Raw genomic sequence first — 144,179 nt, 5'->3', positions numbered from 1 at the left:
CGCAGATGGGAGTTCACAAGCCAGTTTGCTGGCTGGAAACTTATACATGGATCTTGACAATGGAACATATTTATGCAGAGTTCTGGTATGCTCCCTAGCACATTTGATGTTTTGCCGCAGGCTCTGGATACTTGGAGAAACCCTGCCCTGCAGCCCCAGCCCGTACCCTCGTGACATTACCTACGCGGTGGTACATCGTTTCTGCCTCTCGTGATGGAGAGCCACAGGACCTGCACCTTAGGCACTTCAATACCAAAACGAGGCAGCCTGCAATGCGTGGCCAGGGTAAAATCCAGCATGAAAATAAAGTAAACGGCTCTTGTGGTTTTCCTGAGGGGTTGTTTATTAAGAATCAAGTTTCTGTGGCGTTTTTTTTTTTTTTTTTTTTTCAGGAGAACCTGTTTTGAGATTACTAGGCCTAGTTTTTCAAAACTATTGTTTTCGTAATCTTTTGAGAACACAGCCTTCGCTGCCTTCCACTGCAACTGCAGGCATTAAGTATTTCTGCAAATCGCTCCTTGGAGACCCATGCCAAGGACCTGGAAAATTAATGACCTCTTCTATAGTGTTCGATTTAAATGACAGAGATCTCCGGTAGGTTCTGAGTTCTCCAGGACAGCGTTCAATTATCCGACTCAAAAGATTCGTTTCTGAATGACTAAAGAGGTTGTGGAAAAAGTAATTGAGGAAAAAAAAAATCCATCTGGCCAGATTTGGGCAGAAGTCACAGGAATGACAGCTTGACCACTGTTTCTGTCTGATTTCAAGTCTCCATCCCAAAGAACAGGGGTTCAAAACTCTAGGAGAAGGTTAAGTAGGAAAAATCCGTCAGAGCTTTTTGATGGAGGCAAAACTTTTTTTCCTTAGATTTTTTTTTTTTAACGTCTGTACTGTTTTGAATGAATAAAAAGCAAAGAAACAAAATACTGAAGCAGACACTAACTTGTAAAACTTCAGCCCAAACAACGGCAGTTTGGCAGAGCCATCTGTTGTCTTATGTAGAGAAGTTTGTCGTATGATGGCAAGTGTTTGGCAGCATCGTGAAATGCGATACTCCTAATTCTGCCAATAGTAAAATATGCTGGGTTTGAGCTAGCGCGTGCACCTACTGACAGCACTGTCAATTCTTGTGTGAGTTAACAGAGGAATTGTCTTGCTTTCAACTCAGGCCTGAGATGAAGAATCCTGCTTTTAATCAGCTTGATAAGTGCTGATCAAATCTGTTCAGTAAGAATGATTACACCAGTGTGTGTATCAAAGCCCATCATTTTGTATCTGACGGTGGCAAAACCAAACGTGTAGTGGCAGGCACAGGAACAAGCACGTCACTGTAGCTTTCCCAGAGTATTCTCCTGGTCTCCAGTAATTTGCTGGTCAAAGGCCAGATGTGGTGGTTTTTTTTTATTTACCAACCCTTATTAGACTTTTTCCATGAACTTTTTCCTGTGACCTTTTGAGCCTCTCAAGCGTCTGAGCACCCTGCTGCAAGACGTTCCCCAGCAGAAGCATGCGAAGACCATGTACCATAAAGCAGGCAGCAAGCCACAGTGTCTCTGTCTTGAATACCACTCCAGAGAGAGATGTAGAATGGAGAAAATACAGGAAAAGGTGGTAAATATGAACAAAGTAGTGAAGCAGCTTCCACACAAGAAAGGTGTATGGAGACTTGGATTTTTCAGCCTGGTAAGAGACTACAAAACACAGTAGAGGTTTCAAATCACAGGCCATAAAGGAATCATGAATGAGGTAGATGAGATGAAGGAGGAGCAAAACTATCGAGAAGGCAAGAGAAATAGTGGGAGGTTGGTTCAGAACAAGCTAAAAGAAAGCAGTGATACTTCCCCAAAATACTGTGTGCTTGCCTTTCCTCGTGGCCTGCTGTTGGCTGGTGCAGGGCCCCTGGCCTGACCTGCAGGGTCCATCACCATGCTGTGCTGGGACCTCGGACGTGGGACTGGACCAGGTTGCCCTGGCTAAGATGAGTGGCTGGCTGTCCCAGGAACCACGTCCATCTGTCTGTGACCCGGTGTAGGTCCACCTGCAAACTAGTTATGTGTTCCTCCATCTTTCGACATGTAAACTGATTTAGTTGGCTAGAAACCCTTTTAATTTCCAGCCTAAACTTACTTATGGTAAGCTTATATTTATTTTTTATGCAAGCCTTCTGACTGTCTTTGGTGTAATTATTAAGACCTTTTGTGATTTTTTTTTTTTTTTGTCAGATGTCTTGTCATGCTACCCAAATAAATCTTTTGCAAATCTGTATTACCAGATTTGTACATGGTGTTCCTAGCAAGCTTCTGATAGTAATGTCTGTATGTCCCCTTCTGCACTGGAAATACTGATGCTTTTTGAATCATTTTATTTTCTTTCTTCTGCAACAGCTCTCTTTAGTGTCTTTTAATAGCTGCTTATAGGATGGTCATGCACAGACATTGTCCTTCTCTGCTACTTCCAGGTGATGACTCCTCACTTCTCAGCAGAAGTCACTAGTCTCTAAGTGCATTAAGTTCTCCTTTTGTTGCAACTTTTCATCCCCTTTCTGTCGCAGCTGTCCTTAAGATTTGTCGCACTTTTCCTTATGGGTTGTTTCAGTCTGTACTAAGCTTCTGGTACCTCGGTTTGCATTTTCCACAAATTTTGGTAGTGCTCACGTACAGGCATAAAAAAGTACATATGGAAATGAAAATGTTGAATCAAAAAAGACTGACAACCAGTCTTGGCAGCACTCCATAAATAACATCCTTCCACTTTTCAGAGAGAAATCTGTTGTCATCTCCTCTTGATCTGCTGCTTTTCCTGCCTGGCCATCCTGGAACTAACCCCTCTTCTCGGCTCAGCAAACTGCAGCTCAGGTGGTGGTATATCAGCTGTCCGACTGAGTTAGACTACAACTGTTGTGCTTCCTTTGTGTAACGAGTATTTTGGCATGTTGAAGGAAAGTTGGATGTTTGACATTGTTCGGCTTTTAAAAATCATATTACGTTTTATTCTATTTTCTCTCTACCTTCGTGTTTTCATTCTTTCTTTCCAAACATGCTCCAAGCAGGAGGCCGTGCTATCGTCAGGTATAGTATGGCCTGATAACTTTTTTCTACCTTTCCTCAATATTGAACTGAGGCCAAAGAAATAAAGCCTTTCTGGATCTGATGAAGTTCTGAGACCCTCCCGTCTCATCACGTGGGAGCGTTGCTTCCTGTTAAATCAGAAGGTAGTGCTGAAATATCAGAGGTGGTGCTACGGCCGTGTGCCAGATACTTGGGTTTCTTTCATTGATTCACCTTCCAGAAGGCCCCGTGTTGCTCTCAGAGGTTGGCAGCAGCCTCTGGTTGCGAACCGAGGGCTGTGAACCTCTATCTTACTTTCCCTGTAGTGGGAGTAGCCAGTTGAAACACTTGCTGTTGCTTCTCCTTGTAGTGAGAGGTTGCTGTGGGCGTTTGGCAGGCCGGCTTCATTCAGGGAAGTGCTTGTGCCCCTGGTGACATGGATTTAGCCACCCAGTGCCTCTCATCCTCCCTGCTGAGCTGCAGGCACCGTGCTGCTCCCCCATCCCGCTGTCCTCGGAGCCGCCTGCGGTCCCTGCAGCCTGGCGCTGCCTCGCCCCGGCCCACAGCCAGGCGGTGACTTGTGTCTGGCCAGCCCGGGGCACGGGCTGGGCACCGTGTCCTCTGCCCGCGGCTGGCCCGGTAAACAAGGCGCTGGTTGGGCGCAGTTACCTAATGCTGGAGGTAGCTGCTCGGCTCTTGGGACCGCTCCAGAGAGGGGAACGTAACCGCTGAAGCTGCTTGCCAAGTCAGATATCAAATCTGATGAGGAATCAGGCCTTGAGGTTAACTGCCAGCAATTATCTGTACCGTATCTGTACCCGCGCTGAGTGATTCTTCACTGTTTTGTTTTTAGAAAATTAAAAAAGGAAAAAAAAGCATGAGGTGTCTCAGTGCTGGTTCCCACAGCCCTGCATTTGAAGTGAAGTAGCAGCCCTCATCCGTGCACGTACAGTCTTTTGGGTACAAACCCCAAAGTTTTGGTGGCAACTGATGCAACAGTGAGGCTGAAATACAAACGTCTGATGTTCTCAGCTCCCGTTTGGGATACAGGCCCCTCCAAAAGCTGTAAGTACACAGACGGTTTCAGAAAGGGACACGGAAATCAGGCCTTTCTACCTTTTTTCCCCAGCACTGAGCTGCTTTTCTTAGCCATTCCTCCACACAACCCTTCCTCTCTTTGGCCGCTGCGTACCCATCCCTTCAGCAGCTGGGGGTGAGGAGGACGACAAAACAAGTGTCTCGCGTGTGGTCGGTAATACGTAGCACGCGTGGCTCAGTCCAACGAGCTTCCAGCTCTCTCTGCAGGAGGAGGGGATGCATACCTTTCGTTACTCATGCAGATTTCTGTGATCTGATAGAAGGCAGGAAAGAAACTTAATTTCTACAGCCAAGTCTCTGTGTGTTACTTTCTCCTGTGTTGCTGCTGACGGAAAGCTTGGGTGGGTGCTGTGCTGTCAGACTGGATTACCCAGTGCTCGCTGTCATGAACCCTTTCTTTTCTCCTAAAGGTTGCAGGTTTGTGCACTCACAAACATCAGTGGCATGGGCGTGAGCCTCCACATCTCCCTCACCTGCCCTCTGCTACTCAGATTTGTGTAAGCCGGGTGGTTGCACTGGGAAACGTGGAGTTGTAACGTTATCTGTTAAGAGTAGAATAAAACCTGCTAAAACAAGTAGTGTGTAATCGCACCGGGTTTACTTCAGATAAGCCCATCCACTGTTGTGTGCAATTAGACCAAGGTTTTTAAAGGATTAATAGTTATTATATTATAAGGGATTGGTCAGTGGTAGGAAACAAGGCTGCTGGTGAAAACTTTCTCAGAGCGTCCAAATGCAAAGATCCCTTATTTAAAATTTATCCAGTTGTTTAGCTTTTCTTAGCAGAGGGTTCATAGGTCATGAAAACAAGTGCTGTATGAAATTTCAAACACAATGGTCACCTGCTTCTAAAGAAAAACAGTAGTATTAGCTCGTTTCAGAAAGCACCACAGTTATTTAACTACCACGTTGTGCTGGCGCGACGTGCCCCTGCTCATTTGCATCCATCTGTACACTAAACTCTTTTGATTATTCTCCTGTTAGTTTTATTTTTAGCTGCAGAAGCCAGCACGGGCTCCCGAGGATTTCATTGGCTTGCTTTCTGGACACTTTTTCCTAAGAAAAGGTGACCATACCAAGGCTGTGAATAATCCTCTCTGTGCTCAGATCTGTTGGACATTGAGCATTGCCTTGCAGTTAAACCTTGCTGCCTTGCCTCTGCTTTGCTTCACTTCGCTTTCTAGTCCCCCCCCTTCCCGCCTCCTCCCCCCGTTCACAGTATTCCCTGTTTTGTTTTTGTTTTGTTTTTTAACCGACTTGTCATCTGCCAAATAAAGGAGAGGGAAGCGATTGCTTCCTTATGATTGTTCTGTTACGGGAGCCTTGTTGTTCCTAATCCACCTATAATTTGTCTGTTTCCTCTTCCTTACTCTGCTTTCGCCCCTATCTCCTCGTCTATCTCCTCACCTTCATCCCCATCCCTCCTCCTTCCTCGATCTTTGATTTTGGAAGGAGCCGGGAGGCGTGGTTAGATGCCAGACGAGCTGGGTTATTACTTACACAGGGAAACTTCATCCTGTCTAACAAGTAAGCTATTCGTAGCCTTGAGGGATATATCTAAAGGGCACAGAGTTTCCACTCAAAATTTAAGTAGATTAGATTGTGTATACATATTTGTTGTGACTTGGCAGGTGTCCCAGTGCCCGAGGTCTTAAAACATATACTTTGCTAGACTCGAGGCGAGCTCAACTGCGTGTTTCAAGAGACGCTCTGGAGCGATGGGAGGCTGCTGCTTGGAGTTCACAAAGGTGTTATCCTCTCTAGATCTGACACAGCAGGAATTCTGACTACCGTTCTGTCTAGTCCTTGTGTTTTGTCTTGATATTAGCAGCTATCAGATGCTGCAGGGGGTGGTATAACCGTAAGACGCAGAGGAGCAAATCCTCTCTTAACTCTCTGCTGGTTTGGATCCCGTCCTGGAAAAAGAGGGTTGCTATTATTTTTTCTGAAGCCCTCTTAAAATCGTGTTACAATTCGGGATGATCCAGTTAGAGATAAGCATTGTCTGCCTGACTGTACGTTGTTGCCTCCTGGCAGTACATCCCACAGACTAAGACTTTGCTGTTAAAAATAAAGTATTTTTATTTACTAGATTAAAAATCACTATGCTGTGGTATTATCGGATGTTTCTCATTGTCATAAGAAGAGTTGAAACTATGCGACCAAGTTAGTCTACTGCTAATTATTTTAATAGTATGATCTTGTCATCTTGTTTAAATCACGAAATAAAATACAGCCCCAATACTCAGGTGCTGCAGATGCGCTGGAGGGGGAACCACGAAGCTAGACCAGCTGTATTTGATGAAATTCCGTTTGGGATGGCACTTTCCCTTATAAGGTCCAATGACCAATTGTTTTGATTATTTAGAAGGAAAAAATTCCATGAGAACTGTTACTGAAAATGACTAACTTGGCATTAGCGATCTGTCGCTCTCGTAGAGCATTGGATGCAATACTGAAGTTGACTGAGATAGCTGAAATGTCCTGTTAGCTGCTCAGCGCTTCAGCTGCTCAGACATCTTCACATTCATGTGCGACCCGTTTATTACTTTTTCTTGTAAATTGCTAGTGATATCTGTAAATAAATACCCCTTTTGTTTGTGGTGGGGTCGGCTCAACACCCAAGCCTTCGTAAATAAAAAGCAGCCTGTGTATCTAACAGAAAACTTGAACGTTTGGTGGCCTACGGGCTTTTGCAGCCTGGAGATGAAGCTCAGGTTTTACCATTTTCAAGGTGAAATCCTTGCAGGAGGATGGTAGCGCTGTGCTGGGGAAGCTGCAGGAGCCCCGGGGGTAGGAATTGGCAGGTCAGGTTGCGTGGGAAGGGAATACTCCTCAGAGAGGCAGACGATCAAGTGGTTTTGTTCCTTTATTTAAGCGAGGATTGGAGGCTGATAAAAATGCACCAGCTGATAAGCAGCACATCCGAGCACCGCTGCTCAAAGATACAGAGGTGGTATCAGAGAAACGGGACCGGGGCCTACCAGACCTGAGATGTGTGTCCACCTGACCTGTTCTTTTGGCATCTCGGTGGCTTCAGAAGACACACTTGGAAACAGTCAGTGCAGGTGCCCGAACCCGTTCCTGTTACCTATTAGAGTGGGCTGTTAAAGTCCGAGGATGAGGAATGATCTGGGGAAGGGGGTTGGGTTTTCGTTGTTGTTTTTGTTTTGTTTTCCCTTCTGCATGATATTCTTCTGTATGTTCAATAAAGATTTGCCCTAACAAATCAAAACGGCATGACAAATTTACTGTTTTTTTTCTTTTTCCTTCTGTTTTGCTTTCCTAAGTACGGAAACGTAGGATTCAGTCAAGCAAATAACGTGCAGAACTGTCCCTTTGTAAACCTTAAAATCGAGGCAGTGAGAAAGAATGTCTGGACTCCTGATCACTGGGAAATAATTAACAATCTACTGTGGTTCTGTCTGCAGTAGGATGTTACCTTGACCACACTAGTTCCTGTCAGTGTCGTGTGTGTGCTGAACTTAATTCTCGAAGTTGTATCAAAAAGGCCTACCAGTGCAGTAAATGCACGTAGCAGTGAAGTAGTTTCCTCTCTGAGGTTTCTTTGAGTTACTGGCTTATAATGTGCTAGTTTGTTTTCTGCACTCTGTTTCTTCCCATCTGGCTCCCTGTCCGTGTCCTCCTTCGCTCCAGGATTGTCCAGTCTGGATGTAAATGCACCATGCGTGTTGGCTTGTTCTTGTGGTAATGGCTGTAAACAGGTTGCTTGTGGTGAGTTACTGGTCACAAAGGGTCTGCAAAGGCTCTGGGATCATGTGGCCTCCAGTCTGACCTTACTCAGAGGAGGATCATTGCAGGATGGACTGGTACAGGTCACTGCCCGTGTAAGTGAAAGCCAGAGGGCACACCTGGGCATGGCCTCAGGGAAGCTTCAGTGCAAAAGACCACAAAGGGTGCGTCAGAAGGCGAGGGAACGCAGCGGGGTTCTCGATGAGTGCCCTCTGAAATTCCCCAGGCTGGGGTTTTGCTGGTGACATTGCCACCAAGTCCAGGAGTGATGTATTTATTTTTCTCCCCGGATGGTGCACAATGCCACAGCAGAGGCCCAAGGCAACCAGGTAAAAGCCCAGCAAATAAAGGTCAGTAGCCTCACCTATGCCACACTGTCCGGCCCGGCCTGGGCCTGCTGGAAGCACTGTGACTCATCAGATGCGAACAATACTCAAGAAACAGCTACAGGATCCTGCAGAGGCTGGAGGAGGAAACCGATCCAGTAAGTATTGCATGCCCAATTGCACAATCGTTTCGCAGCAGGGTTTTAAACTCCTTTTTCTGGGTTGGAGCGTCCTGGCGCAGGTAGCAGCCTTCCCCTCGCCGTTCAGCTCGGAGCAGGCACGTGTCTTTATAAGCTGCGGGCTCCTCATCCACACGTATGTGCTCTCACCGGCCACCTCCAAACTTCTGTGCTTCAGCTCTGACCCCTGCGTGTCTTCTTTTCTCTTACCACCTCAGCTGGAGAATAACAGCCTTACAGTTGGCACTCCTTCCCTGCCATCCCCCAAATTCTTGCACATCCAACCCAGTAAATTCGGCTCGTTCACTCAGCTAACCTTGCCTAGTTGTCAGTCCTGGTTTGCTGAAGGACTTGTTGGAAGCTTTGCTGTCTCAGCTTCCTTGTACCTCCAATTCTCCTTCCCATGTTACCTACACTCCCTACCCTCTGTGTAAGAGCCCCATCCCATGAGGAGTGGCATGAAGTCCTCTTTGCCCAGGTCTCCATCCTGTATCTACCTTGCCCTGGTTGTTGCCTGGAGGGGTCTAGAAGGACCAGAGGGGTGACCCCACTGTCGGTGCTGACATACCTGGGAGCACGCTGCCCTCTCCCTGCCTTCCCTGGGGAGCTTGGCTGTGTGGGGAAGGCACAAAGCTAGACGTGGCGAGGAGCAAAGCCACGCCAGCTGAGCCAGGGCACAGCTTGCCTCCATGCTCTCCAGCATCCTGGCCCCTCACATGGGTGGAAGGAGAGAGGACTGAGGGGCTGGAGGGGAGCTTGTTTTGGGGGGAGGCACAGTCATAGAGGATGGGTGGTGTTACATGGGACTCGTGTTGCCTCCTGCTGTCTGCGCCCCTCACCTCTGCCCATGCGAGCTGCCCTTCAGTTCTAAGCGTGGGTCTGACCTCCTCCTAGTCAGTGCCATCTGTGACGATCTGTGCCGGTGACATGGGGATTATTAGATTTCTCTCTTCAGTACCAGACCCCACAAATACAAGAGCTCTTGATCACGGTTTTTGGTGCTTGTGCATTTTTCATATCGTGTGGTTTTCTTTCTCTTGCTCCTGCCCCCCAGCCTACTGAAATGGCATCCTCCTCCTCAGGCTGATGTTGAAGCTTTAACAATTCATTTCTTTGCTGTGCCAAGTCCCAAACACGAGTTGCGCTTCTCTGCCTCTTTCCTCAGCTGATTTGATCTCCTCTCATTTCCTCCTCACTAATCACAGCCTTCCCCAGCTTTGGTTATGCTGCCCCCCTGCTCCAGACCTTAGTCATGCTCAGAGTGTTTATAAATCTTAATGCAGCCTCAAATCTAAAGCCACGCTGTCGCTGAGTTTCATTAGCGTGCTGAGGGTGAAGCGCCCGAGGAATTTCAAACTGCTTTGCTTTTCTAAAACCTTATTTAGCATAGTGGGCTTGTGGAAATGTAACAACCAGGACAGATTTCTCTTAATTTTGCACTGTGCTTTACAGTAACTTGTAGGAACCACAAAAAAAGAGTGTGTGGGAGGGGGGGGTTGACACAAATATGGCAAGGTAAAGGAGTTCCTTTTTTTTTTTTTTTCCTTCTAGGAAATGTTCATTTATCTTGTTAGCAGGTAACCTTGTAGTGCATTATCCCTCTTTGCTTGTTGTCTTTATAAATGAGGCCCTTGCACTTCCCAGGAATTTGCCAGGGAGTGATACCCTTCAGCATAGGGACAGTTAGTTGCACGTTTGCACAGTTACAAATAAAATGCCAACTGTCTTTTTTTCTATACAAATAATAATAAAAAATCAGAACTTTACATTCAAATGCCTATGCAGCAGTGGCTGACCATTTCAAGTTTTGAAACAATAGCAACCAACTTAACCCATTCTGCATGCCCCAGGAAAAAAAAACAAAACAGCATATGTAGTATGTGGAGGTAATTTGGAAAGCATCTTGCAGGTTTGAAGGGAAAACGGTGAAAAGAAAAGCTGGGGGGAAAAGAGTTTGGATGTGGTCGAGAGGGAAGAAACCAGTCAGCATTACTGAAGTAGCTTGTAATAAGTGGGGTGAGTGGTAACTTTATTTTTTTCTGATTTCTCTTAGCACGTAAAAAGCTGCAGCCCATGTGAAGAGGGGAGTTATTAGCTAAAAGATAGATCCACCTTTCATTTATCTTCTGAAATCTGATGGCTGAACCTTGAAATTGTCAGCTCAGCGGGAGGTGGCAAAGGCAGAATGGTGAAAGGAGGGTTTCCTGGAGAACTCCCGGAAGACTGAAATGGATTGTGCAGTTCTGGAAGGGGACAAGACACAGGCAATACAAAGGTGCTAAACATAAACAGTTGTAGCAAAACACTGACCAAGCATTTCACATCTACCTCCAGCACCCAGCAAAGCATAGATGATGCTCCATAAGGAGACCACTATGCTAGCTGAGTTAATTAGGAGTGTTTCCTGACAGTATTTGGGATCTCACTCCTTTCACAACCTACTGTTTTTAAGGGTTTTTATTATTATTATTGAAAAAGTACCATCAGCGAAATCAGTAAATAAATCCCTTTTCTGAACACCTGTCTGAAACACGAACTGAGTACATGACTAATGTAAAGCTCACCCTGTCACAACATTTTAAAAATAAAATTAAAGTAAAACATACCTTTTTGATGGCAAATTTTTCACTAGTTTACAGCTACTTTCCCGCAGCAGGAAAGGAGCTCAGGCGTCTTGTTGGACAGCTCGTTAGAGGAATGTACTCTGGGACTCGCGAAAGCATCTCCACTTCATGTTTCCATCTGCCCTCCAGGATTTTTTCCCATAACGTGCGTGAAACATTGCTGCATACCATACAGTCATAAGACTGTTTTTATTCCATCCTTTTTGTCACCGTCTTCCTTCCACCTTTCTGGAAGCCTGCCCTGCTGGCAGCCTGCAGCTGTTCAAGGCAAAGTCATGTGTGTGTGTTTCTACCGTCACTTCACGTAGGCTCGGAAATCAGGGAAGCTGAACTAAGTTGCTTTAAAAAAAAAAATAGAGAACTCTTGACTACAACAGTGTCTTGGATTGTGGAGAGCAAAAGCGACTTTGCAGGATGCAGATTTTTCACCACAGACCGCCTAATATTAGTCCTGGTGAATGCTTACTGTGATAAACTGTGTCTGGCAGGACTGTGAGGGAATACTCTGTCTAGATGAAGTCCTAAATCTGTGTGTTTGGGAGGCAGAGATGGGGATCAAGCAGGGAAGAGGTCTGTCTCTCGCCACCTGCTTCTGTGCCAGGGAGCAGCCCTATCCCTCCAGAGCTGTACGTGACCTCCTGCGCATTGACGGGCCGTGGAGCAACCTCCTCACGCTGCTGTGAGCCTTCCTGGCTTGGTTGCCCTGCCAGTAACGAGCTGATTATCTGGTGATTAATGGCAAAACTGTTTGGTGACTACATGCTGATGACATTTCATCAGACTGATAGGAGCTCCCAGATTAGTCTTGTAGCTCCAGGGCAGGCTCTGTATGGACTTTTTGGGAAGTTCTGCCTTTGCTGCCTGAAACTAGCAGTTGCTGCCAGTCTCCTGATCCCAAAAGTTGCTCTCCAGGTGGCTGCTCTGGATACTAACTGCCTGGCTTTACCTCCCTCTGCTTCGCTCAGTCGTCTAGGTCTAAATTACACATGAGTGCTTTTAATTGTTCAGCAATCTGGCGTCACATCTCAATTCTTAGAGATTCAGGTATGCACCCCAAAGCACGTTGCATGACAAACTGCAGCAGAGCACTGTGAACCAACTGCTCAGCACACCAAATGGGAAATGGGAACGAATGCAGGGCTATGTCTTTACCTCATTAGCAAGGATGCTCTCTTAACAGCATGCAAGCACTCTGTGGGTTCTGCATAAGCAGAGCAGGCTGGTTGTGTGTATGCTAACAGCATTGCGTAGATGAAGCTGGTTTGTATGAACCGAATCAAAAATACCTGCAGTGCCTGCGCTGCACAGGTTGCAAAAGGCTCACTGACAACAGCTTTGAGGCAGACAACTGACCAGTTTGAAGAGGGATTTGCTTTGTTGCTGCATATTGTCCCTTGCTCCATGCTCTTTTAAGTCATTCACGTGCACGTGGCATTAGGCCATCGCCTGAGATGTCAAGCAGCAGAACCCATTGAATCTCTCAATATAAGTCTTGTTTCTACCTAAAGTATTCTGCATCTTTACTTATCCTTTCCTCAGGCTTTTGTGTTTTAGCTCATAAGGTTGTATGATACAGTCACACAGCATCAGAGCTATAGCAACAGTAGCAAAGGCCATCTTGACTATCTGTGACACTTTTTATTTAATGTAAGGCTGTGGTGATCTATGAAGTTATTTTCTTTTCAGATAGAGCAGCAGTTCGTTGCCTGTCGGGTGTATTGGAGGATTTGCTGCTGCTTAGAAATTGAGCACTCTTTTTCATACTTTTTGTTTTACTTTGGGGGCTGGGAAAAGATGCAGATGAGATGGGGGCAGTCGTGCTCAATGTTTTAATTGAAATAGCACCGTTAAATCATATAAAAATCTGAGGTTATTAAAAAAAAAAAAAAAAAAAAAAAGAAGAAGAAGAAAAAGCACTGCTAAGCTTTTTCTGTCACAGTTTTGAGCCCCAGCCCCTGTTGTTCAGGCTGTGTGAGTAAGGACAGGACTGGGTTTCTGCTGTGTTCTTTGGGCTGCTGCATAACACACCATGTAAACTCAGGATGTGGCATAGGTACTGGGGGGAGATGACCCTTCTCTCAGTCACTTTATTTCTCTGTTAGGAGTTGTCTGTCCCACATGTGAGCTTCCTAACCATCTATGCTAACCTCATGAGGCAAATCTAACTCTCCTGTGAATGGTCTCTCCCTGTTGCAGTCACTTCAGCTTCTGTATGGTATTGCAATTTTTCAAACACTTCCTCCCACCACCTTGCCCCTCTTGAGCCTGTGTTAGTGAGATAGGTGGTTTTTTTCCCTCAGCAGGCAAAAATTGTGGTGGGTTAGAGGATTTCTCCAAGCCCAAACGATGAATCACTGGTTGGATTGTTGTAGTCCAATGTTTTCTGACTTTCTAGCCCATGCTTATTTTACAGACTTTGCTATTTAAAACCTGTCCCTGCCTTCTGGCACCCTGTTAATTTCTCCAGTACAGCCAGTTCCTTTGTGCTGTCTGCATAGCAGACCTTCAAGTGAAATTGCTGAGCTCTTTGGTAAGTTTTACATTTTCAGCTTAAATGATGAGCACAGCACAAAGTAGCGTGACTGGTGGCTGCTTTTTTTCTGTGCTGTTCCAGTTTGGTCTGTCTCTCTCCGGCTGAGCCGGACAAGATCTAGCTGCACAAGATTATGCTGTATGGTAATAGATGTGAGTGGAGTTTGTTTTCAGTTCACCAGTGTCATTGTGAATTCCACCTGGCAGACCACAGTAGCAGGAACCCTTTTACTTGACAGATTATAGAAACTGTTCTGACTCTCAGAAAAGTAAAGCTTTTAAATTTCTGTCTATCTGGTTATGCTCTGCAACCTAATTATGTTGTTTAAATGGTATATCCTAAAGTATGCAGGTTTAGAAAAAAATTCTGAAAGGTAAGGATGTAAAACAGTTTTGGGGGTGGTCTGAGACAAGCAGGCCTGCAGCAGGTTAATCTAAAATTTCCATCAGTCAATTTTGATAGAAGCTACAATAAAGCATAGAATCGGTGGCCATCTGGGTAGGTATAATTGAGAAGAGTCAAAAACTCTTAGGGTCCTGTTTTAAGGTCCTGTTAGAGTTATTTGGAGGTATCAGTGAGAATTAAAGATGTTCTGGTTCAAAACTCCCAAGTAAACTATATCAAAGGCTTTTTAAGGCAACTAAGGAGCTATAATGCAGGAGGGAGTGTCTTTAGGTCTCTGCACAGATAAATGACGTATTAAAGGTAGGATCAAAGGGTAGAAGTAAAAAGTCAATTCTCAATTAAAGGAGTGTCCCACTTAGATTCCACAGAGATCTGTGCTGTTCATCACACTCATAAATGGTGTAAGTTAGGGGATGAGCAAGTGGGTGAGCAAGTTTACTATGGAGAAGGGAGCCAGCCGTGAAGAACAGTAGAAGGACAAGAAAAAGAGCATACAAAGCTAAGGGAGAAGGCTGCTCCTGAGCCTTCAAAAGGTTCTCCATAAAATTGGTAGCGGAGAGACCTGTGGGACGACTTCTCCAAAGTATGCTGTGGATATTAGAAAGGGATGTGGTTTCTAAGGGGAGCCTGAACTACTGCTTGGAAGAATGATGTGCTGAAAGTTGCTAAATTAACAGAAACTATATAATGGTTCAGGAGGCCCCTGACATGAAAATAGTTGCAGGTCAGAAGAGTATTGGTAAGAAATGTCACGCAGTTGTGACCTGTTCTGTTCTTTTGGCTATTACTGGAACAGAATATTGGGCTAGGTGTACCATTAACCTGTCCCACACACTTAGTCTCATCTTCTTATATCTAAGAATATCTTGTTTTACTCTTGGGACAAAGGAAAATAGTGTTTCATATGGACATCAATTAATTCTTAATTGTTTTAGTGTAGGATTTCAGGCACATTTCCTATCTGTGTTTGCTTGTACATATGCAGAATTTGCCTTTGATTAGGGTTTATTATAAAAATGCCATATTCCTATGTGCAGATTATGTAGTTTCCAATGTTTGCTTTCACATAAGCATCATCAGCATCATCAAGGTAGATCGTTCCTGGTAGTTTTTGGTGTGCGGTTTGTATGTGTGTGTGTTTTAACTCCAAAATACGTAAAAGTACTTTTGCAGGTTTTAAACATTCTAAAAATAATTATAGCATCAACATTTTTTATGTCACAGTCTTTCCAGAATTTTTAGAGAAACTTCTATGCAGTGCCATGGAGATTCTTAAAAAGCCCATAAAACCACAAGCATCAGATGGGTTAAACTCTAGGCAGCTCTTCGGAATCCTTTGGAACATTTAGTAACCAAAACTGAGCTCTCAAGATTTAAAGTGGACCTAAGTAATTTAAAATATGGAAAGCCCACAAAGAGATGCTGGTTAGCATTCTGAAATTCTGTTTTGTTTTGTTTTTAAATTACAGACCATTAAGTCATGATAAAATAAACTTTGGTGAATTTGTTTTCTACTTTTCCAGAAACTTAAGAAGAAAAAAAAAAGACAAGCATGATAGGATTTTTTATATATTATGAAAAAAAGTTTTTTAATACTCTTTCTAGCATGTTATGAGTTATTTTCTAAAATTAAAAAACTGATTGTCCGTATTTCGTGACTGTAGTACAGATTTTTAAGAGTTGCAGATTGTTTCATGATCAGGAAAAAAGTGCTGTATGTAGTAGTCAAATCTAGATGAATGCTGTCTTCATATAGTGGCCATTGTTCCACAGCAATTTAGATTTTTTCCCCCAGATGTTTCCTTTATTAAGTTAGAAAAAAAAAAAATGTATATTTAACAAATGTTTACTAGTGGGATCTGTTTGTTTATTCACAGAAACATGAAGTGGGTCTGGGCATCTTAGTGAGCACATTTGTTCCTCTTGCCTACCCATCTTTCACACTAGTTTGAAAGGATATGCTTGTTTATCCCCACTCAATTTTATGCAGTTTCAGCAAATTTCTCTATTTTGTGGATGTGTTTCAAGGAAAAAAAAAAAGAAAAAAGACTTTGTTGAAGTTTTGAATTTGATGAAGTATCTTAATTCTTGTATTTTTCTGCCTTGTGCATAGTACACTTTGCAGCATGATCTTTGTTGCACACACGCTAGGTATTAGCAGTGTGCTGTCCCTAACGTTAGACTGTGATGGTTGCCTGGTGTTAGTTTCAGTGCTCATGTTAATTCCTTATGTTTTAGCTGTTAGGCCGTTTCCCTGGGGGTGAAGTCTTCTGTATTGTTATCTCTAAGTCATTCTCATGCTTATACCCAGGATCACTGGGTAGGTATTTTCATTATTTTTCCCACATCATTTCATTTTCCTGCAGTAGCTTTAATGGTCAGTTCTCCTGGTGCATGCTTGGGTTTTGTCTTGTTGTACCGCAGCTCATGCCTGCTCTCACTGCTGTCCCACCACGAAGGACCATGCATACAGTAGACTAGAATTTGCTTCTGTGGAAAAGGGTTTTTCTGAACTTGGTTTCCTGCTGTGGGGAGAAGTTCAAGATAAGATAAATATGGCTGTGTATATATATTAAAAAAAACAACAACAACTTATCAGTTCTTTTGTGAGTAGTTCGCATATGTGTGCGTGCTCCCTTTATGTGAAGTGCTGTTGTACAATAGGGCCAATGTCTACATCTGTGAGCAATTATTTATGATATCTTGTCCAAAACTGTAAAATGCCAAGTTTGATGGCATCGAGACCCACCTGTCAGTGCCGTTTTGCCAACCCTGAGGGCCTCTGGGTGGATCCCTTGGACTTTTCACTTCTTTCCGTAGGCTTGTGAGAGAACAGCAGCTGTAAAAACCTCAACCAGTTCTCTGTTACTACAAGGTAATGTACCTGTTGGCTCTCTTCTTCTCGCTGCATCCCGTACAAAAGGCCACGATGGCTGAAGGCAGGGCTCTGGGGGTTTGAAAGCTGTCCCTCCTGCCATTTGGCAGTGCCGTGTTTATAGACCATCGTGCCAGGTGTCTTCTTTGCTTAGGGGGGAAGCATGTGCGTACATGTTGTTTGCTGTTCAAATCTCTTCCAAATTACACAATAAAGCAAGCAGAAAATTAAATGAAGTATCATTTTGTGGAAATGCAGAAATGAGCCTCTCCTGGCCTCGGTAAGCTCCCTGGTTAAAGCACCTTCTGGATGTCAGTCTCACTGGAGCAAACTGGGGAGAATCTTCCTACCAGTGACGGGATTGTCCTTCTAAACATGGGTGCCAAAGGTGAGCAGGCTTTACTGGCTGTTTCCTTTAAAAAGTGACAATATAATGTTCAAATAAATGTGTATCAGATCACCTGCCAAGAATGAAGAGTGTCTCAGACCCTTGCTTCTGTCAGAAGACGGATTTTAATTCAACACCAAGAAAGGCACCCCTGAAGTCATCAATACTTCAGCATCTTTGCCAGTTAAGATTTGCCAGATTTTTCTTACCTGCCTGACTGTTTCCTTTGGTGGGATCAACTTTTCCAGCTGAGACCCTCCCTTACTGAATGATCACTCTCAGTAAGAGGTACCTCTTGGTTGGACCAAGAGTTCAACCTCGGTTGAACCAGGCTGGGGGCTGACTTGCTACCTACATCTGCTTTAAGACAAGTCTCCTGCAAAAGTCAAGCGTCTTTCTACCAAGTCAGATGGACTGAGACCTACCGCTTGCCCTGAGGTCAAAGCAAGCGTGCAGCAGGCGTGGTGACCCTTGATGATCCAGAAGGATGGCGGAGCCTTGCAGGCCTGTAGGTCCCAGCGTGCTGTCCTGGAGCACTGCAAGCACTTTGCCACTTGTGCCTACACCCCCTTGTGTGGCCTAGCAGAGAGTTTGATGCAAGGAGGGTTAAATCCACACCTTTGATATTGGATGTGTTTGATGGCGTTGGCTGAGACAAGCAGTCCTGGTGAGGAGTTTTGTAGTTCAGTTCTGCTGCTCAGTAGTGGAGGTGCTGTCTGACTGCTGTCTTGGCTCTTCTGCACCAAAGGAAGTGGCTGCATCGACCACTGGATGCTTCCTCAGCTCTGCTCCCCCTGCTATCCCTTACCACTGCCATCGCCTGACTGGTCGGTGTGCCAGAGCAGGTTTCCTCAGTCAATATTTTTGCTCCTCTTCCAGTACTTAACGAAAAGAAGAAAAGTGGCTTCTTATGCTACAGTAACTGTGGTTCTTCCAGACATGTTCTCCACAGAGGCACCACAAGCGATCTGTCCTTCACTCTGAAGGAATCTTTTTACTCCTTAGTAACAAATCTGAGGGAGGTCAGACTGGGCCATCCTAAACTTGGTAATGGTTTTCTCCATCGCCATCCTTAGCAGCAGCATCACCTGTCTTCCTTGGCTACACGTATTCATCCTCCATCTTCCCAAACTGGGATGTCTGTCCGTGTTTCAGCTTTCCTGCCCTCAAACCACACTCCCAGCTAGGCCATCAACCTCCAGCCACATATTTCCCTCTCCTTGACAAGCTAGGGCCTGACTCCTTCATCAGCCACCGCAAACCTTGCCAGCCTCCTCTCATCCAGCATCCAAACTCCTGAGACAGGACTGGGGCTGGCAGGGCTGCAGCAGACACTGTTTCCACCCAGGAGCAGATGCAGAAGCTGGAGGTGGCCACTTCTCAAAGCAGCGTGTTGGTGGCAGTGTGTACAGAGTGGCTCTTAGCCCACAGCGTGAGTGGAAAGCAGAGTCTGGAGATGCTCTTGCTGCACACCATGCTGGGTGTTGTAAGGACGTGCACAGCACAGTTTGGCAGTCTTTTGCCTTACACCACTGACGGTAACAGTCGTAAGGGTTGACAGGCACAGCCTGGATGGACATTATTGTCTGCAGAGAACCTGGTCCTGTTCACGTGAGTACTTGCTCACCTGGGATCTGTGCGGACAGCACTTAAAGAATCACAGTTTCCATAGGGTAAGTAACCACTTTTCATTTTGTTTCCTTAAATAAATATTTAAAACCCAAGATGACTCTGTAATGCTGTTGACTATTTAATTCTGTCATTATTACCACTAATGTTTCTAGGACCTTTGTTCTGCTTTACAAACTGGTGAATTTCAAGAACCAAAACTTGATGCACTGCTCTATATTCAAAACGCAATGACACTTGCTGACAGATACTGTGTTCTCAATACTGTGTTCTCATTATAACTCCCTTATTTTGAAAGAAAATAACCACGACACTGACATTTTCCTTTATTGTGTTTGGACGCTCTCAACAAATGTAAGACATGCAAGCTAGGGGGAGGATTCTTGGTTGTGTTTGTTTAATGTCTTCATTATCCTTTTAGTTTACATATACAAATCATGTTTTAAAACATTTCCAAGTGCAGCTATTTTTTCAGATTCTTAAAGATGACCTGTGAATTTTGAAAAAACAAATGTCCCTCTTTTTATTTTCGAAAGCAGGAACAAGTGATTTACTTTAGTGTTTGGGGGCTTTTTTTTTTTTTTCCCTTTGACTCCTTAGATCTGGTAAATTAAAATATTGTCTAACTGGCAATTATCTGAATGTTTGTAGGGTTGGCAAAATTAACGCCTCATGGATACTAGAAATCTGATAATTTCTAAGAATTATAATCTGATAAATTATGGAAGTCTATTTTGCTATAAATTCCCACGTGGGTTTCAGGCATGTATGTGCATGTAACAGTACATTTTGCATTGTGATGCTTCTCTGCTTCACATGAAGAATAATTTGAGCTTTAATATTCATTAAAAATTGTTCCTATCTCACCTGGTTGAGAGGAAGGCTTAGTAACACTAAGCAGTTACGAGAAGAACGATAAATCTTTGTTCAGTATTCCGCCTCAGAGATTTTCTGGCACCAAAAGCTTCTGAAGAAGGTGGTCTGAAAATCGGCATTATAATGGACACCTGTGGTATTCTGTGTGTAAGAGAAAGTCCTTTATCCAATAGCTGACTTGCTGCCATGAAGCATAGTTTTCTTATCTTGTGTTTTTGTTTGATCTCATCAAATGTGGCAGATCTTCTTGCCATTCATTCAAATATCTCCTCTTTTGTATGTATCTTGTTGAACTCCTTGACTTAATAATGGTCTTGTAGAAGTTGAGATCCTGCATTGCCGTCATCTGGATCCACTGCATTGCAATTTAGCTATATTTGTGAGGTAATGAATAAGAGTGCCTGACTTTCCTTCTTCATTCTGTTCAGTATTTTAAGTACATCAGGCATTTACCTTCCTTATCTACTTGTTCCCATTGCTCCAGTTCCCCTTGATAGGATAGTCTTCCCATGCCTCTGATGGCCTGTCCCTAAGGTCATCTGCTTTTTGCTAGAGCTCCTTCAGATGTGAGAATTCGGTACCATAAGCATTTAAGTGAAAAATGTTGAATACAGTTGAGAGAGCATTATATTCATTATATTATTTTACACTTTTTTATTATTTTTTTTTAAACTGGAAATAGTCTGTGAATACCAATAGTGAAGGGACTAAGTCCCTTAGGACTTAATTCATTAAATTTTTGTGGCTGTCTGAAATGCTGTCTGCTTATTGTGAGCTACTTTAGGAGAAACATTTGGATAATGAAGCACTTCCTTTCTGCTGTGACAGTGGGATATGTTGAGATAGGCATCACAGGGTAACTAATCTATAATGGTCTTGCTGGGAGATGGAGCAAGAAATCATCAGCATTTTCTCCCCAAAACAGAGTGATGGGGGGACCTCTGAAAGTTGCGTCTCCTCTCTTTCTTGTTAGTTGAAAACAAAGCTTCCAGTTTTGGTTTGGGTACTGGAGCTGTTTCTATCACCTGCCTGTATGTAAGAAGCCCCCTGTAAATGCTGCACGGCTGCCAGACAGCTTCAGTGGGTTGCTGTGAAGCACTTCTGCCTTTGATAGGTGTTCAAGCATGCTGGTTTGCTTACATTTGTGCTTCCCAGCAGAGGAAGCTGGGGCTGTGCAAAGCTGCATTTGGTATCAAAATAAAGAAAACTTGAACAGAGAGAATGGGAAATGAGACGGGGAAACTGTGGGGGGGGCAATATTGTGTTGTTCCAGGGCTCCTACCAGATACCTTCAGCCGAATAGGTCACATAGGGTACGTGCACTATACAGGGCTTTGCCCTTGCATACCTGGAGGATTTGGAGGGGATAAACCTCTCCACTAAAATTAGGCATTGGGCATGTTTTCAGTATATACCTGTGTCATCCAAGAGGCCTTCTGGCAAGAAAAGGAAGATGTACTGCAATTTTAAAAAGGATGGTGGCAGGGAAAAGGGGGATGTAAGGGAAATTCCAGAAAGGCCCTCTGGATTTGCTCAGGCACACCTAGACTTGCCCTCTAGTGGGATTTACCTGTAGCGCGTACATCATTAGGATGCTTTATTATTTTTTTAAATTAATTTTATTTTCCTTTGCAGGTCACCTTTTAAGCTGCTATTTCCTGTATAATTAAGCAGAATGAAGGCATTAGGTTCTAGTAAAGTTGGGCCTAATCCAGAAATCTTCTCTTATTCAGTCCTTTCTGAGTAAGAAACTCAAGTCTGGGCCCAGCGTTTTACATGTTTCACTGCTATTTCTAAATTATTTGTGGTCTGTGGATTTCTTGGTTTGTTTTAACTTTATTGAAAACTCCTCTGCTTTTGTCTAATTTTATTTATTTATTTTTTACTGTCCAGTGTAGAGTTAGTTGAAATGATGTAAGTATGCTGGAAATTGAAGTGCATTAATTGCTACTGATAATGCAAGAGCAATTGATTCATACAGTTTATAATTAACAGTACTTAATGTTCTGTGCATGGGTTGGCTCTTTCCCTTTTAACTTTTCCTTTCTGATCCTTTTCAACCCCCAGTCTTACCACATCCCAGACTTTCTGAATATACTGGTTTCACTAGAGTCTAGTCCATTCTTCCTTTTGTTTTTCAGACCAGTAAAAATGGGAAGTACTGGATTCTGGTTTCCTCCAAGAAGAGTCAGCGGAACTGGTTAAGACCAAAATCTGAGGACTTTAGTGGGCAAACATCAGGTGTGCATTGAACAGAGGCTGCTTTATTCCTGTTTTAAGTATATGCTTCTTTAAAAATAGTATGATATATGAGCTTTTGTGTAATGTGTTTGTTATATTTGATACTGCATATAATCACTCATCCTGCAGTTGTGAAAGCACCAATAAGAATGAGGATTTTAAGTGATATTGTGTTGAGACACAGACAGGCAATATTACTCATAAAATTCTTTCAGCTGGTCTTTGGAAAGTGTAATATTTGAGGATCAGTGTTTTTTTAAGTTTTATCTCCATTGCTCAGTCTATATATCCACAAGAAAAAAAAAATGAAAGTGGTTATTTGCTATTCAGAAATCAATACTGAAGTTCTTAATTGCCTCATCTGTTGAGAAATGATACTGAGATAATAGTACTTACATGTTTTTTTTTAATAAAACACTGTCATTGCCAAAGATTGAATCCATACTATATTTGTTCTAATAATGCATTTTAAGGACACTTAAACACAGTTCAAAGTCAGCTTAATTAGTTTTGATCATAAAGAAACAAAACTTGAATTCGTCATCCATATGAATGTGCTGAGTTGCATCTGGTTCAGCAACTAGATCACCTGAAATTTTGGAGAAGATGAAAGTAACATAATATTGGCCTGAATATAGGATGGCCTCAAGCCTGAGATGTGATCCTTGCATTTAGAACAGGAGTGAGAAGCTGGCGGTTGTTTAAATTAACAGCTAAACTCCGTATGCTGTTCCACAACAAACGCTGCTTTTGGCTTCGCGTCAGACCCTGCGCATCGCCCGTCTGCATGGCCTGCTATGCTGTGTCTCTCAAGTTCAACATGCATTCAGCTCCCCACCTGCCCCTCAGCATTACCAGACTACCTTGTCCTCTTGTCCATAGATGTTCCTACCCCCATGAAGTGCTCCCCACAACTGTCTGCCCACCCCCCTACTGTTGTCCACTGACCCGTCTCAACCCAGTATCGCCCTGCCTGCATCCCGCCAGCTGTGCCTGCTTCTCCTCTTGTCATCCGCTTGGCATGGAAGCCACTTGCTGCTGTGACCCAGCATGGTCAAATTAATCACGCTCTCATACAGCAAGCACTAGAGGTAGTTCCTTTGCTCTTTGTCACTAACACTGCCTGTAGCTCAGGCTAGGTGGGGATTTGGCTGGGAGGCACTAGGTGGTAGCACTGCTTCCCCACAGAGAGGCAGTAGGTGTTTCAGGACACTCTGGGAACCAGGTCTCATAGGTGCCCACGAGGCATGGGTATGCTGTATGTAAACATAGAGGGGGCTGGATTTTTTTTCTCCCTCAGAACTTCAGTTGTCAGGAAAAAACAGGCTAAAATGAGATTTCATTCTATCTTCAGGCCAATGTGCATAGAAGACCGGTGTATTTGTTTATGGAAGGCACAATAAATTTTATTACCAGATTCTCATTAAAGTGTATACTGAAAAATCTTTCAACCTATAAACTTATCACAACCTTGATGTGAATGAGATCCTCCTCTTGAATACATTGGCAGCTCCACTGAAGTGTTTGGAATTGGTTTTCTTTTACTTTTGTTACAGAAGTACTTTGGTCTCAAGTCTCCAAACAACTGTAATTTTTTTCACTTATAAACAAGAATGTCACTTATGAGACAGAAACTGAAATTAAGCTGATTCTTTGAAGACCTGTGCACATTCCCACTCGTGGAATTGTTGTCCGCACGCTTCGTCCCATGAGTGGGAATGGGCCAGAGACAAATCTGAAATAATAAGAGTCCTTAAAGAAACACCTTTTCTGTTGTTGGGTATCTTTAAAGAGGCTAGTGGTTCCATGTAAAATTTGGGGGAGGAAAGGTGGTCTTACAAAACTTCTTGCTTTAAGAGTATAGTATAGCTTAATCTGCTATTCAAAGACTGTAGGGTTGAAAGGTAGCAGGTTTCCATCTTGCTCTGCCAGTGTTTCTCTCCTCTTACAAAGACAAGAGAGAAGTTACGGGGAGGAGGGAGGAAGAGGCATAGACAAAGACATACTCTGTATATGCGTTTCAAATGGAAATCTCGAATCTGAAGCATTCTTAAAAATGCACATGCAGATATTAAAGAGGCACACCCCCTTCTCCCCCTCCTGTCACCCCACCCCTCATGTCCTGTCCTGCCGCGTCCTGACATAAACACAGGCTTTCCTTCCTCCCCGCTTTCTTCCAGCGCCACGCTGGGGCTATGGCAGGGACTTCCGAGCTACCAAGCCTCCCCTGGCTGCCAGCTGGGATGCGTTTGTTGTGCTTATTGGGGAGGTGGCACCAGGCCGGAGCAGCTGCTGCCTGGTGCTCCCTGCCTGACTCCTGGCCGCCCTGCTCCACCTGTCCCAACAGCTGCCGGCTTCCCCAGCCCTGCTGCCAGGGGACAGGGGTGGCCGGCCACTGAGCCCCCAGCCCTGCCTCTGCCCCCAGCCTTGCTGCCATCGGGCCCGGCTTGGCCTCCTCTCGCACAGCTGTGCCAGCGGAGGCCGTGGAGGGTGGCAGCTGCAGGGCCATGACACCAGGGTGGTGGGGGGGGTGCTGCTTTTGCCAGAGAAAGGCCAAATCTGGGGGCTTTTCGGCCCTGCCTGCTGCTTGTGTTGGGTGCTGCCCTTCTGCCGTCCTCCTCTCTGCCCCTGCCACTGCAGACCTCGCGTTTGACCCTTTCCATCACGGGTAGCACCGGTTTGGGTATCTAAAGTAGCAATTGCGCTCCAGCGATCAAATAAAAGCTGTCAGCGGCTTCTGACAATGGAGGATTGTTGAGTACCCTGTAATCACAGGCGCCCAGTTGCTACTATATGTTACCAGATTGCGAGTTTAAAGCTGCTCTTGGCAACAGCTCAGATGAGAGCATCACCCACCTCCTGGAGCTGAAGGCTGCCGGTTTAGTTCCCAGTGTGCAGTACCCCAGGAGGGGCTGGGGTCCTCTTGGAGGACCAGGAGCCTTCATCCCGAGCTAACCTCAACGCTTAAAACCCTTGTGCCTTGCAGGGTGGTGTGAGGAGGATGTGGGTTTCCTGTGCCGGGCTGATAAAAAGCCTAATCTGTGAGGTTTCTGTTATTAACACATTGAGCCTCCATTAGCAGAGGAGAATTTCACTTGGCATTACAAATTATTGGAAACGTGTGCGTTTTGCTAGAATAGGCGCACAGACAGTAACCAAAATGAGCCAGTATATCAGAGAATATGAGCTTTGCGCCCCGCCCCCCCACCCCAGGCTGTCAAAACGCTGCTTTTCACATCGATTTTCAAACACCCAGTTGCATCTCAAGACATGCAGATTTTCATTCTGATAACTGTGTATGTGCATGTGTGCGTGCATGTGTGTGTATGTCCGTACAAACACCACAGGCACAGCTTTAATTCCTTTGAAACCTGAAGCTGCCAAAAGCCATCTTCATATGTTCTGAAGTGAGTTCTTTGTCTGATGCCTCCTGAAACCTGACAGAAACTTTGCTGTTCTCCATCAATGCCTGAGGGGAAAGTTGTGAGGTGTAATTTCAGGGCATATGTGGATCTGTTCATCCTGAGCAATGCATTTTAAGAGTTGCAGCAAATAGTGTAAAGAAACCTACAGGTATTACATTAGACCAGCTGAACCTAATTTTATTTTTAAGTTTTATTCAGAAGCATCACATAGCAAGTAAACTTCAAAATTTAAGTTTAGTTACAAACTAGTTGTTTCTTATTTTTTTTTTCCAGTCCCCTTTTGCTTTCTTTTACGACCACATGAAACTTGAGAAGCCATCTAAAGCTAAATCATTTAGTGGAGTTGGGCAATTCCCAAGTGTCCAACAAGAAGGCCTGGTTTAGGCTGCGATGGCCACTGTCATTCCTGGTGATTTGTCAGAAGTAAGAGATACCCAGAAAGTCCCTTCAGGGAAACGTAAGCGTGGTGAAACCAAACCAAGAAAAAACTTTCCTTGCCAACTGTGTGACAAGGCCTTTAACAGTGTTGAGAAATTAAAGGTTCACTCATACTCTCACACAGGAGAGAGGCCCTACAAGTGCACACAACAAGACTGCACCAAGGCCTTTGTTTCTAAGTACAAATTACTAAGGTATTAAACTCTATTTATCTTTCAGATTATATTATCTATTTTATGTTGGCCGTGTTAAGCCGTGTAAAAGTATATATTTGTGTACGCCTTCAGCTGATTGCAGAGAGGATGTGTTAATTAAAAGTAGCCATTGGATTGTTTCTAGAAATCTAAATTACATAAGTTTGCAAGCTAATGTCTTTGATTTTGTTTCTTAATTTGTTTTCTGTTTTTGTTTTCTGTTTGTTTGTTTTCTTAATGAGAATAGAATTTTCATTTGTATAAGGAATTGTCACAAGAAAAGAGTATGGACTGAAATTTTTTGGCTATGGACTTTTACACAAGTACTTTCATACTTGCCCTTATACCCCTGTTACAGTAGCTAAAACCCACCAAAACTAAAGTGTCAATTTAAGAGAAATGGCTCGTGTTATGCTATATTTTAATTTGTCAAACTGTCTTTGTAGTGTCATGCTTTCAGTTAAAAGGTTCTGTTGCAAAGCAACCTTAGTGTAGTATTTAGCTGCCATTAAAAAATGAGCACGTGTGTTTTTTGATCAAAATAATTACTTACAGAATATATCTGTGTTTAAAGGCATATGGCTACTCATTCTCCTGAGAAAACCCACAAGTGTAATTATTGTGAGAAAATGTTTCACCGAAAAGATCACCTAAAGAATCACCTACATACACACAATCCCAACAAAGAGGCCTTTAAGTGTGAAGAATGTGGAAAGAACTACAATACCAAGCTTGGGTTCAAACGTCACCTGGCTTTGCATGCAGCAACAAGCGGTGACCTCACCTGTAAGGTATGTTTGCAGACTTTTGAAAGCACAGGAGTGCTGCTGGAGCACCTAAAAACTCATGCAGGCAAGTCATCGGGTGGAGTGAAGGAGAAAAAACACCAGTGTGAACACTGTGATCGTCGGTTCTACACCCGAAAGGATGTCCGTAGACACATGGTAGTGCACACTGGAAGAAAGGACTTCCTCTGTCAGTACTGTGCACAGAGATTTGGGCGGAAGGATCACCTAACGCGCCACATGAAGAAAAGTCACAACCAAGAACTTTTGAAGGTCAAAACAGAGCCAATGGACCTTCTAGATCCCTTTACCTGCAACGTTTCTGTGCCTATTAAGGATGAGCTGCTTCCAGTGATGTCTTTACCTTCCAGTGAACTGACATCAAAGCCATTTACAAACACTTTGCAATTAAATCTCTACAACACTCAGATTCAGTCCATGCAGAGTTCTGCATCTGCACACCAAATGGTTGCCACATCATTACCATTGGGAATGCCTTGTCCAATAGATATGGAGTCTGTCCACCCTTCTCACCAGCTATCGTTGAAATATCCGCTCAGTTCTACCTCATACGCAGTTTCTATGCCTGAAAAAGAACAGCCATTGAAAGGGGAAATCGAAAGTTACTTAATGGAGTTGCAAAGTGGTATGCCTTCTTCATCCCAGGATTCTCAAGCATCTTCATCAAAACTAGGGCTGGATCCACAAGTAGGGCCACTAGATGATGGGTCTGGGGAGGTTTCCCTTTCCAAGGGCTCTGTTCCTATTAGTGAACCTCTAAACACCCCATCATTGGACTTTTCTCAGCTGTTCAACTTCATACCTGTAAATGGCCCTCCCTATAATCCTTCTGTTTCAGTGGGAAACCTTGGAATGAGTTATACGCAGGAGGAGGCACATTCTTCTATGACTCAACTTCCACCACAAACACAGGATCCACAAGATCCTAGCAATAGTATAGGTCTTGGGTCTCTGCACTCATTGTCAGCAGCTTTCACAAGCAGTCTAAGCACAACCACCACCCTACCACGATTTCATCAAGCTTTCCAATAGGATGTACAAAGCTGGCTTGTTACTGTCTATTTGTAGAAATGCCTTAGGTGACCATTTTTAACTTAGTGCCTACTATAAGACATTATAAATTCTCTGCTTTTGTACAGTACCAATCTCATGAAGCCAGTAAGAAATTTTTTAATGTTTTGAAAGTGTTTATTCTCAGCTGTGTTTACTTTGTTGTTTGTTTGTTTTTTTTTTAAAGTCTCATTATATTGTTTTCATTTTCACTGCCAATTGACACATTTAAAATGTTCACTAGAAAGTCATCCCAAGCAAACTTTCAACACGCATCCCTTTTTATAAACTTTTTCAACCGTACCAGCCACTCTGTTTTATTGATGTCAGTGGTGGAACTACCATTTTTACCTTTTATATATTATAGCATTTACAAAGAATCCAGTTCAAACATGTATTGCAAAGATTCCTAAAGATTTGGGAAAAAAAAATGCCTAGTCCCTTTCCAAAAAAAAAAAACCTCTTCCCAAATGGTGACATCTGATCTGTTCTATAATGACAATTCTAAATTTTTAAATAAATATAGAATTCAGATTTTTTCTGAAAACTTGTATGTGTATATATAGAAGTTCATATATACACATGTACATATATATAACATTTTGACTTGTATTGAAGTCATTATAAAAGGTGTTACAAATTTTGCCATTTTCTGGCTTAAATTGTTGTGGCCTGTTATGAATATTGGAAGAAAAAATATAGTTTAATTTTGTAAAATCGTGGCTGAACAGAATTTCAACAGAGAATCTCTGCTTGCCTAAATGACAAAAGTTTCAAGTTGAATTTGGAACTGTGTTGTGCTTTCATGACTCTGGTAGAGGAAAACAGGCAAAATTAATGGCTGATCTTGAAATATAAAAGTGTTGTAATTTAGTAATGCAGAATATTTTGTCGCAGTTTTTGTTTTAATTCTTAACTTGCTGTTTTTTCTCTTTAGTAGCATAGAAAGAATACTGCATAGGAATCTTCCAATAGCGTATTCACATTTGTAGGCATCAGTCTTCTCCCAGCTGCCACCGCCAAAGGGTGGATCGAGTCCAGCCAGAAAGTGTGTATCTATTTTCAGTTCAATATTAGTGTGCAGTCAGAGAGTGAATGTAAATTTGCAAATACCAGTTTTTAATATTTTTTTTTTTATTGGAATGAACTTTTCAGTTGTGTTACATGGTGTGTTATGTCCTCCTAAGCAACAAGTTAGATGTTAATCATACTTTCTACACCTGGGTACTTGGTTAGGGACTTTTTGCCCACTGCCAAGATTTAAAGACAGGACTCTTAGGAGTGAAGTAAAAGCATATTGCTTACACCACTTTTACCTAATGCAATATATTCTATTCCCCAACCCCTAATAACCAAAAGAGGAAAAAGAAAAAAAAAAAAAAAAAAAAACCTGTGATGCATGAAAGCAAACTAGATTTGCTGTAATTCAACAATAACGCGCTTTTCCTTGTCATTTTTGCACAAGGAATTAAAAAATAGAAATCAAATACATTAGTATCTCTCAAACAATAATGAGGATTCATACAAGGTTTTAAGTGGTTAAACTGAATATACTTCACAGAAACAAAAGTTGCTCCCATTTAAGGAGCTCATGCTCCAGATGTTTTATCAGTAGCTCCTACTGTTTTTTTTAATTCTAGGAGCAATATGCAGGTGTAGTTTTACTATTTTATACATATGTGTATTTAAATTTTATTACTGAAAGATAACATTTTTATAAATGTGTTTGTGTTCCAAAGGCATTAAAATAAGGATGTATTAATAAGGAAAATACCTTTTGAAATTCTACAAACTACTCCTAGATTTTGGGTTTAGGAGCATGTTATCTCAAAGTGGGCTTTTAGCTCTGCTTCATGACTGCTTCCTCTGGTTTCTATGAAACAGATCGCTTGCTTACTTACATCTTTAGTTGAATGATTTGTTCAATATTGCTTTTTTTTTTCGTCACCTTTATAAAGGAAAGAAAAACACAGGTGAACAGAGCACAAGGTGAATGCAACAGAATGTAATTCTGGTTTAAATCAGCAACCACAATGCATATAGGGAGACGTTGGCTTCACTCTCAGTCTTTTAAATCAATTAGGGATGAAGATCAGTGGACTTCATTCCTCTGGTGGGCTGTGCCCTGCGTGGAGCTTCCCCTTGGCAGGGGGAAGCTTCGAGTGCTCAGCATCTCACGGGCAGCTCTGGCAGCAGAAATGTGCAGGCACCAGGAGCTTCAAAGCTGGAGTTTTTGGTATGGCATGGAGGAATTTGCTCGTTCAGGCGTCGCCAGTAAGTTTAATCTCACCTGCTGCTGCCAGATGCTCTGCCAGACTAGTGGCGGAAGGGATTTGATGTGGCCCATCTAACACTCAGCGAGAGGCAGTGCCACCTGCTTATCAGTCTCAGTTTCTGATTAGACTTGATTAAAAAACACACACACACACACATCACAACAAACACTCGGCCAACACCCAGTTCTTAGTACTTAGCCGGAGTCCTTACCACTTGGTTAGTGCCTTAGCTTCCTGAGCAGGGGTTGACATTTCACTTCAGAGGTAGACGTACATTTCACTCGAGAAGTAGGGACCTCAGACAAGATATTGAACCTCATTCAGTCAGGGCTTCAGTCGGCCAGGTTAGCGTGCCGCTGAACGAGGATGTATGATTACGTGGAAGCAGCTTTGACGCTGTAAGCAATATTAACACCTTCGTGCTTTCGAATAATGTTCAGGCAGAGTCGTTATTGGCCACTACTAAAATGTCAGTTTTTAAACCCTGTTTTCTAGGTTTCAAATTGATGCTTTGAGGGAGGGGGGAGGGCTGGCCGATCATGCACCACTCTTTGTGCAACTTCTTCTAGTAAGGTCTTTTTTTTTTTTTTTTTTTTCTTTAATATATATATTTTTGTGTACTTGTTGCTTGTGCTTTATTTAGTAGTAAATTGTGGAATAGAGTGATTTATTGTTAATTTGGCAGTAGCGGTTTTTAAAAACCATATACTGACTGAAACATGAGCCAGAGCTGATTGCTTTATTAAGCTAATAATGAATGTTAAGAGTACATATTTTCAGGATCATTTGCCTAGTGAGCTAAACATGTATTATAGGCCAATATTTTTTAAAATAAAGCTTGGTCAACCTCTATGTTACACATATTACAAGATATAGCACTTTCAAAAGAAAAACCTAAACCTTTTAAGAAAGTTTCTTACAGGTTATGCTTTTTATTATAAAACCTTTTATTATAATTTGTTTCAAGTGCCATTAGATTACATATATGTAGGCCTTTGGTATAATGCTTTGTGTACAAAATGGTAGACATTGTAATTTTAAACAGGTACATTTTTACAGTGTTTTCTTATCAATTTGCTATATTGCACAGAACCAGTGTGTCTTTCTTAAGGGTTTTACAATGGTTTTTACTAGGTTTACATGTTTCAAACTACACTGTCTTCTACTGCCATTTTGAATACCAGTCAAAAAAAAAAAAAAAAAAAAAAGAAAAATTAGGAGTTTGTCCTCACCAATTGTAAACTGTGTCCTCTGGAGTTCTGGATGGTAAACTATTGCAGAAATACTTACATGCAGTATTTGATGCAGATTTTTTTTATCCTATGCTATCAACGCTATGCTGCTGTCTGAAGTTAACTTAGGGCCTGATCCTGCATCCATAAGCGTCAAGGGGAGCAGGATTGCATCCTTCGTTATGTCTGTCTCATACACTGGTTTAGCAGCTTGTCCTGTATTCTTCTCGGTCTCTAGATAAGCCTCTGAAATAAATGTACTTACCTGTTATGTAGTAAACTGTATAGACTTAGCTGCCCATCCTGCATCTTCCCAGTGTACCATTAAAACCATAGCCTACTTAGCATGACCCTCACCATGCAAATAATGCCACAGTAGCTCAAAATGTGTTTGGATAGTCCCAAAGCTTTTTATGTAATAAGGGTGTCTTACTTTGTTGGAAGGCAGTGTCTTTTGATAACAGTTATCTAGCCCTGGAAGTGACACAGAACTATTGCTAATCATATGTAAACACTTTTCAGTATAAGCTTCAGTGGTACAGTTGAACCAGAGTGAATGTTTATCTCCTCAGAAACACTCCTGCAATATTGTTATATTGGATCATGCTGCTAATGTAACTTGGGATACAACTCCTCTCATGGTGCTACAAACCTCCCTGTCTCATTCAGATGTATTTTTACCCATAGAAAAAAGGACTATACTAGACCTATAGTTGTATGATATATTTTTATACTGTGACTTAATTTGTCATTAATGAACTTTGTACAACACCACAATGTATTCATATGCACTTGCAAAAGTAAAATTTTGGACATGCAAATTTAAACGCTGACAAGCCCAGCTCTTGTTCACAAAAATAGATGACTTAATTAAAATTAAACGTGGGCTTTTTGTACGGTGTGGAGTGAAGAACACACCGTATATTACTAAAAGCCTTTGAATTTAGACAAAAACTGGGGAAAAAAAAAGTATATTGGGGAATGATGACACACCCAAACCTGACTCGGATTGCTGAAATTATATTTTTTAGCTAGTGGAAAAATTGTTTGGACTTGTATGCTAAAATGTTTTAATGATAAAAGTTTTGAGTCAAAAATATAGAAAAAAAAAAAAAAAGAACACAGAAAACCCTGCATTCCAGACTGAATTTGTATATGTTTCTTGCATTTAAAATTTGCTATCCTGTGATATGGGAAATCGAGTTGCTTATCATGTATATGTACTTTAAAATGTATTCACAAACTACTGTTGTATTTGTATAAAATATAGACAAAAAGATTGCATATATATTTTTGTGTATAAGCTCTGTAAAATAGCAATCACATTATGAAGCTGCAGCAGAACTTCATTTTAAACATTCACATCCAAAGAAACAGACTATTTATTGTCCACATACCCTGATTATAAAATATACCTTGCTGCTATTAAACAATAGTGCTGCAGCTTCTTGTGGCCTACAGTGTTATGTTTGCTGTACAAAAATATGTGAACTCCACAAAATATATCAATAAAATTACAGAATGGTTTTAGTTAATGAATACCTTATGCCTGGCATTTCAATAGATAATCTCGGTCTGCATGTTTGGGATTACAGTAAGTAATTTTAAATACATCTAGTTTTGCTGGGTGTACTTATTCTGATCTTGCAAAGGTATAACTATTTCTGATTTATGACTGGTAAAATGTCAGTTTTTCAGAAAAATCTTAAAGCATAAATGTCTGCGTTTCATGATTTCACCAAGGAACAGGCTGGATGATGCTACTGTGTCTGTGACAAGGCAGATGTGACTTGAAGGAAGCAATTGTTTGCCATCAAATTGCGCTTTGAAATGCTGTCAGAAACCAGAAGGTGAGTTTGGGGTTTTCATGGTGGGACTACTCGCGAGAGAAGCAGGAAAGTGATTCTCCATCACTTCGGATTAATGCAAGTAATTTGCATTGATTGTTATAGTTTATAGGGAAAACTCTAAGGGTGTGGTGTGTGTTACAGGCACAGTATGTGGGTTGTCTCTCTGAAATGCTTCCAGGAGAAACTTCATTGTTTTGATCCCACAGACCTCCTGTCTGCCCGTGACCTTGCTGTTGAAGCCTCTCTGAGAAGCCTGACTAATGCACTGGGGGAAGAGGTACCACGAAACCAGACAAGCAGCCTACCCACAATTGCAGAAAGTTGCCTCTGTTCTTTTTCCATATAGCTGTTTCCCTAGCATGGACTGTTTGCCAGGAAAGTAAACGACTAGCATTTGCTATGTAGCTGTTTCAAATTCACATTTCATTGCTTTTCAGAATGTATATCGGAAATACCCTCAGCATTGTCTGTGTTTTCCTGCTCCTGGGTTCCTCTCTCTTCCAATTCTTTAATTTTTAGATTTCCTCCTGTACCCCCGTCTGAGAGAAATGATCGTTACAGAGTCGTTGGCTTTATCATACACAGACATTTCTTCTTCCTCGTGATCCCTACCTGTTTCATCTGAGCTGACTTAATGACTTCTGTGTCACAGGTTTCTAAGTTGCTTGGGAGGATTGGCTGTGTTACGTTGAGAATCAAAAGCTGTACAGCTGCAGGATGAGGAGGCTCCTGTCTTCAACTGTTTATTATCCAAATTTGTTTGAAAGGTGTAGAAAGGAGATGAAGACGTCATCCATAGTAGGCTACTGATGTATTTAATACTCTGCAAAGCCTCCACCACTTCCCCTGAGAGAAAACTACCCAATTCTTTCACTACTGTAGATGGTGTCAGCCACCACCACTGGATTAACATGTCCTTCCACACTGACACCCTCTAAAAACCCTGATAAGTGGGACGTGTTTGCATGGATGGTATCTATGCTGCATTCAGGCATCTCTTGGTACAGTCCCTCCAAACATTTCCCTGTTAAATTCAGGGGGTTCCTCCAAGACTTGGAGGAGTTGGATGTTAGCTCGAACCGACCAAAGAGTAGATATTCTCAGCATGGCCAGAACCTTTGTTCTTTGATATGTCTCATGCGAACTGGCACATCTTCAACAGGGAAGGGGATTTTTTATTTTTTTATTTTTTTAATTTTCCTTCCAGCATTTTCTTGCACCTTAAAAAAGGGAGTAAATTCTTTGTTCTGTAGTGCCCATGTGGATAAAAAGGCCGGGTGTCCCGTATCAATTCCTGGAAGGGCAGAGCTAGACAAAATGGTGGAAGTTAAGGATTTTATGTTAGTTAGTGCTGAGGGGCTTTCAAGCTCTTTGAAAATCAAGCTCTTTGATTTTCTTATCTCGCTTCTTCCTTTGGCAAGAAAAAGAATTATGCTTTGTGGAAAGGGACATTCAGAAAGATCACCGGAGCTGTACAAAAACACAGCCATCCATCCCTTCTTTCTCTCCTGTAACCACCTTTTTCCAAGCCTCACGTATGAATGTACATAAAGATGGCCCTTCGGTATGCCCTGCATGTCTGGCCTCTCTGTCCTCCAGGAGTGGAAGAAAAAGACTATGCTAGTTCCCCTCTTCACTTTATGTTTATTCACTTATTTTTTTCTTTCTTGACCCTAGCATACAGAATGTTTTTGGCAGAGAAATCTAAACCTGTGATCCAGAGCTTAGACTAGCAAGAACTGAGCAGCTACATGCTTTTGGCTTCCCTGCTTTGCAAATCAAAACATTGTATTAAGGCAGATAGAAATTAAGTTTTCCAAAGTGGCACTTGCTGTAGTTGGCACAGCAAGGGTTTGCCATCACAAAGAGGCAGCAAGTAGGTCAGCAAGATAAGCTTGATTACAAAATATAGTCTGTGCTTAAAAGTTTGAGATGTGTAGTAGAGGAGTAGCTGCTGCTTATCGGTACTGGCTAGGGCCTCTGGCACATAAACAGCAATGTTTTGTTACAAGTTTTGGAACAACAGCGGAGATAAGTGATGCTGAGAATGACAGACCACAGTAGTATGAAGTAACAAGTTCCTGCTCGCGTGCTGTATCCCAGGTAATTCACTACAAACTTCTCCAACTAACAATAAATACAGTGTGTAACACCTTGTCCAGTGTATTATATATATGCATACTTTTTGTTGTTGTTGTAATGGCCTGTGTGTCTTCAAGAAATCAATATTTTCTGATAAATAAGTATTTTAAAAATATAATTAACAGTTGTGTTCTTCATTGTCATTCTGCAGCTTTGTCTCCTTCAGGGATGTTTGTGTCATAAAATCACAAGCTACAAAGCTTGTTTGCCTCACAGCGGATTGAAAAGACATCAGCTAACAGCTGAGCGCTCTGAAAACAGGATTATAATGCATGCTGTGCTTGGTTTGAAAATCATTTGAATTGATGGTTTGCCCATGGCACTGATTTTCTCTGTCACACTGAACTACACTGTACAAAGAAGAATGGTTTAGTGTCATTTTCATATGAATCAGCCAGATCTCTGCTTGATGGGTATAAAATAATGCAGAGTACCAGAATAGTGACAGTTTCTGAAAATCAGCATATTGCTTAAACTTTTGTATATATACATATACGTATATAAACGTGTGTGTGTGTACACGTATGTATGTATGGGTATGCATGCATGGGGGGAGCCAATCAAACCTGGAAAAGTTGAGAAATTAATTTTATTTTGTTTTGTTTCCCTTCAAAAAGTTTAAGTTTCTCTGTTTTTCAAGTCTGAAGTGAATCATGCGGTTTGTAAAGGTATCTCCTAGTTAACACAGCACTTGGTTTCCCAGGCAAGTTGGAAGAGCTTCTACCAAATACTTGATTAATCTATGAGAGACAGCAATTTATCTGCAGGGCGCACAGACTCCCATGAGGGAGGTGTTTGTCAGCTATCCTTGTGTAGTATTAGATACAATTTCAGTAGAAAAGTTGTGCAGGCTGTGCCTTTGAAATTAAGCTCACATCTGGCTTTTTGCCTTTTTATTAAATTGTTACACGCGTGGTCATTGGCAAATCTGTAAGTTCCCTCACAAGTACTTACACTGAAGATGAAAATAAAATGTAGACTCTATACGGTTAAGGGGGCTTGCCATAAATGAGAAATGTAAAGCTCTAATGTAGGGATATCAAACACTAATGACATGTAAGCATAGACTAAGCCCCAAAATTCACTGAAGTCTGTCCTCACCTAAAAAATGTCTCCTTTTTCAGTGCCTGGAGTGTTATGCCAGTGAAGTGCTACATCAGTGCCCGATAGCTTGTGTGCTCTGTTCAGCCTAGGCATATTTCTATTCAGCAGTATTTTTGCAAGAAGCTTCTGCTTATTCACTACTACAAAGCACATAATATGTGTTTAAACTGTATGAACCATTTTAATCAGGCAAGTTTAATGCCCCTTAACTTAGGGCAACCACTGATGATTCGCTATGGCCCACCAGAGTGCTGAGCCCATCTATTCAGAGCCGCTGGATTTAGCTGATCCTCCCGCCTCTGCCCCTCTGCGCAGCTCTCTGATGATGTGGTGATTGCAGAGCTGCTGTGTTTGCTATGACTGGGTGTTGCTAGTCCCTAAGCTACAAGTCTCAATTTCCACCACTGCTCTCTGTTGTCTCCCCGTGACCCGGGAAGGCTGTTTGTCAGCACTGCTACAGGGGCAAGACTGCAAAAACGCTCCTGGCCAATGTGCCTGAAAGCACTGCATAAGGGGCCTGCCATATGATAGCAGTAAACCTGCCAGGGTAGGCACCCATCTTTGCACTGCCAGAAACTATTGATTGCTACAGGTCAGAGCTGGTATTTCACACTTCATCATCTTCGTACCTAAGATTAGCTTGTCTTGAGGTGCTCTTCTGCAGTTGTGATACTAATCCACAGCAGCGGGTCCCAAATTGTTATCCCTGATCCATTTATGGTCAAGGATATTGGGGTAAATTACCCTGAAACCTCACCTGCCTTGCCACTTCGGTTAAAACCTCAGAGCTTTCTGGTAAGGAGAGCCTTTGCTTCATGCTTGAGCACAGAGTAATCATACTGGGAAGAAAAAACAGTATCAGGCAACTGTTTGGCAATATGTGTTTGAAACTTGATCTTATTATTTATAAACTGGGGTTTAACCTTTTTAAATGTTTATTATTATGGCTCTAAAGATGTGCTGTAGAGTAGCACCACAGTTCTTGCAGATGTATTTGCTCTTGGCATTTAGGTTTACCTCTGACTGCTTTAATGGAAACTTGTTCGTATTTGCTTCTCCGAGGTGTCATTTGTCACACCAAAACAAGCACGCTCTAAATTACAAACTGGATTCTCTTCTGGCTTCTGCTTGCAGTCAAAAAAAAAAAAAATGGTTAATCGGTGGCCTACCTTCAGAGCAAGCTGTGTGTATGGACTGGCTTCAAATAATGATACCGCTTCCACCTGCGCAATTGATTGTATCAGAACTGCTTTCATGCAACTCAGAGTATGGTTTGAGGTTGATGGGGTGTGACTGGAAGCAACATTGGGACTGTAAAATGCGAAACGAGTGAGAAAGAATGTAGGTTCATCACCAAACCCCAAACTGAGATCACAGAGACTGACAGTAAGTGGAAAAAAGAAAAAAGAAAACTTTGATTTAGAACCGGTAAAGAAAACTCTCAGAAGTCACTGAGACACAGGCTAAGGAACCATGTCGCTTTCAGAGTAAGACTCTAATTTTTAAAGTACTTAGGAGGTAAAATTGTCTCCCTTATCGTGATCAGAAAGTAATTTAGTAGAAACACCGTGCTAGCTTTATGCTGTAAAACAGTTTTTAGCGTCCCCTGAATGCCAAGGCCTTGAAGGGTTTGGTGCATTGTACCCCAAACAAACGCGCGAATAAATAAAGCAGTGATCATGGAGAGGAACATAGTTATATTCTCTTAAAATCTCTGAAATCAGTGCCGACCCCCGGTCCTTTTCATGGTTTAGAAAAAAAGGTGGCTGTTGAGAAGCACAACAGCGATGCACCTTGATCAAAATCAAACTCTGCTCTACGAGAAGGGACGCGGGTATTTGGTCCGTATCTGTTGTGGTGTGTCGCATCCGCACCCGCGCGTTAGACTGGGAGGCCCTCGGTGTCTGCCTCCTGCTTTGCAGATCCCCGAAGAGCGGTAGCAACTGACAGTGCTGGCAAACAAAGAGTTCTTGATATATAGCTGAAACGCAAGCGGGTGGGCTCTCAGCTCGAGGCATGGATGAGGCTGGGCAGCTGTTGCGGCACCGGACGCCCAGCCGTGTTTTATTGGAGAATAAAACACACGAGCCTGGCACGTAGCGGTAGCTGCCATGGGTTATTGCTGCTGTCACATCGCAGCCCTCAGGATGCAGGCTATGTGTTTTGATGTTACTTTGGTAACACCAAAAGACACAAAGATTGTGTCTTACAGGAAGCAATGGGGCTGTGTCATCAGTGGGAACACGGGAAAAGACATTTTATTAAGAATAAAAGCGTGGTTGATTTTAAATCTGTTTTAACTGTGTTCACAATGGAAGAGATTGGATACTCCCCTCAGCAGCCAGCTTGGGACAAGGCAGTTTGTTACAGTAAGTCTGTTTTGACCCCAAAATGCCCTTCTTCCTGCTCAGAAATTCAGTGGGTTCCCAGAGAACAATACAACAACCTTGCCACGAGAGGGGAGAAATAGAAAAGTTTCAGCAGAAAAGGAAAACAGGAAAATTACTAAAAAAGGACATGGAGTTTGAAAAAAAAAAAAAAAAAAAAAAAAAAAAAAAAAAAAAAAGGAAGATCTGCCCTATTATTCCAAATGAGAATTCAAGCAATGAAATTTGGGAGCAGTCCTAATACCAACCCTCAGTTTTATGAACATATTTTTGTTACCATTTTCTGCAACAATCAAAATCTCATGTAATTATTCTTCTATAATTGCCTGCTTAACAGGTCCACTCGCAGACCCTTTGTCCACACCTCCTTCTGCCAATGCCTCTCCCTCAACCAACTTCCCCTTTAAGCTTCTCTGCAACCTCAGTCTACTGAAAAGAGATCGTGACAAGTTCACTTTTCCCATGATAAGTCTGAAGTTCATGGAGCAATAGCAAAGATTGTCTCTCTGCTGTTTTTATATACTCTACGGCACAAAAGTCCGTGCCAGAATTAGAGCTTTAATGGCTTGGAAAATAAGCCTAAAAATCCTTTCTCTCACCAGCATAGATGGATCTGCTCATTGCAGCTTTTTGTTGCCATCACAACTCACCTGCACAGAATACATTTCCTGTGCAGACTGTGAAGTGAAAAGTGAAGACTTTTTCATGCAAACATAAAATCACTGTGCTGCTCGGGAAAGGAGCGTAAAATTCCTGTTGTCTACATTGCTTACATCGTGGCATGCTTAAAACAACACTAAAGCTCCTCGGGTCTTTGCCCCCACTGCCCCAAGGTGTCCCTGCACAACTGATGTGCCATCATCGTCACTGGAGCAGTGCCCCAGGCCACCTCTGGCATCCCTAGCGCTGTTCTCTAACTCAGTAACAGCCCCTACCATGCATTAGCACCTATTTATCTAAATCTTCCCCAGCCAATCTGTTTCACATCTGTTTCACGTTGCTAGAAGATAACCCAAGTTTCCCATTTTTATTCACCTCTTGTCCAAGCTGGCTTCCCTGTGAACTGAGATAACAAATTCAAGTACCAGGGAAGATCTTGTCCCTCGTTCACTACAGGGTGATGCCTTTGACACCTGGCTGAGCTGATCCAGAGTTCAAGCAGGGTCAGCCCTCTTTGGGACATTACTTTTGCTTGTTTAGGTAAAGAGCTAAACCCTTCTTATGGTGGAGGAGACTCCAGATCTCCTTGCAGATTTCTGAGCACCCCTGGAACCTCCTCCCTCAGAGCACCTGTGCTGCATCATATGCAAGGGAGCAAACCAAAAGGAACAAAGCACCTGGAAAATGCCACAGGAGCTGTCTGCAGAGCCAGTGAAGCCCAGATTTAAGCTCTGGGGAAAGAGGCATGACCTATCTTTGAAATCTCATAGTAGGGTCTGTATTGGCAAAGCTGACATCCAAGATGACAGTTTTGAAGGGCAAGGAGATCCCAAATAGGGACCTATTTTTCCAAGATACTTGTCTGCAAGTGCAGAAAGACACTTGCTGGGATATTCAAGAGCTTTCGGCTGTAAAAGTCCCATAGGGATGCTGTGGTGCTGGGGCAGTACAGCAGGCACCAAACACTAAGGCAATTAGTGTAAGCACTGTGAATGTGTGAAAACAGGGTGAAAAGAGCAAACAGCTCCTCTGCAAAAAGCACCAAGACCAACAAGGCAAAAATAAGTTTGATTTCTGCCAGAACAGCTCTGTAAATTTAGTGATGAGTTTACTACAGAGGATCAAGAAATAAAAGACATCTGTCCAAACTGCACGGGGTGTGATAGGAAGACGAGCCCAAGCCCCTGAGTATAATGGCAGTTGCTGTACCCCACGGATGGCACAGAGCGCTTTCTGCCTTTATGCTGCTGTCAGGCTTGCTGCCCTGTGCAGGCACACATAAGCAGCTAAACCAGTCCCCTTGCTCCAGTCATGTTTAAGTTACAGGTCTCTTTAAGTGCACTTTTAAATTTAGTTGTGGCTGCGCAGGCTAATCAAATGCTAGCACTCACCTTCTCAGCTGCTTCCTCTGAGCATGACTGTGAGCTGTTCAATGGAGCTAGGTGATCTTTAAGGTCCCTTCCAACCCAAACCATTCAGCGATGCTGTGATAATGCAACCTGACGATGATTGTTTTTGCCTGGAGCCCAGGGGAAACGCATTCACCAGTCACTGGTTTACTTACTGCCAGGGCATTTCGCTACAGGCATTCAATGGACAGAACATCCGTCTTTTCTCTTGAGATTAGAAATTATGTGAAATACACGTGAGTTAATATATTTTAGTTTAAAATCCATATGCCGTGACTTTCTAGAGATTAACTTCAGGGTCAGAGAAGAATGTTTTCAGGTGAGCCTGATTGGGGTTCAGCTAGCTGTGACAGATGCAGTTCATCTGGGGGTGGGAGGGGGAATTGTGGAGAGGATAAAAGAGGCTTTGGAAGGCAGTGCAGGGTTCTTTCTCTAAGGGAAGCTTTCCAGTCTTTGTCCAAGTAACCTCCTGCTGTGCTCTGCACCGTATTATGCCCTCACCTATTCCTTTTAATTGCTTTCTTCCTTTGGAGCTCTCCCCATCTGTGGACTTGAGGCCCTGCAGCAGCCCCCTAGTTATCCCCGGCAAAGAGGGGAAGGCCTTTTTGGGAGGAACCCCCTCGCCCAGGGTCCGCCGCCTGCCTCCGCGCCTGGCCTGGTGCTCCATTGACTGGGACCAGCTCTGCCTCCTGCAGCCCCTGGGCTCTGGGGGCTTTGGGTCTGTCTACAAAGCCACCTACCATGGTGCGACCGTGGCTGTGAAGCAGGTGAAGAAGAGCAGCAAAAACCGGCTGGCGTCACGGCAGAGCTTTTGGGCTGAGCTGAACGTCGCCTGGCTGCAGCACGAGAACGTGGTGCGCGTGGTGGCCGCCAGCACGTGTGCCCCTGCCAGCCAGAACAGCCTGGGCACCATCATCATGGAGTACGTGGGCAACATCACCCTGCACCACGTTATTTACGGTACTGGTGAGGCGTGGAGGCAGGGGGAGGACGAGGAAGGAGGGTGCGGCAGGAAGGCTCTGAGCATGGAGGAGGCTGTGCGCTATGCCTGCGACATCGCCACGGGCCTGGCCTTCCTCCACGCGCAGGGCATCGTGCACTTGGACCTGAAGCCTGCCAACGTCTTCATCACGGAGCAGGGGGTGTGCAAGATCGGAGACTTCGGCTGCTCCCAGAAACTGGAGGACGGCTTGTCCCACAGCCCCCACGTTTCCCAGCATGGGGGCACCTACACGCACCGTGCCCCCGAGCTCCTCAAGGGCGAGAGGGTGACCGCCAAGGCGGACATCTACTCCTTTGCCGTCACCCTCTGGCAGATGGTCATGCGGGAGCAGCCCTACCTGGGCGAGCGGCAGCACGTGCTCTACGCCGTGGTGGCCTACAACCTGCGCCCTTCTCTGGCCGCTGCAGTTTTCCATGAGTTGCCTGTGGGCCAAAGGCTGCGGAGCATTATTAGCTGCTGCTGGAAGGCCAACGTGGAGCAGCGCCTCAGTGCTGCCCAGCTGCTGCCCAGCCTCAGGGCCCTTAAGGGGAGCCTCTAGGAAAAAACTGAAGATGACTCCTTTTTTTTATTGGCAGCTCATCTTTCCCTTCACCTTCCCTGTGAGCGTGATGGGTTTAGCCCCTCTGTGATCCAAAGACTTTGTTGCTCTTTTTATATTTAAAAAAAAAAAAAAAAAGTTTATTATAAGAAGATTACAAATAAAGACATTTAACTAGACTTTGGGGTTTTTAAACCATGGAGGGGAATAGAGAGGCAAGAATCAAGATATTGGTGAATATGACTCTGGTTGATCTCCGGTGCACTGCCTCATTTAGGGGGAAAAAATGGGGAATGGGGCAAGCAAAAGAAATAATTGTTTTGAAATAATAATTAATTAAAAAAAAAGACTGCTTTTGGGAGGTTTTGTACCTAATGTTTTTTGGTGTTTCCAAATATGAAATACGAATTGTTCTTTAGACTAATTCAGTTTTTGTATTTAAACTTTTCTTCATAAATGATTGCAGAGTGTCTGTGTGTGGTTTTTGTTGTTTTTTTTTCCTGTTCTTAGAAGTAGTTTTGTTTCTGAATTGGAACACGTAACCTACCTGATCTCCCTGTTGATACAAGAGACCTTCTTGTCATTCTAAGACTCCTGAGCATAAGTTGATAGACACATTAACAACCTGTGCTTTTATAAACTCTCCATGCTACCAGGTGTTTGTTGTGACTTGCTAGTTGGTATTTTGTAAACTGCAGTATCTGAAGTATTACAAGAACATCTTGTGTGGAATAGAAAAATCTTAGATCTTGGAGGTAAAATGGGAATTAAAAATATATATGTATGAGTTATAAGGGAGATGCATAGATACCAAAAAAAAAAAAAAAAAAAAAAATTAACCAAATGAGGGGAAAAATTATGCTCCCTTCTTAATGGGTCAGTACCAGGTAAGATACTGAAAGCAGTGAAAAGGAAGACTTTTTAAAGCAGCGATAATGATACTTTGCCAGTGCTTGAAGCGTACAACATTGAACAATCCTCTGCTCATGACTGCACTGTTTGTCTTATCTACTGTCTTTCCTAATCTGGTTGTAACATGTCTGGGAGAGGAAGTGCTCTAGGCAATGCTAGAGACAGAGAGCTCTGATCCTTAATTTATCAAAACCAATAATTATAGATCTGTCTAGATCTCAGCCCTTGTCTGGAACTATGAAGATCTGACTGCTGTAGCTAATGTTGTCATTCTGCTCAAAAACTCTCTTGCTTTCTAAGACAGAAGAGCAAGAGTGATGTTTTGGTCAAATTGTTTTTCTTCTTTCCCCTTCCTCCCCCTTGCTTCCATTCTGGAAAAAAATCCCGAAGGAATTGAGCCAGTTTCCTGGTTTCTGACACACATCTGTTCTCAGCCCCGTGAAATCCTGGAAATGAGCAACTATGTGAATTTGAGATGATTCTGTAGGTCTTTATGGTATTTGGGTTGTTCATTCATTGAAATTAATGTTTTATAAAGCATATCTAAGCTTAACTGTTTCTTGCTCTTCTGTCCCTCTATAGTGGAACTATAAAATGCCTGCTTGAATTGAGAAAAAAAATAAGGTAAATGTTGGAATAACCTTCCTTTGTGTTTTCTTCGTCAAAATGATTATGCTATAAAACCAGAACTTGTTTTTCATGTTGCATAACTTTTTTTAATAAGCAATAAATCTTATAAAAGTTATCATAATAAGCCAGTTACCTTTTAAAATGATTAGCTGAGGGCACGTAAGATAAACTGTCAGATAAAGCCATTGGCACGCCTCACGTTATTATCAAACCTTAGAGGTTTTTATCCAGTCTTCAAAAGAATACCATTAAATAAAAAAAAAAAAATTTTTAGTAGTTCCTAGATGCTCACAAGTGTTGTGTTTATTTTGCCAGTCTAGATAACATATTGATTAAGCTGATAGAAACTTGGTGCTTTGTGCTTATTGATACCACTGAGTCTGTGAAAAACCCAGTGCCCTTCAAATTGTCTCTTATTTTTGATAGAAGCGTATTGGATGGCCAAGAGCCACTCTTGAAGCATAATCAGCAGTGCAGATGTCTCTGTCAATTTTACTGGATTCTTTTTCAAGCTGGAGTAACAACTCTGCAAGGTACTCAAGGTGTAGGAACATCAGAAGCTCCTGTCATAACAATGTTCTCTTTTTTTTTTTTTTTTTTTTTTTTTATAGGCTTCACTCAGAAGGAATATAGAGTCACTGTCAAAACACACAGAGATGGGCTTAGAGAAGCCAAAGCCCATCTCAAACTGAATCTGGTGAGAGATGTGAAGAGCAACAGGAAAGGTTGCTCATCAGCAACCTTTTTGCTCATCAGCAGCAAAAGGATGACCAGGCCAAATCTGGGCCCACTGATGAGTCGGCCAAGAGAGCTGGTGACAAAATCTGTGGAGAAGACCAAGGTCAATTGTTTCTTCAACTCAGTCTTTAATGGTGAGATTTGCATTCAGGAATCTTGGGCCCATTGAGACCAATGGGAAGTTTGGAGCGAGGATAACTTACCCTTGGTAGAGGAAGGAAGAGGTTAGGGAACACCCAGACAAACAGGACACACACAACAAGTTCATGGGACCTGGTGGAGTGCACCCACAAACTCTGGGGGACCTGGCCAATGTCACTGTGAGGTCATGGTAATATCTGAAAGTTGTGGCAAGTGAGGAAAGCTTCTGAGGAGTGGAAGAAGGCAAATGTCTCTGCTATCTGCAAGATCATCAGAAAGGAGGATCTGGGAAACTACAAGGCAGTCAACCTCACCTCAGCCCCATGGGAAGTGGTGGAATGAATAACCCTGGAAATGATTCCAAATGCATGAAAGACAAGAAGGTAATTGGGTGTAGTCAGCATGGATTTAAGAAGGGGAAATCATGCTCAGCCAACCTGGTAGGCTTCTCTGATGACATTATGGGCTTGTTAAATGAGGGGAAAGCAGTAGTTGTCGCTTATTTTGACTTCAGAGACGCTGTTGGCACTGTTTCCCATTACATCCTTAGGTAAAATGATGTCCAGCTGGGGGCCAGTCCTCAGTGGTGCACCCCAGGCATCAATTATTGGGGCTGGTGCAGTTGATTATCTCTGTTAACGACCTGGATGATGGGACAGAGGGCACCATCAGCAAGTTTGCAGGTGATACTGGTGATACGCCAGATTGCTGTGCGGTTATTCAGTGGGACCTTTCCAGGCTGGAGAAATCCGCTGATGGCAATCCGTGCAAGGACCTGCAAAGCCTGGCAAGTGGGGCAGGAGAACCCCAGGCACTCGCAGTGGGGGCCAGGGGGCTGTGGAAATCAGGTCTGTAGGACAGGCCCCGAGCTGACCGTGAGCCAGCGATGCGCCCTGGTGGTAGAGGAGGCCAACAGCAGCCGAGCATCTTCGTGGCAGCCAAGGACAGCCCCAGCTCCTCCAGGGCATCCCCAGGAAGGGTGTCCTCGCTGCTCAGCCCTACAGGGACGGGTCTGGGGGGCTGCTTTGGCAGCTCGGGACTCCGCTGGAGCAAGGAGGGCATGGGGGGACTGGAAGGAGTGCAGCAAGGGGCCGCTGAGATGGGGAAGGGCCTCGGGGAGATGCTGGGGCTGCTAAGCACAAAAATGAGAGGGTTCAGAGGGATTTACCTGCTTGTGTAAAGGCTTGGGAGGGAGTAAAGATGGAGCCAGGCTCTTCTCAGCAGCACCCAGTGACAGGGCCAGAGGCGCAAGCTGATGTACAGAAAATTCTACTTAAAATTAAGCAAAACTTTTCTTCCTGTGAGGATGGTTGAATGCTGGAATGGGTCACCCAGAGAGGCTGGGGAATCAACCTGGGAGACCTTGTTCAGACCAAATGGACATGGCACTGAGCAGAGGGGTAGGCTAGGCAATCTCCGGAGGTCCCTTCCAACCTCAATAAATCTGTTATTATAATAACACTTATAGATGGCTGAGCTCCTGAGTCCTCCTACAAAAATATTTCTAGCAAAAACCTATACTCTTTCCTCTAGGGACATCATAAATGCAAGGCACACTTTGATTCTTAGCAATGGCTTTGTTGTCTTGGGGGGTCAGGTTGGAATTTTGTGCTTTTTCTTTTCTGCACGCGCTAATATCAGTAGACCTACCAGAAAGTTTTGGCAGATTTCTCATTCTTGATATTCTGAAAACTATAAATTATTACTTATTAATTATAAAATGTTAATTCATTTTAAAAAATGAATTAACTTTTTGTTAATTCCTTGAAGACTTTTTTTTCCATTTATTCTTATATTTTTATATTTAATCCACCAGAGTCTTATCCTCTGTTTTCTTCATTTCAAGCTTCAGATTTCTAGAAGATGCCTTCTTGCTTCTAAACCTGGCATAAAAGCCAATGAGTGGAGCTGCACATTGCACTTTGCTCTCTCACACTTGCATACCTCTGTATAAAACGCTAGCAGAGGACACATGATGCTAGCAGAGCGCTGTTTCAGATGATTGTGTTACAGCTCCTGTGGAATTCTGTTCATCTGAAATTTTCCCCAAGCTGGTTTTTTTTTTTTCTTTCCTTCCCCATATGTATGTATGCAACATGTGATGTTCCAAATGTTTAGTAAGTCGCAGTTACAAGTCAAGGTGAACTTTAAGGGATACAGACTTTAGGGATATCTCATCCCTCATTTGTTCTCCTCGTTCCTGAAACTGATCATCTGCAGCTTATCAACCATAACAAAGGATTTATTGAAGGCCTGGAGAAAGTGCTACAACCAGGTAATTGTAATTTACCAATGTCTTTCTGTACTTTCTGAGCATGAAATACTTGTGAAGTCAGTGCCCAGGCTCATTTGTCCATTTCTAGTTTGGATTGCGGAGGTCAAAGGAGGGAGGAATTTTTTATTACTGCTTATTGTGGAAGCAGAGTGTTGATATCAGTGTCACCTTGTCCTGATGTAAAATATAAAAAGGGACACTGCTTTTTCTATCTGTGGACTAGATGCCTCAGCAGGCTATATAAAGGTATAATGAGCTTGAAAGGCTGAACTAGCATTCTTGTCCTGATCACCTCTGTAAGGTCTAGCAAACTGGGAAGCCTGGGACCCCGCATTGCACGGATTCAGCCAGTGCAGCATCACTGGCACTGTGGTGCATCCAGAGGCTGTGCCCTCCAGCCTCCTGCCAGCCAGGTATGCCCTGTTTGGTTTAGCATAGGTCTCCTCAAATGAGTGTGACCACATCGTCCCGACTGTGACTAGGAAGGAACAAAGCCTCAGTTGTCCTGATGGGTAAGTGTCAGGTGTCTCATGTCCGACCATCAACTAAATGCCACAGCATGATAACCAATTTCTGGGAAGGATAAGAAGGGAGAAGAGAGAAAAAAAAAAAAAAAAAAAAAAAAAAAAAAGGAAATGTAACTACTATTCTGTATTACTTTCATCTTACAGTCATATAAGCTATTACTGAAGGTTTAGGACCTTTAGCTTCCAAGTAGATGTATCTACAGATATTTCATAACTTTTTCTTCTTTTTTATTTTTTTCTTTAAAGAGGCATAAACTGCAGTTCCTATAGTACTCTTTTAGGGTGGTGTGGGAGAATTACTGTTAGACAAATTTGCTAATTAAGCAGGCAATGGTTATCTATTTCACTGTTACATAGCTTCTGTCTTCCCATCATCAGGAAGCCCCTGTAGCCCCACTCTTGGCATATTCTGTTGTTTGCTTCTATTTCCTTAGAGGCTTCTTCTGTGTCCACTTATTTCATATTCCTTTTTTGTTTTGTGTCATTTTTCTGCTGTGATACTGTACCTCAACCCAGAAAGCAAGAGGTAACAACACTATCTTCATGTAATAAAAACACTATATAACTAGGAGGTGGGGGCATCATTAATACAGGATGGGAAGCATGAAGATTATTGGGTTGGTTTTGTATTCAATGGTAAGAAATTCTGGACCTTTCTGAGGTGGACCACATTTCATATCATGTACCACAGACTCCAAATGCAAATAATTTCAGCAATCACAATCCAGAGTTATTTTTACACTCCCTATTTTTACCTTCATGTATTTTATGATTATAATCTAAACATAGGCATCTAGTTTTATTCTCTGCAGCAAAGCAAAGAAAAAATGCTTTAGAGAATACCACAAATATTTGTAAAATCAATGGGGGCTTAAGTGGATGCTTAATATTTGTATTGGTGTGGGTTTTTTGCATTATTAGCATCTGTGTTTATAAATGCCTGGACTAGAACAAAGATATAAATAGGGGTAGAAAATTAATGATTACTTTTAACATGAACTATATGCTGAATATTTTACTTGTACTTTTAGTCATTCATCTGCTGCAAATATCTCATACAGCGTTCAAAGAGCCTCTTTCTATGCTTCACTTAACCCAGCTGCCAAATATTTGTCTGCCTGTCAAACGAACAGCCTTTAAACCAGTTAAAGACAGAAAATGGAACAACAGCAACAAAAGTCCACTGGCTTCTGTCCCAGTACGCCGTCAGCTCAGGATGCCGTGGGACAATTTGATAGCAGAGGCACCATCCGACCTGGATTTGTCGGCGCACGAGGCTGAGTTGTTGCGCTCCCTACCCAGCCTGGCGTTCAATAGCCCGAGTGTTCGGCAGAGCAGGGAGGTGACTGCATTCGCCTTTGCAGGGCACCTGGGATAATAGGGTAATTCATAACTTAATAAATATTCTACTGCACATGTGCCAGGCTACAAAGAGCAAAGTAGGCTGCGTATTGGAAATGTAAATGTCCAGCCCTTTTTAAGTTATTCCCCCCCAAATGGGGCGGAAGGAAAAGCCAGTTTTATTTTCAGGCCATGTGTTTTGCTCAGCCACTTCAAAAATGGTGAAAGAGTTTTGATTCACATATGCCACCAGTGAAAGTGGCCCCAGAGACCAGTATGGAAAGTTGCACCTTAACAGCGGTATTAAAAAAGCTGAGTGCTCACGTGGGAATTCACACACCGGGGAGGCTGTGTTTTCTTAATAGTAGTTAATAGTGTATATATTGCGTAATACAATAAGTTTAGACAGATAGCTATCATATACTTTGGCCACAACCTTGTTTCTCTTATCCAACAGTTTCATTAACGAGATTTGCAGACAGCACAAAAGCCACACACGCAGTTTTTAAAGGGCTGTATCACTGCATTGACAAGTCACCTGAATTTCTCTTTGCGTATAAAGCAACAGAACCTCTCCAAGCACTTAAAATTGTACAAACTTATATAGCTTTTGGGAATTAAATTATTAGATATTTTCTGATTTAAAGGGAGAAAAGGGATGTTCTTTATTTCTAATATCTCCATCATTTCAGAGGCTGATGTTCAGAGGCAAACAATTTCTTTGATTTTTTTTTTTGTTCAACTTGATTATTTTCGTATTGCGTATCTTTTTTTATCAAGTTGTATGTTGAAGTACAAACTGTGCTTAGAAAAAGTGTCTTAACCATAAAAATTAGCACTACCTGACAAAATCATAGCAAGGGTAGTGTGAAAGAGCCATTTGTGCAGGCAGACAAGGGGTGGCTGGAGGAGGCAATGAGGCAAACCCAAAACTCAAAAAAAAAAAAAAAAAAAAAAAGCAATTTGATGCAAGTTTTTCGGTGACATTCCCCTTTGAAGAATCATCTTATGATGGTGTTTGAATTTCTGTCCCATATGCTAGAGGTACCTGCTCACTGGGCTGTCAGTGAAAGAAACGAAATTTCTATAATTTATGATACATTATATACACTATGATTTAAATAGTAAAAAGCTCGATTTTCCATATCAAAGGTGGTTTTTTTTTTTTCTTTTTCTTTTTTTCCAGGAAATGGGAGAAGTAGTCGCATATACATTTGTGCCAGCCAGAACAAAGTGACTGGCTCTACCTCACACCAGGAATATTTCACAAGAGCGTGTTTGAAGCAGTTCTTCCTCTGAATGCATCAGGGACTCTCAGAAAGGAAATGTACCTGCTGCAAGTTTGCGGAAAGGAGGCCACTGATAAAACAAAGTACAGGCTGGGTGGTCTTAGAAACATCTTCAAATAGACAAACCTATTGAAAGATGATGTTGTAATATAAGCATTTTGTACTTGAAAGAAAAACATGAGATCATAATGCTGAAAAAAATACAGGTATTGATATTTATTTTTTCAGGGGGCATTGCTACCATACTCAAAAACACCAATGTATATTACAAAAATTAACTTGACTTGCCTAAAAATTGAATATTCTTGACCACCACCTTCTTTTGTCCTAATGCTGTTTTTACCTCAGTTTTAAACAAGATCCTGCTCCCCTTGAAAAACCTCTCGCCAGAGTTTTCTCTGTGCGTGGAGGTGGAGATGTTTGGGATGGAAGAGTGATCATGTGCACTCAGGTAGAGTTGTTCTTGCTACAATTTGAGTGATTGATGCAGGGGGAGATGTATTTTCTACTTTATAGTATTTTCATAATACATTTCCTGGGATAATAAAGAAGCAATATTCTGTAACAGTGATGTTTTACAGGCTGGTGTGAAAGGAAACGTACAAGCCATGTTTTCATTACAAGTCAAATAGGAACTTTGGCTGTGTATTTAGGTCAAAGACAAGCTTTAATAGACTTACCTCGCTCTCGTGTAAGTTCCCCTAAACAGGATGGTCGAGTCTGCTGTGAAACGACACGAGAAACTCTACAGTTGTTGTTCCTGCCCCCCAACCACAACCTCATAATTTCCAAGTAGTAGGCTGCAGCTGCCGCTTTGCCACGTTAGCTTTTTAAGAAGTCAGCAAGGCCTTTGAAACCCAAACTTCTTAATATTTGATGCCTCTTGGATCGCTTTCATGTTACAGCGTGGATCTGTCCAGCTGTTCTGAACCATCAGTGTAATGATTTCCTCAGCAGCTATTAATTCCTGTTGCTAAAGCACATCTTTAACACCAAAGGTATCTCATTTAGTTCCAGGTTCTAAGTTTTACGTTATTCCTCTTTCTGTCGGTTTTTGAGTAATTATACTTCACTAGTTCGCACAGGGTCAGGTCACAACAGGAGACACGTTACTGAATTTGGCTTTAGTTTTTCCTTTACAGATGGTAGGGTTAGGAAGGACAGCTCTTCACAAGCCACACAGAAGTCAGTCTGATGCTGGGATGTAATCTAAATAAAACCGTGAGATGCAACCACTCTCCTTCTCTAATAGTCGTGGGCAATCATGATGCCGATTCCCTCCTTGCTTTATATCCCCTCTTCATCTGTAGAAAGCATTTCCTAAAATTTTTCCAGTGCTTGCAAACATTCATCATCTGAAAAATGGGTGATTCAGGAATATCGCAAGGAGGAAATTAACCTTGAAGGGATGAATAAAAACTTCAGGGAAAAAAAAAAATAAATAAAAGTGATGCATTCTATGTCAAGAGGCTAGCTCGTCAGTCATAAGGCAGTGTGAGGTCCGAATCATTCCTGAAATTATCCCTGCTCCATGACAGAGGCAGCACAAGCACTGTGAAACTATTCCCTTCTACTCTGTCTCACTAAAGAATTAGATTAAATTAACTGGTCTTTCAAAGAAAAAAAAAAATGTGATCAGTAATTTCATAACAGGGCTCTAAAACAGTAGGCATCATGAGCGGAATATGCGTACTGCGTGTATTGCTAAACATAACTACTGCAGCTGTATCAACCTTTTCTTCCTAAGGACAGACACCCGACCTTGCAAACACCCTGCTGCTGGTAGCTCGCCACAAAGCCTTCACAGGAGCCAGACCTTGGAGAGAAAGACAGCTCCTAAAGCCTGTGTTAGCCCAAAACGTGTTGTGAGAGTTTGTACAACCGGTGCGTGCTGCTGATCCCTCGATGCTCTGAGAAGCCAGTGAGGTGAGTGTAGCAGCCAACACTTGGCCTGGAAGCTGCTTCCAGTCGCTGTGCTCAGACAGCCATGTGGATATTGGGAAATGGATGCAGTTTTTTAACACATGCTGTAAGCTATTGCATCTTCTTGAACTATTTTTTTTTTCCCCAGGTAAATCACCCATTGTGACAAACAGCACCTAGTGGTACAGCCTGAAGTGGCAAAAACTGGACTGGAGAAGTAGTTTGGAATATGTTTTTGTACTTGGTTCACCTTTCCACACATGAAGTTTTCCCAGGTGATTTCAAAAGTGGAAACTGGTTGTAGAAATACCATTTTGTTTCTGTTCCCACGAGGTCTGCTTTTACAGGGCTGACGTAGGGGTTTTCTGCACAGGAATTGCACGCCCCCCCTTGGTAGCGCGGCCTCGATACCAACAGATGACACGGGAGGAATGTGAGCGTAAATGGTGCGTGTGAGCTGAATGCCCAAACCTGACTGTTCTCAGGGTGTTTGCCCAAAACCTGATAATGCCAAGAGGAATCTAACATTAACAAAGTTTGCTTAAAGCAATGATCACCCAGGTTAAACAACAAGAGCCTTTTGAGGAAACGAGTTACCCTGAAAAGAGCTGTCCTCCCCACCGCACTCGGCAAGCAGCTGCCACACACAAGGGGACCCTCAGCCACCAGCCGGGACCCCACTCTCTGGGGAGCAGGTGGGAACTTGAGGTACATTTTTGGCAGCACATGGGGTGACTACACGAGAACATGTGCCCACATCTCCAGCTAGCATTTAGGAACAGGGGAACCTGCACTCCCCACAGTGGGGAGTAAACCACACTTGTGGCCAGAGGCTGGGAGGTGTGTGAATGTGTACGTGGGACTAGAATTTGGGGAATTTGGCACAGCAGGATATTGAGGAAATTTGTAGGTGCTTGTTAGCACTTTGCAAGATTCTAGTACTGCCGTTTCTGTTGTACTGTACTGAGTAAATACAGATATTCAGAATCTACAGAAGGATATTAACAGGTTCTATCTAAGGGATGAGCAAAGAACTTGGAGATTTCTGAGATATGAGACATCTGACTAACTTCAAGTCAATACAAGAGGATCTGCAGATACTTGCAATTAAGACCAAGCAAACGCTGAAACCTTTCCGAAAATGCTTGAAAATAGTTTTTATTGAATTGCTGCTGACTGGTTTAAATACTCCACTGCCTACTGATGATTTCCTGAGAAGCCTTGACTACGATCCTGCTTCACAGGTATTTTATGACCAGAAGTTCAAATAAAATCTCAGTGTTCAAAGAACTTGGAGAAGGAAGTAATTTTCAAAGTAAAGAGGAACGTATTTCGGCAATATGTTAAAGCAAAGAGCTACAGGCTTAACCTGGCGTAACCCTGGCCCCAATTCCAGTGAGATGCCAGCATTGAATAATCACTATCAAAAGTGACAAAGCAAGTCTAAGGAGGCTACTGTGAGCCCTGTCCAAACCATTCACAAGCCTTGACTTCGGGACTGGTTACTGTAGTACTTCAGAAGACGCTGAGTGCCAGCAGGCACACGCTCATTCAGTTAGTCCTTCAGTCACATAGGTAGGCTGAAACCAGAATCTGCTCGTGATTTATGACCACCCCAGCACTAGGAGGAACCTAGGAGATCTCAGAGATGTCTTTTGTCACACAAGCAAAGGAGGACAGAAGGTTAGACTGACAATAGACTTAATGGATTTAGATTTGTAGAATATCGGAATATTTTTAGGATAATTTGGATGTTAGCCTCAGTCACAGGGGGAAAAAAATCTTCTCAGGCAAAACTTAGCAAGATTAAATTCAATGACAATAAATAGATAAAGAATCCGACGAGCATTCATTTATCAGAAAGTAAAGATGTTCAAGCTAAAATTAAGCAAAGAACCACAAATGATTACAAGAACCTAACTCCCAACACATGCATAGTTAATTAACAGGATAAACTGAGTAATTAATTTGGAAGCATAAATTGCATCAAATTGTTTTTACTATAACCTGGTGGAAAATAGCTGGATAACAAAATATTCAGATCACTCTCAGGCTATTTCTGAAGGACAAGCTGGTCAAAGGAAAGAGCAGTGATCTATGTATTAAAAAAAAAAAAAAAAGTTGTGAATGGACATGGGAAAATATTCTGATTGACAAATCATGAAATTAGGTATTAAATAGCTTCTGCTACAGGGTTTTTGGTCATGTTAAAAGGAAGGCTTGCTTCTTAATCTTTTACCTTCTTAGTTATGTGATATAAGGAAAGCACCGTATTTATTGCATGTACTAACTCAGAATTTCATAGCTAAACTGAAGTGGGCACTGGCTGGGAGAGAAACCTGTATTAAAACAAATATGTAACCAAAGGGAAAACAGCCATAAAACAAAACAGGTATTACATGCTAAAAGCTGTAGAATATTCAGAAGGTAAGCTATGTTACATTGACAATGGATATTTACCCATGTGAAAAGCAGGAAGGAGTAATTAAAAATATATATAGATTTCAGAGAAAGCAGAAAGTTTAGATAAATTTCTGTTCTGGATTTCTGGCAAAAAACCAATGTATTAGTATCAGAAAATTCTAATAGTAACTAAGGAAAGCCTTAAACACAGGAATTGAAGTAAGGCATTTTTTAAATCAGCAGCTCCAGATAGCTTGCATCCAAGAATTTTAAGAGCTGGCAAAGGAGACTTGTGTGCTGTTAATGTGGATTTTCCATAAGCTTTGAGAAATCTGGGGAAGCTCAAAAAAAAAAAAAAAAAAAAAAATCTCACAGAAGGCTGAGGTGGAGCCAATATTAGAAAAACATAAGAAAGGAACAAAATCAGAAGTTTACTGTCAACCTTGCATTAATCCCAAGGCGAAAAAAAAATAAAACAAAAGAGCAACTGAATCCTTGGTAGAGGAACAAAAAATAAATGACAACACTTAAATAACACAGATCAAATATATGAAACACACCTTTTGACTTTATTTCTCTTACCATTAAGGCTTATGTTTGGTAGACAATAGGAACAGTGTTGATCTAACAAATTTGTACATAGGCTTATTCAATGTAGCACCTGGAAACTGGCTTAGTTGTGCACATGTAATTCAATGTAAGTAAATAAAATTTAAGGTTACAGGTGTGTCATCAGTGAGGAATTGCTCAGGTGTCTTTCTAAGTGAATCCCACTGGAATTAGTTCTTGACACCAAGCTACTTAACATTTTATTGGAAATAAAGTCTACTAATAATATTCAAAAAGCTCTAAGTAAATAGTGTAGCAAGACAGGTGATTTGGAATCATCTGGATTACTGGAAAAATCAAGTGCTTTAGCATGATCGATGTGAGGTTATGTATTTAAGAATGATGAATATAAAACACTTCTAGAATGGAAAACTTCCTCAGGAAGTAGTTGGAACAGCTGATAACAGCGTAAACATGGATTCCTTATGGATAATTGAGTTCAAAGTTGTTAATGTAATTGTTAATCAGATCAGAAAACAAACTACTAGAAACAAAAGCTGCTTTCACTGCAGGGAGGAAGAGGCCAGAGAAGCAGGACTATCACCAAACAGATTTTCCAAGTACGGATTGCAATTGGCAAGGGAAGTTGTAACAGGATGACTACTTCTGTATTCATGTTTATTGAAGCTGCTTTATCAGAACACGCCATCAAATTCAGAAACAATGCATTAGCAAATGAGGGACTACAAAGAGCAAGTACAAGTGACCCCACTGCAAAACAATTCTGAACTGAGCAATGCGGTAAGTGGCATATAAAAGTTATGCATCTCATGGGAAATTTAAGGACCATTTGAAGAACCATGAAGTATTTGATCAGGGAAATATATATATATATATATATATATATATATATATATATATATAAATAGCAGTGTGATAGCTGAAACGAAATTCAGATTAAAACACCAAGCAGGCTTTTTTTGAACAGATGCAGTAATTACTAAGCTTCCAAAGGTGGCAGTAGTTTTGCTAACGTTACGCACGTCTGTGATTACTGGACAAAATGCCCACAAATAGGATTGATATGCTGTTTTTAAGAGCTGATTGCAATGATCTTACTATCACCCATTGTTTCCTAAGTTACGATAGCCGTTTCTCCATCAGGTAAGTAGCAACACATGCAGGATGGGTACACTTCGAGCAAGCAGCTTTGCAGCTGGCGCTTATAAACGCCCAGGCCACACCAACGAGTCCTCCCATCAGGAAGACATCCCTCTGGAGCAGAACCTGAAGGAAGGGAGTTCAACAAACAGAATTAATTAAGCTCCTGGTCGCGGGGGGGGGAGGAATGAAAGCAATATTTTTGCTTAACCCCCCCTCAAAGCTTCATCTGCCTCTCCTCCCGGGGGACAGCAGAGGCGAGGGGGACAGGGTGACACCCCACTGAGCACCCCAGGACCCATCCCCATCCCACAGCACCACCACCACAGGGCTCCCCGCCGGTTCCGGGCGCTGCAGCGGGGTGAAAGGTCCCGCAGCTCCCGGATGGAGGCGGTGCAGCCCTGCACGTCGGCGCCCCGCCCGCTATATAAGCGCGGCCCCGCGGCCGGGCCTTCCTCTCGCCGCCGCTCCGCTGCCTCCTCCTGGCTCACCGCTGTTCGCTGGGCCCCGCACCGCCCCCGCCCGGGAATAAGTCGGCCAGGAAGGCCCCGCTGCCGCCATGGTGAGGCGGGGACGGGGACGGAGCCCGGCGGGGGCACGGCGCTGCCCTCCCCGCACCGCGCCGCGTGGCCGGCGCTTGATTTTCAGCCTTTTTTTTCCTTAAACTCGGTCTCCTCAGTTGCTAGGGATATGAGATCCTAAAGGTGTTCGTTTTGGGGTTCAGTGTCTGGGCGGTGGGTGGTGCGGGCCGTAGGGTTTGATGCTGACGCCCTTTGACCTTTTAGGCGTTTAAGGACACCGGCAAGGCACCCGTGGAGCAGGAGGTGGCCATCCATCGCATCCGGATCACGCTGACGAGTCGCAACGTGAAGTCACTCGAGAAGGGTGAGCGAGGCCTTTTTCGGATTTATCTGGGCTAGCTTTTAAAGTAACAACTGATATATACGAGATATCGCAAAATGCAGTGTGTCGAAACTAGTTGGAATTGGATCTTAGCATCCGCCTGTTTGTACCTGACTGCAGCTAACAAGGTTAGTTGCAACGATCTAATCTATTTTTTAATTGAAACTAGTTTTAGGGTTTTGCATTGTACTGAAAATCCACGTCCTCGGTGTTAATGTAAGAGCGCCTGTAGTTATAATGTAATGTCCCGCAATTCTTGTGGGGATTTCAGATCTTACTGGTGGAAAGTAAGAGCCAACAGGCACGGGTTTCCTGGTTGATATTCTGTCATTCTCATTGTTAAGCAGTCAGGTACAAGTTCAACATTCAACCAGGAATTATTTTGTCGTGTTTAGGAACTGACTTTGCCAGTATGCTGTAAATATTGCAGAATCAATGTCTGTTGCCGGCTCTTTGGGCTGCTAACAGCTTAAATGTAGCTGGATGTGTGCAGCGAGAGCTGCTGGCTGCTGTTCCAGCGTGGTTCTGCGAACCCGGGGTCAGCCTCCCGCTTCCACGCAGTTGGCTATGAAGAGAACTCCTAGACGTGAATCGCAGTGATCACTCTATACGCTATTCCGAGCCAACGTATCTTTTCTAAATCTTCACTTAAAACAAACAAACAAGAACACAACCACCCAAGCCTGAAACTCTTTTTTTTGTATTTTTCAGTCTGTGCCGACTTGATCAGAGGTGCTAAGGAGAAAAACCTCAAGGTGAAAGGACCTGTTCGCATGCCCACCAAGGTGAGGAAACTTCCAAGATGGGGAAAATCACTTTTTTTTTTTTTTTTTCTGCAAATGAGCACTGAGAACAACTTTTTAGAGAAAAAGTTACAATGAAAAGCAGTACTACTAAATTGAGGGCGATATAGTGTGAACAGATAATGACTTGACAAGGTGCTTTGACACTGGGGACAGCTGTGTAGTAGTGCCATAAATGCTGAAAAGGGAAAGGGGCTTCCGTGTGCCTCAGCCTGATACCCCGTGTTTGTGGTCTCGCTGCAGACTCTGCGCATCACCACCAGGAAGACACCTTGTGGGGAGGGTTCGAAGACCTGGGACCGTTTCCAGATGCGCATCCACAAGCGGCTCATCGACTTGCACAGCCCTTCCGAGATCGTGAAGCAGATCACTTCCATCAGCATCGAACCGGGTGTAGAAGTCGAAGTCACTATTGCTGATGCCTAAAAGATGGTCATCTACTTTGAATAAAGCCGACTTACAAATTTTATTGACGGTGCGTTTTTATGCTTGTGCCCAGAGTCCTTGGTAGTCCTCTGATTTTCGTGAAGAAAGGCAGCAGAAATCATAATCAGTGTGCTTTGGAGCAGGACTGCATTTTGTTGGTCCTTGATGAATACATCAGTTGCAACATGAGGAGGATGAAACTGGGGCATCACAGTTTCTTTAGAGTTTGGTGACTATGTGGACACGCACAGCACTTGAATCCTTTATGGAAAAAACATTTTTCAGTAATTTAATTTTGGCTGAAATCACAGACAAACAATAGCGTTAAAACTGATGCCTAGGTAAACTACAGAGTTTTGATTTTTTAAAAATTTTTTGTTTTTGCTATGAAAGGCTGAACAAAAGCAGCACTTTTTCCCCCACACTTTTCACGGTTCAATAGTTGGGGCTGTTAAAAAAAAAATCATTTGTGGTGATTATGTTGAATTTAGCAAGTTCTTTCTAGACTTGTTCATAGAACCACAGTCAAGATGAAGCCGTGAAACTCTTATTTTTTTTGAGGTTTAGATTTTTCATAGGTTGAATATTAACAAACTACAGTTTACATTTTACATAGCTTTTATGTAAAGCAACAAAATACCTATTTGTTGCTACTTGGGGCTCTCAGGTGTGTGGTTGTGTGAGCTTGGGTTTATTTATTCTGCAAACTAAATTGTGATTCTTCAATGTACAGGAGGGAAAGCCCTGAGTCAGGTAATGCCCTTCATGCATTTAAGATGAGGCTGCCATTCTGGCTTCTGCCCTGAGCACATGGGAGAACTTTAATTAAACAAGCAGCAATGAGGACACAACTTTGTGTGGAGAGCCTCATGTTTTGTTTGCATTCACCAAGACCCAAAACAGAGAACAAAGCTTGAGCTTTCTTTGCCAAGATGCAGGAGACCCTCATCAGCCCACTTGTCTTAATTTCATTAAATTTAAAGCCTTCCTTAGAAGGGCTCTGTCTTTGCAGGCTCAAGAGCTGTGGTGAACTGAGGAGGTGAGAAAATTTGTCATATTTACACATTGCTAGTCTGCTTCCTTGGGAAGAGGGTAGGAAGAGCTGTTCAAACAAATGCGTCAAGAGAGGGCAAAAAAAAAAAAAGCAGTGTCTTCCTGAAGGTCCATCTCTGGTAACGTTTTACAAATGAGCTGCCTGACAAATATTTTTAGTCTCATTTTTAAAGTCCGTTGCGCCTTACAGGGTGCTCTGAAGAGCGTGGTTAGGATGTTGTGACTTGGGTCAGGTTAGAGGGGACAAGCAGGCAGGCAGCGGACTAACAGGCGGAGAGCATTACTGGATGACTTCTGTGTGTGATTATAACTATATTGCACCCTAGTCTTCCTCACTCGGCCTGACCCAGTACCCTGCTGTCCTAACGCACCGGGAGGGATGCAGAGGGCTCACCCGGGCACCTCACCGGGCGCCTCAGCCCCACAGCGGCCGGAGCCGCCTCACGATCGCGTCACGCGCGCGCCCCCGCCCCCCCACAACGCCTCACGCCGCGCGGCGGGCGCCCCCTGCCGCCCGCACCGCTGACCCCGCCCCCTCCCCGCCAGCCAATCAGCGCCCGCCTCCCCCCCGCCCAAAACGCTCCCCGCGCGCGTTCGGGGGGGGGGTGCTTCTGGCGCGCGCGCGGCGAGGTAGCGGCGGTTGGCGCCCGTTGGGCGCGCGCGGTGCTGCAGTTTCCCGCCCTCGCGGATTCCCGCCCTGCGCGCGCCCCCTGTGATGGCGGGCGGCGGGGGGCTCGGGGCTGAGCCCCTCACGGTGTGGGGCGAGCCTGAGGGGAAAGGGGCCGGGGCCGTCCGTGTGCCCCAGCCCCTGGGTTCCCCGGTGCAGCCCCGGTGTGTGCAGGGCTCCCCCCAGCCTTGCTCTGGGCACCTGGTTTTCCTCAGAAGAGGCTGGTTTTACGCCTACTGCCCTGCTCCCTGTTCTTTTTCATGCGTATTTTGGCTTGTTTTGTGAAAAAAAATGATATTTTTTGTTGATTATATGCATGCTACCCTGCTCTCTTTTTTATTCTTATGTATTTTGGCTTGTTATGTGAAAAAAAAACTATTTTTTTTTCTTTATCACATGCATACTACCCTATTCCCTTTTTTTTTATTTCTGTGTCTTTTGGCTTATTCAGTGAAAAAAAAAATATATATATATATACATATATATATTATATATCTTTCTTGCAAGTTCCTTTGTACAGAGCCATGGATGACGAGGGGAAAAGCTGCATCCCTGCAGAATTATCTGATATATTGGAATCAGTTTCTTTTCTGGACGTGGTGGGTAAACCCTCACCTATGGAGTCAACAGTACTGTACAACCCAGAGGAGCAGGAGGTGCGGGTTGGTTTTGTAATGTGTCCTCCTACCCTCTCTTTAATTCATTTTTCAGGCTTTAGTTCAGGCAAATATTTCTGCAGTAAGAAGTGCTCTGTCCCCCAGGTGTTTGATTATTCTGCTTGCTACTCATTGCTTACAAATAGGTTATAACCTGTAGCAAGTGCAGGTGGTCAATACTCAGTGGTGCATGCTAAGTTTTTGAGGAAGAAGTGAAGGACTTCAGTAATTGCACTGAATGTAATGTGACCCTGCTGTTCCTATTAGTAACCTAAAAGGGGATACAAATCCTTGTTGAAAATTTCTTTGGTGCTTGGAAATAAGAAGTTTCAGTGCTCTGCTGTAGCTCATCTTTGAAGATGGTATAACCATAGCTACTTTTAGGGTAGCAGGTTCCCTAATTGACTGCCCTCAGGTGGCTTAACCCTGTACACTGAGTGGTGCGCTGGTCATGGGAAGGCTGTGGGGAATTGGTGAGACTTTGGTGAATCACATAGCCAAAAAAAGCAGGGCCTCTAAATATCGGTGGGAAAGGAGGGAGTGTTGGGGTCCCTCAAAATCTCCCTGTCACTCTTGCTTCACTTGGGTGGGGGAACCTTTGTATGAGGAGCAGTGTGGAAAAGCCTGTATTAGCAAGTGAATGTTGTTACTGTGAGGAAGGAGGTGGCAAAGAGGTGGTCTCTGGAAGGTGAGAGTGTGGCAGTCTGTTACCTGAACACACTCCATGCAACATGGAAGTGCAGAAATACGGAGCTGCAATTAAAAACTGCAGCTTGAATTCAATACTGAGGGAGGCCAGAAGGTGGAGACAGTGCATTTTGCACCTCCCATAGCTTCCTTTTTTTTTTTTTTTTTTTTTTTTTAAATAATAACAAATCAAAATATCTGCTTCATCATAGAAAAGAACACAGAGGTGTGGGGTGACGTGGAGGAAGGGGGTAACTTCAGGGCATTAGGAGGTCAAGAAGCAAGTGACAGCTCAGGGTGTGAACCTCACAAGGAAGGAGAAAGGGAGGCAACAAGATAAAATAGGAAACAGTGCATCAGAGATGTGTGCTGGTATGGTTTGGGGCTGTTTTATTTAAAAAGAGGTCGTTACAACAATGCATCTTGTTTTTTTTTTTTTTTTTTATGAATAGGCATACCAACCCTTGAAAGTTTTCTTGAGGGTGAGGCCCTTTTCTGTAGCAGAACTGGAAAACCACGAATCTCAGGTTGGTTGCAGAGCTAAGAAATATTTTTTTTTCTTCTCCCCCAAATAGATCTGGTATTGTAAGCTGTGACTTTTTTAAGCCATGTAATTCTTCCAAAGAGAATTAGTGGACACCTGCATACATATGACTATCACAATTTTTATTAATTAATTAACCATACCTCTATCTCTTGTGAAACCCCATTAGTATCTTATTTAAAAGTTGTGGTCACTCTTAGCTCTGTGTGTGGCTCAAGAAATGAAAGTTTTCATGCAAGATATCGTACTTCTAAGAATAATACACGCGTTTGACCCTTGAGTTTCTTGGGAATGTCCAAAATGCCTGGTCTTGGTTGATTTCCCAGTCTTCTTCCTGTCAATTTTTTTTCTGTGACTTTTACAGTTACAGCTTTTAGAGTTTATTCTGTCATTTCTAGATGCTTTGGTGTTTTACACGCACATGTGCACATGCAAACACAGGAATTCACCTCATTCCCTGCTCCCCCCTTGCAGACACTGCTGCACACAGCTGCCCTGGGAGGATGAGGTCTCTGCAGTGTGTCTGTCAGCCCTGATCTTTGCAAGGACTCATGGGCTTTATAATTTGTACCCAACCTGTTTGAAGAAGGATTTAATATTTTGCTCTGATTTGCTTCTTGAGATTTACTGTTTCCTTTTTTCCTGCGTGCTCTAGCGTTTAATCTGCCAGAGGTGAAACCTTTCAATTTTTTTCCAGTAGGATTTTTTCCCCAGTTTCAATGTAGTTTTCCCTAGTCAGTTCTCATTGACTAATATGTAGTGCCACAGTATTTCCTATTGGGTGTCATTCAGCCATCTGAGCTGTCTGTAAGGATAAATCGATTTACAAAATTGTTTTACAAGTTATCTCTTATCCTCCTTTGGATTGGGAAACTTCTGAATGCCTGGCCATCAATGAAACTACTTGTATGCCCTTAGAAGCAGTGAGGGAGGAGAAAAATAAGTGCTGAAGATTTTTATTTTAGAGCTTTTGTCTTCATGTAGAAAACAAAATTGTTCATCTTCCAAGATATTAGCTGTACAGTCCATTTTGAATGGTATGAAGGCTTTCTCAGCCCCCCAAAACTATGAATGCTTGCAAAATCTCAGGTTAACTATCACTTGTTGCTTATAGAGATAACAACATACGCAAGCAAGGCATAAGAGCACAGGATGAAATTCTGTTCTTGGTACAACTGCCGGAGATCCTACTCTCCTATTGGTGACTCTGGAGAAAGTTATGCTGCAGATATGGACTTAGATCAGATGGTAGGAAGAAATTATTTACTGTGAGGGTGGTGAGGCGCTGGCACAGGCTGCCCAGAGAAGCTGTGGGTGCCCCATCTCTGGAGGTGCTCAAGGCCAGGCTGGATGGGGCTTTGGGCAACCTGGTCTGGTGGGAGGTGTCCCTGCAGATGGCACGGGGTTGGAATCAGGGGATCCTTAAGGTCACTTCCGACCTAAACCATTTTATGATGCAGTTGGTATGTACACTGCCAGAAATGGTCCAACTCATGCCAATGTAGCTATGGGGTTAGCTGGGGTAGACAACAACGGGGGCATGTTACCAGCTGGATTTCAGCTCTGCAGTTCTGACTGCTTCAGGGCCTCTGCTCCCTACTTCTGTGAAGCTGATGGCACGTGCTGCTGAGGTGGGATCCTTCAGTAGCTCGTTAGGATTTAGCACAGCTAACCTGCGTTCCTCATCCTGCAATGTGGAGGGGATGTTAGAGAGCACAGGGGCTTAGAGCCTGGTGCAGTGAGTAAATGAGTGGCCTAAATTCAGTACCCAGCCTCTCAGAGCTGCTAAACGAGTTGTCAGACTGACTTGTTATGGAGACTGCTAGGCAAAGCAGTCCCCCCTGTACTCCATGCTGCACGTGGATTATTAGTGTGGCCAACTCTGCACGCAGATGTCAGATTTAGCTACAATTGATAATCACTGCTGCTGATGCTTCAAAACACCGTCAAGCTATATTGACAGTTGAGTTTGTGGTTTTGGTAGCCTGGCTGGTGTAAAATCCATTTTCCTGTCATACTGTATTCCACATTTATCTAGTTATGTGAGTGCCAGGTAACTGTATCCTGCCTCTTACTTAGCTGGGAAAAAGCAATCAAACTAGACTTGAAACTAATTCAGGTTCCTTCACTGCTGATAGCACCATCTATCAATCAAAGGGTATGCTTCAAATTTCCTGTACTTCATTTATGCTATTCATAACTTGTTTCACGTTGCCATTTTTCCACTTCAATCATTTTAAGGTTCCCTGTAGCTTTGTTTTCATAGCTTTTATACTGCCAGCCCCAGTCACAAAATAGTAGGGTTTGGAAAGGGCTGGTTGGGGTGGGAGGTGGGGAGGGAGGAGGGAGAGGAAGGGAAAAAGGAGAGGGGTGTGAGAGAAGAGGGAGGGAGGAAAGGAAGAATGGGAGAAGGAAAGAGGGAGATAGAAAGGGAAGTGAGGAAAAGTTGGTGGAAGGGAATCCAAGAAAAATATTAAAGCTCTTAGAAGGCTCCAGATGATTGCCTTAACTTTATCTGCACCCTGGTTTTCATGTGAAATGACTATCTCCACCTCAAAAGATTATCTATAAACTTTGCAAGTGTTCACTGTTGTGGTAAATGGATGAAAACGCTAGCTTTATTTACATAGGTTTTTACCGAAATAATTTTGTGATGTTTTGGTTTATCTTGCCTTGATTTTTAAGGGTTGTGTAACTATTGAAGATCCCCAGACAGTAATTCTTCATGCACCCAAAGAGTCTGCTGCAATGAAAAACAGCGAAAGAGGGATTGGTCAGTCTGTGCACAGGTTCACCTTTTCTCACGTAAGTGAGCTTTTCTGGGTTTTACTTAGTTTTCGTTAGTTATCCACTCCAATGATAAAAATTGAAGTCTTCTCCTACATTGTGCAATTTGATTTTTCATCTTTGGTACTGTGGCATTAAAAACCCAGCAGACTGCTTATTATTTGTTTACAGGCTGTCAAGAGAGCTGTATTACAATGAAGTTTCTTATTAGATGAGACAAGGAAGCTTCTTTGGCAGCTCTGTTGTTTTCTTTGATTAGATGCCACAGGCACTTCTTGGAGGCACAAACTTACTGTGTTTCTGCTGTTCCTGCAGATGTCCTCATCTGGGAAGCGTTACAGGAAATTACATGTTTAAAGGGACTTCTGTAAGCGTGGGTTTAGGGACTTCTGAAAGAACAGCAGCCTAACAGCTTAAACCTTCTATAATGGAGATAAATTTCTTAGTTCTGGTACCTACTGCAAAAACTTCTGTTCTTAACATATCAAAAGAGAAACAATTCCAGGTTTTGAGTCATTTAGACCACCCTAACTAATAATCTTCTTCTCATCAATTGTTGGTGGCTGGTGGGAGGAGGGAGCTGTGCATCACTAGCAGAGCTGTTGAAGGTATCCATTAAACAATATGTGCTGAGTAGTATTCTGAGCAGTTTATTTTAGAATAAGGAAAATATTTTTAAAGAATCTGAGTATCTCTAAGAATTTAGCAGGCATTCTGGAGAAAACCAAGCTGGTATCTCCTACTCAGCTTGCTCTGAAAAACCAGTCACTGCTATTCAGTGTTCAATGCTCTGAAATGTTAAACTTCTTTGTGCACTTAGCACTCATTTCTTCCATTCTCTTCTCCTCCCTTCCCCAAGGTCTTTGGACCAGAAACTACCCAAAGTGAATTTTTTGAAGGCTCAACAAAAGAGATAGTAAGAGCATGTGTTAATGGAGTGAATGGACTGGTGTTTACTTACGGGGTTACAAATGCAGGCAAGACATTCACTATCCAAGGTATAATGTGTTTGCCAAAAAGCACCTGTATCAACCAAGTCAAAATTCAACGAGAAGCTTGTACAAATATCTAAACTTTGATCTTTCCTTATTTTAAGGAACTTCAAAAGATTTGGGTATTTTGCCTCGCTCACTTGACATGATTTTTAACCACATAAGGGGAAGACAGTATCTGAAGATGAACTTTAAGCCATATTTGAGCAACGATGTTAAGAAATTAGAAGATGCACAAGTTAAACAAGAGGAAGCCATTAAAGCTGCTCTTCTTGCATCGCTGAAAGAGGTCAGTGACCAAATACTTCCTTATCACTGTATGAAGCTTCTTAAATACTTGAGATCAGGAAAGTCTTCACTGATCTGTTTCCCTATTGATTCTTTAGATTTCTCTTAATCTGCAGTATGGATTCTTTATAAACTTTGGAATAATAAGGCAGCTGGTGGTTTTGGGACTTGGGGTAAACTTCAAGAACTTCCTGCAGCAGCACACAGTTCAAAACAAAATCTGTTGCAAAGCCAAAGCCTGGACTTCCACAGAGGGGCAGTTCTCCAAGTGGTGGCACAAAGCCCTTGAAAAGTCTCTGGAAGAACTGACCTTAAAACCTGCTTCTTGTTGTTGCTAACTGAATCTTCTTTAGGGTCAGGTCCTCAGACAGCTTCTCTGGGCAGTTGCTCAAATTCCAGTGCTAGTTCAGAGGAGGTGATGGCAACTCATCAGCAGGGGCGGCAAAGAGGAGGAGTCTTTTTCTGGTAGATGATGATATTAAGGCGGATTAAAAACCTTTAAACCTTTGGTTTAAGTATGCAGTTTCATACAGAAAGTTCTCTGATAACAGCAAGTAAAATGAAATGCCACTAAATGATTTTCCTAAAAGGATTGCAGCCTGCTTTAGGGGATTTTAGGTATCTTACTGATCTCTGAGTCAATCACAGGATGGCTTGGGTTGGAAAGGACCCTTAAGGATCATCTAGTTCAACACCAAGACTGTAGGTATAACAGCTCCAATAGCAGAGACTTGTCTATACCTAGTGAGTTCTGTTACTTGCAGGGTAAGAAATGGCTCTCACCCAAAAATGGGCGCCCTTGTATGCTTGACTGTTCTATACTTGGAAGTCTGCAAATTTGCACAGGATGTCTGGCTTTTTTTCCTTATTCGCTGATCATTTACTTCTGGCAAATCAGAAGTAGGATTCCATGTATTTAATGCCAAAATTCAGTAGGTTCAGCTGATTATGATTCAGCAAATCTGAATGAATTCAGGGAAGTATAGAAGTAACAATTGCCTGGGTTTTCTTTTTTCTATGGCCTTTAATACCAACATTCTTATTCAAGCACTTGGTTAGCTCTGAAAGAATATCCCTCTCTGACTCTAATTCATATATAAAGTTCCACTCTAAATTCTATTGTTTAATTTAAATTCTGCAAGCTGAACTGGGTCAGTCTGATTAACTTTTGAGGGAAGACCTCAGATGAAAAATGTAGAAGGTCTGAAAATTGCATGTTTATTTTGTGAGTCTTAAAAGCTCACTGATACTTTGTGTGTGTGCCTCTGCGGGAGGTGAGGGTCTTGTTGAGGGTCTTAAAGAAAAATTGAGATGATCAGGAGAAATAGTGGGTAAAGATTAAAAAACCAAAACTTTATGCAACCTACCAGCTTAAAAGAAGGAAGAAGCAGGAACTCGGGATCTAGAACAGGAGGGCGCATGCTGTATTTTGAAAATAATGCCATACTTCACAAACATTCCTTTCTGTTAAATCACTCTCTGACTTTGCTAATAGTTGAGTTACAGTAGGTGATCTAGATGCTGATGCGCTACAGTGAAAAGCAAGCAGGACTCCACCATCAGGAAAGAAAGGTAAAAATGCACCTAGAAAATAACGCATACCAAGAACTTGCTTACATGTTACAGTGCTTCCATGCTGATAGCTCAGCTGTCCCCCGTCCTGAAGGCGTGCTTCGTGATAGCTTGTGAATAGCATCACTGTTCGGATGCTCGCTCAGGCTTGTAATCTGAGAGCAGATATGGTTTGGTGGGCTTGGTTTTGGTTTACAGGGATTTCTGTAGGCCCTTTTCCCAGGCTCAGTTTACAAGTCATGCAGAAAGAATCTGCTGTTCCTTTCGTTCTGTTTAAACTGCTCTGAATTACCGTAATACCCTTGTATTTAATGTTCTGCTATTTGTTTGCTATACAGTACTGCTGCAAAAACTTGCTTGGTGTACTTTGCACCCTGTTTCTTTCCCTTTTACTTGTCCTTTTCAGTGGGTTAAATATTGCTTTTTTTGTGGTATTTAAAGCTGATTTACTGACACTCCTATTCCCACCTGTCCTCGTACTTGCTATTAAATGTCAGCCTCTGTCACTGGCAAACAAAGTCAGTTCCTGTTCCCACTTGTTTTCAGTCAGTTGTAGTATTCTTCCCTGTAATCTTATGGTTTGAAGAATAGCACAGAATCATGGCTAATTCACTCAGGTTTAAAATCTCATTACAAAAACTTTGCTGTTATCACGTGCACAAATATTTTTTACATTCAGTTTTTCATGGGTGTACATATGCCATACATGTGAGTCTCTCCCTGCTGTAGAATTTCTCTTTGTACTTTACAAAGGGAATGAATAGAGTCCCTGCTTGTGATTGTACTTGTAGCTACTCAAGCAACATAAACATCCTGACAGTGCAGTCTTTGTAAAATGAACGCTTCTGAATTAATGGCGATGAAATTGCATGCTAGTTGCCCTTTAAAAAAGGCAAGATCTGGCTTTGTACTTCAGATTTTAGATATACCAAGTGGGTACCATAGGCATCAGTAGGCAATCCCTAGTAAACATATCCCTGCACTCTAATAGTTAGACCATGGTGTGATTTTAATTTATTTTTTTTACTGCTTTTTTGAATCTGTTCCTTTCTTCTGCTGTCAGATGACTTCCATTTAGATTTGGGTTTGGGGAAATGCCCTAATGAGAACTTACACAGGTGTATAAAATATGGGGTGGCAGGGAGGGAAGTGCTACCTGGAGATGCAGGAATCTCTAAATAGTAGCAGATGCTATTTCTGTTATACCTGTTGTTCTAGAGATAATTTGAAGCCTATGCTTTTACAAGTCTTGGCATTTTTTTTTAATAATTTTGTTGACTTGAAGAAACTTAGCAAAGGTATACACCACTCAAAATGTTCTGTTATCTGTATGGAATTTTTATGGCCTTTTCATTTAGTCATAGGCTGTTGGTTTATCAGATCTTTGAGTCCTTTAGGAATCCATCGCTTCCCTTTGGTGTGAAGTCTTAAAGTAAGTTTGACATGTGCTCACAGACTTGGCACAAGCCTGTGACTTTTATTTGTGAAGTGCTGCTTTTGCCTGTCCTTTGCCTCCTACCCAGCCATCTATCCCTGGAAGAGGTTTATTTCTCCAGTTTGGTTGACCCAAAATACTATTCAGACTTGTCCACTAGTTCATAAAGGCGCTCTGGGCAGCCACAATCTGACAGATGTCCTTGTTTCTCCCTAAACTATAACGTCTCCTATAATAGCGGCAAGTGGCCTCTAAGACATGTTGCTTGGAGCAGCAGAGGGCGATAATTCCTTGTGAGGAAGGGAAAGAACGCTTGCTGATGTGAGTTCAGTATTGTTAGAAACATTTCTATCACAGCTGGAGTAAGGGTGGCTTAACAGTTTATGCTTGTTCGATATTTAAATCTCAAATACTAGAATGACTGTCGTGTTTCACTTCTGCTGGTCTAGTAACCTGTTCATTTGGATGTAACAGTCTCTTGTTTCCTCCAGGAGACGGAAAATGTCTCAGGTGCTGTTACAAATATGTGTAATGTGGAGCTGACTCCTTCCAACTATACTTCAAAAAATCAGCCTTCTGATCCACTAGGTAAAGTGGAAAATGTCTTTGGGGGGGGGGGGGAAAGGAATAGAAACCCTGGAATTTAGGAATATAAGTGGGTAACTATTGGTGGATTTAAATATCTGTGCTGCGCTACAAATTAAATAAAGGTATCCCTTTACCAAACTTAAATAGCTGAATTCAGGAGAAAGAGTAACAATGTAAAATGTGTTGTGATAGCTTTGCTCCTTTTTTGGGGGTGGAGAGGGAGATCCCATTCTGCAAAGCTAAAGGATAATATGCTGAGAGCTTGCAGTAGAAGACGAATAGCCTTAGAATTTGTGCATGTTCTGGGTACGTGCTGTGAAGTATGAAGGTTTTTGGGTAAACTCAGTTATCCAGTACTTGTATCTCATTGTACAATGCATATATACCAACCTCATTTTAGAAGGTTCTATATATTGCCTCAACAGGAGAAACTAGTAAAACTTGTAAGACTTATTAATGTCACTTGACCACTAAACTCGTTTTCTTTTTTGGCTAGCAGAGAAGAACTTTGTTCCACTTGACACACATAGGACCAATACAGAGCAAAGAACGCAAGCATCTGTGTGGATTTCCTTTTGTGAGATTTATAATGAATACGTGTACGATCTGTTGAGTGTATTATCTACATCTAAAAACCAGAAGCGTAGAGTCTTAAGGATTTGTGAGGATCAAGGAGGCAATTCTTATATTAAAGGTAACAGTACTGCTTCTGACCTCAGCAATTTCACAGAATGTCTTTGGAGATCAGAAGTGTAAAAGGTCTCTCTCTTCACAGACCTAAAGTGGATTAACACTCAGAGCACTGAAGAAGCCTGCAAGATACTAAAAATAGGAAACAAGAACCGAAGCTTTGCTTGTACTAGAATGAATGAGCAATCAAGTAGGAGGTTTGTTCCTCTCTTTATAAGAATATTCTCTTTTTTTCTTTCAAGGGCAGGAGGAGGAGAAAACTTCAGACTATCTGTGAAATTAACCACTAGTCAACATTAGCTTAAGACTTTCATTGATTCTGGTTTTATTATAAAATTCTTCCTGGAAGAAAGCTTGGACAAGTGTAGAGAAGCCCTATGACTTCAACAATATCTGGACTTGGGTTGCCATTCATGGCTTTGGACAACCAAAAAGATGAAATCTCATCTATTTTTGAGTACTATCAGGGCTATAGATTTTAACAAGTGTTAATGACTGATTGGGGAGGGCTACACAAGGACTTTGAAGGAAAAGCTGGATAATTCTGCCAAGAATTACACTGCCAGCATGAAACCTGGAGCCTGTCAATAGGGAATGTAGGAAGGAGAAAGTCTTGCAGTGCCTTTTAGTGCTGCTAGATTGCTGTTCTGTAGCTGAGTTTTCTTGGGATCTTAAGATTTAAGACCTTAGCTCTTAGCCAGCTTTGGGTGGGAAGCTAGGGAGAGCCTCGTTTGATCAAATGGGAAGAAGTTAATAAAATAAGGTGGTATACTTTATGTTGAAACTGCCTTCCTAATGGCTTTTAGAAGTCCTCTTACTAATTTAAATGTGGAGGGGCTTGCTGCATATTCAACAAATGCAACCATAGTGTTACTAAGGCTGCTTTTTCTCTAAAAGCAGTAGTTATACATTTTGTATTAGTTAACGACAGCTTCCATCAAATTTCAAGCTATACTTCCACATGAATTTCACTAAAGATTATAGTGCAGAAAAGAATTGTGTGCTTTTCTGGCGGAGTTTTGAGCTTAGCATAGAGTATTTATTTGCTCAAGGGAATACACAGACTTTGGCTTAGCTTGTTTCCGAACTGTGCTGTCTTTCTTTTTTTAAAGAAACTTCACTCTTTAATTGTGGGTTGGTGTTGAGGGCTAAAATACCACTTTAAATCTTTACTCAATCGTTTTGTCTCCTATCGTACGTGCTTCCTGATTTACTGGATTTTTCTTTTGGTTTCATTTAGCATATGTCCATTGTCTTGCCTTTGTACCTCTCTGTCTGAAACAGAGTAATTACGGCATTTCAAGTATTAAAAATTCAACCTTTCTGGAAAATTATTCTTAATTTTGAAACCAAACAAATAATTGTGTGTGTGAGTACTAGAAAGAATTACAGGATTGTCAAATCTTAACTTATTCCCTGACCTATTCATTTTTAAGAAGTTAATGCTTCAGATTCACTGAGTTAAGATACCATCTAAATTTTGTATACCAAGTGACTACCTGAGTACTCATTTTCTGATCAGTAGACTTCAGGGAACTGGCTTTTTTTTTTTTTTTCCAAGACAGCTTCCAAGTTTCATGCAATATTTTTCCTTCCCCTGTATAGAAAGGAATGAAAAGTTCCAAAACTTATTAAGTTAATAAGTTAAAACTTATTTCTGCTTTTTGCTGCTGGATGAACGCATTGCAAAAGTAACTACTGTAAATAAGTGAATTCTTGTTCTTTTGCACTGAATTTTCTGTAGCATACACATTTTACTTTGCTTCAGTGGCTGCTTAATTGTCATAATTCTAGTTACTAAAAAGGGCTTTTTTCCATTCCAGTCACAGTATATTCTCAATCCGGCTACTAAAGCTAACTAATGAACATCAACCACATGTTCTTGGAGTTTCAGAGTAAGTGAATGCTTCAGTTGATTACCAGAATGTAAATATTTCAGCATGCTTATACCTTATCAGATTTTCTAAGCTGGTGAACTGTGTTAATGCAAAAAATGATTCATCTGATTGCTGAGAAGAAAATCAGAATGGCACTGGCTGCATAAAACAGACTGGACACATGATAGGGCAACATTTCTACTCCTGGCCCTCTTATTCTGTGAAGGTTCGGCTGAGGGAACCTGTTAAAAATGTCAGTAATACATATATTTAGGGAAATATCTTATGTAACGTGGGAGGGGGGACAAAGCAGTACTCAGTAATACCACACGAAAATATTCAGGTCAGCAAAATTCAGATGTTTGGCTGACAGAAGCCAACCTCTCAAGTCAGGGAGCAGCAGCTAACACTGAAGACCCAAGGTGCAAGCTGTACCAGTTTATGGGTTGAATAATTGCGGCTGCTCATTTGGTGTACACCTGGAACACAAATTTAAGTCCATTTTCATTCAAATGAATGTGGGTGACATGCTCTGGGTCTGCTCTGTGGTGTAGACTGCAGTAGGAGGGGATCAAGTGATTTGCTTTGAAACTGTTCTCATCTAGAATGCTACTGTAGGTGCACCTGGTGAGAGCGATTATTAAGTCCTTACACTTCTGACTTAGAGAAAGTGGCCTAATATTTTGGCTGCTTAAATGGATGTCATTTTTTTTTCCCCTGATTAATTATCCATTTAGTTTGACATGGAGGAATGAGGGCAGTCCTGCAATGGAATGTATTAGTTCATTCATAGCTCCTACTGATCTGTCTCTGCTGAGCAGAGATAGTAACAAATACACCTCACCATGCAACAACACCTTTTAGTATCAGATGTTACCGTGATTAAAAACTCTTAAAATCACCTGAGGAAATGACTGCTGCTGCATTCCTGACCACTTCCTGTCTGGCCTATTCTGCTGTCAAAGCTTGTAGCAGCTGTTAAATGAATGACAGTTTGTATGTTGCTTAAGCTTTTTTTTTTTAAAAGCTGTTAATCTTGTACTGAAAAGGATAGAGATAATAAGATATTTGAACTGGGTGAAAGGCTACAATGTGACTTTACTAGTATGTGTAGTACTAATGTGCACTTCAAATGTGTCAAAGGCTACTATCTTATGAAGATATTATAAAAATAAATGTATGTGAGCACTAGTTGGGTTTTGTAAATTATCGAAGTTCCAGATCTTCCTTTATTAAAGGAGCTCTCTCTATAGTAAGTAGAAGTGAAATTCCTTGATTATCCAGGCTAATTTGTAGCCTGCTGTGTCACAAGGGACAATTCAGTGGCCTGACTTTAGAAGCACATAATTGCTATAGCCAAGCAAACAGCTCTGAGGTGTTCTGGGAAAGGCTTCTGGCAGCTTATTTGCAGAAAACCACTTGTTCTGCATCCAAAAGAGGCAGACTGCAGTTTTTTGAAGCATACTAGTATCTTCTGTCCTTGTGTTGCTTGAACTGTGGAAGCTGGCCGAAGTGCAAAACTGCTGCATTTCTCTCATCTTCTCTGGAAGAACTTATGTTGTTATTGCCACAAAATTTAAGCTCCTAAAGTGATTTTTTTTTTTTGTAATGTAAGAATGCCTACAAAGTTTTAAATGAAGCTTACAAGCAGCCTTCCTTAAGGATGCTGAATAGACATTCTCAGGACCAGCAATTTTATTCAAGTATCTTTATATACAATGGGAAAATAGTTCAGTGCTGTCACCCTGAATACCTCGCGTAGAGCCTTCTGGACAAGGTACATATTAATAAGTACAACTTATTCCCTGATCTAGGTAGGCTGACATGAGTTACATTTATAACTTAGATGTATAAAGAAATACCAAAATTCTATTTTTATACTGTTTAGAAACATGTTTGTTTGTGTGTTCTGGATAATTCTTGCATGCAGGTTGTCTTTCTGTGACTTGGCTGGATCAGAGAGGTGTAATAAAACACAAGCCTTTGGAGACAGACTAAAAGAAGCAGGAAATATTAATAATTCTCTTCATATCCTTGGAAAATGCATTGCAGCACTGAAGCAGAATCAAAATCCAAAGTAGGTAAAGAGTTGTAAACAGCATGCTGAGGGTTAGGTTGAAACCCTAAGCATCCCTTTATGCTTCTGTGAGGGATTCATGTGATAAGAGGAAAATGCCAACCTGTAAAATCTTGTTAAGCCTTCTTTATTGCAGATGTCACTGGAATACCTGAATTTAACATTTTCTTTAAAACTGTGAAGAACAAAAAAAAAAAAAGAGGGGAGGATTAGTAGCAAGACTACCAAGCTTTTTCTTAGTATTTTCATATAAGCAATATACTTCCTGTAATTTTTTCGAGGTGGAAGGGAATAAGACAAATCATACAGGTGGACTCATCAGACAATTGTACAGATGTCGTGTACTCAGATACTGGTACCAGCCGAAGTGGTTTTCTAACATGAGGGAACAGTGGTGCAGGCACTTTACTTCTCAGCTTTAAATACTGTAATTTGTTGGAGAGCTTATGAGAAAAGAAAGACCTTGATCTTTGAGACAAAGTGGCTTACATTCAAATATGAGCATCTTACTTGATCTCTTTCCTGAAAGAGAAACGGAATTAAGCCAAATTACCGTATCGCACAAGCCTTTTCACATTTTTTTCACATTTTCATTATTCTTTTTTTCTCTGAGGATGAAGCCAAGCTATATTCCATTCAGAGAGAGCAAATTGACTCGTCTGTTTCAGCCGTTCTTTTGTGGAAAAGGCAAAGCTTGTATGATTGTAAACATCAATCAGCATGCTTCCACATATGACGAAACACTGCATGTAATGAAATTTTCAGCTATAGCCAAACAGGTAAGGGTGCATCTAATTTCTTTGCTATTCTGCAGTCTGCACTGCTAGCATTTTGTGGAATGATCACATAGTATGGACTTCAGTGTGATTAGGATTGCAGGTGTGTCATATTAGTTCTTATGCATACAGTTTCTCTCTTAAAGGCTTCCAGTAGTCTGGCCTGTCCTGCAACCTGTTTGTGGTAGCAAGACAAGATAGCTGCAGCTGTCTGTGGCTTGTTGAGGACTCCACCACAGACACTGTGGAAAGTAGTCTGGGCAGTTTCACATATGACTGGTTATGCTGTGCATCTGAGGAAGTGCAAGAATAAATTTAAAGGTTTTGATGAATTGTTTAATACGTGTACACTTAAGCATCTGTTTGCACAAGCTGACAATTGTTCAGAAAAATTGTTCAGAAACTTTCTAGATGGCTAGTGGTGGTAGTAAAAGAAGCATAGCTTCACATTTTGCAGTCCAGTCTAGCCAAGGTCTCTTGTGCCTGTGTTGCTTCTGTTTGGCTAAATGCAAGTAAAAACAAAGAGGGAAGGCATTTTTTGTAAGTTAGGTCTTGAAGGTAGTGTGCTCTGCTCCTTCTGCAGGCCTTTTAACAACAACAACAGAACTTCCTTTGAATTTGCATACTTCCGTGCTTTCTGCTAGCTCTGCTCCCATTCAGTTCCAGACTTGGAGCTGGTGTCTGGCCTTAAGTTCACTCAGCTTCCATAGAAGCGGCTTCTTGTAGATTGTGGGATAGTGGATGATTATGTTTCATGGAAAAAAGTCCATCTCTAGTCCATGGACTAGTTCTTATACCTCTCAAGTCTGTAATAGCATGTCTAATATCTCAGATTTTTCTAATTATCTTTGGCTACAACTCTTATCATAAGATATGAGGATGCACTGAGGAGACAAGCTTCTTTAATATGCTGTCCTATGAGATAATTACTTATCGTATTTCCCTAACTAGGATGAATTGCTGGATCCTGGCTGTAGAATTTCAGGAAAGCAGCAAACGCATTAGGGATTCGCTTTCAGTTTTTCATCAGCTTTCCGGGAAATTATGCTAAACTCTGTCTCTACTTTAGGGGGAAAGAGAACACCTTTCTAGACAACCACATCAAGCTTGCTAGTAGATAATCTTTCCCATTTTCACTTTGCTACAGGACTGAATTTTTATGTTTGTATAAATGATTGTCTGCTAAAAGCCATGTAAAATGTTATTAATGTACTTGCAAACATTATTTTAAGTACATGTTCATGCTACTTTCTAGCATTCTGGTTTCTGCAATGTTGAGAGCACTGATGTTGTGTTCAACTCTGGATTTTTCAGGTAATCCAGACAATCCTGCCCAAAAGTTTAGGTTACTTCCCACCAAAGTTAGTCGGAGGCGATGGCAAACCTATCGTACGCTTTGATGTGAACGCATCTTTAGATGACCTTCCTGACTGTACTGAAGCCTCCACAGAAGAGGAAGTGGACATCACCATTCTGAGTCACGAGGTAGATAAACATCTACTCAAAACTGAACCTAGGAAAGCCGTTGCTATTAGCTCTGATATTAGAAACTTGCTGTAAAAGGTGTGCTGGCAGCTGTATCAAATGAGAACTGCTCAGTGTTGAGTAAACCTAGACCTAAAGTGGTCTAGCTCTGAGGAAACAAATGTTGTGGGAGGTCTTCTGTGGCTTTGCAGAGAAGCCAAGTGCTAAAATTTAACTGATGTCACAATGAGACAGGTAAGGAAGCAGTACGTCTGTTTAAAACACAGTGTTGTTTAGTTGCCTGTGCTCTTTTGGAAATGGCAGGAGCAAGTTAAGATGTGGCATTTTAAAAAAACAAAGTTGTATAATCAAGTGGTAATTAACTGATTAATATTTACTGACAAATATTTAAATTACTGATTAAAATTACTGATTAATATTTAAATGCCAAAATGTACCAAACCAAAAATATTTTTGATAGCATAAACCATCAAGATGGAGGGAGACTGGCTTTGCAACAGAAGAAAATAAAATTTGAAAATATTTAACCCTTGGTGCAGCCCCCTTGAAAAGAGGCTTACAGAAATGCCCATTGTGAATGTTCATCTGTATTAATGCATCTTTTCATTTGATGTGCATATTAATATGGACTTTTAGTTTTTCTGAACTGAAATATGTTAAATTTAGGATCTGTTGAAAACTACAGAGAGCCTAAAAGAGAAGCTAGTTGCAGAAAGGCAAAGTAAACTCCTTCTGGAGGTGAAGATACGTAGAGAGATGGCAGAAGAAATGTTCCGACAGCTGCTGGAAACGGAGGAAGCCTGGAGGCAAGTCATGCTACAATCCTATTCAAAACTGAATTCCACATATATAAAGGCATACACTTATATACATGCACGACGTGTATGCTCATACTGTTTAGAGAAGTTAAGGCTGACTAGTTTCAAAGATTCAGATGAAAAGAGAAGAGGAACATTAAAATGAACTTTTACAGATCCGCCTCTTCCTATGTACAAGGAGAAAGTAACGCTGCTTTCTGATGAACTTGGTAACTTGCAATTACTGCAGGCTGTCCTGCCTTGTTATTAATATTTGGCAAATACAGAAGACTGTAGGTACCAGACTGAGGCTTGTGATTGCTCTAAGGCAAGCACTTGGTCACCACATGTTAATATACACGCGTGTGCTTCAGGTGGTTTGAATTGTATCTCTTTGAACTCTCCTTCTGCCTTCTTGATGACTTTTGAACTTACCTTACTGTCTTATAAGTTACTGTGGCTGTCTGCATTAATGTTACTAATGGGGATTTCTTCAAGTGTGTCCAGATTGCTCAAGCTGAATTTACTTCCTCTTAACTCATTTCTTCTTGAAAATGATTTCCTGCTGTTTGAGTTGCTAACAAACACTAGCCCAGAGTTAAGTAGCCAGATGAACACTATGCTTTAACACCTGTACTGCCTTCAAGATTGCTTGGGTGCCTTTGGCCAAACAGATGAAGTTATTAGTGATACTTATCTGTTGGGCTGATGTTCAGTCTCTGCTGGGACAGATTTTAAATTGTGACAAGGCTAACATGTATTTTCTATAACTTGAAATAATAAAACAAAGCAATTTTTTTTGCTTTTTCATTAAACACAAAAAAAAACCCACCCTCCCACACCCCCAGAAATAGGCTTCAAATATCGGGTCTGAGTGTAATCACACCTACCATTACATGTTGGTGGATTTTATTTTTTTTTAGTAAACTTCTGCTTCACAAATCTTTCAAGACATGTTCTAAACCCCATACTTGAAAATATTATGCAGATGTCTGGCTTTTTAATAGTCATACTAACAGCAGTCATCTGAGAGTGATGTAGCTACAAGCACTGATCACTGGTATACCAACAGAATTTAAGACATCAGGAGGTTTTCAATACCTCAACTGAAACTGAAGCAAGGACTGTGCTTGCACTCAAAATTAGATTTCAGGTTAAGCTTTTTTTTAACCTTGTTTAAAAAAAAAAAAAACTTGAGCATTTGGGATTCTAACTGGTTGTAGTTCCTGGGTGCCTGCTGAGTGGTGTCTGTGATGAGAAAGGGTTTGCAACTAGGCTTGGTGAGTTAGTTGACACAGGTGTGTCATGGTGATAGAGTATTTTAATTCCTCCTATGCATTGATTTTCACTTGTTTGAGTGCTTATGTCCCATTGAAGTAAGCTTTGACACTGGCTTACCACTTCTGCAGCTGTAAAATACCAAGTTCAGTGTCACCGGAGATTCAGGCACTTGAGCTGTGAAGTGCTTACGTAGTATAATGTGGTAGACCATCGAAGTACTGCACAGATATTTTTACTATTAGCCACTACTATTATGACCTTCAGCTTCTAAACAAGAGTGATGTAGTTTGTGCTGAGGTCTGTAGCTGTGTTTAATAGTTCTCATGGAAGAGAGAAAAAGATCAGAATAACCACAGTAAGGCTGAGATCAAGGGTTGAATACATACTCTTCTATAGCATTCTGTTTGGTATTAACTAGAAGTTATGCCTTGATGCAGGTCTGTAAGATTATTGAGAATAAAAAGGAGACAAGGGAGGAGAGTGCTTCTGTCTTCTATGTTTACTATTTATTATTAAATAAATAACTTTAGTGTTGCAAGTTGAACATGTTTAACCAAACTGTAATAGCTGTATAATTCGAATATGCTAAATAAACAAACATATCCTTCTCAGCAACCGCTTGGAAGATCTGAAAGACAGTTACGAAGAAACACTGGAGAGCAAATTTGAAATGTATAAAGAGGCCATCAAGAAACACGCGTACATGTGCGCAATGGAACAAATTGAAGACCATTACGTTCCCATAGAAGAATTTATAGCTGAACAAGAGAAAGTTGAGGTATGACCTGATGGCTGCTAATAACTGTGTGCCAATGAGCTAGCCTCGTAACTGTAAATAGTGCTTTTTCAGACTCATTCAGGAGTTCTAAATGCAACACTGAACATCCAAAATAACTGTAGCAGTTCAGCCTAGCTATTCTGATGCCTAAAACGATCCACAGGGATAGAGATGTTTAGTCTAAAATTACTGATAGTGTATACCTAAAGTTCCTAGTCTATGAGAGCCCAGTTTGCCTAAATCTTTCTCTGTAATGCACTGACTGTAACACCTAGAGGGGTAGCGTATGCAGCAGTCTGGCTGTGAGAATATCCTTGGAATTGCAGAGTGTAGAGTAAAAAGTTGGTCTGAAAGGGCAGATGGGCAATTTAGTACAGGATTGCTGTTTCAAAGATAATGGATTTTCTGCTCTGAAGGTCTGTAAGGGAGGATTATGGAAAACGAAGCAGCAATGAGAAATAAAACTTTACACAGGAGAGAGCTTACTCTGAATGTGCTCCCAACTAGGGCTGCTCAGTAGTTGGTGTCAGGAAGTTACTATTCCTTTGCGCAGTGTAAAGAGTGTGCAGCTTCTCAGAACTGCACAAGTATGCTACCTGAGTGATACTTCTTTGTAAAAGAAGTGCGCAGTAGCACATCTGGAGAGGCATACACTGAAGATGTTCTCTCACTGTACTCGCCCATCCAGGAACTGATCAGCCATCTCACTCCACTGATAAGCAGGCTTCTTTCAAGGTGTGAAGGAAGTGGTGAGGGAAGTGTTTTCTGTTGTACATTGTGATGTTTAAATATTGCTCTGCTTACAGCTCTCTGTTCAGGTGCTGATAACCAATACTGTATTGTGCAGTGGCCTCTCTTTTTCCAAATCTTTCATACTTACCTGGTATGCAAGTGTTATTTTTGCACGTAATGGCTATTCTCCTCAGATGGTTGCATACCTAATTTTCCTACCAAAACATTACTAGGTCAAACTCTGTGGAGGTCTCCTTAGAAACAATTATATATAATTCTCTAGATCAGTCCTGTGTGACTTCTGATTTCTTTTGTTCTAAAACAATAGTGGATTAAACATGTTTGTTTCTTTTCATTGCTGTTTCTGTTTGTGTTTTTGTTGATGTTTGGCTTTTGTAAAATAAATGGAGATAAGTCGGGCTGCTGCTAAAAGACAAGATGTAGTTTACCCTTACGTGCTTAATTCAGGCTGGCAGATATTTTGCTTGCCCATTTTTTAATTAACTGACTCTTACCTCCGGTTCAGACTGGAATTGAGGGTGGACATGATGACTCAGTTACCAGAACACTTTTTTTTTGTCTACTTAGACTCTGTTTATATGTCTGCTTAAGCCATAGCTATTAAAAACTTCTCCCCCCAGAATGGTGTATAGTGTTCTCTGTAGTTATATCTGCCTTTTATGCAGCTGCATGGCCAGTATAAAGGAAGATACAAAGCCCAAGATGGTCTTGGTAGAAAATTAGGTAAGGTTAAGTGGAAGTTTAGACAAATTCTACCTTGTCCCTTTCTTTTTTCAGGATAGAGAGAGTAAAATATTGCAATTGGAAAGACAACTTGATGAACAGTCACAGAGATTGTTGGCTTTGGGAAGTCCAAATTCAGATATACTGACTACTGAAAATGGCACGGAACTCGGTAGGAACCTAATCTGGATATTTGTTCCAGCTATTTTTGGTTTTGTGTATAAAATCAAACTTATTTTTGTCTATAGATCTTGCAAACAAGATGATGAAGAGAGCCAATGAAGGACTGCAGAAACAATGCACAGAGAAAGATGAGGTAGCTCTTGCTTAATATTTAACAAATCTGGGAATAACAGTCCTAAATTCTGGCATGTCTTCAATGCTTTAAGATCCTTGAATCCTGCAAATGAGTGTCAAGTTTACAAAAGAGTTCTTACCCAGTTGTGGATGCCTCTTGTCAAAGGCTGGCTGTGTTCTGGCATTACTGTGGCCTGTAGATGTACCTACTACTCTGATAAATCATGTGGCAAACATAATATGAGGTGGAAGTAGGGGGATATATGGGCTTGTACTGTAATGTATTGTGAACATTGCTGCTGTGGCCTTGGTGCTTTCCTTCTGGAAAAGGTGCCTGCTCATACACAGGGGAACAGTTTAAAAGAATCTGGTAGATGTTTAGATCTAGAGCCAAAATAGTGCCTTAAACCCATCCTTGCTGTGAGTACTGAATTCCACCATCCACCATCTACCTGAATAAGGGGTGAGGTCTCAGTTCTTTAAACAAACAGGATTCCTCGGCTCTGAATAGCCTATAGAGGTGGAAATATGAGCTTCAGGCTGTGTTATGGAAAACAAAATACTAATAATTTTTAGGTAGGCATTTTTAGTCCACACCTCAAACTTATTGTAAGGCCTGTGTTTAAAGAAGATGGGGGAGGAGGGAAGAGATGAGCCTTGCTCCTTTCACTAATAGCAAATAGGAGTAGGGGTTGGAGAAACAGTTCCAGCTGGTTCTAATAAGGCATGTAAATGGAAAGTGAACTTAAATCCCTTTCTATTGAAAAAGTATAATCCAAAAATAACTTTTTCCTTACCAAGTTTAATGTCTCGTTTTATGGCCCTGGCATTTGTTTTCCACTCCTGTCCTCAAAAGCTCTGCAACATTTTTCCATTTCCTATGTCAATTTCAAATTGTGATGCTAGAAAGCAAGTTCGTCTTCTATGCTTGATTTGAGGATTCAATATTGATTCTTTTGCGAGGCTGGAAAATGTCAGTCATGGGATTACTGCCTGGCAATAACTGAAGTGAGCATAGTTTAATGCAGCTGCTTTCATCAATGCCCTTCCACTGCTTTGCTTCACAGTATCTGTGCGTGTGTTAGCGACTACTTGTTTTCCCTCCCACTCAGCTGTTAAACACAGGGCAAAGGTTTTCTAATTTAGCAATGTAGATGTTTCCCCTACAACCATGTAGAATTAAATCATTGATATAATATTGCTGGTTCTGACTCTTTTTTCCCTCTCAAGACTTCATCTACCAATATAAGAATCCATCTTCCTAGCAGAAAGGTGAAGCCTTCTGCTGTAACTGTACTCCAGGTCAGAGCACAAATAATATTAATGAGATGAGAGCATTATAACAACTACCCTTATGAAATAACTACCCTTATGGAAAAGGAGCAGACAGTTCCAGAATTCTGTGCTGCTGTTCTTTGATTGCCAGGTCCATGCAATCAATGTGCAATTTTATCACAATGGCCCTTGAATACTCCAGCTATATTTTTACTAGAAATGATGGGTTGGGACATGACAGGTTGGAAGTAGCAGTCTTCATCTTTGCTGCTTTGATCTCACAGTTTGCACTGCTCAGTATTAATCAGAAATGCTTACGGTGTCTGTATGAGTTCTAGTTAGAAACCAAATGCTTATAAAATGTGGTGTTGAACTGCAGTGTGTATGGGTTTTATTTTCAGCTTATAAAGTCTCTGAAGCTGAAAATACAGAAATTAAATGAAACTCTGCTAGAAGCTAATGAAGGCTACAGAAAAATGGCAGAAGAGAACAGCAGACTGAAGCATACAATCATGCTCAAGGTTTGACAACCATTTAAAAACAACTTTACTGTGGCTTGTTTCTGCAGTTACATTCAATGTTTCTGCATCTTTGTACATGTAAAAACACTATTCAGTCTCACTAACTGCTTTTGATGTTAGCATAATGTTTTTGCTTATTTCTTTGTTTTCCATTGTTCCATTCTGAAATTCCTGAACTTATGACCCTCAAGTTTCACTTTTTGGCCTTGTATCTTGTAACACAAGACTCCTAAGACTCCTTTTTCAATTTAAGTAATAGGCTCAGCTGATAGGGAAACACTGCTGACACTTCTTACTAATCTAAAGATGCCCCAATTTGTTGTCAAGTGCAGAGACTACTGCTTGGAACATGTGTAGAATCTTCTCTCCTGTCTAATCATGAAATGTTCTCCTGAGGGAGGGCAAGCAAGCTAGTACACTAATGTTAGCACAACAAAACCTAAAAATTTTTGGCTTGAAAGCTGTACTGGCACTCCTGCAGAGGTGCCCAAGCTGGATAAGAGCTGTGGGCAAGTAAACTGCTTAATATTTCAAAAGCTTCATAAAGCTGACAGCATCTCACCTCAGGCACCAACTAGACTCCTAAATAAAAAACAAAAAACTTGACTTCCTGACATTTTGCGCCAATGCCTCATATGTAACTTCCAAATGAAATAAGACAGGTATCCGACTGAGTGTTTATTTGAACGTTAAATTGCTTTCTGCATAGTCCCAAGTCTGAGACTGAAAATAGTTCATATTGAATTTCATTTTTCTTGATTGGTTCTAAGGCTTAGAAAGGTGTGTTTTTTTAGCCACAAGGACTAGAGAGCATCTTGAAGACTGTGCTCTGCCCACTCAGTGGATCTATTCAGTCCTGGTTAGCAGACTTATAACTGAGTTTTGATCTGACTGGTTTTGCTTTAGTAATTATTTTGTGGCTTAAGACTGGAAAGCCTTCTTTATTTTTGGTTCCTTGAACAACTGAAATTCTTTGCATGGTGTGGCTAAGCATTTTACTGTCAGCTTCATCTGTCAGGCTTAGTCTCTAGATCTGATGGTCCAATAGTTTGCTGTTCTCTTAATTACATAAAAGTAATTCAGAAGAAATGACTATGGAATAGCCACTTAGCATAGTAATCACATGGGTGTTTGAAAATAGTAAAATAGAAATATAGAAAAAAATAGAGAATTAAGTTATATGAAAGACTTTGGAGTGTTCATGCACCTAACACAGCTGTATGCTCATAGGATCAAGAAATGAATAATCTTCAGAACTGGGCTAAACGTGTTCTTGAGCTTGAAGAAACAGTGTCTTCCCTGCAAAAAGAACTCGAACGCAAAAAGCATTACTCTGCTGAGGAACCAAAACAACAAAAACCCCGGAGAGGTTTGTTGGCTAACCTGAAATCCACGGTAGCAGGCACTGCTAGTACACCTCTTGGTAAAGGCTGGGGCAAGGGTGAAGGCGTTTCAACCCCTTCAAGAAAACACGTACTCTTTGCTCATAAAACAAAAGAATAATACTCGATTAATGAAACATGTGATTACTGGGCTGCTTCATCAGTCTTTAACCAGTTGTTAACCCAAACTGTTGTTAACTGCTTTTTTCTACCCTGAGATGCCATCCTTCCTGTCACATTAACTGACAAACGTTTAATGCAAGCCTTTTTAAATCGTGTTGGGTCAAATTTAGAGCTATGTAACTGTAGACCTAAACTTCTGCTTTTACTGTTGATATGGGGATGGGATTTGAGATGTACATACAACTTTAATTCTTGAGTAACTGCTATTGAGGCCTTCTGTACTTATGCGATTCATGCAAAGTGGGATGTTCCTCCTCTGATTATTACCTTTTTAAAATTAAATATTTTGTTTTTGTTGCTGATTCCTACAAATCAGATGGCTTGTATTTTTATAAATTAGCTTGATTCTTCAGAAAATACTGTGCCTTTGACCTGAGAACTACCCTCCTGGGACTAAACTGACCAGATTTGTTTAACATTTGACCTCATAAGAGATAAAATGAGGTCTTATCTGGCTTCTTGCTATTTTGTGGCTAACTTGACTTTGTAAAGGAACTTGTTTTAATATTGTTTGACTTCCCACTAAGGACATGTATTAAACTCTGAAAAATCTATTTATAATAAAACTTTCAATTATTAGATTAAGCTCTGACTGTTCATTTTATAAAGGTGAGAAAATCAATGAAACCAAAGAAAAGGTAAAATCATGAACTTTGAGGCAGAGCTGTCATAGCGATTGACAAGTGGTGATGATGAGCTGAAAGAATCACAGCTCTGCTTGTTACCTACCTGTAACTACAAACTCGATGTAAGAGCAAGACTGGGGCGTGATAAAACTTGAAATAGTTTCCTCATGGCAATTTCAGTCAGTAAGTGTGAGGTTTTCATTAACTACTGTGAAAATACTATGTCTTTAAGAGTTGGAGAATCCTTTTAGGACAAAGCAGAGCCTGTAAATAAATCAAATTCATCAGCTCCTGATGCTTATTGGTAGAAGAGAACCCAGTTTGGAGTGAGAGTCTTCCCCTCATTTGGAGTCGCTAGGTGGTGCAGCCTTCCTGTGTGATACTGCAACAGCCCTTTGCATGTGAGTGCTCTTACCAACCAGTTGCTTGAGTTAGTCTGCTTGAATGCAGTGATAAGTAATCACTCTGGTATGCCTTTAACCTGTCTGAAGTGGTAGGACTTGAGCCAGTGCAGGTCTCGTGTTTTTGAACGGTTTCCCTTAAATATGGGTTATCGCCAGGGTAGAATTTCTAAAATATTATTCTATTCCCACACAAACTATTCCAACTATTAAAAAATATTTTGGTGTAGTGCTACAAAACACTGAGTGCTGATCTCTTGAGCAAGAAGGCTGCTGAGTACAAATTTCTCTGGACCAGTAATGGTCAAACAATAGGCTAACACTAGAAACTTATTGTAATATCACTTCAAATGATTTCATGCTGTGCTTTGATGCTCCGTCATTTGTCTGAGATTGTATACTAGCACGTTTGCAGAACGCTATCTGTAATCTCTTATTCTCTGAGCAAATGGCATTTCCATGCACCTTCCTGCTTCCTGGATCACTTCTGTTGGCTTCAGGTTATTGGCTTCAGGAAATGGTTTGAAAAACAAAGTTCTAGTATCTCTTAAGCTTTTTTCCTTAAGCTAAAACACAACCTGTAGTGAAACACTTACCAAGCTTTAGCTGTAATCTTTTTCAAAGGGTTGCAACGGACTGGTATGTTAAAGAATTTTGAGAAGCTGTTTTAAAGGGCATTTTAGAACTAAACCTTTTCTTCCTGCCTGCTCAAAGGAAACCCAAAAAGGGCTGCAGAAATGGGTGGTTCAACCTGCTTCAGCTTCCCAAGACTGAATAGATATAAGGCATGCAGAGTCCATCAATATTTACCATTCTAAGTTAACCTTCTGAGTGGTAATAAGCAGAGGCTCTTATCTTCCATGTGCAGCTACTGCTATGGACAGATTATGAGGCATTTTTCCCCAAATTACTGCTGTACGACTCATTTCAGACTAAGCGTTTATTAAAATTAAAAATCACCATACAATAGAAACAATATTTACATATTTATCTGATAGTCTGCTTAACCAGCATAGTTTGGCTGAAGGAGGCCAATGGAAAACAAAAGCAATGATTGTTTATGCTGCTGAACGTTAGCTGCAGGCACACCAAAGCAAAGTACCACTTGCCTAAATAGTTGGGGTGAGAGGTGGCAAAGATGTGCTGGGTTTCAGTGGTAGGAACAGTGTCACCAAGGAAAAAAGCCCACTTATACTGTAGTTGCATTGTAATTGCACTAGCTCAGCTGTTTTGGTAACTCATTCGGGTAGAACGATTTGATATAGAGCTTAGCAAACTGCATTTCGTTTTTATGAATTACAGATTTAGATACTGAGCAACGACGTTATAGTGTTACTGCCATATAACTGAATATCCTACTGCATATTTCCACAAATTGGTTTCGACTGTGCTAGAGCTAGTTTTAGCTTTAAAACAGCTTTTAGGTTAGTCGATTAAAGCAGCAAAAATACAAGGAATACTCGAATAATCACAGACCATTAGAAATTACGATTAAAATATTTTCACGGGTAAGATTCTCAGTGACTGCAATAAAAGTATGAACTTCCTTCAAATTCCTGTGCTTTCCCCTTGATGATGACTTTGGCCTTGTGGGAAACCGAAGGTGGGACACAGAGCTGGATATGCTGCTGCTTCTGCTGTCATGTATGCGCTTCTGCATCTGAGAGGGCTGTTGCGTTGCTTTGAAAATTATTTTAAACTTAATACGAGTGACAGAGCAGTAAAACAGAATCATCTTCAATGTAAAGAATTACATACATAACCCTTCCTTAAAGGAAATCATGACAACATTTAGAAAGTCTTACAAGAGGTGCCAGTACTCCCACTGCGACTGCGAAATAACAAGGATACAAAAATAATTTTCACACTGCTGCATTTCAAAAAAGGTGATTTAAGAGCAACACCATGTCTTAAATCTGTAAGGTCTCCTTCATGCCTTTTTCTTTCGAAGACAGCTGTTCATGCATCCCTTTTATAAAGGCCTCCTTGTAATGTATTCCATGACTGATCCTGAGAAGGATTTGTCAGACTGTACAGGTGCATGGTCGCTTTCCTTTTGCCTCCCTTCCCACCCCAAAAAACTGACTCGGTTTGGTATGTTTCTGCAGCTGCAAAACACAGAGCTCTTAAGAGAACTTCAACCTCTAGAGGAATTCTTTTAACCAAAGAAAAGCGTGATTATTTCGCTGCAGAATTTGTCTTTCCGTCAGCATCTCAGCTTCCACACTTGGTTAAGACATCCAAGCTCAGAGAGTAATTGGTTACAGCAGTCTGTCCAGGTAAGTCTGTGACAATGCTCCATGTCAGCAGGAAAAGTGTTCTTTGTTCTACGGCTGCTGTTGGTACTGCCCTTCTGTTGCTGTGTAGAAGTCATCGAGCACGCTCTGTAGATAATCAAACGTCGGTCTCTCTTCTGCCTTGTCTTTCCAGCACGTTTTCATGATGTCGTAAAGCTCAGCTGGACAGGTTTCCATACGTGGCATCCGGTACCCACGCTGGAGAGCAACCATCACATCTGAATTGCTCATACCTTTAATAATAATAATAATAATAAAGGTTTCAATGAATAGATCTCTTAACTCCTTAAGAAACTATTTGACTTGCTTCTGTTCCCCGAATCCCTCCTGTTTTTCCTGCTTTCAGAGGCGGTGAGATCCACAGCCAAAATCCCACCCTGGCCAACTGTGTCACTCTTCCCTCTTTGTCTCTGGCTGCAGAGCTTCAAACCTGCTTGTTCCACACCGATGGAGAGCAGCACGCCTGCTTCACCACACTGCTGGTGCCCCACGCCCACGCACCCTTCAGTGTAGTTACACACTCAGATTTTTCTCCTATATCAACTATTGCGCATCTGCTGCTGATTGCAAGATAGTGGACATCACTGACACTGTTACATGCAACAGGCAATTTCCTCTCCCTCTTGCTCATGCTATTCCTGTTGTGCAAAACCATCTCATCAGCTGAGATGAGCTTTGCTTTTTTTCCCCGTTGTTGCTCTCTTTCTGAGAAAAAGAACAGTAACAACCAGCAGCGCATCACGAGCCTCACGTGCCTCTCTCACGGACCAGCCCCAGACTGCACCCTCCTCTTTTTTTGATCTTCTTCTTTTCCTCTTTTATATCCTTGAGAGCTGGGTTCACAGAAGGGTTGCAACACCTGCTCTCAGAAGGCAGCCCTGCATGCGAGGTCAGCTATGCCAGGGCCAACAAGAAAACCACTTCCTACCCCAAAGCCTGCCTTTCAGCTTGCCCCTTCCTCTGCACATCTTACACAACTCGATGGGCTAACTATGCCAGCTTTACCTTCTCCCAAGCCAGTCTCTAAGCTTTTTGTACCTCAGACAGGGCATGCAGGAAGCACCTGCATTTCAGCCCGGACACTTGCCATCAATGAGGACTTTATCTCTACCCAGAAGGGTATCCTGACCCCACAGCTGCTGGCTGCTCCTCTGAATAAGTTCCCCAAATGGTGCAGCTCTGCCTAAGACTACCATGTGGTGTGTTTTGATTTTTTTAACCTCTGGGTAGGTGAGTGTGTGATGTGCACTGCTCTGACCGACGCCGAGGCTTGCAGCAGAGGTGCAGGTGTGCTGCTGCCCTGGGAACGCGGTGACCGTGCAGCTCCGCCGCTGCAGAGCACCACACGCATTGCCGGAGCTCCGAGGCTATGATTTAAGCCACTTGGCGGCTAAGGACACATTTGAATCACAACCAAATGACAAATTAATTCAGTATAACTCCTTTGATTATTCAGGATGACTTGAATTAAAGGGATTTTCCTTAATACACATGGAAGTTCTGCCAATCACAATATGCACACCGTAAGACCACGCCAATTTTTCCTCATTTAGAAGAGCAGGCACCACTACAACAGAACATAGTGGATCCTTGGATCCTCTTTCCCTTCATTTCAAAGGGAGAGGTTAATTCTAAGATCTGTGCAGGGTAGGATTAATTTCCCCAAATAATTTGACATTAACTACAGGACACTGCTCCAAATTCCCAAAGGCTGGAATTCCTTCAGTTCAAGCCTTTTGGCTTTAACCTCTAGAAAAACCATCAGCCATGAAATCTGGGTCTGAATCAGAGCAGTTACTTTGGGCCCATCTTTTGTATTTTCAAAGTTTTGCTTTGGAAGGAGTGAAGTTTTCCTAGCACTGCACATGCTATAGCAAAAGAGTATTTTGAAGGTAGCAGTGGAATAGGATGTTTTCACAGAAGAAGGAATTACTGCTATATAAAGTAAAGCCAAAATAAATATAGAAAGAAAGCCAATGAAGTATTTTTACAAGGAACAATGATCTGACTGCTTGGGTTTAAGTACTTTATAGGCTTGTGCTTAGATCTAGTGTCTTTAGGATTGTTACTGTATTCTGAATGCTGCACACTGTGTTTCAGCTAACTTGCAGAAAAAATATCTGTTAAATAACCATTTAAGTTCATAAGACCAAAATGAAGAGCCTTTTATCAGTATTGCATACTAGGTACAGCATCATGAACATCCTTATGTATTTAAAAAAAAAAAACACAGAGGTTTATCTGTCTACCCAACACATGATGTAGTACCCTCAGAATAGCTACTTGTTTAACTTCTCCACGTTATTTTTTTTCTTTCAGCTAGAGAGTCACCTGTTTCACCAAAACTATGTCCTAGTCAGTAAAAGACATCCCACATACATATTTGTTACACCTTATATGCTAGCAAAGTACTAACTCTAAAGATTTGGTACGTGTGTTAATTTACATTGTGGTACCTGTTAAGGTTCACAGATAAAAGATTTCCTTATGTTACAGCCCGGGAAATGATGTAAGCACAGCAATGTGAAGGAAAAATCCCAGTGTACCGAAAGTGACACATGTTGTGAAGAACAGCTGATATAACTGGAATGCAAACATGGCTCGTTCCAATAAATTACATATTGTGTAATCACCTGGAAATTAGGTTTTTACAACCAATTCGACCTACTTGCCTACAGAATCAGACACTTGTTTCGTATTTCAGAGGTAGTTCCTGAAACTGTAGTCCCACTAATTGCTTTGAATTTCTCAGGAAGAGAAACAGCTGTTGGAATTTAGGAACAAAGATCACAGAAGTTCCAAGTTTCTTGGCTGGAAATGCTTCCTACCAAGCTGCCTGCCTAGATTTTCTTTGCTAGCATTAACTACTTGTCAGCTACAACTCAAACCGTTTTGTATGCAGCTTTATGCTGAAAGCTTACTAGATGCTGAAGCTGGTTAATACCTGAAAATAATATTTTGAAGTGTTCCCATTAGAACCGAAAAATCAATTTACTGTTTCTACTCCAGCGGCTGCTACTCACATCCTATCACTGGGCTATTCTTGCCACGCTGGGGTAATTTGCCCAAACCTGTCACATTTCTTCATGTGAAGTAAATTGGTCATCCACTTATTTTGCTGTCCTGCTGGTTCTCCAGTATCAGCTTTCTGCCTATTAGGCTACTTCAGTTTAGACTTTTATTTAAAATAGACATACATCCCTCTTGCAGTTGAATGCAAACTATTACAAGCAGTATGCAGTATGTGTTTTATGGAGGTAAAGAGATAGCAGACTTAGCTGCAGAATTAAGTATTGGTTGGGGTTTTGTATTTTTGTAGTGCTGGTTTCTGGGTGAGTTTGTAGGTCTGCTCGGGGAACGACAATTTTCGAGGCATCCAGAAATAACCTTGTGGGGCCACCTCAGCACGGACTAGTGTCTGGATGCACGGGCATGTGCTAATGGGAAATAAAGTCTTGCAACTGTGGGAAGAGCCATGAATTACCCTGCTGCTGACAGCTTCCATCTGATCTTTCCTTGGGGACCTGAGCAGCTTTTTTAGACTAAGACTGGGAGGACCAGCTACTCAGTCACATATTTTATAGCCCTTACCTAAAAAATGTTTAAACATTTAGCTATGCAAGCAGCCCTATCACCTCCTGAAGTTTAAGGGGGCTGCTCTTGAGCTTAAGTGCTTCCCTGGACTGGAGCCTTGAGGAGAGATAAGAACGTCTGCTTTGGCTCTGCCTCCTGCACGGAAAGGTGATGTGTTCTTCCCTCATATAACATCAAGCTGGCTGCCATCAACCTTTCCCCAGCTGCTTGAGCCCCATTGGAAGTCCGGTCTCCTGTTCCCACAGGTGTTAAGCCTACTGTCACGGCAGGGTTTGGGACTCAGGTCACTCGGTTGTGTCACTTCGACATCCCTGTTGTTTCAGGATGCAGTTTCAGCTGCTCATGAAGTGGTGGTGAAAATGGTTTCACCATTTAAACAGCAAGAGCTGCTGCACTGGAAGTGCTGGGAAAGCATTGCTTGAATATATAACAACTGCTCTCCCTTTCCTGCCTGTAAACTGCCAGATCCAAAGGCTTTATCTCAGGAGTTACTCCGTCTGTTAAATGGAGGTGAGCAGGCCAGGTGAATACAGCTGCACTTTCTCCATTCACCCACAAGATAAGAGAATTTAGGTTAATTTTCCACAACCTCAGCAAGCTTATGTGAATGCACCCTGCTGCCCTGAGTTAATCAGCTATGCCCGAGACGTGACGGTTTTATACACACAAATATCTTTTATACGAGCTATTTCTATGCATTGGAAACATCACTATGTATTTTGTCTAACAAAAAGAAAAAGGAAGCATGAAGCACATCACCATTTCACAGCTACCTTTATAGCCACTATTGATGTACTCCCCTGTGGTCTCGTATCTGAACCATGGGAACAAAGAGAAACTATGCCAAGTGGTACAGCAGCACTGCTTTAGGCTCTGTTTCTTGTTTGTTCAGATTAGCTCGTGACGACAAAGTATTAGTGCCTGCTTGCTTGTGAAAACACACTTTAGTACTTTCACATATTATGGTATTAAAAAAAAGAAGCCAGTAGCTTACACAGTACCATTGAAACTTGTACTGTGTCCTCCCCATGACAGTGCTTTAGCCTGTGAAGTGGAGATCTCTGGCAATTACAACTATTCAGCTGTAAATTCTTTTAAATATATAAAAATGAGTCCTCATTCATGGTGCTGTTAGTCCATTTACTAAAATTTATCCCCACGAGGCACATGGCTTACACATAGGGTGATGGTAGCTTTTCAAACACTACCATTACCTGCAAGACATTTCCCAAATCACCGGTTTTGCTACTGTCAGATGCCAGCTCTTTCCCTGGGTAATTTCTTTGCCTTTTAACACTGCAGCATAAATACAGAGCAATGGTATAATCATGTGTCCATACCTGGATAAGGAATCTTTCCATATGTGACGATTTCATACAGGAGAATCCCAAATGACCACACGTCAGACTTAATAGTGAAAGATCCATAGTTAATTGCCTCCGGTGCTGTCCATTTAATAGGGAATTTTGCACCTAAAAGACAAAACAGTCTCAATCAGTCAAAGGCAAATTTAAACACTATATCAAGACACTGGAAGGATTTAAGAGACTTGTCTATGGTATTCCTAGAACAGCAAAGTTACCAGCAACTCCTTCTATCCAGGAATTACCAGAAGGGAAGTGCTGGAAGACACATGTTGCCATGCTGCACGTCCTGCATTAAAGGTGCAAATGAAATGCTGAAAGTTACATAGCACCATAGCCTCTCGGGTATTGTGATCTTTTGCTAAAATGGCAGTAAACATTTTACCTTCTACCAGTGGTCAGGGAAAAATCCTACAAATCCTGTTTGTTGGGCTTTAACCTGGCAGGAGCTCAGCACCACATTCACTCCCCCCCAACCCCGAGCAGGATGGGGGAGAGAATCAGGGTGAAATTAAAATAAAATTCCAAGCCAGACCATGAGCAGCACAACTCCCCCCTTTTTATCATTCCTTATGATGCCCCATGGAATGGGACATCCCTTTTGCCAGCCTGGGCCAGCTGCCCTGGCTGTGTTCCCTCCCAGCTCCTGGTGCACCCCCAGCCTCCTTGCTGGCAGGGCAGCACCAGGAGCTGGAAAGGCTTTGGTTCTATGTAAGCACTGCTCTGAAACAGCTAAGACATCAGTGTGTTATCAGCATTATTCTCATCCTAAATCCAAAACACAGCACCACGCCAGCTACCAGGAAGAAAATTATCTCTATTCCAGCTGAAACCAGGAAACCATCATCTGGAACTTCACAAGACTTAGCTAACTTCTACCATTTTAAAGAAAGTCCATCTAACTTCAACATGCACTTTAACGTACGCCACACTCAGTTATTTCTAAACAGCCATAGATGCAAAAGGAGTAGCAAGTCATATATTAATATATGTCTTTCGTGTCTAAATAACTGATTCCAAAAAAATCCCATATAAATGCAAACTCCATCTAGTTAGAAAAGAAGCAGCCATTGCTGGGGAATATTACTTTAGCTCTTCAGGCAAAGAAGAGTAATGCAAACAGATCCTGGTTATGCCCTTTCTACCCTGCTCTGTCATGCTGGCACAAAATACCGGGTAAGCTAGATAACTACTGAATGCCAGGAAACTGATCAAAGAAACCCAGCATAAGGAATTTATTGCATGAAAGGATCGTTTAATCAATACACAATGTCCAGAGCTGGCTAAAAAAACACAGGTATGGGTTCTGTTCCTCTGAAAGCTGCTTAATCATGCCCTTCCCTCTGAGCTCCCATTGAATTAGTCACTGGTTACCTAGTGACTTCTGAGTAGCCCTTTAATCGTCTCCCTTTAATCTCAACTGAACAACGCATTGTTCTCTTTCTTCCGCATACCTTGGTTCTTAAACTCTCATCCTACATTACCACAGTTTCCACCCAGCCAGTGTGAAAACATGAGGTAGTGTCCTTAAAATGAGAGCAGGACAGCCAGCCAACAGGCACGCTCAGAGAAGCTTTAGGGCATTTACTCTAATGCAGTTTGTGCATGGGAACATTAAAAAAAAACACAGAACTTTTCACTACAGCTAATAGACTACGCCCTTCTTAAAACAACCTGTGACGATATTAGCAAAACACATATGGCAAAATACAGACAAATCTTTAATAGCATGCTTTCCTCTCTCACCAGTCCTGCCCCTGCTGCAGCATTACCTCCTGGCCGTGTGCTGAACAGGGGACAAAAAAGGAGGCAGCCTTTGAGCGTCCCTATGCACAGGAGTGATGCTGCCGACCACACAAATCAATGCTGCAGCTCCTAAAGCAGCTCCAAAAGATAACCAGTTTTGCAAAAGTTTCCCCCAAAAACTACAACTACCAGGGCTGCTTCCTTTCTGTAAGGGAAGGAAGGTGCATGTGGCACTTAGGATGTGAACAGAAAATAATTTTCATAATTTCTCAGCATTTAATTCAGTGGGATGGAAGCTGCAGGTCATTTTAAAAGTTGTTGGCATTAGAATGCTAGTTAGTTTTTATGGCATTTTCTGTCCTTGGTGATCATATTAATTTTAAATACAGCCTCAATGCCTCCCAGAGACTGAATTTTTAAAGACAAAACAAAACAACAAAAGAACATACCTTCTCTTGCTGTATATTCATTGTCTTCAATAACTCTAGCTAGTCCAAAATCAGCAATTTTGCACATCAGTAAGTCCGAAACCAGAACATTAGCTGCTCTCAAGTCTCGATGGATGTAATTTTTCCTTTCTATGTATGCCATTCCTTCTGCAATCTGTAACAAACGAAACAACTGTTTTGGTATTTCAGCACAATACAATGCCATTGGCAGGCCAGGCCTCTCTGTTCTTTCAATGTACCAGCAAAGTCATGTTCACTGATTCATTAACAGCAACTTCGGAGCATTTTGTATGTGGAAATTAGGAGAGGTTGACTGCCATGCAAAATTTACATGTAGATCCAGTCCTGCAAAATGGTACTTACAGTGGCAGCTTCAAAAGAATAGTTTGGATGAATAACAGCCAGTAGGATAAGATACCCAAATCAAAAATTTAAATGAAATGTTCATAAGGTTTCTACTACAATATTCTCTTTCCTAATTTACTAACCAATTTATTTTTAAAATAATAAGAAAATGGAAGAAATTAGTAAGTTAAATGAGAGACATGTTCTTTTAAGTTTCATTAAGCAACAATGCAGAAAGTTTTTTAAAAGAAAAGGAGACAAAACAAAAGCAAACAAGCAAACAAACAAAAAACCCACCAGCTTTCTAATTACCTGAAATTGCCTGGGAAATTACTAAGACAGGTCAAATAACTTTATGTACATTTTCACCTCCGACAACATCTACCTGCTCATACATGAGGAGCATTTGGCAACAGCAAGTAGTCAGATACTATCACAAGTAAATTTAACTCGCATTTCAGCAACCAAAATTAATTTCCAAATCAAATTGAAGGTGATTAATGCTCTCAAAATACACACTGGGGATGATTACCTCAGCATTTGTCCAGACTGCCCTATTTCCCACCCAAAGAAAAACATACTACTTTTCAAAAAAAAAAAAAAAAATAGTTTCTCAACTCAGAGCAGTAAAAATTTTGTGTCATTGGTATGCTATCCAGAAGTTTAATAGGAGCTAGGAAAAAAATAACACCAGACCAGTGCTTGGGAGCTGTCAGTATTTCTTTTCCCTGTGAGATTGCTGGTGCCATTTCCATTTAAGTCCCACAGGCTAACTGTGCCAGAGACACTACTCCAGAATTTCTGCAGGTGACGTGTCTTTGCCATGCACATTATTTGGGGAACACAAGCTCCCAGATTTGTCAATGAAGCAGCAGTGAAACGTAAGGGCCCTTTTCACCCCAGTTCCTACCACACTCATACACAAGCTCTTTCCCCTACATCTCAGGAGAAGACGAGCACACGGACACCTTCCTCATGCCAGAGCTGCACATTTCAGCTGTGCAGTAAAGCAGACAGGAGCACCTGACAAAACTTTAAGAAAACATTCACACCACTTCTGCTTATCCGTTTTTAAAAAGTCCCCGAGGGATACACCACACGCACGCAGCACTGCCCCTTACAGCAGTGAAACCCCGTTACCTTCGTTCCTCTTTTGTTGTTCAGGCAGTGGAACACACAGCCACTTTCCCTCCCACCTCCTGACACTGAAAAACTCTTCTTACAAACCAATATATTGCCACTTCTTCAGGGCAGTCTTAAATTTCACTTACACAACACAAGGGGGTTCTCACACTAAACAAGAAAGAAAATCTGTGATGATGAAGAAAGTGAAGAACTTCTGCATTTCATATTTTCTAGAAATAAGTAAAAGGTATTTTAAATAATGAAGGAAGCAGCTACTAGTGAATAGTCACCACAGAGAGTCTTACTAGAGGCTTAAAGGCTACTCACAAAATAGAAGGGTAGCATTTAAATCTCTCCTCCACATGTGATGATTTGGGTTTGGGGAAGAAGGAGAACTGAAAGCGAAAGTTTTGCTCTAAGATCAATGCTGAAGTGGGACTGGCCAGCTTGGCAGATGCGACTGAAACGCAGGCAGGTGCACTAATGCCACTGTGAAAACGCAGCAACAATCAAGAAGGAATCAACTTTCCTCTTACTTCCCTGCACAGATCCAACACTTGGACTAACTGCTGGCTGGCGAATGAAAAACCATTTCATGGAAGAGAAGTCTGTGGCCGTGATTCTCAGTTTCCAAGCCCAGCCAAGCAAAGCCATTGGAAAGACCTTTCTATTTCCTGTTCTTTGTGCCAGATCCACTGAACTTATCATCTGTTAGTCACAAACTAAGAATGTGACAGCAAACAATTCACTATGTTTTCAGCAAATACAAATTACGTTTCCATGCAATTCCAGGGCAATGGTTTTGACCGTATTGAATCAGAGAAATTCAAAGAAGCCGTGTATGTACAAACGTTTGGGCATGCAAAAAAATTCCCAAAAATGAGTGGGCAAGGAATTCTGATTAACAGGAGGGGAAACACAGAAAATCAACAACCAAATTCATATATCCAGTTCATGTTAAGCCCTTGTGATCAACAAACAAACAAAAAAAAATAAAGGAAAGAAAAAAAAAAACACACCCCAAAAAAACCCACAACAAAACAACCCACACAAAAGGATTTTTTGATGAAGGAAATGTGTGCCAGAGCCCATGCGATAACTCTTTCTGATAATTGTTGGGTTTTCACTGCCAAATGGTATGTTACATGTAAAGAAATCCACAGGAACAAAAGAAAAAGAAAGCACTCTTTCCCTTTCTTTTAATGATCATTTGTACCTGTCAAGGCTATTTGGTGACATGCTAGTCAGAAGCAGGAAAGGAAAGATTATTTGGGCTCGCACGATGGTTTTCGTGGCCTTTAAGAAAGGATCCTGCCTACACTGCACTGCTGCTACTCAAAAAGAAACCGGTTTTCTCATAACCTATAATGAACTACTGGCATGCTTGTAGAATTACCTAAGCTAAATTATTTGACAATAACAATAATAGAAAGCAATCACTAAGTAGTAGGAATTATGTACACAATGTAAGAATGACAAGTAACCAACTAACTCCTGGAAGGAATAAATCAGCCCCTAAGACAGCCTCCAGACTGTAAATCTTCAGCTGAAAGTCAGACGATAAATAAATGACTCGGAGCCAACGTTTTGCATACGGCTCTGTCACTGACATGGTGATTTCAGCTAGCTGTGCTTTTTTCTCTCAGTTTCTGTTCTTTCTGCCTGTAAAGCATGGTGATTACTTATCTTTCCAGAATGCTTGTGGGTCATCTCACAAACAATAAAACTCTTTCAAAATATTTGAAGAAAATGGTAGGAAAAGCAGGGAGCAAGCAATGACGCTAAAAGAAGCATTACATGTGTTCTGCCCAGTCCTTCACATCTTCTGAAGGGAGAGGGGAGAACCTAATAAACCACCACCTCAGGAGAGGAGACTCTGCTCTCACAGCAAAGCTACACTTTCTGAAAATGAAAACCACTTGGTCACAACTCCGAGGCTGCATTGATGAAACGCCACAGCTGAAGCTAAACAGCACATACAGAGATGGGCAGTTATGTTCTCTTTTTTTTTTTTTTTTTTTTTTTTTTTTCCCAAAGTGTGAAGCTCTGCCAATCATTTTATTTTAAATTTTTCCCTACAAAACTGAAGAACTTCTGGATTCCTTCACAGCTCAGCTTTTCAATTGAAAGACATGTTTCATTTCAACTTTCATTCCAAGGCCTGTGATTCATTTTTGCAAGAGTTACTTCAAACGAGACATGTTTTACATATTGTTTGCAATGCTGTTTATTAATGCAGAGAGAGGATTGCAGTAACATCTGTAACAGATTCCACTTGTGCATTTGTAAGCCGTGTGTAAAAATGTGGAATACTAAAAAGGCCAGATGGGCTTGTTCGGGGTTAACCTGATAGGATGTTTTTATATCATGCTGAGAATATATGATATCAAGTTGAGAACGAAAACTGGGTGATGGGGATCATGAAACAGATGGGAATGAAAATGAAACATAATGAAAGAATGGCAATATGAAGACTTCTGTTTTTCCTAGGAAAGCAAACTTTAAACAACTTGGAGAGTTGGCAGGTGCAACCTTATGGGAAAACAGTTTCAGGAACAACCATGCCAGCAAGGAAACAACAATTACAAGTGCAAGGGCAAACCACAAGGAAGTGCTCAACAAGAAAAGGTTGGCCAAGTTTTACATGGCCTGAAACCCCTGAAAATGATACAGTCAAATTATAAATTGTAAAAGAATACCCAAATGTGACAAAAATCAGAAGAACTCACCCACAAAACATTCTGCAAATAGAAAGTGTAAGCAGGGAAACATTCTAGAGGTGCATTTGTAACAAGATGTGCAACAAAAATATTTACATTAAACAGATGGGGAAGGCTACATGCAAATGACACAGATAAGTTTTTAAATGCCTGCTTTTGCTTCAGTCTTCACTAAAAGCATCAAGGATGCACGCATGGCTGACATGAATAACAAAGGGGTAAGAACTCAGGGTATAAAAAGGAAACTGGGCTAGAACAGTTTTGAAGGATATGAGTGTTTATGAAACACCTGAACACTGTCAGTAAATCCAAAGTCACAGAGCCTCTACTCACCTGTAAAACAGGGAAGTAAAATACGGACAAAGAATAAATAAATTAAAGTAATGAATCAGTATTCAAGGTTGCACCTAGTTTGTATTTGGTTACAAATTAAATCAATTCTGGGGGGAAAAAGAAAAAGAAGAAGAAAAAAAAAGAAAAAAAAAAAAGAAAAAAAGAAAAAAATAGATATGACCTATGATGTTATGATGCCCAAAAGACTAAGAAACACAATGCTAAATCATCCCCACTCTCCAGCCCTATTTCATCTATAATTTTTAAACCAAAATAATCTAGAAACAGTTACTTTGGGGATCATTTAGGTATTTTTAAAAGGCTTTCCTTTGCATGGACAGATGGGGCTTTTTTGTCCATTCAGGATCTGTACATGTGAAAGCTACAGGTGAAAATGCACCCCATAGACGCCAGGGATTTGTGAATAAAGACGGCTTCAATGATCCCTCTGAATTGCTGTTGCCACCTGCTACACAAGTGATTCTCACTCCCCAGGGCTGCTCTACCACTGAGGCTGCATCTGAGGGCTCAGCAGTGAGCAGGACATCCTGGCCACATCCCTTTTCCTTTGCTGGGCTGGGCGGAGGGTGGCCACAGAGCTGCTCTCACTGCAACCCAGCCCAGACCTGTGGCCCTGTGGGAAGCTCCTGCTAAAGCAGGTGAAGCAGCCTATGTAAGTCAGAGTACATAGGAAATCAGTGAAAAGCAGCTATAGTGTGAGGGACTATCCTGATGAGGTTTAAGAAGAGGAAGTAATGTAGCATCTGCTGAGGTTCACACTGCTTTAAATTTGGTAATTCCCAGTTCTTAGGGAAGAGTGTCAGAAAAAACAGCCTGCGGTTTTGGAAGGTTTAAGCAAACACATGCTATTGACCTGGATAAGACTTTATTTGGTCTAGGGTTAACCAAAACCAGATTCCTTTCAATGATGGCCAGACATGTAATAAAATAAAACACACTTGAAGAATTTGAAAAAAGAATTCATCCTCACATCATTAGGGTAAGCGCCTATGAAAAGGGTATAGACCCTCTGAAACTGAAAACTGTTGAGAAACATTTTAATTCTTCAAATGATAATTAATGTAATACCTATTTTCCATTTGCAGCAGAGTTTATCCTAAAGGTGGGTCAGGAAAGGCTGCAAAAATGTACTCCACTTTCTCCAGTCAAACAGCTAGGTAGGTAAAGTAGACCCACATGGGAAAAAAAAGAGTAATTATGTACTGGAATACTAGAGAGAATCATTATTATTATTTCAATATTATTATTAGTCTAATGGCATTGTAGCCTTAAAAGGCAGAAAGAAGAGGATAAGAGTTGCTAACAAAGTTGTAGGTCATAGAAGGATTAATGGAAGTATCAGTGCTGCATGGAAAAGACTGTTTTTGTGATACAACTGACCAGTTTGAAAAGTATGACATGAGTATGTTCATTAATAATCGATATAATTTTCCTAAACACAGCCATTATGCACGTGTATGCTAAGCAGCAGATAACAGATTCGCATAAGAAGTAGGAAGAGTTTATACATGCAAAAAGTTCACTGAATTTGCATCATACATTCTTAGTTGACCTCATAAAAGCCTGAGTTCAATAACTAGAAACAAAGAATTGGAAGCTCTTTGGGTAAATTAGCTGTGGGGCAAGACAGGAAACAACTACTAAGATCCAGTTTGCCAGTCACCCTGGTGATGCAACAGCCAGGCTACTGCCTGTAAATGACAGAGGGGAATACGAGCAGCCTGCACGCTGAGTGTTTTGGTCTGCTGCCTTAGCAAGATCTGGCAGCAGAGGTTGTGGACAAAGCAATGAAATTCGCTCACGCCCAAGCCTGTAACTGGGAACCGACAGCCAACAGCACCTTTGCATTTCCTCAGCCTGCTTGCTGAGCTGAGAAGCAGAAGTACCAGGAACTGCTCGTAAGTTGTGTCAGCTCGTGACTGCCAGACCAAGGAAGTTACAGGACCAGACGGTGAGGGTGCTGGGCTACTTAACACTTACCAAGTAGTGGTCTCATAGGCTCTACATAGAGGGAAACAGGCTCAGATGTTGGTTGCTCTGTGTACTTGACTTTGTTCCTGGCATATATTGAAAATTCACAATTCTGCTGAATTCTACAGGGGATGCCTCCAGTCTATTTTGTATTAAAGCAGGCAGTACGTGCTGAAGATATGTTTGCAAAACTCAGCTTCTTTTAAAACACTCTCATTACAGAGACTGCTAGCATTCATCTCTAGTGGCCAAAATTATCTTTGCCAGGGCATAACCAACCCTAGATTTCCCTAGCCCCTACTCATACACACTAATTAAAACACAAAAGAGAAACCTCAGCTCTTCCAGAGGGCAGATTGTTTGAGAAACAGAGCTGGATTGCCTTCCTAGCAAGCATTTTCTTGCCATGTTTTTCAAAGACCTAATTTCATAAACTGGGACTGCTACTACAGCAAAATACAGAGATTAAAAAAAAAAAAAAAAAAAAAACCTGAGTCCACAGCTATACACTGAAGTCACCAGCAGACTTAGGTCCACCTAAATCTTCCTCCATTGCTGTTAACAACAGCAACTGATGCGTGCAGATGCTCAGATAACAAAACAGCAGAATCAGTACAGCAGAGTAGTAGTATATTCAATTACTTGCTAAAAAATGCTGTCTTTTTACAAGATGTTTATTTCACCCATGGGAGCACTCCTAACTTTTTTTTTTTCCAAAATCAGAATATTTTATCCCTTGTAAATACAGATTTCTTTCAAGACTGTTCAAGGCAAAGACTTCATGAATTCAGAGAGTGAAGCACTGAGTAGCCATCTGGCAATGCAAACGCCAGCTCACAGCAGTCTTTAATAGTGAAAAAATCAACTCCATAAGCGGGTTCATGTTTAAGGGCATTACATTTTTCAGCTATCTGTTAGTCACACAGCCACAGCCTCCCCTCCCTTTCTCTCACTCCCAGTCCTTCCCTATCAGACAAGGCCAAAGGTGACAAAGGCCATTTCTCTACATAAAAAGGCAATGTATTAAGTGGAAACACTTCCTGACCGTTTTCATGCCGCTGAGTCACAAGTCCATTGCTAATGTATTGTTCTGCAATGGGTAAAGTTTCAGAACTTTTTGTTGCAACATAATTATTGTGTGGACACATGCATGCAGGCACGCCAGCTGTGCAGCGTGGCTGTGAGCAGCTCAGCCTTGGGAAACATCACAGGCATACAAGGGGAAAAAAGAAGACAACCCTCAGCTACCACTCGTTCCGTTTTCAGTCTTCCTGAGAAGCTTGGATAGGCAGGTAAACTGCCTTACTAGAACAGTGTGATTAAAAAGACATGCAGAGCTCAACACTGCATCAACCAAGGCCAAAAAAAAATATTCCTGATCTTATTTTAGTTCACTGTGAGTTTTCTCCCTGGACATTTATAGTGTATAACTGTCAGAGGCAGAAAAGGTGCACTATAGGCACCTTTGATACAGACCTTGACATGCAAATCACTTTGGGGTTTCTCTCTAAATTTTTTCTTATGATGTGGAATAACTTGTATATTTTGAGACTATCTCCATGATTTCACAACCAATGATATTTCATAAGAAATATTGATTAGATTTTATTTACTTCACAGTAATTTACGCATGAATTTGAAACTAACATTACTCTGTGGAAGTTAACATAGAAGTTTGACTAATTGATCTAACCTAGGAAATTAAGACGACACCACCAATGAATGCTACTTGGAGGTATCTCATAAGCACTCACTCTACAGAACTTGTACACTTTAACCTCACTTCTGTTGGAAATGAAAACAGCCTTTCCACAAAGGAAAGTGACTGTGTACCACCGCCATCTAAGTAGATCACCAGCAGTATCGAAGAGGGAGGCCTAACTTCACAAGTTCCCTTTGAAACACTTTGTTCCTCTATTCCCTCCTTTCAAGTAACCATATTTACTCAGACCAAAACATTTGAAAACTAAATTCTCCTTTAATGCAACAAAGTTTAGGATAGTTTCCCATTCTGAGTTTCAGACCTGGAGAGAAACAGAACCCCTTAATTTTGAGCATATTTCTTATAACTTACCTGAGCAGAGAAGTCAATTAGCTTTGGAAGCAATAATTTACTTCCTTCATCACTCTTCAGAAAATCCAGCAAACTTCCTGTTACAACAGAGAAAGATTAAGTCAGTGTAGCTTATTTTCAGAATAAAGTTCCCACTAGGTCCCCAATTTTCTGAGTCATGGAAGTTTTGCAGTGAATGGTTTTCATGTATTTTCAAGCCCATCTCTTTACACGACCTAATAAGAGTAACATTCAAGTCAGCATGGCAAGTATCCAAGTTTTGCAATTTCCCTGGGTGTAGAAAACTCACATCAGAGCATACCTTAGTTCAGTGGTGCTGAATTGGATAATTACCCTAATCTACAGGCTAGTGGGAAAGTTCTCTAGGAGAATCTCACTCATTAATTCTTTCAAGGTGGTAAAGAATGAATTGCTGAATGGTAGCTAGTGTTTATGAAGTCATCAGCAGAACTGCTTGAAAACAGAACAAAACAAACAAAAACCCTACTAAGACAATCTGAGAAGGAAACCTCACTTATTTTTTGTAGTGATAATCTATTACAGTTTGTCCCTTTCTAGTAGTGCAGCAATCTTTTCAGGAACACTCATCACTCCCCTTATTAAACAAGTATTTATCAATTCAAGAGCTATATAAGACAATTTCTAAGGTTTTAATTATTGTCTTGTTATGACACCAAAGTTAAGTATTAGAACCCAAAGGAACCAGAGCTATTTTGAGGGTTATGCTCTGCACCTTAAATAATTTTAAAAAGTTACATTTAAGAAATCTGTTAAAAAAAAAAAAAAAAGGTTATTTCAAAAATGCAATTATGAATCAGAAAATCAAGCCCTTATGCCTCCTCTAAGCTTCCTCACTTTATATCAGAGCATACAAAAGAAAAATGTTAAAATCCCAAGTTTTCCTTTTCTGCTGCTTCCTTTTTAAAGGATGGGCACTGACTAATGAATGATTAATAAACACAAGTGTTTACTAAAACCCCACTTGCAGATCCTCTGTCATTCTCACCTTTTGCCATGAATTCTGTTATAATATAAATAGGTTCTTCTTTGGTCACTACAGCATAAAGCCTAACTAGCTTGTCATGCTGAAGTGTTTTCATGAGGTTGGCTTCCTCCAGAAAGGCTTGCACAGACATCGTTCCCGGCTTCAGAGTCTTGACGGCCACTTTTGTACTGTTATGATAATAACCTAAAAGGAGGAAATACGTTCAGTGCACTTGCAGTCACCCTGCACCACGCAGCACCCTGACTAGCAGGAACCCATAAAGCTGGTGAGGTTAGATTCCGTTAACAGCTAGGCCCCTGACAACAAGCAATCACATGTAGCACAAATATTGACGTTAAAATTCCTTTATGTTTTGCCAGTGATACACTGCAGTCAATTATAATCAATTTTCTACTTTTTATGAATGGTTTATTTGAAAAAATAAAGAAAGCAAGCTTTCATTTATAAGTAGGCCATGAGAAAATACTAAAACAGTCAAGAGGTGTTTTAACAAACATCCACATAAACTGTCTCAAAATCTAAGAGAGCCAATGGATTGCGGAGCGTCTTTAAATGGTATGGTTAGAACCATTTTATGCATGCCAGTCTCATGCTTATAATCTTTTCTTTAACCCCCAGTACTCAAAATGGAACTCTTCAGAAAAGTGCAACCAAATGAGCATTCTCGTGACCATCAGAGATATGCTGGCAGGACTGCAATCCTGCAGTGTTCAGAGCAAGATTTAAAACACGATAAATCCTTTCCACATAGCACATGCCAAGCATAGAATGAATCATGGCTGTTTCATTTCTCTGTTTATCAAACCTTGTAATGTAATACTCTGACTATATAAAATGCAATTATCAGTATATAAAGGTTAAAATAGCATTAGATAAAATCAAGAGAATAGCAAGAACTGATCCTAAAGTTTATCTTGTAAAGTTTTTTTTTTTGTTGTTTGTTTTTTAAATTTGAAAAGGAAATGAAATAGGAAAGAAAAGAAATAGAAAATAAATAGAAAAAGAGAGGGATATAAATGCAACATCTTCACTCCAGATTTACAGATAGCTCCAGTAATATCAAACTGCAGCCTTTAGTCCCCCTTACTATACACATTTCAACACTGCAAAAACACTTCTTGGAGAGGTAAAGCTGTTGTGATTCAAGAGAAATAACCTCGGTTCCACATTCAGCAACAATCCAGACAGTATTACCACAATGGATGTACCTCTAAATTGGAGCCTGCAATTTCTGTATATTACTTATTGCCTTAATACAGAAGCTCAGTGGCAAAGCAGGGAAATAATTTCCAGGTCCTAAGTAATTGCTCTAATCATTGCACGTTTTATCACCTTTTTTAAAAGAAAGATCATCATCTGAGAAAAGCCACAATAACTGTGAGCAAATATTCAATTGCATGATTACTGAATATATTTTTTCCAAGCACAGTATGATCAGAGTATAACACAGATATGCCTCTAGATGGTCTAATAAGAAGAAATGACAATAACAAGTCAAATTCTGCCATTAAAATTCAGGTATACAACTTCTATCCATGAAAAAAAAAAAACAAAAAAAAAACCAAAAAAACATGTATTAAATACATCTTTTTGCTTAAAAAGCAGAAGGCTTTTTATCTGTAGTTTGTAATATTCTACACCATACCCTGAATGAGAGCACCAGTTCCACTCCCCATTTGTTGAATACTCTGTTAAACATACTAATTAATACCTTTACTTCTGTGGGACAATTCTATCTACACTCTTAACATTGACTATATAACAGTATCTTACATTCACTAGAGATTCATCAGACTAGGTTTCTGCTTACAGAAAATTTGCATTACGAACAACAAAAACCTCACCCAATACTGCAGGAAAACAGTCTATCCTGGTCCTCTGGTGGTAACATACAAAACAAAGTAGCATGAGAGCATTAGAGACATTTGATCCTGATCTGTCTCTCACTCATTTATTTCATCAGGTTTTGGGGGAGGTGGCGGGAACGACAATACACCACCAGTGAGGAAAGGTGGTTGTGAACTCTAGGGGTTCTTCAGCAAATGTTATGATGTCTATAAAAAATGGACCCTTGTCAGCTCAGAAAAACTGGAATTTGTTTTACCTCTTTCCCCCACCCATTACACGTAAAGCCTTCACAGAGCATGAGGCCCTACCTCTTCAGCTAAGCTGATGTCACCTAGCCACCTGAAAGAAAACTCCCATCATCTGTGAGCCAGAAATGTCAGAGTACGAATAACACATGAAGAGGAGCATTATGTTAGAATATCGAGCTAGACAGACACGGAGCAGGCAACATCCTTTCAGTATGCATCTGTACTACCAAAGCTTAATGTCTTAGTCCTCAGGTCACGTCACTTATGATTACTAAGAGGACCCCACACTTGGTTTGTCATGGTATTCCTTGGCATATGATATGAATGAACTGATGCTCACTTTGCCACCTAAACATGAACTCAAAAGGACAGATAGATAAGCAATGAAATTCTTGCTTACATCTAGGTCATCTGACATAAAATTCAGATTCTTTGCAACTAATATTCAGCTCCTGTATGTACTGTAAAAATACATCTGTGATGCTGATGAGATGTACTAGCCAGTTTTCTTGGTTCATTTTACATGTCTTCATGAAAATAATAGTATTTTTGAGGTATGGTTTACTCTGATTTTAATAACAGCTGCATAAGAAAATACACCCCAAAATGTTTATTACTTATATTCTAAATTGGGGTTTACAAAATGAGAGAATCTTTTACACCTGAGATGCAAGCAAAATGAGTCTCATTAATAAACTACACCGTAATGGCTCCATTTGGCTTGTTAACTTTTCTCTTGTCCCTACTTGAGAATTCTATTCATGGATTATTAATGTCACAGAGCATTATGGTTCACGTCATATCAATGCACACTAGGAACAAAAATGCATAAAACATAGACCCTACTCTTACGGTGCTACCCTGGTTCATCACTTCACTAAAGAAGATGCCCAAATAAACTAAACTCCATAGATGAAAACCCTTTCATACCATGGCAGGAAGCAAGTCCCTCAGCAGTTTAGGCTTTTGTTAAAAATTAGATATGATGCAAGAAATAATAGGCAAATCTGAGGAATCTGACAATTGCTTACAGAGAGCTATGCTCTTCTTACATGTATGAATAGAACCCCTCAAAAATTGTGTTTTACGCATTTCTTTTGGAGTTGAATATGGTATTTTCACAGGCAGGTTGCCAGATTTTCACATGGGCTTATTCAGGCCAAGCTGTGATACAAACTCATAATAGGCAATAAGTTGAGCCTACCAAAAGCATTTCTGAACAGATCTCCAGGACTGAAGATGGTCAGCTTTGTGAACGAGTCTACAAGAGGCAGCTTTCTCCTTCCTCTGCCTTCACACTAATTCCCTATAAGGTTATACTGGAAACAACCTGAGCTAATCAAGTGTGATACTGTTAGAAGTCAGACAATGTCTCAGGCTATTGCAGCTGCAGGAGGTACAGTATTTCCAGGATGCTGTCTGGAAAGAGTCAGAATGATGGCAGCTTCTCTACATCCTATGGCACATCAGCACATCACTCTTCCTTCACCATCTACACCATAGAACAGTTTGGGTTGGAAGGGCCCTTAAAGATCACCTAGTTCCAACCCCTGCCATGGGTTCCCACCCACCAGACCAGGTTGCCAAAGCCCCATCCAGCCTGGTATTGAACACCTCCAGGGATGGAGCATCCACAGCTTCTCTGGGGAGCCTGTGCCTCACCACCCTCTGAGTAAACAATTAGTTATGTCTAGTATAAATCTCCCCTCTTTTAGTTTAAAACTATTACCCCTTGTCCTATCACTACAGGCCCTGGTAGGAAGTCTTTCTCCATCTTTCTTATAAGCCCCCTCTAAGTATTGGAAGGCCACAATAAAGCCTTCCTTGGGCCTTCTCCAGGCTAAACAATACCAACTCTCTCAGTCAGTCTTCACAGGAAAGGTGTGCCAACCATTTGCAGGCCCTCTTATGGACCTGCTCTAACAGGTCCATGTCCTTCTCGTGCTGGGGACCCCAGAGCTGTGTGCAGGACTTGAGTAGGCACAAAGGAGTAGGCATGCAGGTGTTCTGAGTGATGGCATTGGTCTTCCCAAGAAACTGTCACATGTGAAGATGTCTGAACAACTGCCTGACAATGGGAAGTGGCAAATAAATTCCTTATTTGTCTTTGCTTGCATAGCAGCTTTTGCTTTACCTTGTAAACTGTCCATATCTCAGACCATGAGTTCTCGCACATTTACCTTTCTGATTCTTTCCTGCATCCTCCCCGGGGGCAATAGACTGAGTGGTCTAAAACATACATGTGTTATCAGCATTATTCTCATCCTAAATCCAAAATACAGCTCCATACCAGCTACTAGGAAGAAAGTTATCTCTATTCCAGCTGAAACCAAGACAATCTTCTCTAACATATGCTAGCTTTCTCCAAAACCCAAAAGTACACGTGCAGGAGCAGGATGTCAGCTTGCAAGCTCAAAAAATACTTATTGTTGAACTAAAAAGACTATAAGAGAATTCTGGCAAATCTTCACATTGCAGTAACAATATTGTCTCTATCTTCCCATATACTACAGAGTGGTTAAGGTTGGGAAGGACCTCTGGAGACCATCTGCCTAACCCCCTGCTCAAGCAGGGGCACCCAGAGCAGGCTGCTCAGCACCATGTCCAGGTGGCTTCTGAAGATCTCCAAGGAGGAGACTTCACAGCCTCTCTGGACATCCTGTGCTTGGTCAACTATCATAGTAAAGAATTGCTTCCTGATGTTCACATGGAACCTCTTGTATTTCATTCTGTGCCCACTGCTTCTTGTCCTGGCACTGGGCACCACTGAAATGAGACTTGCTCTATTCTCTTTCTACCTTCCCTTCAGGTATTTCTAGATGCTGATAAGACTGAAACCGTGCCTTCTCTTCTCTGGGTGAAAGGGTCCCAGCCCTCTCAGCCCTTCCTCAGAGGAAGAGATGTTCAGGTCCCTTCAACTTCTTCAGGGCCCTTTGTTGGTCTCTCTCCATATCTCTCTTGTTCTGGGAAGCCCAGAACTGGACAAAGTTCTTCTGAACCAAACACTGTTCCCTCTGAAATCAAAATCCTTTAGCAAGCAGAAGTGTATTTGGTATTGAAGCTATGGAATAGTATTTCTCATTCGTACTATGACCTAAACATAATTTTGCTCCAGATGAGGTAAGTAATCAGCAGAGTCTAACAAGTAGCTTATTTCTCAGTATCTCTGTTTAACTCATGATGCCTCTGGTTAGTCATCATTACAATCAACACTGTTTGTTTATATCCTGCACAGGTGACCTGATAAGTGTTTTTCAGCCTGAACCTCCTTGGCTCTAAGATTAACCACGCCCCTGATTTGAAAGGATCTGTACTGAGCAAATCAGCTTCTCTCGCTTCAGAAATGAAGCAGAGAAGAGGAAACACAGTGATCACTTCACAGTACATTAATTTTTCTCACAGTGCGACAATTCAGATAAAAGGGTTAGGCCCAATTTAGATGTCAAAATAACGACACAAATAAGAGGAAGCATCTTGAACCAGAAACACCCTTTTAAAGTTTTATGCCTTTGTGTGTGCATGCAGAAGTAGTCACTTCCCATAATGATCTACATTTTCAAGCAGGTGATAACATTCTGCCATGAAGTCTTCCACAGCATTTCAATGTCAGTTAATTATTTCTTGGCCTGGTTTATCAGGAAGAGAAAAACTGTACAATGGCTGACACCTGTCTCAACTGGCAAGTAAATTGTCATTTATGTATAACACAGCCAAAGGCTTTCTTAAGCCTTTTGTTGTGAAGGCAGATGAAAGGCTGAATTTGTCTATGTTGCATCATGGAGATGTGTCGCTGACATTTTTGCATAATTTGTATCAGCAGATTGTACCTATTAGAAAACATCTCTTTAAAACAACGAAATATCAAGTGTGTTCCTGTTAGACTGCTGCACTCCTGTGGGTCATTAGAGCACCCTTAGCATCTGCTAATAAGCTTAGGGATATGCTTCTAAGTTTCTTAGAAATGCCCCGCCTGTAGAATCATAATAATACCAATAATAAAAAAATGTTGTAATAGTATTAAAATGATTTTATTGCTATCTAAATATAACCTCCAAAAAGGAGACTCAGGGAAGGGTTAGACAATGATTTGACCTGAAGAAACATCATAGTGAAGACTTTGGAAGGAAGGTATAGTTTATCTCAATTAAGTCAAGTAAGATGGTAACTGTTAACATGTGTGTAACCAATGAATTACACACAGAACACATAATATGCTTCCCAAAAGAATACTCAGACCCCTGAATAGGCAGCACTTCAAAAGCAAGAGAATTAAAACATTTTTGCAGAACACGATTAGACAGTGGTCGTAGCCAGGGGAAGCCACTGAGGCTGAGAAAATAAAAATGTTTTTAAACAAGCAAGGTAAATTATGATTATAATAATTAACTCTATCAGTTTTAGCTGGTTATATATTAAAATTTACTACTTGTAAGTCTTACAACGCTTTCATTATTGGGGACCTGCATGATAGTTCAAGGTTAGGGGTGATCAGTCTCTTATCTTCTACCTACATCAGCCACCTGCTTCCTGAGTAGCAAGCTCCAACAATAATCTTGTATTAAATATCTCCTTTTTTTCACCAGGTTATGGTAGTCCCATCCATTATATTTCAGTCTCTTCTTTTCCAACAGATGTTAGAAACTTTACACATAATTTTCTATAAGACAATTTGTTCCATGTCAGTGTCAGGTGCCTTATCTTTCACAGATCCTCTCTCCTATTATTTTTCCTCATGAGAAGGTATATTCTGAGCCTGACTGTTCTGTTTTTACAAGTGTATCAGACAAGGCTTCTGTCCACCATTATTCTGAGTGATTCTTAAACTGTACTTCTTTCATGAGATTTTAATATTATTTTCAAAGAAATAAATAAACTTACCCATCCAGACTTCTCCAAACTGACCAGCTCCAAGTTTCTTCACTAATTTAATTGATTCCCGTGGAATTTCCCATGCATCTTTATCCCATGGTTTTTGTGGCTTAGGACAAATACAAGCTTTTTCCAACCTTCTACACAAGCCATCTGATTGCTCTGTTTTTTCAAAGGAAAAACAAAATATAAAATCCATTGCAATCCATTGAGTCAAAGACCATTTGATTTAGGTGTGCATTAACCAGCTCAAAATAATTTTCAGACAAGTCAGTGCCTATGAAAATGTAATCTTTTTAGTGCTTTCACACAACTTTAAGCGTTTCTACAGTTTGAAATTCAGGGACAGATTTAATAGAGAAGTGCCACACACATCTGGTTACCATCAGGTTATTTTGTTTTAGTACAGTTTGTACCAAATAACTATAAGATCTGATTGCTAACAGAAAGTACGAAGATGCACATTGGTGTCAGGCTTGAAATCTTTATTCTGAATCTGTCCTTAAGTTTTCTTATGCTATGTCGTTTTAGATGTGTGCACACATAAGAATGCAAGCATAAGTAGGTCACAATTATTTCTTCTCCAGTCTCTTACCACCTATAACTTTAATACAAATATAAAATAATTCTCAGGTTTATAAGCTGTGCAGAAGAATTACCACGCATATCTAGCAACTCAGAGAAATGTCATGGACAAGTCTTCGGCGTGGCTTTGAAAAATGAATGTGATTTCCTGTCTCACATCTTTCTTATTTTATGTCTTCACAGTGACAAGACAAACAATATATATTTTGGAGTCACCCACCATGAGGTTATACAGAACAAAAGGTCACTTTTATAGCTAAAATATAGGTGGAAACTTGTTCCTATCCCCCTCCTTTTGTTAATAATAAATGCGTACATTCTCTGTAGGTGTAATTTTCTTTTACAGCCTTCAGAACTCCACTGATGAAATAAATAAATAAATCTGTAGGGAAAAAAAACTTCAACTCTCAACATCAAATATAAGAAGACAGTTAGAAGTCTATACCTATCTCCACTAATCGTGATTACAAATTTAATCTCAAATACAGAATTTGTTTCCAATGCAGTCAATTCTTACTATAGTTTCACATCATCATCACTATGGTGAGATGTTTCAGAAAACTATTCTTTATTTTACAATGGTATGCAACAGAGCAAGGAGTATTAGGTCTGATTGTATAACAACCTTACTTGGGTTCCAACAAGTTTTACTTTATCTTCAATAACATGCACGTCTGAGTTATTTAGAAAAAAAAGATGAAAAGGTCTGAAACAAAACAAGAAAGCATTTATTTTCCTTCACAGGAAATAACGACTGTATTCTATTAAGTAATCCACTAATGGATTTAACTTACTTTGATAATGTTTGATCATATCATTGATGCTGGGAAAAGTTATTCTTGGAGAGATATAAAACCCTCCATTGTCTAGACTCCTAATTTTGTAGTGCTTAATGACATCACCATGTTGCGGATCATAGTCTCTTATGGACAAGGAATAGCTGCCTGTGGATAAAGAAAGAAAGAATATTAACAGATAACAAGTCTGTACTGTCCACACGCACAGCTGAGCTCAACAAAGTTACCTTGTCTACTTTTTTTTTTTCCCACTCTTCTATTTCCTCAAATAACATTTTGCAATCAACATGAGGAAGTTAGCCAATAGCTGGTTCTGAACCAGTTGCCAAAACGCTTACAGTCAGACTTTCTTTTTCAATCTTATTCAGTAAACTTTGGAGTTCCATAATTCAGACAGCTCCATGATTAACACACACTTCCGCATAAAGTCCCACTTTTTGAGTGGAACCACCTGGGAAAGGAACTCCATAGTTGTCACACTAATGAGACAGGAGCTAAAATTTGGAGATCAGCATCTTGGAAAAGGAACACACTGGGGGCCATGGGCCAACTAGCAAAAGGATTGTTTGGAAATGGCTTGAGGCATTGAGGAGAGAAAGAAGACCTCTTAATACTTGGGATCCTAACCTCAGCTAGGATTTAAGATGGAGCAGTATAATATCTGTCCTAAACTACAAAATTCTTGATTTCTTCCACTTACACAATTCTTGTCATGTATTTTGAAAGGACAAGAAACCACCTCAATTCCTTCTCTCGCTCCACATGCAGATCCAGTGACAGAAGAAGCCAGAAAGAAATATTTTATGGGTACTTTGCATTAGTCCCATCAGTCTCTGCTGAATTTAGACCTCTCTCTTCATTTGAGACTACAGAAAGAGTGATGTGGGCTCATTACAAAGAGCTACCTAGTCAAGAATTATTGAATTATGTTGGAAAAGACTTTTCAGATCATAAAGTCCAGCTGTTAACCTGACTTACAGAGTCCCATCACTAAACCAAGTCCCTTAATGCCATGTCCACACACCTCTTATTTACCTCCAGGAGTGGGGGACTGTTCTACTTCCCTGGGCAGCCCATTCCAGTGCTTGATCTGCAATGTTAGGGCCAAAAAATTACCCATGTGGAGAGGAAAGACATATGATCAATTGAAGGGATTAGCGTGTCTTCCTCTGGAGGGTCCAGTGTTAGAGTATCCAACTGAAGCATCCAACTAGGACACTGTTAGAATCAAGATATTGGAGGAGAACCATCTTATGTTCTCTGTCTCAGCTGAAAAGTCTGGAGCTTTTATTAAGTATTTCAGTACAAAGAGCTGTGTAGAAATATTTATCAAAAAGGTTTTTTGCTTATTTATTTTAAAACATACTACAAGGCAGAAGAGTAAAGTCTCATTATGCACTAACTATATTTTAAAACTTGTAGTGATGAATACAGACCCAATAATGAAAGGCTTTATTGTAAAATGCAGCTTAGGATATTTACAACTAAAATTGTCCTTTAATAAAAGAATCACAAACATTAGGAAGGAAAAGGATCTTTTCATTCACTCCTGCCTTTTCTCAGTGTAATAAGTCATATATATACAAAACCACCACTGCCACCATGTCCCATCTCAATTCAGTAATTTGTAACTCTCCTATCTTTCTCTGGTGATTTTCTCATCCTTCTCATTCCTAAGTAACTACAGTAAATTCAAACAAGACACACTGGAGTAACTCATTACCAAGTGCCACTTGATGCATTTTTTTGTGAAGCCAGATCATGTATTTTTAACTCTTCTATCAATTCCAAAATCACCCATCCCAAAGCCTACCTTTTAATGTTTCACTTTCTCTGATAAGGAATGCTCCAGGAGCATTTCCAGGAGCCAGGAGTTGCCTTTCAGCATCTTTTCGGGTTATGTCCTTGAAGAACCACCTGGAAAGTATGTCAAAGAGTTAGAACCTCTTCCCTTCACCCACAAAGGATGCAACACCAGGGTGGAAAAAAAAATTGCCCCTACTGAGAGGATAGAGAACTTACTCTTCTGTTTCCAAGGTGTTTACTTTTGCTACATAGTTGCTGGGAATGAAACCTTCTTTTTTAGTTAAGAGAGATTTAGCTTTCCACCATTCTCCCAGCCTAGAAAACAAACAAACAAAAAAGATAGTATTCAAAGAAAAGCAAAGTCATAAAGGGTTGTTAAGGTTCCACTGTGCTGAGAGCTTTGCCTGTGCCAGAAAGCACAAAATCACCATTTCTCTGTACTCAAGCTCCTCTTAGAAGCCATTGGTTCCATCAGATCAAAGTTTGGTCATTGTCACCAAGGACAGCTGTCAGGTCCTATCAAAACTACACATACTTTTATATTTTGACTTATAAGGGATCTCCCTTAACATTCATAATCTCATGTTATGAGTAGGATATAAAAAAAATTAAAAGGGATTTAGATAAGCCCGAAGAAAAACTACCATATAATCAGTACTGTCATACTTGATCCTTAAGGGTCCCTTCCAACTCAGGATATTCTATGATTCTATGATTCTATGATACTTACTCCTCAATAACTTTTAGTTTTTCTCCTTTTTTGAATGACAAGTCATCTTCATGAAGGCCATCATAAGGATAAAGAGCTACAACAATGACTCCATGCTCTTCCGTATCTACAAAGGTAGAAGGCCAAAGGAATGGTCTCATTATCTCACAGGCTGACAAAGAATAGCAAACAGGCAGTAACATTTGTAGGAAAACATACCTTCATTGGCAAATATCTGTCCTGGTAAAAGGTGTGCCTCTGTATTTGCCTACAATGAAATATGCCTTTAATTAAGCAGTTTTACATTTATGTGACAAGTCTACATTACAATCATACATTATTCAGTTACTTTAGTATTATCCTCTATGTCTTAGATTAAAAGGAAGCATTTTGCAATCATTTCTGACCATTCTTCAAAAGCAAATTAGAGTGGAAAAGTATAGCAAGTCCCAACTAGATTTCGAATTGCACTGCTCAGACCTCATGAAAGTGCAAAACAAAGCTGTGGGGAAGTTAACATTTTGTGACTTCTGCTAAACAGGCTTAATGCAAGGGAACTTAACAGGACAGTTAGTATCACTTTGCCAGTATGAGGAGCTATCATGATAAAGAACTACAAGCACATCTACACTTCTTAGGTTCTGAAGGACAAAAATTGTAATTAAGAATAAGTGCAAATGGCAATTGTGATTCATGTACATTGATCCAGAGTCCACTGTGTCAGCTGGTGACATGCACAAGAAGGGTGTTAGTCACACACACAGAGAATTAGGTCCCTGAATAAGGACAATTAGGAAATACCATTTCCTCAGCACAGTAGAGAGGGTGGGGGAAAGAGGAACTAGCAAATCTGAGAAACATCAAACTCCCTTAACACCCAATGGGATTCCCCTTCCCAGCACCCTTCCTTTACCTAGTTCCTCTTGCACCACAGTTCTGCCCACTTTAGAACTGCATCCATTTTGCTCCCCCTCAGTTCTTACATACACAGCTTGTGCAAGGTAAAATTCAGTGAATAAAAGGAAAGTTGACTAGGAATGGTAGAGGTAGAGAAATAAACAACTTCTAGATCCCACAATTATTAATATACAACACTGATAAAACACAACTAAAAAAAAAAGTTTCTAAAGTTACCTAACATTACGCTACAGACACAGTTGTATCTAGATCAAAGGTCTCCAAGGATTAATGTTTTCATGCAGAAATTATGATATGTGACGAAGTAATTTATCTTTTTTTTTTTTAAAGTGTTAATTCTTTGAGGGTGAACTGCACAAAGCCAAATTGTAGACTAATGATCAATTTGGATCTCTTCATGCATATGTTTTGGATTGAAATTTAAGCTATGCCAGTCATGCTTTGATCTTGCTACTGGAATTCTCCCCTGAGACTATCTACTTACTGGCCTTTGCTGCTTATTGGACGTTGGATCCCTCACATAAATAGTTCGTTCAGTTTTACGTACTGGTTGATTCTTCAAATCTAGCCCATCTCCATGCAGATTGTCTTTCCTTTTTGATTTTATACATCCCATATTTCCTGTTGGAATAAAAAATGTATTAAACAAAAACATTATGCCATAAGCCAAGCAGTTTCCCATCCAGTCACCTGGTTTATGTAGCAAAAATTTACTTCCTTTCCATACACAACAGTTTACTGGGAAAACAACTTAATGTTAGGAACACATGCTGAAAGTTTTATTTCTGATGCAAAGGAAATAAACGATTTCTTGTGTCAGTCCACAGTTGAAGTAAATATATCAAAATATTCATTTCCCATTCTAACACTTTTATATTTATCATATTTTCTCCCCAAACACCCCCCAGACCCTTTCAGTTTTTCTGATTCTTCTGTGAACTTCCAAATAAATGTAAGAGCAAATGTAATTACTGTAGTGAAAACTTGTTTCGGTGTTTTAGAGAGAAGGATGCTTCATAAAATGTAGGAAATATTGCAGAGTCTCTAGTGTAGCAGATCTTCAGGAAAAATATTAAATAAAAAAAAATCCATTCCAAATGATGAGAACCACACCTGAAGTTAGCAATTCCTGTATCTTCCCACTTTATTTTGTGTATGCCAGTCTAACAGGGAGCTCAGTGTGATTCAAATCTCAGCTGAGCACAGATGATTTGTGCAGTCCCAGCTCCCTGGCAGATATGCTGCTGCTGTGCCTTTCAGCAGTGAATTTCCTTGTTCAGATGAGCCTGTTGCAAAGGTCTGAAATTGACCATAGGTGTGTCGGTGATGATAAACCACCACACAAGTATTTATCCTCCAATATAATTTAGAAGAATAATCCTCCTCTCAGGCTGTGCATCCATGCTAAATCGGATGAGATACAGCTGCTAGCATGTATACGACTGGAACCTGACTGCTAATCCCATGATGTAATTACACTGTACTTCTCCAAGCACATATACAATGTTATCTCCACGCTCCTCCCTCAGAGGATAGTACTTATACTTACTCTTGAAAGAATCCACTATGAATGCTTTACAAACCTCTTTTTCCTTCATCTCTCCCTCCTTTCAGGTCAGTGCTCTAATGCTAGGTTTACAGACATATTTTCTCTTGCAGGCATACACTCTCACTCCCCCTGCCCTAATTAATTTTTAAAGCCAGTTCTTTGAAGAACAATGTAAAACTTAAAAAAGGGCTCAGTGCATATGCAGGCTCAAGCAAACCAGCAGTAAATGAAACACACCTGGAGAAGCTAAAGCAGATTGCTATGCCCTACACATCTCACTTTTACCTCCATTGTTGTGAAGAAAAGGTTATCACAGATAACAGTTATAGTAGAGGTGCCTACTTGTAGACTGTTTCAGCAGAATGGGACCTTAAGCACCCTATCCCTGTAGGCAGAATTAGCTGTATTGGTCTGGGTCTATATTAAGACTTGTACTTTTGTAACAATACTGGCAATAGTCATGACACTAACTGACATTGCTATAATAAAACAAAGCCCAAATGCAGCACTCCCACGTGGCACCTTCCCACATCACCTTCATTTTGATCTCCCCTCCCACTGTTGAGGAAGCACCACATAATGACAGATGCACTGTCCTGTTCGTGGGCTGAACGTTTTCTTCTAAAAATAAGAGGAAGGCATTTGCTGTCCCCTCCAATTCTGCAAATTATGTTACCTATTGTCAACAAATTTTGGCTGTCCATATAATTTCAACAGGGATCTAGTGAACTGTGATACTGGTTTACAAGAAGCATGAGAACTCATTGCTCCCCTTCTTTTCTCTTGAAGTAAAAGGAACCACACAGAAAATCAATAGGCACTGACCAGGCACCACCACCCCACACATGCAGAGCATACGGTTTCCTCTTCCTGTCTGTCAGCACTTCAATCTTCCTCTTCTTGCTTGAAGGCCCTGCAGGGCACCTTCAGCCAGAAGCTGCCCTTAGAAGCCAAAATCTTTAATGCTTAATATTGGATTGTGAAAATGCCCATTGGGAGATTTTCCAAATGTTCAGTCCTATGTGGGTTATGTGCTAGTCATTTTGAGAAAAATGGGAAGGATTTTAATCATTTATTTTTAATAGTTGTGTATATATGGATGACTTGTTTCATAGTAAGGGTTCATAGGAAATTTTTGTACACCCATAGGCATGCTTCTGTTTGCATGCTCTCACCAGACAACTGGAAGTCCAGTGTTTAATTACTTGCTGTATCTGCAAGATCAGGTGTTTAGCCATCTAAGTGCTAACCTTTTTTGCTCTTAAATAATTCTGCTTCTACAGAACAAACAGCTAAAGTTGAGGACATAAGGTAATTTGATCTAAATTGCCTTTGCCTATTGCTGTAAGAAAGCTGAAGATATCTTTAGGGACTGCAGCTCACACAATGCCAATGTAAACTCATAGAAAAGCATTTTCACTCTGACTTTTCTGCAGCTTAAAGCACATGAACAGTAAACCCATTGTGAGGTTCTGCTGGCAAGCTCAAGGTTAGCATTTGTTTGTGACAATGACAACAAGAGATCAGTAATACCAATGTGCAGGTGCCACGTAATCCCACAGAAGTATAGTCAATGTCAAGTGAAATTGCACAAATACAGCATGTGAAATAATATATGTGATGCACCAAAGAGAAGATCCTGAGCCTCATCAGGTAGAACTGTGTTTTTGTTTTTTTTTCCCCAAGGAGATGAAAACCCTTAGTCCTCACAGAATTTGGCTAACTAAAATGCTAATGTAGATACATCCTGAGACTTTTAACTTCCTTACAAAGCAGGCCTCTCATTCATGCAAAAGAAACGTACAAGAAAATGCAATGGCATAAAACAATGTTTAGTACTTAACATATATATATATCATACACTTAACTGCATTGATATAATATATAACTTTCTGACATGCTATTTCTTGACAAGGATAAGCAGACTGTGGAGAAAATGTATAAAGAAGTTGAAAAAGTATTTCAAGCACTAGAAACCGGATCAATGAGCACATGTTCTTTTGATACTGTGAAATGAAAGATTCTTGAACTCTTCAAAGGCCACGAGATCTTATATTTCTACACATGCTAGCACTTTGTAAAGCTGCGTGTGCTGGGCTCCAGACTTCACATGTAAAACTCCACAAGCTCAGTCCTACAGCCAAAGAGAACTTAACTATCTTGGTTTCAAAAGCTTCTGCTCAATGACTGACTGCAGCAGTCACTGCAGTATATACACTGAAGGGTATGTACTCAGCTTGTTTCATCAGCAATGCCAGATGCAATGCCAGTACCACAATATTACACATTTTTACTGAAATCTGATCAAGTTCTTTCCCAGGGTTTTGGGAGTGGTATTAAGGATTTGTAGAGCTAGTATAAACAGCAGGCACGGATGGGAGAGTTCCCATCAACACACATTAAATAATGGATTTCAAAACACAAAATGCTATGTAATTACCAGAGCTAATCACAAAAATTCAATCCTAGCACATTACACATTCAAAAAAAAATATCTTTGAAATATAAAACGTGTATGTAGTATACATCTTTCTTAGTCTATAGAGTACTCATAAGGAAAATCTGAAGGGGGAAAGTTCAGTCATGCATGAATAAAATATTTTACTTAGTGTAAAATGTTTATTTGCATAGCTCTCTCTTCCTGTATCGCAATGAACATCAAGGAAGTGTTTTGAGCAGATATAAAAAGAAAGAGAGTATGGTAAGTAAGAAAACAATACAGCATCATTACAAATGACACTATGTTATTGTTCTTCAGAGATAAAAATAATTATGACACCAAAGGAAATGCTATCAGTCTCCACTCAGACATTTCCCATCCAATACTTTTTCAATACAGAAAATGCTACATCTCATCCATGCTTTTCACTTATTGTCCTGTCCCTACTTCTAGACATAAAAGTCTTTATAAAAGTTAGCAGCTATGTTATATACATATGTAAAAAAAAAAAAAAAAAAAAAAAAAGAGTAATAAGTACTCTCCTAACAAAAAGCATCATATCATGTAACATTGCTGAAAGATAAAGACACATACTTGAATTAATATCTGCAGCATGGTGATAGCGATCCAAGTTCAGGCATCCTTCTAAAATCCACAGAACTATCCTTACAAACACAGCCGGGTTGTTTCACAGACTCTGTCTGGAGAGACATTTGTCTTGAATTTTTCCCACTGAATCCCCTATTATCTTCCCCTATTTCATCTTGCTACAGCAGTACTTGGGTCTTTATTCCAGAATAGATTACTAGGGTATCAGAAACTAGCACAACGTTTCTTCAAGGTTAAAAGCTGCTGCCTATCCCAGAAGCATGGTTGTGTTATCTGCTTTCTGCTGCTTCAGGCAGTCAGAGATCGTGTGACCATTGCCTGTCCATCCACCATTTTTAGCATTTGAGGTTTCATTTCCTCCCAGTGTTTATCTTCTGTATCATCTAAGAAGCTGATCTTGTTTTTCATTTTGTTCATGATCACAACTATTGGTATCCTTGTGATTCTATTGCATACAATATTTACAGTGCAAATTAGAAACCATTTCCTAAAAATCAACCTGATATATCTCGGTGTATCTCGAGTTAAGTAAATGATTTTTCCAATCCTCACAGATTTTTCAGTTATTTAGAGCAGCTTTATTTTAATCTTTACAGATACTTTTTCATAAAACACCTAAAATAGATTATACTTTGGTGATTTTTTTCCAATAAAAAAGTATTTTAAGGAATTTGATCTACAACATTGACCATACAATTTTATTCAATAGGTGTCTGTTTTTCAAAAGAACAGTAATCATGTATATAAACACCAATTCTGTGGGTGGCTTAGTCCTTTAACAGATATATACATTTGTATTTTAACAGATACAAAGATGAAATGAATTTATATTCAATTATAAGGTTTATCAGCAGTCAACTCTTCATTTAAGTCACTGAACTGTATTACACATATATAGAGCACGCATATATGTGTACATGTGTGCATAGAGACAAGTGTTCCTACACAGTACAAATAAGACAGAAGTACATTAAGGAGGAAAAAAAAAAATCAAGACCCCCAAGTTATTCGAGTTCTTTAGCACTGCTTTCTATATTTAAGTTCCCAAGTCAAATAACAGGAAGCAATTATTTTCATGTATATACAACACTGCTTTTAAAGCTGAAGCTTTAAAGCAACTTGGAGAAAAGAGAGGTAATCATTTCAGTTTTTAACACATCTTTCAAAAATTGAAAATAATTTATTTTCCCTCCTCTCTTCTTCTGTAGCTTAATACTATTTTGTCTTAGTGTGGCCTTTAATGTCTGCTATTTTGCTGCTACTTCACAAGTTATGAGGCCTGAAGGAAAGACTGATGCCTTCGTTAGATCTCCCGAATAATAAAGATTGTGAGACTTCTTTGCATTATCTTCAAGGTCAAGGCAGAAGAGTCTTGAAAAACAAACATACAAAAACAGAGTTTGAAAAACAAACAAACTTGGATGTAAAACTGCTGGGGAGGAAGAATTGTAAGTTGACCCTGTCCAAGGACACAAACACCTGCTTTCTCAGTACCCTCACCCAACTTTATCCGTAACTTCATTTGACAGCTTCATTTTCACATTCTAAGTGGAAAAAAAAAAAAAAAAGAAAAAAAAAAAAGTGTGGAGGGGAAGGAATCTTCAAATTTAAGGAATTCATTTATCTTAAACTTTGTTGCTGACTTCCTTTCTGCGTTGACCTGCTACCACATCAGTTGTGGTACCTGTGCTGCAATGATCTTCTTTACCTCTGTTATTGGGACTATGGGGAGGAACATCTCTGAGGGACCTGGGAAAACCACATGCATTTCTGACCCATTGTCACACGGTGCAAAATGGCAAAGCAACCTCCAAGGCATGCAGAGGAGTTTATTTTGAGATGGTAGAGCTCAGCAAAGGTGTACTGGCCTGTACATATTTCCATAGTGCCACTTAAGACGCGTTACTAGGCTAGAGTGAGAATAACAGTGACAAAAATAAATTAGCTGTGGTCAGGGGTGATAAAGAATTGAACTGTAGAGCAACTGAACTGAAGTGGATTCCTTATTCCTTTCCTGACCCTTTGTGCTGTCTCAAAAATGATCAGTTTTGGTTCAGCTTTGTTTTTATACCTGCAATTCATCATTTCATATATACATATATATTTAAATCTTACTGTAAGTCCTGACTGCCTGGTAACTTTCATTAAAGCAGACTTGCATGTACAGAAATCCTGGGTCAGCTTTCATCTTGGGCTTGTTTCACTTCCTACGTCTTGTTTTTGCATTAGGGACCAGCTACAGAGACTTAAGGAGTTTGTTCTTCCCTCACCCTTCTGCTGAAATAGTTATGTATGTCTCAGTTGCTCCTCAACTCATGTATTTTAAACTGTTTTTAATTCAGCTTATTTCTATTGGACCACGTTACATCATCTGCATGCCTCCCAGATTGAATCAATCCCTTAGATGATACAGGGACAAAAAACCACCATGTGCTCTCTGAAATGCTTATAAAGAAGGAGCATGAATAGCCTCAAGCTACCCGGTGTTTAACTATGACAGCCTTGCCCAGTAGACTTTTTGTTCCTGTGAGACACTATAGTCCAGCTGGCAGAATTTCTAGAACAGGAGAAAATTTTGGCAGTTCTTAACCTACTTCAACCTTTTTCTGGCAAAAGGTGAGACAAGGACAAAATAATATTTTGACATACATATATATAAACAAGCAAAGACAACAAACAATTTAATCTCCAATGTAACCTTCAAAAAACAAATATTACTATAGCGTATGAAACACACTGTGACAACTCATCAAACATTTAAGTCAAACCCTCAAATTTTCCAAGGGTGCACTTTTATAAGAGCACAACAACACAGCTATCTGGTTTATCACCATGACCAGAACACAGGACCAAGAATTACTCTGTGGGAAAGGCAGATCTGTTCTGAGCAGCACGATCACATCATATAAGCTCAGTAACAAGTCTATTGAGCTCTGGTTATACAGAGCTTTGGGGGGTGGAACAAAATATTACTGCTGAAAGGATTCAGATCCTCACTACAACTGGTTTTGAACCTGTCTCATAATTCCCAGTATTAAACAGTTCTGGGGGCCAATAATGGCATTTAGCCTAAATAGTTCTTCATCTTCGCAGGCAATTAAGAAGAAGTCACATCTCTCAGCCTCTTTTCTAGGTTTTAAAGACCAAGCCCTCTCGGTCTTCTCCATGTGCAGTGGTCATCCCAGCAGCCCTTCCCTACATCTGTTTCAGTTTGATCTCATCCCTCTTAAGGAAAGGAGGCTGGACTTGGTCACGCGCTCCAAGATGACTTTCAGCAATGCCTTACAACAAATAGCACTGCTATTTCTTCCAAAGACAGAAATATGATCCCCAATAAATTTCAGCAATGAATTTATTGTTTTCAAACTTTCATTACGCTGGCTCTTTATAATCATCTTGTGATCAGTCAAGACATCCAGGGTTGTCTCATTTTTCATCATGACAAACTCTCATCATAGCAGACTGTCATCTCTCCAGCGGCACAACCTTGCACCTTGGTATTAAATTTTTCCACATTATTTTGCCAGACCATTCTTTCTGCACAGTATTCTCAGCTGCCTGTGTGCTTCTAATGCCTCCGAATACCACAAGGGTACTTTGACTTTCTCATCGCTAATAAAAGTGTTTTTTAAAAAGTGTCAGTGTAACACTGATGTATCATTAGGCAAGAGAGACTGGTATTACCAAGAGTTTCGGGAAGTGCAGCAGACAGGCACCACTACCCCAGTCAGCTTCTTTCTCAATTCCTTTCAAACCAATTACGTGAGCAAGACAAATTCTACTTTGCCCGCGCCATCTCATACTATTTTTTTACCATTTTCCAGTATCAGTTACAGAAAATATCACCCCACACTCTATCACCTTCATACTCTTCAACAATTACATTCCCATTACAGGTCATGTTTCTATTTCCTCTGCAATGTTTGTTTTTTCAGTCCTGCACCAGTATTTCTGCTCCTCCTCTTCAGAGCCCAGATTCCCAACATTAGCACACAAATATTTGCCTTTCCACACCAATCTGGGCTGACAGAATCCTTTCTTGATCTCATTAGCATTTTTGACACTGATTCTTCTACCCTTTGGTGTCCTTTTTTCTTTCCCATATTTACCTGCAAAGTGAAATCAGGTGAAAGGCTAGGTAAAATTTATAGTGTAAGTCTACTTTCTAATTCAAAGATTTTTAAAAATCAAAATTCAAGTTAGAATGGAGAAAAAAAAAAAAAAAAGCGTGCTGTTATCTGACTATAGTGGAAGTGTACTGTGTATTACAATACACAGAAAAAAAAAAAATCCCCCAGACAGCTGATATAAGAACAGGAAGCCTTGGCACGATAAAATACCTGCAGCTGCTCTATTGATGTGTTTCACTGCAGACACAGGAGAAACTTGTCCTGTCCCCCTCCCCCTTTTTCTTCTTCTTTTTTTTTTTAATTTAATTTGTTTTATTTTTAACTTACAAATCCAGGCATTTTAGTTATGTAGTAACTAATATCAATTAACACATTGCTATGTTAAATGGAAAATCAGTGACTTAAATTATCACACCTCAAACTTCCAAGTAGGAAATGGTCAAATACAGCTATGTAGAAATTATGTGTGGTCAGAAGAGCTTTGAGGATTATGTATTTCCCTCCACAACAGCCTTTATAGAGTGCTTTGGTAAAACTAACTGTGTTAGTTCAGGTAGTTTCCTATATTCAAATCCACAGTCCAACATTCGTAGCCATTAGGCCATCAGCGTAAATGATAACCCAAAAGGTTCTATTCCTATAACATGAATAGGGGGAGAGGGTGAAGAGGTGGGGACCAAGCAAAGACCAAGAAAGATGTTTTCTATTTCTATAATTCCTTTTTTTTTTTTAATAAATAAATTTCCTAGAAGCTTGGTTTCACATGGGAAATTTGGCCATGGTAAAAAAAATAAAAAATAAATAAAAATCAAGAAGAAACACTGAAAATAAGTAATATCATTGTGGTAGTGTAATAAGGTTATTATGCTTATAAAAGGATGAAAATAAAATACTGAAACTAAACATTACTTTGAAATGATGCAGAATATAATTTATACAGACTACTGATTCTTTTCCTTGTTTATTCAGTTGAATAAAAATACCAAAACACAAGAAAGTTAATCCACACAAGACTGTAATTTTGTTAACATTGCATAATAGACTTTATGCATTATGAAAATGTTCCAGATTCATGTAGTCAGTCCTTTTGGCACCGATTTTGAACCAAGTCCTACATTAAGCTAACATCTGGTTCCTGACCTTCTAACACTCACTTCATTTTATTACAATCATTTGCCTCAACTGCATCCTTGAGAATTTTGAATCAATATCAACAATGAATTAATTCATTTTGCCAGCCCTCAGGCAACTGCATCTTCTATTTCCTCAACTTCTTTTCCATGGTACTTTATCTTTTGAAGATAGAGAAAAGGTCAAATAACATCGTAATTTGCCACAACAGAATAAATACTTTTATCAAATTCTTCAAAAGGATCAAATGAAATGGAAAAGAATAAAAAGGTGCCAACATGTTAACCAACTTAAAGAGAAGGTTTCCAAATACTTTATGGACTTAAGTGTTGTACAAACTGTATGTAAAAAGTATCATTTTCTTTACTAGTAAAGAACCTTAGTAATGAAAACCAGCAACTCCATATAACCAAATCTCTATTTCCAGATGAAAGTTTGGCCAAACCACTACACTGAAGAGAATTAAAATTTTTCCTAAGTGTCCGGAAGTGTTCCACTCCTTTGAACAAACTCAAAGGACTATGTCTGCATTCCAATCAGAGCATATCTGTGAATCACATACAATTTTTTCAGCTTTAAATTTACCACTCGGACCAATAATGGTGGCATGCTAAAGGTTCAGTAGTCCAGTATTTGCCCTGAGCTTGAGAGACGTCAATGTTTACAAGTAGGAGGAGAATCCTTCTCCCCTCTCCTGCAAATGACTAGTGCAATCACTGCGGGTAGGGAAAATGAGAAACTCACAAAAATAGTCAGATCTGGGGGCAAGGTCTAGAAATCTGTGGATACCAAGGGACACACCAGAAGGACAGAGAGAGAAATTTCGGGCAACTTCTCTCAACAACATGTTTGGAGCAGTTGCAGCACAGCATAAGCCTCCACGGGCTCCCCTTCAGCGTGGCGGTCCTTGCCAGGCCAAAAGCACACAAACCATCCTCCTCTCCCAGTAAGACTGCCTGAGCTCCTTGCTCCCTCCGTCTGCCTCCCACATACACACTTTGCCTCACACACAAGTGGATGAGGTGTGCAGCAAGCAGTGCTGCATCCCTCTAAAATGTCTAGTTTATATACACAGTGGTTTGACTCCGATCTTGTTGATTTCAACATTCTGGTCAATTTACTTGCAAACAAAGACATAGCCACACAACTCACACTGAGTAACATGCATGAGCCACTTTGCAGTACCAAATGTTTGCATTTATTATGTGATGTATGAAGGAGAAATTAGCTTCGAGCTTCAGAAGAACACATGGGACAAAGCGAGCAGCTTGCTAATATTTAGCTAACATTAATAGCTGCTGTGGCTAAGGGAGAACAGTGGTTATTTATGAACGTGGCCTTCAACTAGTTAAGGATGTTGCTGGCACTAAAGACTCCCTTTCAGACATGTTATTTTACATTGAGATGTACCTGAAATTCAAACCCACTGCTATAGTGTAAACAGACGACTAAAGATGATGAAATTTTCTCAACATGCATGTGAAACCATGGTGAAGAACAGCAAATTCTCAGTCAAAAATCCCACGATGAAGGTTTTAAGGGTGGCCTCATAGAAAGTCACTACTTCTCTTTTGGGTTTACCTTCTGTTTTTAGAGTGTTAAAAAAAGGGAGGGAAGGGGGGGGAAGATCATTAGTGCATCTTAGCTTTTATTCTCTCAAATTCAGGCAACTTTAGCTCCATGGAATAAATCAAATTATTATCAATCTTACCTGGCTTTATACATTCTACAATCCACTTTTAACATGGATTAAGATAGTTGTGTTTAAACTAGTGCAGAATGACTGCTATGCCAATGAATCTTATCTCTTTACCAGCCTGGTCATTTTTTAACCCATTTTACTTTGCACCGTGCTGCATTTACCATCCTCCTCCATTGGCCAGAGGCCTTCTTAATCTTCTGCCATAACCATGTTTAAACACTGACACACACACTCATGACAAAATTTGCCATTTAAAAGCAGTATTTTTGTTATATTTTCATACAATGTCTTGGGTACCTGTCTAAAGCTGCCCGAAGCACTTATTCTCACAAATTACTCACAAGAGAAAAACAGATGTTTTTTTTCACCCTCTTGCAAGCCAAATGATTCAGTTGCAAAAAAAAAGAGCTACTTCTCCAGTAGACTAGTTTGTGTTTCATTAGCTATACTACCCTCATCATTTGATATACACAAATATAACCCTTCTGAAACACAGGTCAGTGTAGTGGGGTATATAATTAAGATTTAAAGATGAATTCTAAACTCAGTTGAGGGTTTAACTCACTTGGGGTTACATCATTCACGCTGATGTATACTGACACTCTTACTCAAATTGCAGTTCCTCCTGGAACTTTGCAAACCTTGGACAAATTTTCTTTGGTTGCAAGAGGAAGTTGCAGTAGTTCTGTAAAAATCAGACAGTGCCAAATCTGGTGTCAGTAAATCACACTAGCAGAAATGAAGTCTCACGCTTTTTAATCTTTACAGTAATATTAGGAGAACATTTAGCCCCAGCTGTGTAAGTATTTCTGTTAGGAACCACCCATCCTTATTCTCACAGATACAACAGTAGAACCTTTCTCAGCTTCAAAGGTGCAAGATTGTACTCTATGTTCTTGCACTTCGCAGAGGTCTATTTAAAATTGGGAAAAATAAATGAGTTATAAACTCTGTGTTAATTATATTCCTTTGAGAGCATGAATCTAAAACGTGCAAGATGTCTTCTTGCCCAGTTTAGTAAACTATTCCAAACAACTGCTGTAATCTGGGGTGCATGCAGAGGTACTAGAAGGATATTTGCTACAAATATGAAAAATACAACTAAAAGAGCTATATATCATGAGCAATTTTTGGAGTATTTTAGATGAAATTCTTGAGTTCAGGGCTTTGTGAATAGATATGACTACACATAATCCTACCAATCAGTCTTGAAGGGCAGCAAATTACTGCAGTTAGGGTCTGAAAGCCTGGCTTGTAAAGGCAGAATCACACTTCAGTAAAAATGTGGTGAAACTACATGCTCAAGCTGTGGTGACAGTAAGACCATGAAAGGAAATACATCACTGAATGAACATGGAGTAAGAATTGACACGCAAGTTTCTAAGCATTCTTTTCACATTTGTTTCGCACATGAAGAAGAAGTTTCTCGAAAGTTAACCAAAATTAAATATTTGACATTCTTTCAATTTTCAGAGGGCAGTGAGAATGGGAATCTGGAAACTCTTTGTGAATCACTGGTATGTCAGTTCACTTGATTGTTCCTAGTTCAAGTGTTCTAAGAAATAGCGAAATAGCTACAGACCTTGGATTTTAAACACATGTACGTCTTTGCAGAAGACCTTTCTCAAGAGCAAGAATATGAAAAAAAAAAAAAAAGTTCTGCAAATCATTGTAGCAGCAGTTATGCAAGAATTGATTCAAGTTCTTTTATATTTGAGATGAGTTACACCAAGTAGAAGTCCTGAGTGGAGGACAACATTTTTGAGTCAGGCCTGAAGAAAATGTCACATTTGCTTAAAACGTCAATTTCTTTCATTTTCAGAATTTCATTAATACTTTGACCACTGCTACTGTTTTGGCTATGCTTGGACACTTTTTGCTTTCTCTATCTAAAACTAAGCAACATTGCTGCTTTCACAAAGTGTCATGAGTTGATTGTACAGCATTTAGTATCTTCTGTTGCTTAATGCTCAAGAGACTAGCAATTGATTGCAGATGCAGACCTAGCTATTGTGACCACAGCCAGCTCCACTGAATCAGGCTGTGATCCCGTAATTGACTGCATGCCTCTTGCAGGAGCTCTACAGACGGTCAGAGACCCAGGCCAGGCTATTCTAAATAAAGTGCAGGACGTGCACCTTAAAGAGCATGGAAGCATGTGTGATAATTTTAGCAGATTTAGACTCACAGCAAACTCTAGGTCCAAGACAAAGGATATTTTCACATTCATACTGCAGACTGCAAGTATTTTATTGCTCTCTTAATTATGACCACGCCGGCTGCTCATTAGAATTCATAACTTTGGTAATTGCAAATATGAAGTACGGAGCTCATAAGTAAGCCACATGATTATACCTTACCAAGCAAAACCACAACAGACAGTGCATGATCCCCATGGTTTATATGCAATTTTAGCACTCACGGTGACTTTAGCACGCAGTAAACTTCTCAAGCAAGAACTAAGAATAAATCAGTGTTCACAATTGCTACCTACATGTAAGTCCTGTTGAGGAAAACTGTAATGACTCCACAGTGAACTTACATTTGAATCCCATAGAATTAAGTGCTGTGCAATGAAGACACTTTAATAAATAGTAAGAATGCTTCATTGTTGAGAGTGCACAGGAAGTTCTCAGGACAACAAAACATATGAGAAAAGGTGTAGGGAAGGACGTTGAAATCTCTGAGAGGTCAGAAATGGGGTTGATGCTGGGAAATGAATGAAGAGGGAAGACCAGAGCAACAAAGAGATAAAAGGAGAACAAAATATCAAACAAGAATGCACAGGATAACTAATGGGGTAGAGAGAATTACAGTCCCTAGAAAAGCACATTTTCTTAATGAGTGCGACAAGACACAGAGCACGTAATCAACACAACAGTCACGCCACTGAACCTGTACTCTGTGCTCAAATGAGTGCTCAAACACTTTTCTGTGTCTTACTGTACCAAACATTTTGATATTTTTGCTTTTATGACAGGAGTGAGGAAAACGTAGCAGGAAAAGACTTCAGCTGTAAATAGGTAAATACATTACAGGAAAGAATAACATTCAGATCTCCGAGTCAAACAAGCTATTCAAATGATGATTTTTTAATTTTCTAACACATGTATCCAATGCTCTCAGACTTGCTGAAGTGCTCCATCAAGAGCAGAAATATCTCACTTGAAGGGCCTTTTTCCCAGTTGTCCACTCCACCAGCCAAATCAATTTTCTGTTGATGCCTGCACCACAGAAGTTGGTTCTTCAAAACTCGTACTGCCTTCTCACTGCTCAAGTTTCACTTTCTGAAGGGACAGAACATACAGGGCATGTCGACACCAAGGAGTTCAGCATAGAAATCCTGGAGCTAGAGTGGTTGCCTTAGCACCACAGGCACACAATACAAAGCCTTGGTTTCTTCATCATATGCTGATAAATCCACATTCAGCTGCACTACACCAATTGGATATTCAACAAGGGTCAACGTTGACTCAAAAACCCTTCAAATGTGACACTGTACACCACAGAAAAGCCTCCTGTGTACAAAAGGAAAAAATCTTGACCCAGGAGAGACAGAAGCAACATCACAGATAGATGATAGCAGACAATGAGGTAGGAGACAATTCACACTGATTATTTTCAAGATAGAAACTAACCTTTCTTCAAGTAAGGTTGAGGACACTGTTTTAAACCAAAGGCAGTTAGCAGTGACAGCTGGCTCTAAAGATAGATTGTATCTACACATAATACACATTCCAGATAGAAGAGTCTTGCTGGCCAACTAGAAAAGTACAGAGCTGCACTTTAAGGAGGCTTATTAAAACATCCTGAGTAATGCTGGGCTGGTACGCTATGGGACTTTACACCTCTCCAAGAGGCTGGAGGTACATATTTCTGGGCACACATTCCCTGATAAGGTAGCATAGACAGATTACAAAAGGTTATGCTCCAAATGCCTGTTTTGTGGAAGGGGAAAAAGAAAAAGTTGCTGCAGAGAGATCTAAATCAAGTGGTGAAATAAATGACTTAAACCACTGACAGTCCTGATGGCAAAGCTGGAGAGCAACAACAGAATAATGTTGGAATAAAAGAAGAAAAAAGGAAGCTGCAGTAGGAAGACAGTAGTACTGCAGCAGGAAAAAGATTGAAATATTGGTTTTCCCAGGAAATAGGGGCAAAAAAGAAAAAGGAAGACAGCACATTATTACTAATGGAAACATTCAAAGCAGTGTGACTCTAAGACTTTTCAGACACACAGGTAAATGTCACAGCAGAGTGACAGGAATTGTTACCAAGCAAATTAAGAGGGAGATTTCCAAAGGAGGCAAGCTCCCCTGATCGGGCCTAGTTGGAGTACTGCTGTCTGCTGCCTGCTTTGAAGGAGCTATCCATCAGGTTGTCTACATGCCAAGAGAAATGGGCTTAGCATCCACCTTATCATGGCCCAGAGCTCCTTCACCAATGTCAGGAGAGCTGCTTCGGTATCTCTCCCAGCTACTGCAAGCACAGCTAGAAAGCGGAGACAGCACAAAGACCTTGCAGGACAGAAAAAGGAAGACAAAGTGCCACGCTAGCAATAAAGCGGGACAGTTGCTTAAAAGGCAAGTTCTCCTACAACCCTGCCAGGCTGTAATGCTTCTATCCAGCCTTTGCATAAACTAGTAGATCTCTGGCACTGGTAGGTCTGTAGTTGTAGAAATGTACTTCAAATGCCATTTGCACACTTCGCTACCCCACAGCTACACACTGAAATGACTCTCGCAATGTATTTTGAACAAACTGAACCCAGGACATCCAACATAGGATATCCTCTTTCTCCTGCCCATCCCCTTCCTGTGTGTTTACCAAAAAATTTCACTTCCTCAGGGGAGCTGACAGTAGTGCTGGCAATCATTTTAACTGTGTCCTCCAGCTCCCACCTGCTACACCTAAATCACGGGTATCATTCAGCACTAACTGAAGAGGTTCTGAAATCACATCAAAACACAACGTAGGGTTGGGGTTGCCCTGGAGGAAACCAGTTTCTGTCCACTGGATCTAATGAATAAAAGCCTCAGGATGCTGCTAAAGGATACCTGAATAAGCAGTTTCAGTAAGTGCAATAGATGCACTACTTCTCAGAACTTTTCCCACTCTGGTGATACTACTTGGAATTTTTTTTAATTTATTTATTTATAATTTTTTATCTGGAGAGAGTAAAACTTAGTCATAGGTCAGACCTACTAACTTACAGATATGTTAGCATTATGTAGGAATTCACTCAAGCATACTCTTACCTTTTAATATTAATTCTGTTATAATACCCTAATAGAGTCATATACAGAAAGAACAAAACTGTTTATCAGCCAAATATACTTCTGCACTACCTCTTGGGCATAGTCTGAAACAGGCTATGCCCAAGAAAAAGCTTTAATGTAAGATATCATCATCATTTAAAAAAAAAAAAAAAAAAAGTAGTTTGTGTGCACTTATCTATACAAACTAAAAAAGCAAATGTAGAATAAGGCAGTATGTTAGGGAAACCACATCAGTAAACCCACTTAACAGGCTACATTTTTGTTGACGAACTTCCCGAAATGGCTTTCTGTTACACCAACAAAGGAGCAGTTGAAAACACATCTCAGAGAGGGCCCATTCCTTCCAAGCTTTCATCACGTACAGACTTTCAGTAGCCTGCTAAAACAGAGAAAATTCCAAAACCCACCATTCCAGGAGAGTAGCTGTATCCCACACTTCACCTTCAGTAGCTTACCCCATGGTAAGCTACTGAATTTTTTAGTTTTAAGGCCTCATGGTTTGCTATTACAGGCAGTTTAAAGAAAGAGCTTGGTCAGAAGAACGTGCAAAGTAAAATGCAGGCCCTTGCAAATTAAGTAACAAATTTTTTGACATACCAACCACAATTTAGACAGGAAGAACTAGCCTCATGCTACATGCAAAAATGTTCAGACTGTTTATCATTTTAGTACTTTGAACTGAGTGGGTAAGATAGTAAGCTGTGCAAACACAGGAACCAATTGGAGATACTTAAGATGCCAGCAGTTGGAGAAAGATAGACACTGCTCCCCCAGGGTACAGCAAACATTGGCCTGAGTAGTGCCAATTTTCCATTTTTCCCCCACAGAAATGGGATCTACCCATACACCCTTCACCTTTCCTTCATGTCCTCCTCCTCCCCCTCAGATAAGCGCTACTGTCAGAATACCATCCCTCTCCCGATGTCCAGTTGGCAGAAATAACCAATCTGTTCACCTTGAGGAACAGTTCTTTAGGATACACTACAAACGCAACCATTTCATAAGTATTTGGAGAAGACGCTTCCAACACAAGATGAAATTCTGCCTTTACATTTTGTCCCATCAGCCCACATTTTCAGGAAAGATGCCAAACCCTACCATGACAGATTCATCTTTAGAAATTACACCATATCACGACAACGTCAACAGGAAATGTATTTGCATCAGGCAATAACAAATAAGAAAGCACAGACCTTTCCACCCTTCCCTGATGGACAACTGCCATTTAAACTAGGAACATACACAATAAGGACAGCTACACTGTATTTGCTTTTTATTAGTAGGAACTAATTTATTTGAGAAGGTACTATTACTGTTTATAGTACGATGGTCTCCTCCTATTTGTATGCTTCACGAAAGGCTGTTTCCATACAAATGTAATTTTGTATTGTTTATCTACATAGTTTCCTGTGACATGGCTTCGTAAGTCGGGAAGTCTTTCCCTCTACGCTATCTTTAGCGCTCCTACACTTGCATGAAAGAGGTGACACAAGTAAATGGGAGTTATTAAGCAGTAGGTAATTGACAGAAGTAGGAATATGATCTGGAAGAAAAAAATAAATCTAATTGTTAGCTGGCAACAATTTACAGAATGAAGCCGCTGCTCTTAGAAATGGAAATGCTTTAAGGGTAAAATAATAAGTACTACTTAGCGGATTGGCATGATTTTGTGCAAGTATGTACATATCCAGCACCATAGCTCTATAAGGAGGTATCACCACTCCACACAGCCCTGAAGATTCCCAGCCAACAGATTCACCTCTTGTCCCTTGCATTACTGCATTACATTTTACATGCTTTAGGGATCACTGGTACCATGGAAAGGCAACTCTATGCACATGCATGCTACCACAGTCAGAGTGCTAAGGATCCTATTCTATACCTACTGCCCCCTGCCTCTTAATTTCTTTAAACCTTCACATTGTTCCTCATCTGCTCGTTTTTTGGGTTCAACCCGTTTTGCAAAGAGCTGCCTTCACAAAGAACTCCCTAACCCCAAGAGTAAAACTGGCTTTACTTTTCCCTGAACACAAGAAATAAAGTCACTGCTGCCCTTTACTCAGAATATGCACATATGGAAAGAAGGAAAGGCCTTGTTCCCTCCTCAGATCACCTAGCCCTTTGACAAAATAAAAATTGGCTCATGGTCAGTAAGTTTCCACTCAAAAACCTCAAAGACGTTCATTAAGATTCCAAATAACATGCAAAGTACAGATAGGAAAACATCTTTTCATGACGGAAATGGAATCGCATCTGAGATTAAACACTGCAGTTCTTAAACTTTCCTGAATAGCTACAGATAGGTCAAATGCTACTGGCACGCAACACAAGAAAGGCCAGGCATAGCATCTCGGGTCTTGTGAGACATCACACTGAAGCTCAGCTACTGAGCTGAGCCTGGAGGGCCTTGGACTATTTTCTTTGCATGTTTTAGGAATTTCTTCCCAGAATGCCTGCTGCTGCGTGATGCTATTTATCTTACCAGAGCCAACAAGGTCATAGGAAGACAGCTCACTCCAATGATATAGATAAAACAGAGGGAAACAGTATATGAAAGAGCTTCTTATACATTCCTAAATATATGCAAGAAAAAAAATCACATTTATGGAAACTCCCTTGAAAGGGTAACATTAAAAGCCAGGGATATTAAATAACTACATGACAATAAGGTTTAACTTCATATGTAAAAGTTTCATAACTCATTGCACTGTCAGTAAAAGTCATTGTGCAAACTGGTCAAGGAACTTACGAGGAAAGGCGTAAGCCTTACTTTGTTCTCTGTACAGTTGTATAGAGAGGGGAAAAGAGGGAAAAAAAAAAGAAACAAACAAACCTTATTTACTCAACAAACTACAGGAGAAAAGCAGAATAACTTCAAGTCCGCCAGCTACAATACTGGGAAAAAAAGTTCATTCTACACCATTACGGTTTTAAAAAGTATCTCAACAGCATACGATTAAAATAGAACTTCATGTTATTAAAGCAAGAATTCATTTCTAGTCTGTAGCTCACAAAGCTGAAACGGAGAAAGAAAAATGCTACAAATCTTGACGGAGAGAAACAGAATGAGAAAGCTGTAGATACCAGAATTCTCTAATTTTTCATCCTTGCCCAAGACTTCATAACATCCTATTACGGGTATCTAACTGATTTCTAGCTGGTCGCTACTTTTTCAGAGAAAACTGTATGATTTTTCTCATCCACACTCTCGGTGTTGATGGCAGTACACATTATAAAGATATGCAGTCCTGTCATAAGATGTAAGCAACACCTATTGTGTATTCAGTACTGGGCTGAAAGCAATTCACACAGTTTGACTACCCCTTGGACAAAACCAAGCCATGTTTCCCCAACATAACTTTGTAACTGCCCAACATTTTTATTTTTATTTTTATTTTTATTTTTATTTTTATTTTTATTTTTATTTTTATTTTTTTTAAGGAAAATAAAATCTAAGTCTTTAGTAATAGGCTGATCAGTATAGAATTATTTACCGTATTTTACAGATATTGCAACTAACATCAAGATATCTAAACTACGAAGGTCTTTCAGGTCATTTCCAACTCTGGTTTTAGCATTCTGTAATAAGACTGGTCAGATTGGGCTTTTTTCAGAGGTGGGAAAGAGATGAGGCGTTGATTTCGGGTTTCAAATTAAACAATAGAACAAGAACCTTTGTGCTCCCTGTGTATATCCAAATGATCTGGCTAAACAAGTTTAAGGTGTTAATCTCTTCAGTCTTTAGTGCCAACAGAGGTCAGTGAAGCAGGGAGGTGAGTTCTTGCAAACCCATTCACTGCAGACACCAAGATGCCATTTCAACAGAAATTCCGAATTCAGGGGCTTTAGTGAAGGTGTGGCATCCACTACGGAGATCCAGCCTGGCTTTTAGACCCTCCTAATGAAAATTAGGAGGAAACCCCTCACCACCATTCCTTGGGCATACAGCATCATCATGGCAACACCACGAGGCCGTTTGCTCTTTCGTTTAAGCCGAAGCACATCGGAGCACCCAGTTAGGAGGAAGCAGCTTTAACTTGGAAGATGCTCCGGGAGCTATTCCCCTAGGAAAAGCAGTTAACGAGGAACACCCAGTAAACCAAGGCTGCTCCCTTGGCTTGAGACACCGACTGCAGCCTCGGACCAGTTAATTTGACACAGCACAGCACACTCAGAAGCCCTGAAGATCCCACCGCAAGCCGGGCAACAGCAGCAAGAGGTAAATCATTCATTTTGAGGACGATTACCGTGGGTTTCTTTCTTTCTCTTTTTTCTAATGCCGCGTTTCCCATTAAGACCCCCTCCAGTGCCCCCTGCTCGGCGGGGAGAGCCGCCCGCAGCGCGCCCCGTACCCCCTGTATGGGGTCGGGCATCCCCCGGTGGGGTCGGGCAGCCCCTTTACGGGACCGAACACCCCCTGTACGGGACCGGGCACCCCCTGTATGGGGTCGGGCACCTCCCGGGCGGGGACCAGGCATCCTCCAGCTCTCCCAATTTCTCCCCCACCGCCGCAGCCCCTTACCACGACCGACCCCCAGAGCCTGCCCGGCGCCCATGAGCCACCTTCTTCCTCCTCCTCCTCCTCCTCCTCCGTGCGGGACGGGCCGGCTCAGGGCGGCGCTGCGGGGGGCTGCGGGGTGGGGGCGGCAGGGGAGGGGGCTCTCAGGCGGGACGGACAGACGGACGGAGGGACGGACGGACGGACGCCGAAAGCACTTACTTCGCCGTGTGCGGGGGCTCGGTGGGCGGCGGGTGAAGTCGCCGGGGTCTTGCGGGGGGCTCCGCGGGCCGGGGGCCGGGGGCGGGGGGCTGCGGAGCGCGGCGCTGCTGCCCCGCCGGCCGGGACACGGGCGCTGAAGCCGGCGGAGGGAACTTGGCCCCGGTGCCGGCGCTTGGCCGGGAGCCCGCCAGCCTACTTCCTGCTGCGGGGTGCGATTTGCATAGGGACGGAGAGAGGAAAGGGCTCCCGGGGAGCAGCGGCCGCCCCCGCGGCAGGGGAAGGAGCTGAGGGGGGGGCCGACCCACGGCCGGGGGTCGTCAGGGGCCAGGGAGCTGCGAAAGGTGCGAGGGGAGGGATGGGGTGAGGAGGGGGGCTCTGCCCGCTGCCTCCCTCGGTAAGGGGCAGCCGGGGAGTGCGGCCGATGGTATGGGTACGGCGGGGCTGAGGAGGGTGTCCTGGCCGTAAAAAGCGGAGTCAGCTTCTCCAGAACCCGGCTGGGGAACTTCTAGGGTCCGTGGGTTGGAAGACCCACCAAGCTGGCTTGGAAAAAGCAAAGAACCAATAGATAGGATCAATTTATCTTTGATTAATTCATTATTATCATCATTATTATTATCCTCATCATCACCATCACATCATCATCACCACCATCATCATCATTATTATAATCATATTATTTTTTTATTTTATTTTATTATTTTTATTTTTTTTTAAAGGGGGGCTTACTGGCCCGTTGGAAGGCGAGCTACAACCTCACGCATCAGCAAAACTCCAAACAGGAAGCAAGAGCGTGCGGACAACGCCTAGAGGATGCAGCTGAACAGCTCGATGACAACGGGAGCCGAGGCGTCATATGTGTACCGCCAGGCCACCTGGACGCATTCAGGTCGTTGAGGTTTCAAAGGCAGAATTTCAAAATAAAAGCTTTTAAGCCTTCCACTTAAAGTATTGAAGACAGTGGGACAAGTCCGAGGAGCTGTCAAGGTGGTAATAGTTGCAAGATGCTCTGAAGTACCCCTGCATCCTTTTCTGAAGGCCACCAGTAAGACCTAATTAGCTGGGAGCTGGAGCAGACTGAGGAGATGGCGAGGACTTCCATCAGAGCATCCATGTGGATGAAAATGGCTTGATGCAGCTCACAGCCTGTGAGTTTAAGAAAAGAACCTGAATCATTCCCAGGAAAACAAACTCTGCAAGCAGGACTTTGGCATTGATTAATGGCCTGTCACACAGAATGACATACAATTGCCACAATCGTAGCATGTGCTGCAGTCTTCTCTCTAGGCTATGGCTTGAACACACAGGCCACTGCCTTGATCCCATAGAAGACTCCATCTGTAGAAGCACTAAGAACACGATTTGCCACATTTCTGAATCAGGTCCACATGTCCATGTGTATCTGTAGAGCTCTGAAAGGTGGAGGGCAACAGCTGCTTATCTTCTTTGAATTATACCATCAAAGATTAAACCAGATTCTTATAGATCTGTTACTAAAAATTTGGTAAAGATTTTCTCCCCTCCCCCAAGACACTTAAAAAGAAAAAAAATAATAAAACAACCTTTTTTCCTATGGAAAGTTGATATGAAAAGGAAATGTTTGATTTAATTTACATTGTCTTTGGGTTTGGGGCATTTTTTAGGCTGGAAATTTGAATTCCAAAAGTTTGTGCAAAATAAGCTACTTCTGCTTATTTTGCTCCTGCTGTTGCAGAGGCTCAAGAGAATGCATTGCTTGGGTCTCACGCTTCTCTTTTCCTCCATAGGATAAGTTCCTTGATCTTCTGTCTTGGAGAGGAGAAGTGGTGCACAGAGCCCACATCTGTATTGACCTTCCTACTTTCCTGTCTATTTTCTCTCTCCATTATTAAGCATTCTGCTTGGTTTAAAATCCACGTTCTCCTACTAAAGCATCAGGGTAAATAAAACAGAATTGAGTTTTATAAATGCATAACAATCTAGCAGCCTAGTAAAATACATTTTTTCCTATAGTGTGAATAATTCAGAAGAATCAAAGAAGTTCTGAACTAAACTCAGTAAGCTGCTGAGCAATATTAGATTTGGAAGGCATAGCAGAAATTCATCAGTTGTGCCCTGAAAGAGCTAATATGAAGAAAGGTTGGAGTAGAATAAATATTGTGTTTTATATGAAGAAAAAAAAAATGTTAGTATCACATAATATAAGTCACCATTTTATGCATCTTTATTTTTCTCTGGTACAACCAATATGCACCAAATCTACCTTGGACAGCATAAGCAGGAAATGAACTCTCGCTCTCTTTCTCATTATATATTCACCAAGAGGAAAAAATAAAAACCCAGTTCCAGCCTCCTCTTACATCTTTAGAGCTACAGTTAGTTACATGTTTTAAAATGTCTTTGTGTTTAGATGAAGAAAGTTGGGTGATTTGAGGAATGTAAAACAAGAGTTAAAGTTTCCTTTAAGCCTATCACTGTAGTGAAAGAAGGACAATGAGTCATGTTAGCCAGCTACAGTTTATTACTCAGCATTAGATTTTCTGCTTTGGGCAGGCTTAACTCCAGACTGTGTTGCTACTACCGGATCAAACAGGGCTGCAAGAAAGTTCTCCAGTGCTGAGGCCAACTGGCACTGTAACAGTCCATGTCCAAACTGTTAAATTCTCTTGACATCCAGAATAAGGGATGCACGCAAACTGGTGTTTGAGTAGTTGCTGGCCTGTGTTAATTTCCAGATCAGCTCTGGAAACTTTTGGAGAGTGATAATTGGCTTGGGCCAGGGATCTATCTCTTCTGTAGACTCAAAGCTCCAAGGTCCAGGAACGTTTCCTCGGTCACTGTTAATTACTGGCATATACGTAGCCTATAGACTGTGGAGGTTTTCACAGTTCAAATTTTTCACCCATGAGGTAGTTCTGATCCAGTCATTATTTGGATTGTGTCCAGGCATATGAGGTGGCACAGAATTTAGGGGATAATGGCTCAGGACACTAAATCAAATTTTGTCACAGACAATGCAAACACCATACTTCAAAAGATAATTTCTCTCACTATGCTTTTGCATATTTCTTTGTTCCAGAGTTTCTGATCACTTTCTAGAATATGCTTGAACACAAAAGCAGAGCAGAAATAGAAGAATGCTAGTTAGTCATGAAACCAGAAGCAGGGCATCCAGAGCAGTCATTTGAGAGATCCCAAGGAACATCCAGGTTCACTGGATTTTAAATATTAAATAAATATTAAATAAATAAATAAATAAATAAATAAATAAATAAATGAAAAAGATCTCTTTGTTCAAAAATAGGCTTATAAAGATGTAAATTCTGCATAGAACAACAGAGAAAGAGAGATCAACAATACATGTAAAACTAAAACATGAAATCATCTGGCTTTTCAGTCTAAGCTGTTTTTGGTAACTTGTTCTCATTTTGTTGACAGCAAAATAGCTTTTCTCTAGAGATTCCAGCATTTACGTGCTCACTGCATTGTTTTTCTGTATTTTATTTCTTCCTCTAGAGATTATCATTATGTAGCTAAAGTCCAAATTGTTAACCTGCTTTGTAATAACATAGCAATTTTTTTAACAAATAGTGAAAAATGGGATATAAGAAATGAGATCCAAGTCACATTGTCATTCATTACAAAATGTTGGGGGACAAAAAGCAAACAGAAAATAAAAGCAATATGTTTTGGAATTCATTTTGCAATGCTTCATTTCTTATTATAACTCATGTTTGTAGAGAAAGTTATAGTGGCCTATGTAAGAAGAATATTTTCAAACTTTATTCTAATATATGAGCTTCTCTTGATAAAGACTTTGCTTCTTCAAGAAAAAGACTAAAAGGAAGAAATATTACTTTCAGCTATGAAACAGCAGGTTAAAGCACTCTGGTGGATATTCTTCAGTTCCTATTCTTGTTTAGTTTGAAGTCTAGGAAAATAATTTTTGCCACCCTAAAGAGAAACGAAAAGAACACCAACAAAAAATATTCTTTATTGTAGTTGCATTGTGATTATTTGCAGTGTATCCTATCTTACTTCATGATTGTGACCTGCATGCTGATCTTTTTTTTTTAAATGATTTAACAACACTTTGGGGAATAATGCACAGATCCCTATATTGACTCAACCTGCACTTGACCTGTCACTTGGATTAACACAACACATACTCAGTGGATTAAATTAGGGAAATCTGGCGTCTTTCCTGTAGATGATGGTCTGCTTAATGCACAGCTTCTTACATTTTATTACACTGACATTTGCTGGCCATTAAACCTGAATTCACCCTTTTTTATTTCAACTTTTTAATTCAAATTCCCATGAATGAGCAATAATAATACAGCACACAGAAAAAGTGTTTGCCTTGAGATAATCTAATTCTGAAAATTAAGAAAAAGCTGCTTCTTTTGTGTCTTTTCTGATCTTAAGTATTTTATTCACCTGCCATTAGCTTTTTTTATACACAGGAATCCTTTTTTTTTTTTTTTTTTTTTTTCCCTGCTAGTTTCATGGCTGTGAGCAGAAAAATCGCTCATTAGTGAATTGAAACATGTCCAACACTGCTAGCCAGTTTGAGAAGTGGTTGCAACGAGTGAGGTTGTGAGGTTGTGCTTGTGGTGCAGCACTCATGAGTATCCTGATGGGTAATGAAAATGGCCTATGTGTATTCTGTAGGAAATCCAGATTGCCTTTCTTTAGAGATGACAGATCAAATGAAAGGTCTTCTTGGTTCTCATGGATATCATCTTATTCACAGAGCCAAGAAAAGCAGCTGAACTGATGAGTTCTTCACAGTTCATTCATGTAGGCAATAATAAGGGTGAGCTGGCAAACAAGCAGTTCCAGGAGCCCTGTACTTCCAACGATTTGTGGCTATTTGCAGATACTTTTATTGGTCCAAAGAGTCTGCCCACACTATTAAAGAGTGGGTTTCATTTATGTTTACTTCAGCACTGTGATCACTAATATAATTACCTGAAAGAACAGATCTGAGCTAATTCAAGAGCACGTTTGTGGTCATTTCAAATTAGAAAGATTACACTGCAGACAGATTTTTGTTTGGGTGGATTTTTATTTTTTTTTTCCTGCCTTGAACTATGGGCATTATGCCTAGTCTCAGCAGCCTGACTGGGCATCCAGCCTGCATCTTGCCCGTCCTGTGTCACATGAAATGTTAGTTCAGAGGCAATGTGCTGTTCCTGGAGGTGGCTTCCAGAGTGGGCTGCTCTAGAAGTATAGCTTTCCCTTTCCAAGATCAGCCATTTTTTCATGGAAAATTTCCTCACAGAGAGGCATTGGATTGCAATTAGCAATTCTGCTGTGCAAGAGCAGTGCAGTGTTTAAGCCGCCCTTGGACAGCTGCAGTAGCAGCAGGGAGGCAGGCAGCCCTTCCCTGGTCACAGACGCACAGCAGTATGAAGGATCCCTGCATGGCACAGCTTTTGTTTTCTTCTGGGGTAGCAGAGGCAATATATGTGGGCACTGAGCTAATGAGGACAACTGGTAGCATTGATGGAAATGTTTGGTACTGACTGAAGTCAACTCCCTCCCCTTGTTCCCCAGGGTTTGTGAGAAGGAGCTCCTCTCTGGGACAGAAGACAGTCATCACCAGTGTCACTGAGCACCAAGAAGGTTGTCTCAGCTATAAGAAACCTGAAAACACCTGACCTTTTCTGGTGTATTACCAGTCAGCCTGGGCTTGGGAAGGTGACACCTGTCACCCACAAAGTTCTCAGACTGCACCTCTGTGGCTATATTGGAAAGCTGTGCTACCTGCAGTGGCAACATGATAGGGTGATTTCTTCATTCTTTGTCTCCTGACCTGGCAAATTTTCCATCAGCAGGGATGATGAAATGAGCCGTCATGGGTTGTTGCAGATACTTTGCTGCTGTCAGCTCGGCCTGGCTGGCTTGCCAAAGCATGTGACACTCACGTCTTCCATATCTCCTGCCCATCTGATGGTGTGTATCCATGCAAAGTACAAACCTGCTGCTGAACCCTTTTAGATCAATGGAGTTGCCAAATCACCTTACCAGTGAATGAGCCCACTTACCCCTTCTTGCATTTAGCAGCAACCTAGTTCTCGCCACAACCTGTTGCGTTACCCCTTAGGCTTCA

At 41.0% G+C, this 144,179-nt stretch overlaps 5 protein-coding genes across 11 annotated transcripts in view; 4 read left to right on the top strand and 1 right to left on the bottom strand.

The window, feature by feature from the left end:
* The window catches only part of PLAG1 (PLAG1 zinc finger), a 52,202-nt gene extending 17,630 nt beyond the window's left edge, over positions 1–34,572 (top strand). For 2 of the 4 annotated variants that reach the window (XM_082753997.1, XM_082753998.1), the window contains exons 2-4: positions 21,875–21,974; positions 25,673–26,031; positions 26,606–34,572. In XM_082753997.1, the coding sequence (XP_082610123.1) occupies positions 25,790–26,031; positions 26,606–27,869 (1,506 nt within the window). In that variant the 5' untranslated portion in view covers positions 21,875–21,974; positions 25,673–25,789 and the 3' untranslated portion in view covers positions 27,870–34,572. Of the gene's footprint in view, positions 1–21,874; positions 21,975–25,672; positions 26,032–26,605 lie in introns of those variants that run through there. The other 2 variants (XM_082753999.1, XM_082754000.1) reach the window with 2 other exon arrangements.
* Positions 34,573–41,391: 6,819 nt separating this feature from the next.
* On the top strand, positions 41,392–42,488 carry MOS (MOS proto-oncogene, serine/threonine kinase; the record flags this gene model as incomplete). Its single annotated transcript, XM_082752699.1, has 1 exon — positions 41,392–42,488. The coding sequence occupies exon 1, from the start codon at positions 41,439–41,441 to the stop codon at positions 42,486–42,488; it is 1,050 nt and encodes a 349-aa protein (XP_082608825.1). The 5' UTR covers positions 41,392–41,438.
* Positions 42,489–56,810: 14,322 nt separating this feature from the next.
* On the top strand, positions 56,811–58,552 carry RPS20 (ribosomal protein S20). The gene is made up of 4 exons (XM_082752698.1): positions 56,811–56,939; positions 57,163–57,262; positions 57,992–58,065; positions 58,327–58,552. The coding sequence occupies exons 1-4, from the start codon at positions 56,937–56,939 to the stop codon at positions 58,507–58,509; spliced, it is 360 nt and encodes a 119-aa protein (XP_082608824.1). The 5' UTR covers positions 56,811–56,936; the 3' UTR covers positions 58,510–58,552.
* Positions 58,553–60,753: 2,201 nt separating this feature from the next.
* On the top strand, positions 60,754–86,513 carry LOC309875149 (kinesin-like protein KIF20A; the record flags this gene model as incomplete). Its single annotated transcript, XM_082754270.1, has 18 exons — positions 60,754–60,885; positions 62,025–62,099; positions 64,802–64,921; positions 65,763–65,901; positions 66,000–66,184; positions 69,682–69,778; positions 70,278–70,472; positions 70,554–70,665; positions 72,292–72,363; positions 74,276–74,422; positions 75,036–75,201; positions 76,513–76,683; positions 77,350–77,489; positions 79,374–79,539; positions 81,070–81,187; positions 81,264–81,331; positions 82,989–83,108; positions 84,339–86,513. The coding sequence occupies 18 exons, from the start codon at positions 60,754–60,756 to the stop codon at positions 84,609–84,611; spliced, it is 2,496 nt and encodes an 831-aa protein (XP_082610396.1). The 3' UTR covers positions 84,612–86,513.
* Positions 86,514–86,625: 112 nt separating this feature from the next.
* LYN (LYN proto-oncogene, Src family tyrosine kinase) lies at positions 86,626–138,218 on the bottom strand. 4 transcript variants are annotated; one of them, XM_082754271.1, is made up of 13 exons: positions 138,086–138,218; positions 117,010–117,146; positions 115,827–115,875; positions 115,629–115,734; positions 115,115–115,213; positions 114,906–115,009; positions 113,090–113,239; positions 111,720–111,872; positions 104,746–104,928; positions 103,740–103,816; positions 95,151–95,304; positions 92,932–93,063; positions 86,626–88,230 (listed from the first exon to the last, which is right to left on the bottom strand). In XM_082754271.1, the coding sequence occupies exons 2-13, from the start codon at positions 117,139–117,141 to the stop codon at positions 88,028–88,030; spliced, it is 1,542 nt and encodes a 513-aa protein (XP_082610397.1). In that variant the 5' UTR covers positions 117,142–117,146; positions 138,086–138,218; the 3' UTR covers positions 86,626–88,027. The 4 variants fall into 4 exon arrangements, with proteins under 4 accessions (XP_082610397.1, XP_082610399.1, XP_082610400.1 ...); XM_082754273.1 differs by having other exon boundaries at positions 117,073–117,146; XM_082754274.1 differs by lacking the exon at positions 138,086–138,218 and adding an exon at positions 121,109–121,256 and having other exon boundaries at positions 117,073–117,146.
* Positions 138,219–144,179: the final 5,961 nt, after the last annotated feature.

The sequence above is a fragment of the Aythya marila genome (assembly GCF_965140915.1).
Source record: "Aythya marila genome assembly, chromosome: 2".
NCBI lineage: Eukaryota > Metazoa > Chordata > Aves > Anseriformes > Anatidae > Aythya > Aythya marila.
This window is presented reverse-complemented; position numbering and strand designations above follow the sequence as displayed.

What these genes read in the sequence shown, in the direction of transcription:
- RPS20 (XM_082752698.1), top strand. An exon ending in CGTGAAGTCACTCGAGAAGG is followed by an intron (nt 57,263 to 57,991) that starts GTGAGCGAGGCC and finishes TGTATTTTTCAG; the next exon opens with TCTGTGCCGACTTGATCAGA. An exon ending in CTGTTCGCATGCCCACCAAG is followed by an intron (nt 58,066 to 58,326) that starts GTGAGGAAACTT and finishes GTCTCGCTGCAG; the next exon opens with ACTCTGCGCATCACCACCAG.
- LYN (XM_082754271.1), bottom strand. Translation starts at nt 117,141, where the DNA reads ATGGGATGTATAAAATCAAAAAGGAAAGACAATCTGCATGGAGATGGG. An exon ending in AACACCTTGGAAACAGAAGA is followed by an intron (nt 115,010 to 115,114) that starts GTAAGTTCTCTA and finishes CATACTTTCCAG; the next exon opens with GTGGTTCTTCAAGGACATAA. An exon ending in TATGATCAAACATTATCAAA is followed by an intron (nt 111,873 to 113,089) that starts GTAAGTTAAATC and finishes TTGAAAAAACAG; the next exon opens with AGCAATCAGATGGCTTGTGT.